The sequence below is a fragment of the Apiospora hydei genome (genome assembly GCF_038363865.1).
Source record: "Apiospora hydei strain CBS 114990 chromosome Unknown utg000010l_segment0_segment0, whole genome shotgun sequence".
NCBI lineage: Eukaryota > Fungi > Ascomycota > Sordariomycetes > Amphisphaeriales > Apiosporaceae > Apiospora > Apiospora hydei.
The window spans coordinates 78,714-194,667 of NW_027117369.1; the positions used below are offsets into that span (position 1 = coordinate 78,714).

General features: G+C 54.6%; 41 protein-coding genes across 41 annotated transcripts in view; 18 read left to right on the forward strand and 23 right to left on the reverse strand.

Annotated features, from left to right (window-relative positions):
• Positions 1–405, reverse strand: part of PG997_014172 (uncharacterized protein) — a gene marked incomplete at both ends in the record, with an annotated part of 1,466 nt that extends 1,061 nt beyond the window's left edge. Inside the window, 2 exons of the mRNA XM_066818486.1 lie at positions 1–259; positions 315–405. The exon at positions 1–259 is cut by the window's left edge and continues 33 nt beyond it. Coding sequence (XP_066660674.1) covers positions 1–259; positions 315–405 — 350 coding nt within the window. The remainder of the gene's footprint in view (positions 260–314) is intronic.
• Positions 406–2,375: 1,970 nt separating this feature from the next.
• Positions 2,376–4,098, forward strand: PG997_014173 (cytochrome P450 monooxygenase oxidoreductase; the record flags this gene model as incomplete). Its single annotated transcript, XM_066818487.1, has 2 exons — positions 2,376–2,508; positions 2,576–4,098. The coding sequence occupies 2 exons, from the start codon at positions 2,376–2,378 to the stop codon at positions 4,096–4,098; spliced, it is 1,656 nt and encodes a 551-aa protein (XP_066660675.1).
• Positions 4,099–4,837: 739 nt separating this feature from the next.
• Positions 4,838–5,764, reverse strand: PG997_014174 (uncharacterized protein; the record flags this gene model as incomplete). The annotated part of the gene is made up of 3 exons (XM_066818488.1): positions 4,838–5,281; positions 5,365–5,609; positions 5,716–5,764. 3 exons carry the CDS (start codon positions 5,762–5,764, stop codon positions 4,838–4,840), a joined length of 738 nt encoding a protein of 245 aa, XP_066660676.1.
• Positions 5,765–8,439: 2,675 nt separating this feature from the next.
• PG997_014175 (uncharacterized protein) lies at positions 8,440–9,724 on the forward strand (the record flags this gene model as incomplete). Its single annotated transcript, XM_066818489.1, has 3 exons — positions 8,440–8,806; positions 8,915–9,359; positions 9,454–9,724. 3 exons carry the CDS (start codon positions 8,440–8,442, stop codon positions 9,722–9,724), a joined length of 1,083 nt encoding a protein of 360 aa, XP_066660677.1.
• A 470-nt stretch (positions 9,725–10,194) lies between these two features.
• On the reverse strand, positions 10,195–11,550 carry PG997_014176 (Actin-related protein 6; the record flags this gene model as incomplete). Its single annotated transcript, XM_066818490.1, has 1 exon — positions 10,195–11,550. One exon carries the CDS (start codon positions 11,548–11,550, stop codon positions 10,195–10,197), a length of 1,356 nt encoding a protein of 451 aa, XP_066660678.1.
• Positions 11,551–12,433: 883 nt separating this feature from the next.
• Positions 12,434–14,321, reverse strand: PG997_014177 (uncharacterized protein; the record flags this gene model as incomplete). The annotated part of the gene is made up of 4 exons (XM_066818491.1): positions 12,434–12,465; positions 12,531–12,630; positions 12,700–12,744; positions 13,053–14,321. The coding sequence occupies 4 exons, from the start codon at positions 14,319–14,321 to the stop codon at positions 12,434–12,436; spliced, it is 1,446 nt and encodes a 481-aa protein (XP_066660679.1).
• Positions 14,322–16,792: 2,471 nt separating this feature from the next.
• On the forward strand, positions 16,793–19,148 carry PG997_014178 (ubiquitin fusion degradation protein; the record flags this gene model as incomplete). Its single annotated transcript, XM_066818492.1, has 2 exons — positions 16,793–18,446; positions 18,505–19,148. 2 exons carry the CDS (start codon positions 16,793–16,795, stop codon positions 19,146–19,148), a joined length of 2,298 nt encoding a protein of 765 aa, XP_066660680.1.
• A 5,043-nt stretch (positions 19,149–24,191) lies between these two features.
• PG997_014179 (uncharacterized protein) lies at positions 24,192–25,013 on the reverse strand (the record flags this gene model as incomplete). Its single annotated transcript, XM_066818493.1, has 2 exons — positions 24,192–24,525; positions 24,619–25,013. 2 exons carry the CDS (start codon positions 25,011–25,013, stop codon positions 24,192–24,194), a joined length of 729 nt encoding a protein of 242 aa, XP_066660681.1.
• Positions 25,014–27,920: 2,907 nt separating this feature from the next.
• Positions 27,921–29,605, forward strand: PG997_014180 (family 30 glycoside hydrolase; the record flags this gene model as incomplete). Its single annotated transcript, XM_066818494.1, has 4 exons — positions 27,921–28,547; positions 28,613–28,862; positions 28,939–29,006; positions 29,057–29,605. 4 exons carry the CDS (start codon positions 27,921–27,923, stop codon positions 29,603–29,605), a joined length of 1,494 nt encoding a protein of 497 aa, XP_066660682.1.
• A 629-nt stretch (positions 29,606–30,234) lies between these two features.
• PG997_014181 (uncharacterized protein) lies at positions 30,235–31,535 on the reverse strand (the record flags this gene model as incomplete). The annotated part of the gene is made up of 2 exons (XM_066818495.1): positions 30,235–30,815; positions 30,875–31,535. The coding sequence occupies 2 exons, from the start codon at positions 31,533–31,535 to the stop codon at positions 30,235–30,237; spliced, it is 1,242 nt and encodes a 413-aa protein (XP_066660683.1).
• Positions 31,536–33,278: 1,743 nt separating this feature from the next.
• Positions 33,279–34,088, reverse strand: PG997_014182 (ubiquitin-conjugating enzyme; the record flags this gene model as incomplete). The annotated part of the gene is made up of 1 exon (XM_066818496.1): positions 33,279–34,088. One exon carries the CDS (start codon positions 34,086–34,088, stop codon positions 33,279–33,281), a length of 810 nt encoding a protein of 269 aa, XP_066660684.1.
• Positions 34,089–35,418: 1,330 nt separating this feature from the next.
• Positions 35,419–37,164, forward strand: PG997_014183 (SAM complex subunit SAM50; the record flags this gene model as incomplete). The annotated part of the gene is made up of 3 exons (XM_066818497.1): positions 35,419–35,451; positions 35,544–35,642; positions 35,725–37,164. 3 exons carry the CDS (start codon positions 35,419–35,421, stop codon positions 37,162–37,164), a joined length of 1,572 nt encoding a protein of 523 aa, XP_066660685.1.
• A 5,202-nt stretch (positions 37,165–42,366) lies between these two features.
• Positions 42,367–44,458, forward strand: PG997_014184 (MFS transporter; the record flags this gene model as incomplete). Its single annotated transcript, XM_066818498.1, has 2 exons — positions 42,367–42,607; positions 42,855–44,458. The coding sequence occupies 2 exons, from the start codon at positions 42,367–42,369 to the stop codon at positions 44,456–44,458; spliced, it is 1,845 nt and encodes a 614-aa protein (XP_066660686.1).
• Positions 44,459–45,723: 1,265 nt separating this feature from the next.
• On the reverse strand, positions 45,724–49,060 carry PG997_014185 (ATPase Na K transporting alpha; the record flags this gene model as incomplete). The annotated part of the gene is made up of 3 exons (XM_066818499.1): positions 45,724–47,971; positions 48,037–48,459; positions 48,534–49,060. The coding sequence occupies 3 exons, from the start codon at positions 49,058–49,060 to the stop codon at positions 45,724–45,726; spliced, it is 3,198 nt and encodes a 1,065-aa protein (XP_066660687.1).
• A 2,600-nt stretch (positions 49,061–51,660) lies between these two features.
• PG997_014186 (uncharacterized protein) lies at positions 51,661–53,337 on the reverse strand (the record flags this gene model as incomplete). Its single annotated transcript, XM_066818500.1, has 1 exon — positions 51,661–53,337. One exon carries the CDS (start codon positions 53,335–53,337, stop codon positions 51,661–51,663), a length of 1,677 nt encoding a protein of 558 aa, XP_066660688.1.
• A 900-nt stretch (positions 53,338–54,237) lies between these two features.
• Positions 54,238–54,573, reverse strand: PG997_014187 (uncharacterized protein; the record flags this gene model as incomplete). Its single annotated transcript, XM_066818501.1, has 1 exon — positions 54,238–54,573. One exon carries the CDS (start codon positions 54,571–54,573, stop codon positions 54,238–54,240), a length of 336 nt encoding a protein of 111 aa, XP_066660689.1.
• A 1,052-nt stretch (positions 54,574–55,625) lies between these two features.
• Positions 55,626–57,116, reverse strand: PG997_014188 (uncharacterized protein; the record flags this gene model as incomplete). The annotated part of the gene is made up of 1 exon (XM_066818502.1): positions 55,626–57,116. One exon carries the CDS (start codon positions 57,114–57,116, stop codon positions 55,626–55,628), a length of 1,491 nt encoding a protein of 496 aa, XP_066660690.1.
• Positions 57,117–58,061: 945 nt separating this feature from the next.
• Positions 58,062–58,944, reverse strand: PG997_014189 (uncharacterized protein; the record flags this gene model as incomplete). Its single annotated transcript, XM_066818503.1, has 2 exons — positions 58,062–58,780; positions 58,836–58,944. 2 exons carry the CDS (start codon positions 58,942–58,944, stop codon positions 58,062–58,064), a joined length of 828 nt encoding a protein of 275 aa, XP_066660691.1.
• A 2,852-nt stretch (positions 58,945–61,796) lies between these two features.
• Positions 61,797–62,588, forward strand: PG997_014190 (uncharacterized protein; the record flags this gene model as incomplete). The annotated part of the gene is made up of 1 exon (XM_066818504.1): positions 61,797–62,588. One exon carries the CDS (start codon positions 61,797–61,799, stop codon positions 62,586–62,588), a length of 792 nt encoding a protein of 263 aa, XP_066660692.1.
• A 908-nt stretch (positions 62,589–63,496) lies between these two features.
• PG997_014191 (uncharacterized protein) lies at positions 63,497–64,408 on the reverse strand (the record flags this gene model as incomplete). Its single annotated transcript, XM_066818505.1, has 3 exons — positions 63,497–63,598; positions 63,800–64,053; positions 64,132–64,408. The coding sequence occupies 3 exons, from the start codon at positions 64,406–64,408 to the stop codon at positions 63,497–63,499; spliced, it is 633 nt and encodes a 210-aa protein (XP_066660693.1).
• A 688-nt stretch (positions 64,409–65,096) lies between these two features.
• Positions 65,097–65,989, forward strand: PG997_014192 (Aldolase-type TIM barrel; the record flags this gene model as incomplete). The annotated part of the gene is made up of 2 exons (XM_066818506.1): positions 65,097–65,259; positions 65,313–65,989. The coding sequence occupies 2 exons, from the start codon at positions 65,097–65,099 to the stop codon at positions 65,987–65,989; spliced, it is 840 nt and encodes a 279-aa protein (XP_066660694.1).
• Positions 65,990–66,326: 337 nt separating this feature from the next.
• On the reverse strand, positions 66,327–67,062 carry PG997_014193 (uncharacterized protein; the record flags this gene model as incomplete). Its single annotated transcript, XM_066818507.1, has 2 exons — positions 66,327–66,544; positions 66,606–67,062. 2 exons carry the CDS (start codon positions 67,060–67,062, stop codon positions 66,327–66,329), a joined length of 675 nt encoding a protein of 224 aa, XP_066660695.1.
• A 44-nt stretch (positions 67,063–67,106) lies between these two features.
• On the reverse strand, positions 67,107–71,403 carry PG997_014194 (uncharacterized protein; the record flags this gene model as incomplete). The annotated part of the gene is made up of 2 exons (XM_066818508.1): positions 67,107–70,449; positions 70,523–71,403. 2 exons carry the CDS (start codon positions 71,401–71,403, stop codon positions 67,107–67,109), a joined length of 4,224 nt encoding a protein of 1,407 aa, XP_066660696.1.
• A 13-nt stretch (positions 71,404–71,416) lies between these two features.
• Positions 71,417–71,887, reverse strand: PG997_014195 (uncharacterized protein; the record flags this gene model as incomplete). The annotated part of the gene is made up of 1 exon (XM_066818509.1): positions 71,417–71,887. One exon carries the CDS (start codon positions 71,885–71,887, stop codon positions 71,417–71,419), a length of 471 nt encoding a protein of 156 aa, XP_066660697.1.
• A 2,602-nt stretch (positions 71,888–74,489) lies between these two features.
• Positions 74,490–74,792, forward strand: PG997_014196 (uncharacterized protein; the record flags this gene model as incomplete). Its single annotated transcript, XM_066818510.1, has 1 exon — positions 74,490–74,792. One exon carries the CDS (start codon positions 74,490–74,492, stop codon positions 74,790–74,792), a length of 303 nt encoding a protein of 100 aa, XP_066660698.1.
• A 508-nt stretch (positions 74,793–75,300) lies between these two features.
• Positions 75,301–76,582, forward strand: PG997_014197 (TAM domain methyltransferase; the record flags this gene model as incomplete). Its single annotated transcript, XM_066818511.1, has 5 exons — positions 75,301–75,558; positions 75,615–75,753; positions 75,808–76,086; positions 76,149–76,256; positions 76,350–76,582. The coding sequence occupies 5 exons, from the start codon at positions 75,301–75,303 to the stop codon at positions 76,580–76,582; spliced, it is 1,017 nt and encodes a 338-aa protein (XP_066660699.1).
• A 208-nt stretch (positions 76,583–76,790) lies between these two features.
• On the reverse strand, positions 76,791–80,696 carry PG997_014198 (glucose-regulated protein precursor; the record flags this gene model as incomplete). Its single annotated transcript, XM_066818512.1, has 9 exons — positions 76,791–76,871; positions 77,011–77,636; positions 77,693–78,240; positions 78,302–78,496; positions 78,560–78,636; positions 78,817–78,985; positions 79,702–79,832; positions 79,961–80,132; positions 80,200–80,696. 9 exons carry the CDS (start codon positions 80,694–80,696, stop codon positions 76,791–76,793), a joined length of 2,496 nt encoding a protein of 831 aa, XP_066660700.1.
• A 514-nt stretch (positions 80,697–81,210) lies between these two features.
• PG997_014199 (cytochrome P450) lies at positions 81,211–83,165 on the reverse strand (the record flags this gene model as incomplete). Its single annotated transcript, XM_066818513.1, has 5 exons — positions 81,211–81,333; positions 81,394–81,886; positions 81,943–82,068; positions 82,132–82,463; positions 82,611–83,165. The coding sequence occupies 5 exons, from the start codon at positions 83,163–83,165 to the stop codon at positions 81,211–81,213; spliced, it is 1,629 nt and encodes a 542-aa protein (XP_066660701.1).
• A 1,833-nt stretch (positions 83,166–84,998) lies between these two features.
• PG997_014200 (uncharacterized protein) lies at positions 84,999–86,563 on the forward strand (the record flags this gene model as incomplete). Its single annotated transcript, XM_066818514.1, has 5 exons — positions 84,999–85,148; positions 85,227–85,473; positions 85,535–85,645; positions 85,714–85,831; positions 85,900–86,563. 5 exons carry the CDS (start codon positions 84,999–85,001, stop codon positions 86,561–86,563), a joined length of 1,290 nt encoding a protein of 429 aa, XP_066660702.1.
• A 1,151-nt stretch (positions 86,564–87,714) lies between these two features.
• On the reverse strand, positions 87,715–88,461 carry PG997_014201 (uncharacterized protein; the record flags this gene model as incomplete). The annotated part of the gene is made up of 1 exon (XM_066818515.1): positions 87,715–88,461. The coding sequence occupies one exon, from the start codon at positions 88,459–88,461 to the stop codon at positions 87,715–87,717; it is 747 nt and encodes a 248-aa protein (XP_066660703.1).
• Positions 88,462–89,703: 1,242 nt separating this feature from the next.
• On the reverse strand, positions 89,704–89,961 carry PG997_014202 (uncharacterized protein; the record flags this gene model as incomplete). Its single annotated transcript, XM_066818516.1, has 1 exon — positions 89,704–89,961. The coding sequence occupies one exon, from the start codon at positions 89,959–89,961 to the stop codon at positions 89,704–89,706; it is 258 nt and encodes an 85-aa protein (XP_066660704.1).
• A 1,069-nt stretch (positions 89,962–91,030) lies between these two features.
• PG997_014203 (uncharacterized protein) lies at positions 91,031–91,657 on the forward strand (the record flags this gene model as incomplete). The annotated part of the gene is made up of 2 exons (XM_066818517.1): positions 91,031–91,320; positions 91,351–91,657. 2 exons carry the CDS (start codon positions 91,031–91,033, stop codon positions 91,655–91,657), a joined length of 597 nt encoding a protein of 198 aa, XP_066660705.1.
• Positions 91,658–93,278: 1,621 nt separating this feature from the next.
• PG997_014204 (uncharacterized protein) lies at positions 93,279–96,368 on the reverse strand (the record flags this gene model as incomplete). The annotated part of the gene is made up of 5 exons (XM_066818518.1): positions 93,279–93,657; positions 93,940–94,470; positions 94,524–95,304; positions 95,358–95,917; positions 96,004–96,368. The coding sequence occupies 5 exons, from the start codon at positions 96,366–96,368 to the stop codon at positions 93,279–93,281; spliced, it is 2,616 nt and encodes an 871-aa protein (XP_066660706.1).
• Positions 96,369–97,685: 1,317 nt separating this feature from the next.
• Positions 97,686–98,249, forward strand: PG997_014205 (uncharacterized protein; the record flags this gene model as incomplete). The annotated part of the gene is made up of 1 exon (XM_066818519.1): positions 97,686–98,249. One exon carries the CDS (start codon positions 97,686–97,688, stop codon positions 98,247–98,249), a length of 564 nt encoding a protein of 187 aa, XP_066660707.1.
• Positions 98,250–98,630: 381 nt separating this feature from the next.
• Positions 98,631–99,246, forward strand: PG997_014206 (uncharacterized protein; the record flags this gene model as incomplete). The annotated part of the gene is made up of 2 exons (XM_066818520.1): positions 98,631–98,843; positions 98,917–99,246. The coding sequence occupies 2 exons, from the start codon at positions 98,631–98,633 to the stop codon at positions 99,244–99,246; spliced, it is 543 nt and encodes a 180-aa protein (XP_066660708.1).
• Positions 99,247–102,637: 3,391 nt separating this feature from the next.
• On the reverse strand, positions 102,638–103,851 carry PG997_014207 (uncharacterized protein; the record flags this gene model as incomplete). The annotated part of the gene is made up of 5 exons (XM_066818521.1): positions 102,638–102,772; positions 102,870–103,018; positions 103,084–103,381; positions 103,478–103,687; positions 103,819–103,851. The coding sequence occupies 5 exons, from the start codon at positions 103,849–103,851 to the stop codon at positions 102,638–102,640; spliced, it is 825 nt and encodes a 274-aa protein (XP_066660709.1).
• A 1,909-nt stretch (positions 103,852–105,760) lies between these two features.
• On the forward strand, positions 105,761–107,098 carry PG997_014208 (archaeal flagellin n-terminal; the record flags this gene model as incomplete). Its single annotated transcript, XM_066818522.1, has 4 exons — positions 105,761–105,799; positions 105,956–106,478; positions 106,536–106,691; positions 106,761–107,098. The coding sequence occupies 4 exons, from the start codon at positions 105,761–105,763 to the stop codon at positions 107,096–107,098; spliced, it is 1,056 nt and encodes a 351-aa protein (XP_066660710.1).
• A 741-nt stretch (positions 107,099–107,839) lies between these two features.
• Positions 107,840–109,738, forward strand: PG997_014209 (uncharacterized protein; the record flags this gene model as incomplete). The annotated part of the gene is made up of 2 exons (XM_066818523.1): positions 107,840–108,074; positions 108,138–109,738. The coding sequence occupies 2 exons, from the start codon at positions 107,840–107,842 to the stop codon at positions 109,736–109,738; spliced, it is 1,836 nt and encodes a 611-aa protein (XP_066660711.1).
• Positions 109,739–109,900: 162 nt separating this feature from the next.
• On the reverse strand, positions 109,901–111,172 carry PG997_014210 (uncharacterized protein; the record flags this gene model as incomplete). The annotated part of the gene is made up of 2 exons (XM_066818524.1): positions 109,901–111,042; positions 111,133–111,172. 2 exons carry the CDS (start codon positions 111,170–111,172, stop codon positions 109,901–109,903), a joined length of 1,182 nt encoding a protein of 393 aa, XP_066660712.1.
• Positions 111,173–113,277: 2,105 nt separating this feature from the next.
• Positions 113,278–113,846, forward strand: PG997_014211 (uncharacterized protein; the record flags this gene model as incomplete). Its single annotated transcript, XM_066818525.1, has 2 exons — positions 113,278–113,576; positions 113,663–113,846. 2 exons carry the CDS (start codon positions 113,278–113,280, stop codon positions 113,844–113,846), a joined length of 483 nt encoding a protein of 160 aa, XP_066660713.1.
• Positions 113,847–113,865: 19 nt separating this feature from the next.
• PG997_014212 (uncharacterized protein) lies at positions 113,866–114,719 on the forward strand (the record flags this gene model as incomplete). The annotated part of the gene is made up of 2 exons (XM_066818526.1): positions 113,866–114,354; positions 114,420–114,719. The coding sequence occupies 2 exons, from the start codon at positions 113,866–113,868 to the stop codon at positions 114,717–114,719; spliced, it is 789 nt and encodes a 262-aa protein (XP_066660714.1).
• Positions 114,720–115,954: the final 1,235 nt, after the last annotated feature.

Below are 115,954 nucleotides of genomic sequence, written 5' to 3' on the forward strand. Positions count from 1 at the left end.
GCGATGCTCTTGGAGACGGCAAGGCCCTTGCTGGCGGCCGCCTTCTTCTCCTGGGGCGGCTGCAGCGTCACCTTAACGGGCTGGGCGCCGAACTTCTTGGCGCCCTTGAGCCGGCCGACGCGGTACTGCTCCATGATCTCGAAGGCGTCCTCCGAATGGCCGGCGTTGTCGAAGGCCTCGGAGGCGTCCATGCCGGCCGCCTCGACCAGCACATCGGCGCCACCGGGGTGGTCGTGGAGGTACTTGGTCACATCATAGACTGAAGGTTTTGTTAGCTACGTTTCATTTTCTCTGGTAAATTCAAGAAAGCGCACCCTCGCCGTGGATGGTCATCCAGGCATCGGTGCCCTCTCTGTGGAGGGCAACCTCCTTGGCGGAGAACTCGGTTTCTGTCGAGGTCGACATGTCTGGTGATGTGCAATATGGGACTGGACGTGGTGTTGTGCAAAGAAGGAACACAAGCAGTCTCGTCTCTCTCCGAAATGGAAAACTGTCAGGGCCACGGGGGTTCTTCGAGGACTCCCGAACCTTTGTACGACAGTAGAGCAACTCTTCGAGTTGCTACTAACTGCCTTACAGGGGGCAGAGGCGAATCCACAGCCCGAAACCTTGTCCTGCTATTCTCGATACCCGAATCCGTCCATCCATAGCAAACGGCAACAGGGCCGCGGCATGACTAAGACCAGAAAAGTAGCGGGATGCCGAGCCGAGGCTCGTGGACAGGTCGCGGTGGACCGCTGGCAAGATTGGTCCTTGAATCTCTTGGTTTAGTGTTGGCTCCGTGCTCCATTTCGGCGACATCGCGGCATTACTTAAGCTGCTTGGAAAAAAGTGGACGGGCCCAAATGTTCCCTGGGGCTTTGGGGCCTTTGCAAAGCCCTACAGCGTCTGGAAATGGCTACGCTCGCTACGGCCAAACCGTGAAAGCTCGCTTTTCGATGCTTAGTGCAGAAACACGTGTACGCGCATGCGTAGGCTATGGATACGTTTGACCTTGATGCCGTTTTTGGTGGCGTGGGCTAGGCAATGCCTTATGCCTGCATGATCATGATGGATGACTCCGGGATCCGGAAGGCTCGGTGACGGAGCGACCGGGGTGGCCAGCGGACATGCGGCACTTCCCAGCAGTAACATATCAGAAATAATGTATGGATAGTGACTCGCGAACGTATCAATCCAAGCAAGGAGTCCAGAGACCAGAGTCTCGGAGATCATGCCTCACTTGATGATAGAAAGGGATAGACAAGTGTTGATTAGGAGTTTGATTTCCAATAGGGACGATCATGCGATTTTCTCTCAGTTCTCGGGCCTTGCTATCTCGCTCGCAATCTTGTTATCTTGTTGACACTGCAACGTCAAGCGCCGGGACATCACGACGCCTTGCCAGGACCGGCTAGCTCTACCGGCTGTAGGTCTCTCTTAAACTTATTTCTGGAGCCGCCAGCGCCCTGACTGACATCAGACGGGTCTAAGGGGCGCCCCTAGCTGCCTAGCACGCATCCCAACACCCTAAAGCCTGCGATCCACGGTACTCGGATCGGCCCCGCCTACCTCTTTCGATGCATCTGCCAGCATCTTATTTCGTTGTTTGGGCTTCTAGAAAGCCTCTGAAAGGCTTGAGTGGCTGGCAGACTGCAAAAAGGGCCCTGATCAGAGCTCGTCCCGGTCATGCCCGCATCTCGTTCCCGCTTTTTAGCAGAAAAATCCTCGACAGCCGGCCAGGGCAACAGGGGTGGATGGGCCATTACGAATTTTGGGATCCTCCTTTTTTTTAATCATGGGTTTTTGCGGCCGCGCCTCTCGTCTCAAACGGCCAACTGGTCCAACCAGATCGACGGCATTAGCATTTTCGCATTTTCTCAGGTCCCCGACGGCGAGGTAGGCCGCGATAAGAATGGGCACTTCCTCGTCCTGGGTCCTGGGCCGCGGTCGAAAAACAGAGGGGCGCCTCGGCATCCTGAAATCAAGTACAATGGCCATGTTGGTGACGACTCTTGACCCTTTGGCCACTTCCGGATAGACTGGAGATAGAGAGAGACAGAAAGAGGGAACTCGTTGGGATACGACGTTACCGGTAGGTACTACATGTAAAAGCCCAGATCGCATTATTTCTTGAAATCCAATATCTTTCGATCGACCCCGTCTCTGAGCCTGCCCACCCACTCCCCCATCCATTCCCTCTCAGTTGCCCAGTGTCTGTGTGTTTGGTTGCTTGTGTGTGTGTTCACTCTCGTATGTTAGTCGTTCACAACTCAGACAAGAACCGTACGAACTGCAACGCATAGTGGTATCGTGCCGCCCTCTTTTCAACCTTAGATCTTTTGTTAGATCGCACTCCTCACATCTTCGGTCCTTCCCCCAGATCCGCTGTCAAAATGTCGACAAAGACCTTCCACCTGCTCGGCGAGGACGTCTCCACGGCCCGAGAAATCGACGTGCCGGCGACGATTGGCGAGGATGAGCTGCGACAGCTGGTGGCCTCATATTTCGCCATTGTGGATTCTAAGGGTAGGTCCAGAAACAACACCCCCAAAATCACCATTTGCTTTTATTTACTGACATATTTACCCTCTAGGCGTCGGTTTCGTATCCCAAGATGCCGCGTTAGCGACGACGGCCGACGTGATCGAGGCCGAGGGCCCCATCGCCATCTCGGTCGACGGCAAGGCGGTGCGCGAGGTGCCGGGCCCCAAGGGCCTGCCCTACATCGGCAACTACTTCGAGGTGTACCCGGACCACCTGGGCAACCACCAGCGGCTGTTTGAGCGGTACGGCCCCTTCATCAAGACGTGCAACATGGGCTCGACCGTCTACCACACCAACGACCCGGCCCTGTCGCAGATCGTCTTTTCCGAATCGGAATTCTTCACCAAGAACATCATCGCCGGCCACCCGCTGCACCCCATCAAGAACAAGGAGTCGGGCGTCTTTTTGGGAGATACCGACACCGAGGAGTGGCGCCTCACCCACAAGTTCCTGCCGCCCGCCCTCGGGCCCAAGGCCGTCCGCCACTACGCCCCCACGATGCAGAAGACGGTCGAGGACGCGTTCAAGGTCTTCGACGAGCTCGACGGCCGCGACGAGGCCTGGAACGTGTACCCCTACATGCTGAAGCTGGGCTCGCAGGCCGTCGGCAAGCTGGTGCTGGGCATGGACTTCAAGCACTTCGAGGCCGTCGACGCGCCCCTGCACGCCATGGTCATGCGCATCGCCCAGTCGCTCGAGCTCAACAAGAAGATCACCTCCATGGGCAGCTGGTACGCCAGCATGCCGTTCGGCGCGCCCGCCCAGCTCAAGGCGGCCCGCACCCACATCGAGTCCATGATCAACCAGTCCATCGCCGACGCATCGAAGGGCGTCGAGGACCTCGAGCTCCAGGAGGCCGCCGTCAAGGCCGAGAACATGGTCGACTACGTCCTGCGCGCGACCGACAGCAAGGGCAACAAGCTGCCCATCGAGAAGATCCGCGAGCCCCTGGTCGTCGCGACGGGCGCCGGCTTCACCACGACGAGCTCCCTGCTCTCGTGGCTGCTGTACGGCCTCGTGGCGTACCCGGGAATGCAGGAGCGCATCCTGCAGGAGCTCATCGACAACGACGTCGACGAGGACACGGCCATCACGCCCGAGCTCACCCAGAAGCTCACCTTCCTCGACGCCTACATCAAGGAGACGCAGCGCAAGCACAACCCGTCCTACCAGCCTGCGCGCACCTCCAAGGTCGACATGATCCTGCCCGGCGGCTACAAGCTGCCCAAGGACTCGATCGTGATCCCGGCCATCCACCACATCCACAACAACCCGGCCATCTGGGACAACCCGGCGCACTTCGATCCGGACCGCTGGTCCAGCGAGGCCGTCAAGAACCGGCCCACGGCCTCCTACATCCCCTTCGCCACGGGGCCGCGCATGTGCATCGGCTTCAACTTCGCCCTGCAAGAAGTCAAGGTCTTCCTGCCCAAGCTCGTCTACCGCTACCGCTTCAGCAAGGCCAGCGACGTCAGCGTCGACTACGACCCCATGTTCCAGCTGATCCGCCCGACCAACCTGTACGTGCGCGCCGAGAAGCGCGTCAAGTGGCCCCCGAGGTCCGAGGCTTAAGTTGTTTCCCACAACACGATGCATTTGGTTTCCACGGCGTTTTATTTACTTCGCTTGTACATCATCATACACACGGTTTTGGGAGGGCTTTTCCCTGTGGATAGAGATATACCTACTTTAGATCTGCTTAGCGTTAGGGATTGCATGAGACACACTTGGCCTTTTTCTACTGTTATATACACATGCCGTATACTCAGACGATATACCTCCTAATCTAAGTTTTGAACTTACTTTTCATCGGTTGCGGTTCGGTGATTAGAGCGTTGATAGTGATGTATTGGTTGTTCGGCATAACTAGCATTGTAGCCTCTCTTTGCCACAGCCGTAGAATGATGTCGTATGGTAACATTGAGTAACAGCACATTTCCAGGCATGGGTGTCAACCACTTGTCGCACATGCGTTGGAAGAATCTCCGTGATATAGATACTGTCTGATGGAAGCTTCAGAACAAGGAATGTTCTTTCTACTTAGGGTGTGTAAGTATTCATCGAAGCCAGGCATGTTGTCGCAATCCATCTCAAGTCATCCAACAATATAAATGTAGCAAAGCGCAACTCTCATTCCTCTCTATATGTTCGGTCAATGAGCAAGCACTCAATGACATCACCCGCAACGCCCCTTTCTACACTCACGACAACCTCTGCTACTTGCCCGTCTGATGGGAAATGCTTGCTTGATAATTGATCCCTCTACACACCTAAACTCAAGAACCCCTCACATTCTCAACTCTCCAGGCCTCTAGTTCCTAGCATCCGCCCCCAACTCCCGGCGAATCCTCTCCATGAACCGCAGAGGGGTCTTCAGCCCCGATCCGAGCCCCCGAAACCCCACAACGCCATCGAGACTCAAGCTGGTCCCGTTGGGCGAGATGGTGTTCTTAGCGACCCACGTGTTGAAGGCGGGGTTCTTGGCCGCGGGCAAATCGTGGTACCAGTGGCCGACGCCGTCGTGAATGCTGAAGGAGCTGGCGTTGTTGGCGGGCTCCGCGACCGGCTTGCTCGAGTGCGCGTACGCGAACCGGGCTTCTTGGGTCGAGTCCACGGTCGTCGGTTCGCCGGTGAAGTCCATCCAGCTGCTGCAGCCCTTGCAGAGGGCGGTGAACTTGAGGGTGTCGCCCTTGATGCCGGTGCCCTTGAGGACTTGGTACGTGGCATCGGCGTAGGGGGTGGGCGGGAGTAGCCGCTGTTGGGAAGACGTCAGTAAGTGGTCTAGACTTGAAAGATAGAAAGAAGGAAACCATACAAGGCCATCCGCGACGAGTGCACGACCTGGTCCCCGTTGGCCCAGACGAGCGTCAGCGGGTTGTAGGTCATCTGCCCGGCCCAGGCCCAGCCGACCCAGCCGATGGACTTGGGCGCCTCGATCTGGAGGATCACGTCGTAGGGCTGGCTCGGCTCGATGAGCTCGGGCAGGGCGACGCGGAACTGGATCCCGTCCTCGCTCGGGTACTGCTGGAACGTGATGCCCGTCTCGGCGTCGGTGTAGGGCACCGACTCGGCTTGCGCAGCGGCTGTTTTGGTGTCGTTAGCATACGGACATATATCCTTCATGAGGGGCAAGGGTCGAAGAAAGGGTAAGGAGGGGTAGAGGACGCGATGAGAGACTTGTTGACTTACCAGTCCCGACAAGGCCTGCAGCGGCGGCGGCGATGGTTGACCACTTCATGATGTTGGCGGCAGAGAGAGATCAAACAGATTACACCTTCTTGTGAGAGTTGCGGGAGGGAGCGAGGGGATGAGCAAGGGCTTGTGTTACTAGTTCCTGCCCATTGCCAGGTTGAAGCCGCCGCTACTTATACATGTAGGTAGATATGATTAGCCAGCCAGAACATAGATGATCGCCGTCCCCCCTCTCCGTATGCGATAAACGTATATCGATATTGGCCTCCACCGGGGTCATGGGTCCTGGGCCGGCCACAGCGTCATGGGCAATATGGAAGCACTGTCCGCCGCGTGGACAGGCAACCTTGCTAAATCAACCCCTGACCCGACCCAAATACCTAAATGTGATTTCGGGACAATCTCACCGTCCTCCCGCGTCCAGTTAGCGAATTTCCCGGTCGCCCTCCCCTAAATCCGGTTCCCACAGCGCTTGGGGAGCTGCTTTCGCTTGAAAGGGAGAGCATGCAACGCTCATGTACCGTCGACGATCTTCAGTCCATCTCTCCCTCTTGTGATTGGCTCCGTAAATCCGCTACCTGTGATTCTTGCCAGAAAAAAAAAGGAATTCCGAGTTCGTCTCTTTTTTATTTCCGCCGCCGCCTCTGGTATAATCTTGAAAAACGAGGTGATTGCGCCCCTATGTTGGAGAAGAGGTTCTTCGGTAGCCTAAACACGACGGCGGGGTGCCCCATCATCAGCACCATCCAGGGGAGTGAACGCGGCATCGAAAACCGAGCTGGGCCTGCAATAGCACCACGCAAGCGATTGATAATGTGACGAATCCCATTGGGCGGTCAAGTGCCGGCACGCACGTTGAGTAAAGTGGCCCCTGGCTACGATCGCCCATAATATAAATGCTACCTCCCACCATCTGCAGGGGAGGCGACTATCCCAAGACGACCAAATAGGAATTGCGGCTCTCATTGCCGCTGGGAGCTTGCAATGAGCCAAGAAGGAAAGAAGATCTTCTGGCAAGCATCAGTTCTTGGCCGCCGTTGTTTTTCCCTTCCCGTTATGGAGGAAACAGGGAGAGAGGTAGGTGGACCAAATGCGACCAAGAAACAATCAGGCTAATCGGGCCAAAACGTCGTCCGCCTCCGTTGCTCATCACGGAACTAGATCGACGTCAATCCTCATAAGGCAATCGAGTTGTTGCGATAGAGAAGAAAAATCATTGCTTATCATGTCGATAGGAGATGCCTCTAGTGTTTTGATGAAACGGTCGCCTAAGATATGCCCCTTTTCTGGTTGGCTTGGCTGATGGTTTCGCGTCACTGTGAGAAGCGGCAGTCTTTCTTGAGAGGACGAAGGAAAGCTTGGCCCAATGAGAGCTCTCTCTATTTCTTTTCCCTTCCCATCTCTACCTCCCTGAATAGGTAAGTAGTCGACCAACCAATTGAAAACGCCAATGCGCGCACGCACAAAAAGACTATGCAACCGCTTGCATACCCCGTGTTCATCACCCAAGTCAAATCCGACTCTCTGCTTAATGAAACAGCGTCATATCTACTTTACTTCCCGTGTTGATAAGGACATCTTGAGCAGCAATGTACTGAATTGCATCTTCGGCTATCTGAGACATATATCTAACGGTGAAGAGGTTCGTCTTTCGCAATCAAACGAGTGGATGTCACTCCTTTTATCAGCAGAGACATGATCATCAGTGGCTTTCGCTTACGCACGGGATCGACCGAAGAAAGATGACGTGCTTTTTGTTATCTCCCACAGCCCACGTACACGGTCCCCCTCTGCCCCTCACTGCGAGCTGAGGCGGAGCCAGCGCCGAGAAACATGATCGATCTGGGTTGAAACAAACCCATCATCAGGAAACAACTTTACGTACTTGGGCAGTTGCCCCGACAGCCCGTCAGCCCGGCAGCCCGATTGACCCTAGGAGAAGACGGGACAATTAAGAAGCAAAGACGTAATAGAGCTCGGGTCGCCTCGGACTTAAGCCCCGAGATGCGAGATCTCACCCATCCTGATTCCTGATCCTGGAGCAAGCGCCATCGCAGCGCCACGCGATTCGTTGCATGTAGCGCCCAAGGGAGTCGCCGAGAATAGAAAAGAAGGCAGGGAGAATAAGCAAGGAAAGAAAGGGTTGGGACGGCCATGGCCAGCTAGTGATTCATTATCGCGGGGTTAGTGGCACGGCGGTGGGATGGCTCTAGTTTAGTCCTCGCTGTGCAGGATTTGATGTTGGCTGATGGTTATCAATATCCCTCCTGTCGCAGATATCTCAACCTCGAATACAAAATAGCCCTGAACCTCTTTCCTGTTGCTTGTTCTGCTAGTGCTGCTACTTCCTGCACGATCGATCTCCAATAACCTACCTAGCGCCTGGGAAAGAGACAAAGTTGTTGCCAGGAACCGCCTGTCAAATCTACAAATCTGCACATCACCCCTCCCCCACTAATTCCCATTGGACCCCTGGAACCCTGGCCGCGGTTTACGTCGCAGATCTTTTTGGTTGGCCGTTTGTGCGACATCGCGACATCCCCCAGGCCGGAAAGAGCCGTGTAAGCGTAGAAAAGGACAGACAACCAGACCGACAACCAGACAGACAGCGCTGATTCGACACATTGTGGATTTTACTTTGCTTTCTACTACTCTTTCTTTCCGGCCACTATCTTTACATTGCAACCCCTACCACCTATAATCTCACCACCACCACCCACCATGGGCTCCGTAGCCCCCCTCCCCCAGCAGCAACAGCCGGCGCAAAAGACGCCAAAACAACCCCTCCACGAAGTCCTCCCCCCGCTCCTCCTCGGCACCGCGACGTTTAATTACCAATACGTCTCCAACCCCCTCAACCCCGAGATCCTGCCCGCCCTGAGCATCGTGACCCGGACGCTCGAGCTCGGCATCAGCGCCTTCGACACCAGCCCTTACTACGGCCCCTCCGAACAGATCCTGGGCGCCGCGCTCTCGCACCCGTCCAACGCGGCCAAGTACCCGCGCAGCTCGTACTTCCTCGTCACGAAAGCAGGGCGCATCGGACCGAGCGAGTTCGACTACAGCCCCGGAGTGGATCCGGTACTCGGTCTACCGCAGTCTTGAGCGCCTGGGCGGCGGCGGCGCGGGAGGCAGCGCGCGGGGCACTTGGACCTAGTCTACCTCCACGACGCCGAATTCGTGACGCCCCAGGAAGTCCTCGGCGCTGTCCGCGAGCTCCGCCGCCTGCGCGACGAGGAGGGCGTGATCCGCTACGTCGGCATCAGCGGGTACCCCGTCACGACCCTCTGCGACCTCGCCGCCCTCGTGCGGTCCGAAACCGGCGAGCCCCTCGACGCCGTCCTGAGCTACGGCCACTTCACCATCCAGAACACCACGCTCAGCACCTCGGCCGTCCAGCGTTTTGAACAGGCCGGCGTCGACGTCGTCCTCAACGCCAGCATGCTGGGCATGGGCCTCCTGACCACGCGCGGCGCCGACGCCGGGCCCATGGCGAGCTGGCACCCGAGCCCCGAGGGCTTGAGAAAGGCGGTGCGCTCGCTGGTCGGGCTGGCGCAGGCCAAGGGCGAAAAACTTGAAGTGGTCGCCATCCGCTGGGCCATGGACAACTGGGCGCGCGAGGGCGCGTCCAAGGGCGGCTCGTCGCCCTACCCGCCGGGGCACGCGCGTGGGCGTCAACGTCATGGGCGTCGCGACCGTCGCCGAGCTCGAGGAGACATACCGCGTCTTTCGGAGCGTCATCGAGGGGTACAACCCGGCCGCGGACGCGTCGGCCACTGACAACAAGGAGCTGGCGCAGGCGCACGACTGGAGTCTGGAGCGCCGCGACAAGATTCAGAAGCTGGTCGAGCGGATGTGGGAGGCGCTCGGCGCCGAGTGGAAAGACTACAGCTGGAGCAGCCCCGATCCGGGTTTCGTCAATACCCGGAAGAAGGAGGAGATGGGTGTCGTGCCGCTGGATGACGGGATCATGGAGAAGTACTCGAAGAAGAAGCAGGTGCGGTGAGACATTAACAATGGGGATCTTGAGCCCTTCTATAAGGGGTCTCGTGCGAGAGCTATTCAACATTGCCGATGGACATGAAGATGATGAGTTAAAACCCGAAAACCCAGTGCGACTAAAGGTACATCGTCAGGGGTCATTCGCTAGAATACCCGTCAAAGATAGAGGCGAGACCGTATGTTGACGTGCCTAGGATGTTACGAGAGCACTTGCTACCTACCTGTGCTACTGGCAATTGGAAGCGGCTGAAGCTATTTGTAGTTCAGCATTGCGCGGTGGGATTACACCACCCCTTGGTATGCTGTGGTTTAGATTGCAAGGTCACTTCACTGCTGTGACGAGGTATTTGTTAGCATAGAGATCATTTAATTGCACCAGGGAGGGTTTAATATACCATCGTTAATTCGTTATTTCATACTGTTTTTCGAACTGGTGTCTTCGTCCTTTTTTTTCTTTCTTGTTTCCCCTGGCACTTAGGTATCATTACCCCCCGTAGCAAACCTCCTTGCCACCCACGCGCCCCCAAACTCCTCATACTCCGCCTTCGTCACGCACAACCCGGCCATCTCCTCGGTCCGCCTCGCCAGCTTCGCGCCGCCAACCCACGTACCCGTGATCGGGTTAGCTGGCCGCGCGACGCGCACTATGCAGTCGTCGGGCACGAGTTTGACGATCTCCTTCTGTAACCTCTGGATAAACCCGTCGAACAGCGCGTTGCCGCCCACCACGCACACGTTGGCCAGCAGGGCCGGCCAGAGCCCCGTGGGGACTGCGAGCAGCGACTCCCAGACCAGGTTCGCGAGGCCAGACTGGTGCAAGCCGATGTCCGCGGGATGAAATAGGAGTTCGGGCACGCTGAAGCGCTCGTTGCGCAGCGTCAGGACGTCCTCGGTGGCCTCGCCCAGTTTGGCCAGCTTGCGCGTGCGCCCGGCCTGCTCGGGGTCGAAGTCGCGCACGATGCCCTTGGAGCGCGTGTGGAAGTCGGGCAGCACGTATTCCTTCGCGATCCCGCCCCCTGTCAGGTAGTCTTCGCGCTTCTCGCCGCGGGTGCCCTTCCAGGCCTTCTCGAGGTCGGCGTGAAAGTCGAGGGAGACGTAGCAGGCCTGCTCCTTCATCTCGTTGACGATGTGGGGCTCGTTGCGCATGTCGTAGTGGCGGAGCGAGATGAGGCGGGCGAGGTAGTTGGTCAGGAGCTTGCCGCCGACATCTAGACGGCGGACCGCTGAGTGTAAGGGTCGCCCTTGCAGAAGGGGGGTCACGGTCGTATTGGAGTAGCCCGTGTCGATCAAGAGTAAACACTCGGCGGGCAGTTGAGCGACGGTGGCCGGGTCGCGCGGCGTGCGGAAGATGGCCTGGACGTCGTGGTAGGCGTTGAGGGAGGGGCCGTTGGCGCGGTAGTAACTGGCGAAGCCGTACTCCTCAAAGATCATCTGGTCGCAGTTGGACTGCAGTACCGGCAGCGAATTCGAGTGCTCGGCCAGGACGAGGCGGGTGTCGGAGGGGTCGCAGGGGCCCTGGGGCGCGTTGGCGTCGAAGAACTGGCGGTCCCAGATCTCCTTCTGGGCCTCCCAGCTCACGACGAATCCTTTTTCGACGGGGCGGCGGAAGGCGATCTCGGAGAAGTCTTTACATTGGTCGAGCTCGTGACCGACGTAGACGCGGCGGTCGGCGTCGCGGGCGATGCAGTTGGGGATTATGGTAGGGGTCTCGTCGGTGGTGGCGTCGTCGTCGGTCACGTAGCCGGCCTTGAGGGTGTGGGCGCCGTTGTCGAGGACGAGGGTGCGCGAGGGCGGCGCCGGGCGCGAAGTTTTGGACTTTCGGGGCGCCATTCTTGGGACTTGTCTTGTCGCGCCAAAAGACAAAGTTTCGACAAGCTGCAAGCTCTCAGCTCGCAAGCCCAAGCACCGCTGGGGCGCAAAGAGACTGAGGCGACAGGGCAGCAAGTAGATACGAAAAGATTATTGTCGGTCGAGCCGCAATAGGATTCTCCGTCGCATCAATTGAATGAGAATGCAGCGCAAAGATGCCGCCTGCTTGTTTCGCCGCAGAGAAATTTAGTTGAAGTCCAGAAAAGATTAAGCCCAAAGGACGCCTCGCTGAAAATGACGTTAGTTGGAGGGTTCTGTCAATTTAGTGCACGGACTGCTGCTACTGTACTGGGGGTTTTCAAACTTGGGGTCCAATACTCAACTGCCGGATCTGCTCAGGGGCCGCCGGGCCATCACCATCTCCAATCTCGGTACTCCAACTGGGGGAAAGACCGGAGTTCACATGCTTGGAGATGAAAAGCAATAAGACAGTCTTCAAGATACGGCCAGTCGGTATCTTGATTTACTTGGCAACTTACCCCTGGCCATTTCTTCACTCAAATGGACAGACAATCGATGGAGTTGAGTTGATCTTTATTCTTGAGGGGACTTGCTGCTGTTGGGTACGGTGGGTGTCCCGAACCGTTACCGTCATCAGATGAATACCACGGCATACTACCTAATCTGTGTGTGTATCATCATCTTCCTCGTCTTCAAACATGATTCATGCTCCCGGCCTTGCCGATCTGAGACGCCAGTGGTCAATCAGATATATAGTGAAGGTCTGCCAGAAATCTCTCCAGATTCCAAGCGTATTACCCTCGGGTCATACGGAACCAGTATGACATTCCATCCCCGGATTCCAAAAGGGGTTCGTTCTATTCCGTCTAGTTCAGTAAACTCATCATCGAACATGTCGGTTCCGACTCGAGCACCCTATCATCAACACTCATTAGCAACAGTAAGATAAAAAAAAACCTCGGAAATTTTGGCCAACATACAATCGCATAGCGTCATGGTCGAGCCCTCATGGTGAATGAGGCAGTAGCCGCCACCGCATCGCTTGCAGTGCCGCTGCGTGTTGGCGATGCAATCCATGCACTGTTAGTTATGGTGTCAGTAAGCTCAACTTTCTCTCCGTACTGCAAACCTCCCAAAAGCGCAACTCACGTTGTTTTCGCACTCCCAGCAATCTTTCTTGATCTTCCGTTGGCCCTGTTGAGAAGTCTGTCAGCAAGCTGTGTAAAGAGAGCGCCCAAGATGTGTGAAATATCATGGAAGTCAAGGCGGTTTCGGCAGGGGAGTCGCGCAGCATACGTTTATCCCGGATGAGTCAAGCTCGAGAGCTCTCCGCATCCATCTTGTACAGGAACAGGTGGGTGTACAGGTCTTTGGTATTGGGGTAAGGTGGGGGGTTTGAGGGCTTCCTTTCTTTCTTCTTCCTTCTTCCTTCTTCATCCGGGGCGTGACCGCCCTTTCTTGAGGCCACGGAGATTGCAGTCCACACAGTATCCCGCTCGTACCTTGACTTGTGGTTGCTCCAACAGCGCCGCCGCTTCATGCGCCGCGAGCCCGCCGGTCTCGTCGTCGAGCGCGACGACCTGGACGCCCATCAGTTCCTCCTTGCCGGGCACCTGGTAGCACGCCTCGCACCACCACTGGTCGCACGCGAAGCAGTACCGCTCGCGGATGCAGTCCTCACAACGCGGGACAAACTGCTGTTTTCCTGTTGTCGCCCCTTTTTGCGGCCGCGTGGCGGCGCGGATGTTGGACGAGTCCGTCGCCAGTGGCGCGAGGAGGGGCAGCTCCTCGGTTAGTGATTCGCCGTACGTCGTGAAGCCCTCGGGCGCGGTGCCGCAGGATGCGCAGCCGCCGACCGAGTACGTCGCGACGCTCCAGGGATGCGTGGCGGCATCGCCCGTGATGGGCGCCCTGCCGAAGGCCGGGGAGTTACGGTGCCGCGGCCCCGTGCAGAGGACGGCGTCGAACAGGATCGAGCCGCGGCAGTCGAGGATGGTCTCGGCCCAGCCGGCGCCGACGGGCTTGCTGATGATGCGGCCCCTTTTGTGGTACCAGTCGTCGCCTTCGTCCTTGTGGATGGCTTCTTTCAGCGCGTGCGCCGACTTGTGGTTCCAGTTTGCGCCGACGTTAGCGGCCGGTGTTGCTTGCGGCGAAGGCTTCATCGGCAGAGCGGGCGCATCGCGCTTGCTGAACAGATAGATCCCCTTCAGCCGGGGTGTGTTCTCTGGCCGCGAGGGTCTGCAGACGTATTTCAACGACTGCATCAGCTTGCGGTGGTTGAGGTGCTTCGTCTCGCGGATGGAGAGGATGCGCACCGCAAACTGGGGGTCCACCAGGATGTCGTGGACGAGTTCCGCGGTGACAGACAGGCCGTCGAGGACCAGGGTCTGCACGCTCTGCAGTATGTGCTTCTTTTGCAGGTTGGTGAAGATTCCCCTCAGGGGGCCAGAATAGAAGTCATCTTCGGTGAGATACTCATCGAGCTGGACATTGCGCCAGACCTCGCCGCCGTGGTCAACGCCGGCGACTTCGAACTGGGCAGCTTTGACGTGGGACAGGTCGATGTGGCGAAAGACGTCCGGATCCGAATAGAGCAGATCCCTGAGCTGCTTGGAGGCGGCAGTGAGATTCAGAAGAGCAGAGATGGGCAGGTAAGGGATGGTCTGGCGGAGCACCAGCGTGTTGGACAGGAAGTCGGCCAAGAGGGAGGAGGAGGATTCGGATGAACCGGACAGAGCGCGCGTGTTCCGTTCCAGGGCTGCCGATGCCATTACATGCAGATGCCGGCTGCTGTAGGTGGTACGGCGCTGGTTCTGGGTTTCAGATAACCTTCTTTGAGGCGTTGTTGGGAATATCGTCGTAAGTTTTGAAGCAAGCTCAGCTCAAGCTTACATGCAGGACGTGGATCGACAAAAAGTTGAAGAGCTAAGTAGATATCATACGAGTTTACTTGCAACAGAAAGAGAACGGAAGGGCAAGTCTTAAAAAGGCATGCAGGGAAAATTGGCGGACCGTGAAACAGTCGATCATTCAGTCAACAATTGGCTAGACATGTCGACGGGTATACATACTCCTCGGTCGGTAGGTACATGTAGGTATAGAGGAAGAGCGGTGACACTGCGACTTATCAGATTGGAGTGCCGCTGCCACATTGGTGATCTGACAATGAAGTGTGATCATCTCGAATGAGCAACACTCGGGGCCCACAGGATCTAGAGCAGCTCCTGTTCTAAGGCGAGTCTGGCGAGGGGAGACTGGACCAGACTGGATCAGACAGGACCCAGATGGCGGATGGCGAGCAGCAATAGGCAGAGAATGCCTGCAGCAAGGGTCGTGGAGCCCTGGGCAAAGCCTGCAAGGCCTGCAAGCCCTGGTTCGTTTCTGCAGGATGACCCGGCAGCTATGCGATGCTACCACACCATTCGGTGCGAATGGACGGGGATTGGCCCCTTTGGCAAAACGTGAAGCTTCGAAGATCGCTGGCGTGTCGGATTGCTTATTTTTGGGAATGGCCGCCTGCTAACCGGGATGGGCTGTTTCTCGTTCCGTCTTGGCCCAGCAGCAGATCTAGGGTCTTGGTGGGCTACTGAGCAGCAGGGACAGGGCGAAAATAGAACAAAACGACAGTGCTCAATGGTACGGTGGCCACTTGGCGTCGGTGTTACTTGCTCGGTGGCACGCTGGTGAGGAGACAAGGAGAAGACAAGGAGAAGACAAGGAGAAGACAAGGAGAAGACAAGGAGACAGGCAAGTCGGAGCTGGGGTAGACGATGCTGATACGGTCGCTATGTTGCAGCCAGTCCCAATGACCACGGGTTTCGTTTCGCTACTCGTCACAGGAGACCCCTCTGTCTCTGATGGAAAGTGTGGTTTTCGCAAAAAGGCTGTATCATCATTTTGTTTCGTTGGGCCTTGGCTTTCTGGATCGGCGGCTTGGCCTTTAAACCATTTACTTGGCGCTTCGAGGGGAACAGCACTCGCAGGCGGGAACAATGGCCTGCGCTGGCGCTGGTCCTGTCTGCAAATACCGAGCTGGCCTACAGTAGGTAGTATGCAAACGCAATTAGTCATATCTTGTATAGTCAATAACTCCGTCTTGGAACAATATACAGCTCTCCACTGGATGGAGCTGCCAAGGGAAAGCTCATAGTGTGCCATGATTCAGTGCGCCCCCTACCAAACCTCCTCTTTCTGGCAAGTATGGATGTGGACAGCGACGGAGCTGTATAGGTTCCGTTGGTTGACCGGAGCAGAGCCCGACGACGTGAAGCCCGACCGGTCGAAGGGTCTTGATATATCTCATTCGTTCGAGTCGAGGACAGCAGACCCGACTAACACACGGCATAGCTGCATGTCTCGGGACTACCCACCAGAGCTAGCCTATGTAGCAGCATGAATATGGTGCAGGCCAGGTAGGTATAAGCGAGGGAAGAGGCGCGTTTACCGGTGGTGCGTTGAGCGAGTTAGCATGGGGAACCTTGAGCAAGAGAGCTGGGCATCGTACATGTGGCATCTCATGTGCAGTCATTCACTTTATGTCAAGTAGAGCCATCATGATCAGCTAGAAGACAGCTTCAGGCCTGCTATCAGCTCGGAGATAAAGACCCCCGCCCCCACCATCGGGAGCTGGGATGGAAATGGCACCGATCACCGGCGCACCCATCGGCGTCATACGTAGAATATCGCAGAAACGCCAGGCTGCTGACTGATTACGACGCGCAAAAGGCCAGAGATGGCGAAGATGCTTCTAGTTCTTGAAAAAATATTCTGCTACTGCTTTTGTTGCGCCAGGCAGATTCAACGTTAAGAATTGTGGTTACCAGAATATCTTGGGTACCGCGTTTGCGACCATTGCCGACCGAGGCACACAATTCATCCACTGAAAGTGTCAAGAGTTTGGACTAGACCTACCTAAGTATTCTAGCCAAGAGCTCAAATAGAGCTCGATTTGCCGCCGACGCTCGCATTTGCTCGAATGGATCAACCAAGCATCTACAATCTTGAATAGACACACCAATCCTGTACCGATTATCACAAGTCTTATCATCGATTGGTTCAACGTTAACTGTTTCGGCGGCGGGATTGCCCAGTTGGCTGTTTTGTCACTGTCCCTACCTACTGCCTAACCCACCAACCAAACCCGAGGTCGATTCAAATATCATTACTTGACTTTCGAAAAGCAAGTCTCTAGGAGCTTCACGACACGCGATACTCCGACATTACACCACCGTCAAGAAGCAACATGGAGAACGGACTGCCGCAGCCGAGGTGGTCTGCCACTTTTGCCGTCGTAAACCCAGCAACTACAAAGAGCGTTCCGGGCGACAAGATCCTCTTACCACCGTCCGCCCTTCAAGAGCTGATGTCTGCCCTCGAGGCAGCAGTGTCGTCGTCGCAGCCCCAACCATCGCACATCTCGCGCAGTCGCAACAATCCCTACTATGCCGAATCCGACATCATCCAGCCTCGGTTCGACCCAAACGCCGATTCCACCCCGCCGCTGCCCTTTGCAAAACTCGCCCCCATGATGTTTCGACTGGTCAACCCGGCGAACGGAAATGCTGTATATGCTGGCATGCGAGAATTTTCTGCTGAGGAAGGGGACGTCGCCTTGAGTCCATACCTCCTCGACGCATTAGGGATCGACCCCAAAGAGCTATCTGCTGCGCAAGATGGCGCCTCTGCCGAAGATGCAGTTGATCTCACCAACGATACCGACGCCGAACCCAAATCCAAGCCTACAGCGCGCCCGCAGATAACCGTCCACTTGAACGTGCTACCAAAGGGCACGTACGTTCGTCTACGCCCCCTCGAGGCCGGCTACGATCCCGGAGACTGGAAGAGCCTGCTGGAGCGGCAATTGCGAGAAAGCTACACCACCCTGACCATCGGTGCCCTTCTGTCCGTCAAGGGCGTCAAGGGCGAGGAGTTCCGCTTCCTGATCGACAAGTTCCTGCCCGAGGGCGACGGCATCTGCGTGGTGGACACCGATCTCGAGGTCGACATCGAAGCCCTGAACGAAGAACAAGCGCGAGAGACCGTCCGGCAGATCATGGCCAAGTCGCAGAAAGCACCCGGGACGGCGGCCGGCAGCTCCATGGGCCACGAGATTGACATCTGGAAAGCGGTTCAGGGCCAGGTCGTGCCGGGAGAGTACGTAGACTACGAGCTTCCTTCGTGGGATCGGTCGCAGCCGTTGCAGATCGAGCTCAGCGGCCTGCAAGACCACGAGGACGGTGTGGACTTGCTCGTGTCGCCGAAATCCACGAGGCTGCGAGATCTCCCCCGCGAGACAGAGCATGTGTTTGGGGTCTTCAATGCGACTAACGGAACCAAGACTTTGTTGCTCCAGCCGACTAACGCCGAGCTCGAAGGTGCTGAGCATTTGATGATCTCAGTTCATGGCTACTCGAAGTCTAGTTCTGGCTCCGATGCGGCTGACTCTACTTCCACTCCTTCTTTCACGTTGCGGGTGCAGTCTGTGCCTGCTGAAAGTGCCACAGAAAAGGACGACACGACCACACAGACAGAAGGACAAGCTGGTGGACCTGACGAGGAGCAGTGCAGCAACTGTAAGCAATGGGTCCCTAAACGGACAATGGTGCTGCATGAGAGCTTCTGCCGGCGCAACAATATCGCGTGCCCGCAGTGTGGCGAGGTGTTCATGAAAGATTCCAGCGAGTGGCAGCATCATTGGCACTGTCCCCACGACGACGCCCACGGCTCTTCCGAAGCCTCCAAGGCGAAACACGACGATATCTTCCATACCGACCGGCAATGTCCGAAGTGTCCCTTCCAGACCAACTCGATACCGGATCTGGCCCGCCACCGCACCAGCGTATGCCCAGGCAAGGTCATCCTCTGCCAGTTCTGCCACCTCGAGGTGCCCCAAGAAGGCGACCCCTTCAACCCCCTCAGCCGAAACCCTGCTCTCCGGCTTATCTGCGCATGAAGTCGCCGACGGCGCACGCACGGTGGACTGCCACCTCTGCAACAAGATCGTCCGTATGCGCGACATGGCGACGCACATAAAGCACCACGAGCTCGACAAGGCGCAGCGGACCAAACCGCCCATCTGCCGCAACCCGAACTGCGGCCGCACCCTGAACGGCGTGGGTCGCGGCGGGGCGGTCTCGGGCACGCAGATGGGCCAGGGCCCCGGCAACGACCTGGGCCTGTGTTCGCTGTGCTTCTCGCCCCTCTACGTGCAGCTGCACGACCCCGAAGGCAAGGCGCTCCGCCGGCGCATCGAGCGGCGGTACCTGAGCCAGCTGCTGCAGGGGTGCGGGAAGACGTGGTGCGCGAACGAGTGGTGTAAGACGGGGCGGGCCAACCTAGAGCTTGAGCCCAAGGGGTCTAATACACAGACGATTCTGCCGCAGATCAAACCCTTGTTAGTTGCGATCCCAAACACGGACGAGCCCATGTTCTTTTGCGTGGACGAGACGAACCACAAGCGGCGGAATGTGGCGGAGATGCTGGCGGCGGAGGGGATGTGGGAGCTGGAGTGGTGCGTGGCGGCGTGCGAGGCGGAGGGGGTGGATCCGCAGAGGGCGACGCAGTGGTTGAGTGATTGGGCACCGATGAGGTCTTCTTGAAGCTGGTGATGTGTATATAATTAAAACTTGATATTTGCACCCGGAGTTGCTTCAACTGGTTGTGGCTGCGAATCTATGGATGGGATGGGACAGGATGGGCTGGAATCTTAGATTACTACTATTTCTACTACGTTGATACCCCTATAGATAAGATTGGTCCTTGTGAAGTCCACACACACAAACACACACACATACACACGTAGAAACGCAAAGGATGTCTCGTGACAAGTCGACGGCTTCTTCACGGGGCTTTTGGAGATCCACAAGCGCGAAGTCGGGAAATGTGAGCAGTCCAGATCATGTCCCTCATCGATCGTTTAATGATGGTGATGGTCGAGGAAGCCCGAACAAGTCTGTTTGGCAATCCACGCCAGTAAGGTTGGAATGGAACGGCCCGGGATGAGATAGCCAGCGAAGGGATAACTCATGATGCTTGGCCGTTGGGCTACCTATGGCCTCGCTTAGACTTGGTCCCCGGGACTTGTTGGTGCATTGACGACGTCCTCCACGATGCTACATGTCAACCAACATCTAGTTCGTTCACGTGGGCTCGAGCAATAACCTTGATACATGTCATGTGGAGAGGAGGCTTGGTGAAGGATCAACACCAACACTTTTCTCGCGAGGTCGAAGTCTAAGAAGAACGAGGGTGAGCAGTAGGAGAGGGCGTTGAAGAAGGTGCTGCTGGTGGGCTTGTTGGGAGGGCACTTCGTCTGGTGAAACCCTGTTTCCCAAGATGCCTCACCTCACTACCATGGGTTCTCTGATCTTGAACATCGCATCGGCTTCGTCGATGCGTCGTGATATATACTCATATTCGTTTCCAACCTCCAAACTGAAGTCCGATCGCATGGTTTGCTCGAATGGCATCGAATGCCGACCGGACGCGGGGACCGTGACAACTGGTCGGTGGTGAAGTATGGAATCACAGTGCGCCTACGTACGCAAGGCGGAGGGGGGCATCGCGGGCTTGGTTCATGTTCGGTTCGGTATCAGATCCGTTCGGTTCATTCAATAGGAATGGAAGGCGTGAGGGGGCTGGTCCCCCGGATCTCTTGCGGCACTGTTTGACTGAGTTGGCTGGGCTATCGATTCCCACGCGTGTGTTCTCGATACATCGTGTAGCTGGGGGCCCGGTAGTCGCTTGTTGATATACTCGATCTCGTACCTCATAGCTGTGAGATTGCCATTAGAAGCTTTTGGCGAGCGTCTTTGGGCAAGAAGGAAGCGTGGTGGCTTGCCTCATGTAGGACTGGATCAGGACTCGGGTTCGTAACGATTTCGTTCAAACATCCCAACCCTCTCTTCCGGGAGCAAGCCACCAATATAAAAGAGATCAATAGCTTTGGTCAAGGGAAAAGGGAACGTGGAAAGTGGACGGACTCCGTCTTATCAGCCTGGGCCAAACTGGATGTCAACCGGAGGGTCTTCTTGGACAATCTGACAAGGGTCAGCAACGACACCCAATACTGCAGAGAGCACGTCAAGCTATATCAAGATCGGCATAACGAACAAGACGACTTGGTCAGGATTCAAATGAGTGAATATTCGAGTAAAGCACTGTTGCTGAGGCTGCATATGTACCACTCCATCCCCTCTACCCAAACCCAATCAACCCCCTGTCCATATGGCCATCAAGGTGTCTGCTTTCCATGGTGGTGTGGTGCCAACAGCACAACCACACCCGCAACCACCACCACCATTACCATGCCCCAAAGGGAAAGAAGGTGGGCTTGTTACCCCCTCATGGTGTTGTACACTTAGTGGGACTGTGTCTTTGGTTAGCTTTCATGTATCTTGCTTTCCTGCTCGCCAACGGCAATCAGGTAAATATCAAGTCAGGCCGTGACTTACGCAGCAAGAGCAAGAGTTGCTAGACATAAGTTAGCTGGTTGTTTACTTTGGTATCTAATACAAGTAGAAAGTCAAGACGTCGACGGGACTCACCAGTTAGAGCAAGCACACGAGGTGCATCCACAGCTGGCGGGCTCCATTGTGTTGGTAGTACTCGGTTGAGTCGTTTAAGTGGTTTGGTTCTTGGTGGGTAGTAATTCTGATAAGCAAAGTCACTTGTGTTGTCTTAGAAGAAGGAATATCTTTTGAGAACCCTTCTGGCAACGTTGGACCCTTATATATACCGCCGTCGAGGACCCCTTCCTCCCCACCACCCTCTTCCTTCCTGCGTTCTCCCCCTCTTTCTTGCCTCCCAACATCAAACATCAAACACCACCCGGCTCAGGGCTGACACACACACACACACACTCACAAGAAAGAGGGGAAGTTCGGGGTTGCGGCAAGCGCGGGTTGGATGTGGTGTTCGCTCAGTGCATAGAGCCAGTGTATCACAACATCCCACTATCGCTCCCACGCTGAGAGTTCGTTCGCTCACGTAGTCCGGTGGCAGAAACCAAGGCCCAACTCCAAACATGAGCCTATCACCAGGCTCTGAGGCCCTCCTTCAAGTGCGGGGATGTGGTTTTCCCGATAAAAGGCGCCCGAACGGGCCTCTCCGGAGTCCTAGTGTGGTTCCACTCTCCCTTTTACGCGTGGACCAACTATGTATCTAACTAAGTGCAACTCCACCGGTCGTTGGATCGCTGTGTTGTTTTGATGTCGTTGCGCAAACCGGTGACTGGTGGAGTCCGCTACCCCGAATATCCTACAGAGAAGTGAGGCCTGCAGCCCAATGACCTTTGGCTGACGTGGTTGTGCCCCGGTGGCTTCTTGGCAGGCATGTGATACCACCACAGATCAATACTAGGATAAGGATCTACGGTATAGATTAGCAACGTAAACATGCTCTTATCTGATATAGGGTGCTGGTGATTGCAGCGGTTGTACGCTTTTTGCTTCGTTTTGTATGGTTCCTGGTAAATATCCGATCAGCAAATAGGAATCCGTTCTCTCTGTTGATATCACCCTCGACTCTACATGCGTTTCTAGCAAAGAGGTCGACGATAGATGCAAATACATCTCGCATATTCTTTGGAAAGTAAAAATGCATAATGCGTCGTGAATGCAGGGGCAAACTGCTCCAATATCCACCGGAGAAGATGCTTTCACCGTGATCAACGCATTACACATACCGAGCTGTAAGCATTATCTAGGACGTCCAGCATGACCACGCCACTAACATGCAACCCGAGTCCATCTTAGGAAGGGCTCTTGGGCCTAAGAGTGGGAAGCGATGCCTGTTGTGGATGGCATGGGGGCGCTGAAAAGCGTGTTGGGATTTTTATGATCCTTCTCCTCCTATCAGTCAGTTTCACCTCGAGATAGGGGATCTCGGTGACCAGGAGATTAACATCATGTTATGATCTCGGCTCAGGGCAGAGGGGGAGGGCAACCCACTAGGTCCGTCCCCTGTGGCTACTCGATCACCCCGTCATGTCCTCTTCCGAAACGCCCTCCACAAGAGACAGAAGCAACGGCACCAACACGAAGGGTTTCTTTTCGTTGTCCTTTCAAACTTAATAACACAGCTCACAGCTACCAAACCGGGCACTATCTTGTCAAGTGAAAGGTGCCGGCTCATCTTTGGTATGGCATGGTATGGAAGATGGTATCCTGGGAGGGTGAAATGATGTGATGCGAAATCCAGTGAGCCCCCACGGCCTGAGACCCCATTAAGAGATGGATATTGCTCACCAGCCTGGTTGAGCATGCAAACAAAACATCTCCTGGGCCATGAGCCACAGCGAGGGTCAGCTCAGCGGCCGAGCCAGGAGGGATTTCCCGTGCCGCAGCAAGGAAACCTCTTCCAAACGGCCCGCAAGCTGGGAGTCCAGCATTTTCGCGTAAGACGAGCAAGAGATTGTTTACTGCAAACAAACCCAAGACTGCAACAGGCTGGCCTTCCCAGTAAGTAAGCGTCTGCCAAGGTTCGGAATCACGAAAAGCGGTTGTCCCTTTCCCTGACCCCAGATGCGATGTTGTCACAATGCCAGGAGGCAAACAGACTACTATATATGGACGGTATACCTGAACGAGTATTTCCAAGCTATCTGAATATTCAACCATAGTCAGACACTCACAGCTGGACTGTTTTCAGAAGTTGCAGGATGGGGTTCGCATATGTTCAATCCAGGTTTGTTGCAATCCCAGTACGAGCTCCAGCGCTGCAAGCTGCGAATACATAAGAGCAAGTATCTAGACCAGGAAACTTTAGATATTGCTCAAGTGAGTTGACACCTGCGATTCCTCGTCGCAGAACTGAATACGGCTACCACCTGGGAGATCATCTCAGGCGGTTTTGATGTCTCACTCGAAGCGCTTCAGCCCCAAGCCCCCGATTGGGGACGCCACCACGGCCGCCACTCTGCCCCACCATATGAAATTAACCATTCATATTGTAAAATACGAGCCAAAATTCTATCCACCATCGACCAGGACTTTGACCAAGGCCCATTAGTATAGTGGCAGTATACGTGCTTTGGGTTTGTTCTTAAATGCACGTGACCCGGATTCGAATTCCGGATGGGCCCTTTCTTTTTATCTTTTTTTTCTTTTATTATTGGATGCTGGATAATTGGAGCTAGAATTGTTTTCTGTTTCCCTGTTGGATGTTTTCATCTTTTGGTCAAGCTCCCAAACCGGTTTCCTCATCTTGGGTGGTGTGGAGGGGATGGATGCCCGGCGGCTCCAACTGCGGCTCCCTGGGGCTGCCCCACCACCAGCAAGGAATGTCCCGGCGTGAACCGCAATCAGCAACTCCTCACAGGTGTCTATCAGTTACGTGCTTGAAGAAAAGAAGCTTGCTAGGAGCAGGACCGTGTTGTGATGAGCAGGATCTCTTTTGGCATGCTATGTCACCAAGTGGATTGAATGAGCAGACAACTGCGGCGATCCTTTTGTTTCCTTGGATGCAAAGCTCTGAAAACCCAGCGTCCTGTCATGTCGCACAAAGCAATGCAACTCCATGAACCTTTCCCGCAACGATCGTGCCAAACACCAAATCAAGTATCCACAGCTCGCATAGTCTTCGGCCAAAGACACCAAGCATGTATCGTTGTCCAATTCTGTCCGTCCAATCTCCCCGCGAATTCACTTTGTAGACTCAACGCCATCACCCACAATCCCCTGCCAGCCACGCGTGAGCTCCGAGGGAACCCAGTCATCCGCTCTCTCGGTGTCACCAACATCCTCTTCCGCATCTTTGTTTGAGTCCACATCCATAGCGTCAAAATCGTCTGCGCAGCACTCTTCCTCGTTCTGGTTATGTCTCTTCTCCTTTGGAAAGAACAGGTGAAGCTTGTCGGCGAAGACCTTCTGCACGGCGTACTCGGCAGCGGTTCTAGAGCTGGGACCAGGAGTGGTGGCGGCACTGAAACGAAAAAGAAAACAGGTGTTAGTCTTCTGCTGCGTAGCTTGCTCGTCGCTGCTTACTTCAGTCTGATTCTAGGGGAAACCGCCATCCCAACACTCCTGGCGAAGGGACAAAATGAAAGAGAGGAGGCACAGTGATACGTACTACTTGAAGCGAATCTCATCGGCAATGGCGTCAGCGACGTCGGCCTGCGCGCGGCGGCCCAGCTCGGCCCAGGCGGTGTCGGGCAGGCTATCCCGGGCCATCTTGCCGGCGCGGCTGCGCTTGACGCGAGTCCGCTCCCGGTCCTTGGAGGCCGGGTCCATGTTGGCGTAGTCCTCGCGGCGCTTGATGTTGACGGCCGTGGTGGAGAGCTGCTTGCCCGAGGGCCTCATGTTGGTGTTGGTGGTGTTGGTGTGGGCATTATCGTGGTCATGGTGCTGCTGCTTTTCGGTATCAACCTGATGGCTGTGGATGTCGAGGCTAGCGATGGCGGCACGGAGGGCTTTGCGCACGCCTTTTCCCTTGTGTTTGGTCTTGGAGCCTTTGGAGGAGGCCATGTTGGCGACTCTCAGGGGTGTCGATCGATAAGTGCGACGTTGGCTCGGCAGTTTGTATGTTGGTTGGCTGGGTTGGGGGATTTTGCTTCAAAGGAGAAGCTCAGGCCTGTAAAAGCCAGTATGCATCGCCGAGCATTGAGCAGAGATTCTGTACCGCCGACCCCTTTTTACAAGCGAACCTTCCCAAGAACGAAACGGAGTCGCCGAGTCTCGTATGGGAGGATAATCTCCTGTGGGAGGAAGAGTTTGGGTTGTCCAGCACACAGTTGATGGGAAGGGTATGACGTACGTGGGATATCAGGGCCGGAAGCCAGTTGGGACATGTCATGATTGTAAGGGCATACAAGGTGGCATCTCTTGGTAAATAACTGCTATAATATGCCATTTACACGCAGCTGGTAGACGGGCATTTCTCTTTAAGGGATCATCTTTATTGAATTCCTCTATATAGAAATCAACCAGCCTGACAAGGAAACGTTTGTGCCTCTTCGTAAGGACGTCGTCGTGGTGGAAGGACTACAGATGGCCATTCACGTTGTACGGGGACACATAGACTACTGTATATGAGGTGATCAGACTACTCCAAAGAGCACCAACCCCTTTCGACTTTTCGAGAAGTTCTCGCGGTTAAGTCTGCCTCAATTGTGCTCCTGCAAACCGCATTTGGTCTTCAAAGCCTGAGCGAACATAAAGGAGCAAAAGTTTGCTATCGTGGGTTCCTCCTTCCCTGCAGACCTCCATAGTTTGCCATCATGCATGAAAAATGGAAGCCGGTTATGAACACGACCTTCAAAGCCGATAATAACTACTTGTACATGGCTTTGTTGTATTTCAAGCTGTAAGGAAGCTTTCCAGCTTTGGAGTTCATGTACATACATACACATACATGCGGTATTTACACTTCAGCATCAAGACGGCTCTATCCTACCTGATCTTCCGGCATCTAAATCTCATTGACCTCCAGGCCCATAAAGTACCATGTATCGATTCTGCATATGACAGCAGGCCTGATCAGCCCGTCCTCGTCATGGCATCCACAACAAAGCAGGCCAAGAAGCTGAGTCCAAGCCGGGTTCTCCGTGTTCCCGTTTTCTGAATAAACCACCATACGTGCCATCACAGGAACCCAAACCGCATACATGGGTTTGCCTCTGGAAACCTCCACCATGTGGGTTGCCCTCGACGTACGGTCAAACAAAACCAGCCCCCGTAAGGAGTGTCTTCGTCGTACAGCACGTTGGCCTCATGAACCGGACGCTGAACCACATCCCGGGCATGTTGTTACTAAACGGGTGCCGCCAAAAAGATGGACTTTTAGGGGGCTATGCTGTATAATGAAAGACTTAGTCCTGTTTCCCCTGAACGGTTCCCCCGGAGAAGCAGGAAGCGGTCTTCTCGATTTGACGATCGAGAGTTTTGTTTGATGATAGAACACTTGCGATTCGTAAGGCTTCGCTTACCTTCCTCTCCAAAATGGACAAGAGGCTGGACCGTGGAGTAGCTGTAGTCAATAACTACATAGAAAGGATGTACGGTATCGTTTGCTTCTTGCCTAGCAAGCTTCTGTGTATACCTCCGTAGGCCCAGCTGATAGGTGTTTTCATGGCTGCAACTCATGTAGTCGAAACCAAACAGATCGTGTATGGCCTCTCGCCCAGATGCTCACAAGCAAGGGCAACGTTTAGTACTAGCGAATCAGGTGGCTATTCTGCCGAAGCCGAGAAACGACGACCAGTATGACTTATCTAAGCGACTCGCCATCGGAAGGTCGTAGCATCGACGGAACGTGTCTCAGCCCGGACCCAACCATGAGCCTTATAGCTTTGGCGATTTGAGTCAACCGATCGTGACGTCGGCCCAGGCCTCGATCCGAAACCTCAGCCAACGAAAGAGCTGTAAGTCGCTTGATGTTGTGCTCCAAGACACATGCAGGCATATGCGATGTCATTATGCCCATGAGAAAGAGATATGCTCGCATTTGTGCGGCGAAAGAAAAACCTCGGCTTGCTCGGCTTCTTGTCGGCGACGCTGCCATGGTTTCATATAGAACACGAACGGAAGAGTCGCAAGCACGATGATCGTACATGTAGTAATAGCAAGAATATCAGTGTGTTGTGGCATATTCGCAAGAGATTGCGCTCTCTAAATAACATTGAGTGGTGTGGCTGTCATGCACGTCGAGAAGAAGCAAAAGACAAAAAGAAACGACGCCAGGCTAGGATCGCAGAGATGCATGCCTTTGTCTCAGCTAACTGCCTAGCTGGGGTTGGTGGTGATTTGAGGTTGCTATTATTAAACGGGATCGCCCTATGTGGCCTGTCGCTTCTAGCCGCATCCTCGATCGGGCGGACGCCTCTGCCGATCTCTAGCGGGCGTTTTGACATCATGGGCGCGGGTTGGGGGCCGCACCTTTTGTCAGGTTCTTCATCATCATCATCACCATCATCTTCTTCTCCATTGCGCTTCATCGGCATATATGCTCTGCCTAATTGACGTCTGTATGCTTACCGACGAGGAAACAAGAGAAAAAAAACACGATAGCTCAAGAGTCAATGTGAATCTGGAATCTGGTGTTCCTGGATTGTCAGTCGCCTCCCCAGTCGAGCTTACTGTCGCCCCAAGCCCAATCGAGAGACGCGGGCCACGGGCGGAGATTAGAAGCCAGGATGAAGGGGGTTCGTCGATCCATCAGCCTAGGTCTTACTACAGCGCCCTAGCCTCGATTCGCTTTTCAGCTCCTCCTGGGCCTCTGTACCTGCATCGTGTCTAGCGATGTCCCTTGTTTATATAGCGTCTGCTTCCCGTCGCCATGGAGTCCGGCATGTTTTTAGCAGCAAGTCCTGAAAACACAGCTTGTCAATCCAAGCCTCTCTTCAGCAGCCTTACCTTGCTGCCACTAATACCAAGATGCGCTCCTCCGCCCTAGCCCTCTGGGCCCTCAACGCAGCCAGCATCGCGGCCGCGCCCAGCAACAGCTGCCGATCTCATTCCATAGACTCCCGCCAGCATCAGTACGGCACCGGCGCCAAGGCCTTCGCCTCCTCCTCGGATGGGAAATACAAGCTAAGCGCCGTCGACGCCCCCGTGAAAGGCGCCGGGTCCCCGCCCAGCGGCGCCTCGCAGTGGAAGCTCAGCATCGACGACACCCCCGCGGGCCACCGCCAGCAAATCACCGGCTTCGGCGCCGCCGTGACGGACGCGACCGTGTCCGTCATCAACTCCTTACCCGCGCACCAGCGCGCCAAGCTGCTGCGGGAGCTCATGACGTCCGAGGGCGCCGACTTCGGGCTGCTACGGCACACCATCGGCGCCTCGGACCTGTCGGCGCTCCCGGCCTACACGTACGACGATACGGAGGGCAATGTCGAGGATAAGGACCTTGCCAAGTTCGGGCTCGGGGACCGCGGGAACGCGATGGCGGAGATGCTGGCGGAGATGAAGAGGCTGAAGCCGGAGCTGACCATCTTGGGATCGCCCTGGGCGCCGCCGGCGTGGATGCAGCTGGACCGCAAGTTGATGGGCGGGACCGAGAAGGTAAGCAAATCCTCGTTACCAAAACTCTGGGCTTCCCCCAAGAATCATCGCTAACAAGCCTCCAGAACAACCTGGACCACGCCTACGTCGACCAGTACGCCCAGTACTTCGTCAAGTACCTGCAAGCCTACGCCGCGAAAGGCGCCCCCGTCGACGCCATCACGCTCCAGAACGAGCCGCTCAACTCGCAGTCGGGGATGCCGACCATGTACGTCTACGCCGACGAGTCGGGCAAGCTGATCCGCGACAACGTCGGGCCCGCCCTCAAGAAGGCCGGACTCAAGACCAGCATCTGGGCTTATGACCACAACACCGGTACGTCTTCTTGATGTTTTACTGCTCACCTCCGACTACACATTAAGTGGCCCTGCTGACTCTGTTTTCAATCCAGATCAACCATCCTACCCCCAAACAGTCCTGGACACCGCCAAGGACTACGTCGACACCGTCGCCTGGCACGTACGTAACTCCCCACCATCCATTCCTTCCTTCACCACTAACACCCCCAGTGCTACGCCACCAACAACCAATGGTCCGTCCTCACCGACTTCCACACCAAGAACCCCCAGTCCTCCCAATACATGACCGAATGCTGGACCTCCTCCAAATCCACCCCCTGGCACCAAGCCAGCAGCTTCACCGTCGGCCCCCTGCAAAACTGGGCCAAGGGCTCTCTCGCCTGGACCCTCGGCACCGACACCAACGACGGCCCCTACCTGGGCGGCTGCGACACCTGCCGCGGCCTCGTCGTCGTCGACACCACGTCCCCCCAGAACGTCACATACAGCTTCACCGTCGACTACTACATGCTGGCCCAGTACTCCAAGTACATCCCCCGCGGCGCCACCGTCCTCGCAGGAACCGGCAGCTACACCTACAGCGATAGCGGCACCGGCATCCAGTCCGTCGCCACCGCCAACCCGGACGGCACCCGCACCGTCGTCGTCGAGAACACCTTTGGCAACGACGTCTACGTGACCCTCAACACCACCACCAAGGGCGAGCAGTGGACCGGGAAGATCCTCGCCAACAGCGTCGTCACCTGGATCTTGCCGTAAGCCAGCCTCCTCCTCATTCTTTCACTTCTAGTCTGTACATAGTTTTTTAAATGTATTTCTTTCTACATAGCCCCTTCGATGCTCCTCACGAAGTGAAGACCGGAAAAACTTTGCCCCTCGTGGAGTCAGGATCGCCTCGTCGTCCCATCATCTCTGCTTACTTGCTGCGGCCATGCTTCTTGGGTTCCTCTAGTAGCACCCAAAGCATGATTCAGATATGATCTGCATCTAGAACATGCTCATGTTTGTATACTTGCATCATAACTAGAATGGATCATCACTACACGTCTCCCATGGTGGCAACACTGCCAGGCCAGATCTAGTGCAGCCGATGCTTGGGTCACAGTACAAAATACACATATCACGAACCGACGAAGACCAGCAGATCAGATTCATTGCTCTCATTCGTCTCAGATTGACTCATGTAGGCAGCCTCCAGGATGCTCTAACTACCATCTATCATCTTCTCATGTCAGTCTGCGACAAGCAGCAAAGACAGATAAGACAGTCCGTCAATCATATGAGTCTGTCTCTCTATATCAACAAGGGCATGCTCCGAAACACACACAGAAAAACGCAAGTACACCCAGCATCCGATCTCAATCTTCTTCATCAACAACAGCCACAGTCTAGGAGCCACTGTTCTTGTTGCTGGAGGCAGCGCTCTTCGGGGAGGTGCTTCGGGAGCGCTCCAGCAGCTCGCCAGTTCCACTGATGGTATCGGTGACTCTGGTGCGTCTGGCAGGAGCATCCTCCTCCGCGTCGTCATCAGCGTGGTCGTCAATGTGCGAATTGACGCCAGAGGCAGCCGACTGCTTCTTCAGATGCTCGATGTGAGCCTCCTTGAGGGGATCCGCCATACCCTTAACAGCGGCCTTAGTGTTCTCTTTGAACTTGAGGTTGCATCCGCTGTGAGATGCATGAGGGGCATAGTTCTTTCCCTCCCAATGCTGCAAGACAACGCCTTCAATGCGGCTTACAAGGCTAGCGATGCTTTCCTTGTACTGGGCGGCCTTCGGGACCGGGAAAAGGCCAGCCGAGAGCAACTGACTGACAGCAGATCCAAACATCATCGTCTCACACTTGTCTGCATCGACGCCTGTCTTGCAGAACTTGACGTCACCGGTGTGGGCACTAACGGTCTCCAATGCAGCTTCGATAGCAGCCAGGATCTTCTCGATCGTCTCGGTTCGGATGGCAGTGATCTCATCTGTAAAGAAGCCTCAAGAGTCAGTGACAAGTTTACAAGAATCAATGTTAGATACGTACCGAGAATACCGGCAGGCAGAACCAAATCCTCAAGTTTGGTGCCAGCTGCATTCACCAGGTCGCCGTCGTCGTCAACCTTCGCAGTCATGGTGAGGCTCTTGACCATGTTCCGCAGGAGCTTGGCATCTCCGAGCTCCCACGCGATGAAAGCCGCCTTGTGATTGACGGCAGCGGAGGAATCGTCCTTGTGAAGCTGTGCGAAAGGACGGAGCCAGTGAGAGGCCCAGGGCATGATCAGTCCAGTGCTCTGGAACTTTGAGGTCAAGTTGGTTACAGCACACAGACCCTCCAAGTTGACCTCGGCAGGAACCTTCGCGAAGTCGAAATGGGCAATTCGAAGGAGCGTCTCCAGAGCGCTCAGCTCAACCTCACCAATGTCCAAGTCGACAATGCCATCAGTGACAGAATTCTTGCCATCCTTGCCAAAGATGATGGCGCGAAGAACATCGGAGGCAGTAGCAAGGTTCATGCCAGAAACCTTGTACTCGACGGCTCCAAAGGAACCCTTGACGTTGAGAGTAACGTCGGCAGCATCGTGGAAAACAATGACTGTGTCCTTGGTGACAACGGGGGTGTTGTCGGTAGCCTCGGGCGACTCGGGCAGGGGAAGGGCCTCGGCCTCCTTGGGAGGTTGAGGGATGGTGTTGGTCTCGGTAGACATGATGACGATCAAGACTGTACAAGAATGCCAAGGCTGGTGGTGGATGTTCAAGCAATCTAAGAAAACAGTGGTGAGAAAATGTTGTTTGCAAAGACGCACTCTACCATGTGTGTGCGTTGTGTTTGCAAGTAGGATCGGCAAGATGAGGGCCAGGGAAAAATCGCAGAAGGTAAGACGGTGATTTGGATTGGGGAATTTGAGAGGAAGTGCGCGATTGAATGAGCCGACCTGTGTGTTTGTATCCGCGTGTGTTGCCTGGGAGTGGACGTGTGTTGGTGGTGTGGTGAGGGAATGTGGGAGGAGGGGCACACGAACTTGCAATCGCAAGCAGCAACAAGAAGGGTTGAGGGGAAAAATTAGAAATTTGTGAATGGGAAAAATCAAAACTTACCTGCTGTAGATGACTGGAACAGATCAGACGGTGACAGGAACCTGACCAAAAGTGCGTGTGCCGGTAGTGACTGAAGGAAGGCAGGTGGTGGTGAAGGAAGCGATTTGCAAGTTGGACCTTGGGGATGAAGGAACAACAGTGACAAGATGCGGGAAGACTGCGGGTCTGGCGTTTTTGTGAACAGAAAGAAAAGCAGAGGGTAAGACTGAGTTGCCAACAGAAAAGAAATCTCTTCCAGTGACAGATGCTTTCGACTTGAAGAAGTGAAAGGATGTTGTCAACACCGAAGGGAAACGAGGTTGGTGGGTGGGAAGTGGTTGAAGGAGAGATCACTTAACCCACGCACAAGATGTTGGTGGGGAAAAGAAAAGCTGCTACAAGGCACCAGGCACAGATTGACAAGGACCTAAGGCAGTGAAGAATAAATCAGTACCTGCTGGAATTGGGAAGTTGCAGAAGCGCGATTGTTCCATCGCGGGTGACTCAGGCTGCGGGCACTTATCAATGGAATAACCACCAAGGCAGCTGCAGGCTGGAAGGTGCCCCACGCGTAGGTCCAGAGCAGCACCTCAAAAATTCAGCAGGGCATCAAGATGCTGCTGTGTTGATTGATCTGATGTGCTGCTGGAACAGAAAATGCATACATACCTCTTGTGCTTCGGTGTCGATCGAAGCCGTTGGTTGGAAGCCCACTTCAGGAGAGGAAACCCAGTGATGTACAAGAAGAGGATGGAGTTTTGGGAAGACAGATTCCCTGCTGTATGGTCTCTTCCAGAACAGAGAAACCAGAGTAGAATGCAAGTGGTCAGACACGTGCTTGGTTGGTGAGCCTGGCCAATATAAGTCCTTCCGCCTCCAGATGTTGATCAAGATTGCTGCCAAGCCGAGCCAGATACACTCACAATGCTCCACTAGCTGCTGCCGCTGCTTCACATTCACTTCCATCAGTCAAGAGATATCGTGTACAAGTAAATCATGTATGGCAAAGGTCGCATATTAGAATCCAAATATTTTCAAGTAGGCTGTAACCTAAATCAACGCTCAATATTGATACAGGAAGAGTAGCTTGGTCATCATCACCTGCTTGTAGATGACCTGACTGCTGCTGTAAAATAAAACAAGGGAACGCTGCACTGAATACCTCCCTATGCTACCTATGTATGTGCTGATGTGTGGTGTGTGGAGGTGGCATTCTTGTGTGACAGATCCTGCTTCTCGTCTTCCCCTATCCCTGAGCCACCTAAATATGCCGTCTAATAGCTATTAACTCAGCATCACATGCTACTACTGCTTTCTTGCTTGCTGCTCCTTCATCTTCCAATATCTACGCGATCTCCAAGAGACACTTCCCTTCAGAGGGACCCAGACTGGTTCTCCCCTTCGGAGCCCAGCCACCGGGCCAGGGCAGTGTACACCAGGATCACCCCGATGCCTATTATCCACTTGTTGCGCAGCCAGCTCCGGCCGGCCGCGTCGCGCCGCTGCACCACAGCATCCACCACCGCCTGGGTCTGGCCACCGCTACCGGCTGCGATGCCCAGACCAGGGGGACCGCAGCTGGCGCCGGCAGCGTTGGCGGACTGGCCAGTTATGGAGTCGATCTTGTGCTCGGCCATCCAGGCCCAGTTCTCCTTATCAACCTCGGGCCACTCGGCGCGGAACTTGGCGCCGCCGTCGCCCGCCTTCACGTTGCCCTTTCCAGCTGCGTTCTTCTGGCTGCCTCCCGCCGTCGAGTTCCACCATCGCGACCGAGCTGCCAGGAACTTGCGCTCGCGCTCCGTGCTCGAGACGGAACCGGTAGTCATCTCTTCCGATGTCATGAATGACAGCAGCGCCACGAGGATCGTCGACACCTCCCAGGCCGGGTTGAAAGACTTGGGGTGGAAGTCGGAAATCGACAGGCACAGGCGCGTCGAGGGCTGGAAGCGGCCCGAGGGCGTGTGCATGCGGATGGCGGGCGGGGCGAAGGGGTAGTTGGAGGGGAAGATCAGCGTGCCCCAGTACTGGCCGCCGTAGTAAGGGGTCTCCTCGGGCCCCGTGATGATGTAGTGCCACTCGAGGATGTTGCTGTCGGACGGATGCGCCTCGATGTAGGGCGGCGGGTTCTGCGAGATGGACTTGTATTCCCGCGTCAGACGCTTGTGCGCTGCCTTGCTAGCCATGATGATGCCTGATTTCAAGGCGGTTTTGCGTGTTTCGGTTCGTCTTTGTGTCCGTAGAATGGGCGTGCTCGGTTTGGAGGATGCGACTTTGTTGGGGGTGGTGTCGGGTAGATAAAGATGCAAGTTGGCTCAACCTTTGGTGTTCAGGGACCAAGGGGGATCCCAGGAGGCGAGGACTAGGTCGGGTCTTGAACGAGAGAACGGCGAGGTGACGTCGGCAGTCTACAATTACGTTGTCCCATCCAAACTCTTTGTGGAGCAGGAAACTCTTTCGGACAATTGGATCGTGCAGCGGGTTTTGAATGAAGACTGGTCAAAGAAGAGAGAGAGAGTTTGAAGAAGGGCGAAGTGAAAAAAACGAGGCAGCGTTTTCTGTTGGTTGGTCTGATCTGGACACACTGCAGCAGGGCCAGTAAAGGATGGATGATGAATGGGTTAAGGTAATGACTGAGGCTGAGCCAGACTGCCAGATTGGTCTCAAAGGGTTGAGTGGTGGGTGGTGGTGATACGTCGGCGTTACCTCAGTAGGCCCCGTAGTTCTCAAAAGAGCCACTGGACGGTCCCCTGGGTGTTTGGCGTGGCACTAAGCACCGCCTAAACCCCGAACGAAAAAGATGACGGTGCTGCTGCAAGTTGCATGACCCATGACTTGCCTCTGGAAACAGACAGGGGACGCACGACTTGGCGCCGTCGGCGATGCTGGAGAAGCCTGTTCGGACTGTCTGACTGGCCGCAAAGGGCATAAATCTGGAGAAACGGTTTTGTTCCACCTGCTGCAAAAAGGGCCTGGGATGGAGATGATGGGCGATCTGATAAGCGCAGGGAACTGGAGTTGAGTCTCTGTCTCTGTTTGTCAACGCTGTCTGTCTTTGATACAATACCAGATCAGCTGTAGAAATAGGAATAATCGGATTATTTGTACGCAACTACCGGTACATCTCCGGTGTATACGCAATTACCGGACTACATCTCCGATTTAATATAACCAGCCGACGTATCGGAGTATGGTGTTTTGAACGCTGCCCTAGGAACCATAATCCCAGAGTCTTGTACTGAGCGCTGCATTGAGTTGCAGAATCACAAGCCACAGCCACATGCCACCGGCTTGTCCCGCCTGGCCCGCCAAGCACCTACAGCACCAGCCACACCCCACTCTAGCTTTTGTCAATTGGAAAGTTCCGACTGTAGCAAGTCAATTGATTGATTTGAGTGAGGCATTGACCCGAGAACCCGACGGAAGCTCGATATTCGTGCAATTGAGCTCAAGAGCCGCATCTCCAACTCACCGCGAGAGTTGATTCTGCCTCGGTAGCCCCGGCCGGCCCTCAAGATGGCGTCAAAAGCGTTTGCTGACAGCAGCGATGTAAGTATACCCGGTGCTGCCCCTCTCTGTGCAGTTTTGTCATGTCACTTAGACCAGTGCGCTGATGTCACATCTTCGATATTGTGTATTAGGCTTTCGAACGCACCCTCAAGAACGAGACAGCCTCTGTCGACCAGAAGCTAGCAGCAGAACGAGCCGAAGCCTACGCCGAGACTCGCAACCTCGACCTCGTATGTACCATTACCAATGGCCTTCGCTATATCCTCCTCAGCCCACCCTGAGCGCAATTGCTAAACCAGTTTTCGCTTACAGCTCTCCCAAAACGGCACACTCCCCGTCACCTTCTCCTCGATCGCCGTCCACGGCGCCAAGAACACCCGCAAGTCCTTCCTCGACCCTGTCTTCCAGCCCCTCGTCGACAGCCGCAACAATGATAAGTACACCCTGGCCGAGATGCTGGCCCAGATCAGCGATGCCGTCGGCAAGTTGCAGCGCTTCGACATCTTCCACGAGCAGATCCAGGTCCACCTCTCGCAGCCTTCGCAAGTCGACCCCTCGTCCACCCCGACCGACTTCGACGTCGCCCTCCGCGTGCGCGAGAAGTCCCGCATCTACCTCAAGACGGGCACCGACCTGGGCAACGCCGAGGGCTCGGCCTATGGCACCATGTTCTGGCGCAACGTCTTTGGAGGCGCCGAGACTCTGTCCCTAAACGCCTCGGCCGGCACCCGCACGAGATCCGCCTACACGGCCGAGCTCAGCGCGCCTGTCCTGAGCAACCCCGACTTGCGCCTCAGCTTCGAGGGTCTGGCGAGCAGTACCCAGAAGCCATGGGCCAGCCACGAGGAGGCCGTCAAGGGAGGCGCCGTGAAACTCAATTGGTTGGATCCCGCGGGCGACAAGCACCAGTTTGGCTATACCGGCGCCTGGCGACAGATCACGGGGCTGCACGAGAAGGCGTCTGCCTCGGTGCGGGGCGATGCTGGTGACTCGGTCAAGAGCTCGATACAATACCTCTTCCAGAGAGATCGCAGGGACAACCCAATGCTCCCGCAAGCCGGTTACTTGGTGAAAGCGGCCACGGAGTTGGCAGGCTGGGGCCATCTGCAAGGTGACGTCGGTTTCTCCAAGAGTGAGGTGGAATTCTCGGGCGCTGTGCCGGTTCCTGTCCCAGGTATCAGCAGGCCTTCCGGCGTGTCAATAGGGGCCGGCTTCAGGGCCGGCATGCTGTACCCGCTGCCGCTCGGCTACGGCCTCAATGGCGCGAAGCCCAGCAGACTGAATGATCGGTTTACTCTGGGTGGTCCTACCGATGTTCGAGGTTTCACGTTGGGCGGCCTTGGACCCCGCGACGGCGCGGATGCGCTTGGCGGAGATGTGTTTGCCGCCGGCAGCGTCAACATGCTGCTTCCCCTCCCGCGGTCCGGCGCCGACAGCCCGTTCCGACTGCAGCTCTTTGCGAACGGTGGGCGCTCGGTCGCCATGTCCAGTAAAGCGAGAAGAGGAAGCGAGAAGGAGGGAAAGAAGGAGGGCAGCCAGCAAGGCATGAGCAGCGGCGCTGTCTGGAACGGCATGACGTCGGCCACCAAGGAGCTCGCCAACGGCCTCCCGAGTCTTTCTGCCGGCTTTGGGCTGGTGTATGCGCACCCCGTAGCTCGGTTCGAGCTCAACTTTAGTTTGCCCCTGGTGGTAAGGAAGGGCGAGGAGTCGAGGAAGGGGCTTAGTGTTGGGGTTGGTATAAACTTCTTGTAGAAGTAGTGGAATGACTTCGAAGAAGGTTGACTGTCCTGCTTGACGAGGACACCCTTGTACATAACAATGAAAGAAAAACTCCTACTTTTGCACAACTGGATTTTACCATTGGTTACTCTGCCGATAATGTGTAAGTTTATGTGTAGAGTTTGGGTTGCTTTGGAACGGGTTGATCATCAAAAGCTTGAATGCATGACAGGTTCCAACCCATTCATCGCGACCCTTCTATTCTTAGTGTCGTAGGTCATTATGCTGACAGCAAGCCGCACACTGGCGATTATACGTATTTACATAAAGTGTACCTGGTTGGAATGGCAGGTAGAATTCGAAATATCACTTTCCTGTTGTCCCTTGACAAAATACTGCCTGCCAGCCGGACTCTCAAAGTTCACCTCCTTATCATGCCAACGTCTTCTAGGTCAAGGGCATACCCTCGTATTAGTGCGAAGTGCGCAGCCCCTTTTCCCTCCTTGAAGTAGGAGTCATAAACAGGTGTGGGCATGGTCAACATAGATCTTGATGGGTCAAATGTTGCTCAATGGACCTTCTCTTCCTAACTGCTTCATGATACTGGTTGGTCTGGATTGGTGGAAGGCTGTATGAAACATATCTTGGCCAGAGCCCATCTCGTAGAGCCGACCACATACTTACTTGCAGAGGTACATACTACGAGTGATGGCTACTTACTCTCACTGGCGCTGTGGACATATCCAGCGTCGAAGGGAAGTCCCATGGAAGCTCTTTGCGGAGATGCACGTGGGAGGAAAGGTATGGAAATGCCCTCTGCAATATCTTGCTGTCCAGGTGTGTTTCGCGAGCTGCATAGTACCCAGGGTGAAGAAGTTGAGGGGGTGTTGATGCTTACCTACCCACGATGCTGTCGGGCGGTGGACTCCTCTTTACCAGGTACTCTGCAGAATCCAGAATCCAGATGTACGTGGAAGAGCCGAACTTACGCATCCGGGTCAGTAGACGTTTCGGTATTAGCAGTGATCGCCGAGACCTCTATCCCACACGAGTGATATGGGGGACTCTTTTGGAGGCGGAGGGAACCCCCCGGAAATGCATGCACGAGTGGGTCGGCCGGGAGAATCACCTGGCATCGGATTCGTTTCGCTGTGGTCCAAAGTCAGAGTGTGCAGCAGGAGCGAGTAGTCTAGAGCCTTTGATCACCGTCAAAAGTTGCCTGGTACAGAGAGGGTGGTAAGAGTGCATGTGAGTGAGCATGGGAGAAACGGAGATGTTATCTCTTGCGCAATGGTTCGTCTCTCTGGCGTGAGAGCGTTCAGGCACATTTGCAGATGATGGATCATCTCCCTGCCTGCCTGCCGGTTGGGAGCTTGTTGGAAGAGAGGGAGGACGAGGACGAGGTAGACGGACGTGGAAGAAAGACCAGTGACAGAAAGGCAGCGCTAGCTAGATGCAGCTTATTTGAAATCCATCCCACCTCGGCGGTAACGGTTCGCGGGCGGTCTGGAACTCAAGGTTACCCCAATCATGCAACCCCCTACTATCATATGTGCTGCTACAGCATACTACTACTGCATGTGAGGGAGGGAAAGAAAGGAACGCCCCGTTGCGACACCGCACGCTGCAGGTTTGCTCGGCGGCTTGCTGCTTGCTGCTTGCTTCGATGCATCCATGCGGGCAGGACCAGACCAGACCAAACCAGGCCACAGGGTTGGTTGGGGTGGTGTGTCCGTCCGTCCGTTTATGTTGTCTGCCGGCGGCGTCGATCTACATGCGTGCAAGTGAGGGATTTCCTTCTCCATACAATCGAAAGTCTGTGTCTGTTCTTGTTGATAAGTATGTAAGTACTTATACTAATTATAAAATTTTTATATATCATTCCCCAGCTTGTGATGAGGAAAACAAGAAAAGAGGTCAGTGGGTTGAGAAAGTAGCCTCCACCAGATGAAAATAAATGGCGTAATAGTATATCCAAGTCTGTCCCATATCAGAAGAACTAGCGAGCACAGTAGCCCTTCACTGTGAGTTAGTGCTAAGGTCTGTGAGTCTGTTAGTGGCGGGCCCGCAGAGTTGAGAACCCCCACTAACACTAGCAGGTAGCAGTGGAAGTTGGAAGACTGAGAGCCAGAGAGAGAGCCAGAGAGAGGCAGGCTAAGCGACACCAACCGTCCGTCCCGACAACCGATACCCGACAGACGAGAAACGACCAACTCCGGACAGGCACGCCCCATGTTGACTGTTTTTTTTTACTGGCCTCGTTCCCAACTTGGCTGCCCCAATCAGATCAAGTGCTCGAGATATCTATCTGTCTATCGTATGATCATCGTCGTGTTTCGTCAAGGTGAAGGGCAAGACCATGCAATGCATGCTGACAAGCCGCCAGCCGTGCCGTGGTGTGGTGCATGGTGAAATGGGAGGAAGTATGCATATGCAGCAGGTATGCAGTGTAGCGAGGCGAGTTGCCGCCGAACGTGCGAGTGCGACACTAGGGAAGCATGACAATTTCCATGATCTTCCGGCAGGTTGGTATGTCAATAGAAAAGGAAGGGTCTTGCTTGCTTGCCGAGCTGCTTTTTTGGGATCGTGACTGGTTGAGCCGGGATTCGGGATAGGCCTGCGGGCACAGTGCAGACAGGCTTTGGTAGGTGTAAAGGCGGCGTCCAAAAACCGAGCGAGATGTTTTTCTGTTGTATGTGTCAGGTGGCTCTTGGATTGAGCCGCATTCCTCGTGCTCGACACTAGACACTAGGCACTAGACACTAGACCACCTGCCCTGCCCCGAACTCGAACGAGGCCCTCCGCCGTTCTCTTCTGGTTCTCGGAGAATCGAGGAGAAAACCAGGCTAGGCTAGGGTCGGGGGTGCACAGAACGCCCTCTGGTAGGTCGAGATGCCACGGACGCTCAAGAACCAGAGGAGGAAAACGAGGGCGGATGGATATCCAAGTGCTAGAGTGCGGCGGTGAGTGGACTGGCCTGTGGACTACTGGACGTTACTGGACGGGGATCGACCCCCCTGGAGATTACTCACAGCTTAGCTCGGCCGACTACTTACCAACGCTGGACTAACTGCTACCACTCCAACGCTCGTTTTGTCACTAACACATCCCGGGAATTGCAACATCTGACTGCGGATTGCAACACCTCTTGTAAGTCGTCCTGCCTGTCTCGAGGTTCAATACTCCGGGAACTAAAACTTTAGTCAACTTGAAACGGGACAGACAACCTACTGGTCGACACTGAACCCCGGAAATCTCGTGGCCCCCCCAGTGTCTCTGATCTGAAATAACTCCGAATGGGTTGCTGCTGGATGCTGGTGGGGGGGAACGAGGGAGGGAGCTGACACGGTGTGTTTCTTAAGCACCGAGACAAAGCAGCACCCACCACCCACCATCCAACACGAGACAACGAGACTTCCGGGCCGGGCATGAGGCCGAGGTAGCGAAGAGAGAGAGCACCTGCCATCTTCTGCAGCAGCCTGCATCGCTGATGAGGTCGGGGTTGAAGTGCCGGTCGGCCTGCTGCTTTTGTTACCATTGATTTCTCTTGACTAGAATGTGTGATTAACATGCCTTGGCGGACAGTGCAGTGCATGCTGCTGTAATAGATAGACAGGCTGTTGGTGTTAATGCCAGCCAGCAGCGCCTGGTCTGTCGGTCACTTGCTGAATGGGGGAAGAGCTAGACCTAGTCGCAGTCGCGCACTGTTGCATGTCCTCTTAAGCGCTGGCCTGCTGGCCTGCTGGCTGCTCGCCTTTTGGTTCATCCCTCCTCTTTCCTCAGTCTTCTTCTTCCGTCGTTGCAGTTGCATACCATTGTCGTGCATTAGCTCCCACGGTGGAGCCAGGCCGATAGTCCAGTCAGTCAATCCCAGTGCAGGCCAGACCGTCGGCAAACTCTGCGATCTCGGTGCACCTGGCTCGAGCTGGGGCCGCAGCGAGACCATCACGCGGCAAGCAAGGCTATCTGGGCACTGGGAGCGATAGTCCCATGCTTTCTACCCTGCCTCCCTGCCCCTCGTCGAGTGAGAGCAGCGATGGGACGGACCATCGTGGGTTGACACCTAGCGAGACAGTATGCGCACCCGGCGGCACTAACTGTAGTCGGATTTACGTCACGCTTTGCTTAACCCAATCCAGTCCGCCCTTTATCTCCGTCGCAGATCAAATCAAACTCGCTCAAACCATGGCCATGGCCATGGGGGGCATGGGTGTGCTATCAACAGACATGCGTACTGTACACCAGCCCGGCCTGTATCAGCGGCGGGCGACCTGACCAGGGAAGAGTAACGAGCAAAAAAGGGGAAGAAAAAAGGCTGCACTCTGGACCCAGAACACGACCAACCTACTTCCAGCCCGTTCCAAGTATCGTGCACACTCTGACCGATCTATATAATTGGCGCTTGCCCTACACCTCTGCAAAGCTTTTCTCTCTCTTTCCTTTTCTTCAGTGTAAGTGACGACTTGGGAAACATTTCTGTACTCGAAGCGAGAGAGAGAAAGCAAGAAACGAGAAAGACAAAAGAGCCAGAAGAGACGATCGTCTGTGTATTTGTTGTTGTATTGTTGTGTATGCAAGCAAGCGTGCATGCCTGTGTATTTTCGGTGATACAGACAGAGGACAGCAGCAGCAAAGACTAACGGCAGCTCACCATCTTCAACAACCACGCCACCTGCCTCATCTCGATCCCCGGTGTTCTATCGGCATCGAATCGTGCAGTGTTCCGTGGAAAGCAGCAGGAAAAGGACATAACAAGACAGACAGACGCCTGCACACGTTTTCTTTTTCATTCGTCGTCGGCTCGACTGTACATACTTATTGTTATATCTATTCACCTGTTCGCCTCACTCTAGTCAGTGCAGGTCATCGGCTCTTTTGCTGCATCACCTGAAAAAAGAAAAAAAACAGTCTTCGCTCCTCGAAGTTCTAACATTCTAGCCACTTCGCTCGTCCCCGTCCCCTCCATCTCGGGTTTTGACAAAAGAGCGAGCCAGGAATCCGAAAGAATTCCCCAATTGAGAAACCAACTTCCAATCAGGTGTTATTCTCGTTGCCATTCCACAGCGCTCCGGACCCCGTTCTTCGCGCTACGGCAGAACATCAAAAAAGAAACCCACACCCACGACAACGAGCAAGTTGAGTTGAGAAGAACGACAAGAAGGAAACAACCAGAAGACCAAGTCAAATCTCCAGGAAACAGAAAAACCATCAACAAGACCAACAAGAAAGACTTCCATGTCTTTAGCCCAACATCTCACAGCACTCGAAGGCATCGACCGAGAGGAGCCCCTCGACGTCCAGTCCCAAATTGCCGTGGAAGATGAAGACCTCGAGGAGTGCGGCAGCAAGGTAGGTGGCACCTGGCGCCGCGGCAGCTTCGACGCCTTTGCGCCCCCGGAGACCACCGCCCTGCTGGCCCTGGACCCAAATACCCCGCATGTCGCCGCCTACAACATCTCGACGGCCAGACGTATCGGTAAGTTTCCACAAGACACCACCTGCCCTACACCCCACCCCCTGTCCCTACACTGCATACATGAGAGATCGCATTGATGTAAAAATACACACGCGCGCGCCCTCGAAAGCTAGCAAGTGTCAGGTCGGATCATCATGGCAATGCACATTGCACCCACGCGACGCCATGATGGAACAAGACAGGTTCGACATTCCCCAAGAGAGAAAAGTCAAATGATGGCTAACACCCCCTGCGCGCACCCTTACAGCCCAAGTCATCTTCGCCATCGTCGCCTGCTGTTTCGCCTCGGGCATCGTCTTCGGCTTCGCCTCGCTCAAGCCCATCCTGATCGCCGAGGGCGTCTACGGCGAGCTATGCTACCCGACTGATGAGCAGGTTGGCGGCATTTCGACCAAGAGGAGCGCCGAGGAAGTTCCCTGCCCCGAGCAGGACCTGCGCCTCAACCTCTTCTTCATCGCCGCCTCCATCACCTGCAACATGTCGTCTCTCCTGGCCGGCGCCGTCCTCGACCGCTACGGCCGCCGCTGCTGCTACACCGCGTCCGCCGTCTTCATGGCTATCGGCTGCATCCTGATGGGCTACGCCTTCAAGATCCCCGAGTTCGACGGCTACCTGGTCGGCAACGTCTTCCTCGCCCTCGGCGGCACTTTTCTGTTTGTGCCCAGCTACCAGCTCGCGAACGCGTTCCCCAAGTACTCCGGTCTGATCGTCGCCGTCATCACGGGCGCCTTTGACGCCTCCGCCGCCATCTTCCTCTTCTACCGCCTCGCCTGGGAAGCGTCGGGCGGCTCCTTCGAGCCCTCGCAGTTCTTCTTCCTGTACCTCATCGTGCCCTTTGGCGTTCTGGTGGGCGAGTACACCCTTATGCCCGCGGGCCCCTACCACTCGACCCCGCAACTGGAGCAAAAGCTCGAAAAGTTCCAGGACCCCATGCGCGACGTCCACGAGTCGGACGAGGACATGAGCGACGGCGAGCTGTACCGCGTCCGCAGCCTGCGCGCGGACCGCCGGCGCGCCAAGGTCGACCGCATCGAGGATATCTTTGGCGACCGCGAGGAGCGCGAGGAGCGCGCGCAGCAGGTCGAGGAACGCCACGCCGCGAGCGGCATCTGGGGCGTCCTGCACGGCCTGCCCGCGCACCGGCAGATGCTGACGCCCTGGTTCGTCTTGATCCTGCTGCTCACGGTCCTCCAGATGCTGCGCATGAACTACTTCATCGCGACCATCCGCTCCCAGTACCGCTTCATGCTCGGCTCCGACGACGTCGCCGAGGAGATCAACCACTTCTTCGACATTGCGCTGCCCATCGGCGGCATCGCCGCCACGCCCTTCATCGGCCTACTGCTCAACAACATGAGCGTCGCCACCATGCTGCTCGTCCTCAGCGGCTACATCGCCGTCATCGGCGTCCTCAACTGCCTGCCCTTCGTCTGGGCCGGCTACGCGACCGTCATCTGTTTTGTGCTGTTCCGCCCGCTGTACTATTCGGCCGTGAGCGACTACGCCACCAAGGTGTTTGGGTTCGCCACGTTCGGCCGCATCTACGGCATGCTGACCTGTCTGTCGGGCGTCGTCAACTTCTCGCAGAGCGGCATCGACGCGCTCACCCATGGACCCTTACACGGCGACCCTACCCCAGTGAACATCTTCATGGGCGTGCTCGGCAGCATGATTGCCTTCGTGCTGGCGGCGTTCGTGTTCATTCGCAGCCGGCAGTACGAGGCTTCGCTCGTCGTGCCCGAAGAGGAGCCCAGTCGGTTCCCGGATCAGCGCCTCCCCCTGATCCGCGAGTTGACAGCGGAGTACGGAAGTATTCCCGGTCGGATGCCTGCTATCCCGCGCAGCGACTAAAGGGCTTCTCGGGGAAAGGGGAAGTTGCTTCCTCACAATGGACTCTACGGGAGTCAAGCATAGAGAAAAAAGAAAAAGAGACGAGAAAAAGATAGACCAGCGAACGAAAGACCTGATTTTCGAGGCGCTGGCAGGCATGGATGGTGTTATTGGCGTTTTTACTTTTACTTACGAGTATGATCTCATGACGGAAATGGTTTCTGTAAGGCGTTCATGGTGTTTTTAAACTGGAGGGGAACGACAGAGACTTTATGCTATGTCACGAACGACGAATTGCATGATGAGAATGATGCAAAAAGAGATAATAAATCAAAATAAAAACTGTCCAAACATCCAAAGAGTCATCAACTGCCTCTCATGAAATCGTGTGCTACTTGGTTGCTAAGCATTCCAATGTGCTTGAGGGGGGTTTCACTTGCACGCATGCACATGGGTAGCCCGAAGCGACTTACACTGGAATAGCTTCATGTCATTACCGGCGCGCGCCAACATTGAGGGCGTGGGGACGGACCGTTCCGCATGGCGTCCCCCTTCGTGGATGTCGGCCATTTCAAATGTATGCAGGCCGGGTGAGATGTCTCACTTCGTCCGGCGGTCTGACCTGACGAAACCTATCGGGGAAAAGGAGTGTTACACCAACGAGAGCCGGCTTGCCGCATGGGGTGTGAGTGGGTAGATAAGCCCGTTTCTCGCATAATGGTCCAGACTTAGACATGGCGACGTGGATAGTCACCAGTCTACGTATCAGCAAGCATGCCTACAGGTAACCATATTCTGCACGAAGATGTCGCCAACATCACACACTTCAATCCAACAACACCGCTCCTGACCAAGCTCGAACTCCAACATAACAAAAGCGAGATACAATGCTTTCTGCTCGAATTGAAAATGCTATACGGATGCTGTAGCTACGTATAAAGAATATACAACTTTCGACTTGTTGACGCCGGCCATAGTACTCAAGGCAGAGAAAACAAAAGCGACTAAGTGAATGAGTGTGTCGAAGTGAAGAGTATGCGTGTGAGAGAGCGCGAGCGCAATCGAAGAAAAGAAACTTTCGTTCTGCGTCGTTGCCAAGCCTGAACAGAACCCCGCCACGCCACCATATTGCCATACCATCGCTGCCAAGGTTCTCTCGTGTAAGTGCTATACCAAGCAAGCGAACGTGTCCACGAAGAAACATCTGCCATCCCCCTGAACGAAATCCCAATATCACCATTCCGGGATCTTGCTAAAGTTGGTGAGAAGCCCCCCTGAAATCAGACTTAGGCTTCCTCCCCATCCGCCCCCGGCGTCGCATACACCACAGTCCCCACCCCGAACCTTCTCTTCCCCGCCTTCCACACCTCCACCAGCCCCAAATAAACCAGCACACAACCCAGCACCACTCCCCACTCCCGCCCGATCGCCTCGTGCTTGAACACCAGCCGGTTCACCACCGGCAAGTACACGACCGGGAACGTGATGACGAACCCCGCCATGACGGCCCCAAACAGGAACCGGTTCCGGTACACCGTCCGGAACACCACGAACGGCCCCTTGCCGTAGATCTCCGGGTTCATCGCGAACAGCGACCGCGTAAAGTGCTTCACCTCCCACGCCGTCACCAGCAACAAGAAACTCAGCGTGGCGAACGTAGTCGCGCGCGCCTTGAACACGGCGTCGCACCCCTCGCTCCAGTCCGAGTTGCACCCGTATCCCAACGCCGCGGGCCGCGGGTCCCCGCTGAGCCCGTACGCGACCGCCGTGAAGGACGCGAGACATAAGGCGCCCATGAAAAAGCCGTACGCCATCTTGTCCGCGATAATCTCCCAGGTGAACACGCCCACCCTTAGATCGTGCGGCGGGCGGATCATGATATCCGGCTGCGCCTCCTCGAGCCCCAGCCCGAGCGCGAGGAAGGACGACGTGATCAAATTAGCCCAGAGGATTTCGATAGGCGACAGCGGAAAAATAGACTCGCCCTGCTCGTCCTTGAACGATAGACCAATCAGCAATAAGAACACCTGCGCGATGTTGGACACAAGCAGGTGCAGCAGGAACTTCTGGATGTTGTCGAACAGGCGCCGCCCCTCCTCGACCGCCGTCACGATCGACGCGAAGTTGTCATCGGTCAAAACCATGTCGGCCGCCTCCTTGGCCACGTCGCTGCCGTTGAGGCCCATGGCAATGCCCACGTCCGACTTTTTGAGGGCCGGCGAGTCGTTGACGCCGTCGCCCGTCATGACGCAGAAGGCGCCGCGGCGGTGCATGGCCTCGACCATGCGGACCTTGGTCGCGGGGCTGCATCTCGCCAAGACCAGCGGAAGGCTTGCCAGTGCGTCAATCTCCGAGTCGCTGAGAGCATCGAAGGTGCTGGCGGGCATGGTGGCGTTGACTGCTTCCGCGGCCGTGAGGTGCTTGCCGAGAATGCCGACTTCGTGGGCAATGGCCGTAGCCGTCTTGATATGGTCGCCCGTCAACATGTGCACCGAGATGCCGGCCCGCTTGCACTTTTTCACAGCGCCGGCCGTCTCGATGCGAGGAGGGTCGTAGAGACCGGCCAAGCCGAGTGGCGTCAGATCACTCTCGGCAAAGTCACGCTCCTTGACGACTTCATCCGAAAGGGGCGTGGTTCTGTGCGCAATACAAAGGACGCGGAGACCTTCAGCGGCCAGCGATTCCGCCTTGGCCGTAAGTTCCGCCTTTTCCTCGTCATTCACATTAAGACGAGGAAGGAGTGCCTCGAGGGCCCCCTTGGTGTAAATATTGACCGTCTGGCCATGCGCCTGTCCGTAGACGACGCTCATGCGCTTGCACGACGAGTCGAAGGGGAATTCGGCCAGGATGGAAGACGCTTTGGCGTGCGAGACGGTCACTTTGCTCAAGCCGAAACGCATGGCGAACACGTTGAGGGCAATCTCGGTCGGCTCTCCCACGGCGGTCCAGGAGGCGGGCGCCGACGTGGAGATGGTGGAGGTTTCGCCTCCATCATCAGTGGCACCCGCTGACTTGCAGTCAGTGACAGTAGAGTTGTTGCAGAGCGAAATGCATTCGACGAAAGTCCTTGCGTCCGCAGGCAGTCGCGAGACGGACGAAGAAGGTCGTGGGGTTTCCTCCTTACAGGGGCCCCAGACGACGGTACCACTGGAGGGATCGAACGAGTGAGTGCAGTCATTCACGGTAGCGCTGAGGCCGCCGCGAAGCCAGATCTTCCTGGTGATCATCTTGCCCTGGGTGAGGGTGCCGGTCTTGTCGGAGCAGATGTTGGTGACGCCACCGACGGCCTCCAGCGCCGAGAGCTTGCGGACGATGACGTTGCCCTTGGCCATGGCCTTGGTCCCGACGGCCATACTGATAGTGAGCACCGCGATGAGGGACTCGGGGATGACGGCGACGCCGACGCAGATGCCGTAGATGAGCACCTCGTCGTCGACCTGCCAGAGGCTGACGGAGAAGACGATGATGGCCAGGAGGACGGCGAGGCCGAACAGGAGCAGCGCAAACTTGCTGAGCTTCACCTGCAGGGGGTGCCTTCGAGTCCGAGAACGCTGCGGAGGCCGTTTTTGAATCGGTTCAGCAGGCGGGCGGGACCGGACAGACCGGTCTTGGCCTTGGGGTTGGCGCGGAGCATCTCGGCGATCTTGCCGACCTCGGTATGCATGCCGGTCGCGACGACGACACCTCGTCCGCGGCCGCGCGTGACGGTGCTGGCCGAGTAGAGCATGTTGATGCGATCGCCCAGGGGGACGTCGGCTTCCGCGAGGATGGCCTCGGGGTGCTTGCTGATGGACAGGGACTCTCCGGTGAGGAGAGCCTCGTCCGTGGAGAGGTTCAAGCCGTCAATGAGGCGCAGGTCCGCGGGGACGATATCGCCGACATTGAGGACGACGACATCTCCCCGGACAAGCTCCTCAGCCTTGATCGATTCGATCTGCTGCTGACGGATGACTTTGCAGGTGGGAGCTGACAAGGCATAGAGAGACTGGATAGTCTGCTCCGCACGGTAGTCTTGGATGAGTCTGGGCACTCGTCATCATTAGCGCGAGTCATTGTTTGTGAAAGGGGAAAGGAGGGAGATAAAGTAAAAACTGACCCGACGACAATGTTGAGCAGAATGACCGCTGCGATGACACCGCCCTCGATGAAGTCGCTAATGGCAAAGGACAGTGCCATGACGATGAAGAGTACTACAGTCAAGCTGTTGGAGACCTGTCTCAGGAGAATCTCCCACACGGATAGCCCTTTAGCTCCCTTAACCGAGTTCGGCCCATCTTGGCCCAGGCGGGCAGCCGCTTCGGCGCCGGTGAGCCCATAGCCGAAGCTGGTGCCGAAGGCCGGCTCCAACTCGGCGAGAGGGAGGGTGTGGGGATGAGAGACGGCATTCAAGGGCTGGAAGTTGCCGGGTCCGGTAGTGTCGCTGATGGAGACGGAGCACTTCTCTGTCTGTGGGGGCGACGACGGGCCGGTTAGGTGCTGGTGGCGGCGGCTCGGGTCCCGGGTGTTTAGGGTTGCTGGGTCGCGCTGGCTAGGGGGACCAGCGGGAGAGGACGTGGCATTGGGTAAACCACATATAGGAGGTTCAGTCGACTCCTCGACAATGATTTGGTCGGTTTCACCCATTCACGTATGACTGCAACAGGGCGTGATGCCTGTGTACTCGATACTTATATCCTAGAGGAAGGATTTCTTGATAAAGCAGAAGTAAGAGAGTGAGAGAGGCAAGACGAGTAAGAGGGAAGAATAGAGAGAGTGAGAGGGAAACGGGATAAGCCTGATTTGAGGATCCGATCCGGGGACGGCTAGATATAGTGGCAACCCCCGCCGATTTGGACCGTCCATCAGGTGGCTAGCTGCCAATGTGATGCCAAGGGACGTCGTCCCATGTATCTTTCGGTTGCTGGTTCTGGCATGCTATACTTGTTTCGTTAGTGGGAGAAGAAGGGAGGGAAGCAGAAAAGCGGCGAGATGGAACGATCCCATTGGGCTGCGTCATCAGCAAGCCCATGCGGCTTGCGATGGGTACTGCAGGGGAGAGGAGGGTGATGGGTAAGGTAGGTACACACTTTACTGACCACGGCGGCGAACCAGCTTGCCAGGAGGAGGCGACGGTCAAGCTTCCAAGCCTGCCAAGCGGCGCTAGAACCTCCGCGGTTTCTTGGAGAGGCGCAAGACCAGGTGGGATGCCAGTCGTGGTCAAGACGTCGTCAAGCTCGCGCGCTCAGTTACTCCATGATGATGCGGTGAATTCAATCGGGAGATAGTGAGGCGGCATAGGAGAGATCATTGACGATATTAGAGATCGGGGAAGATAGAGATGCAGCGAACGTGCAGTGAAATTAATGTTGATGGAACTTCCCAATATCTGACTCGATGGGCCAACTTTGGGTCGTCTTGGACCTCTTCATGCATCTCTTCGAGGGAAAGTGGTGGATTGGTAGCTCTTGCCTCAACCTGTTTATGGTTACATGCCCAAGCTTTGTGCTAGACTCGAAATCGTCGTCCATCCGTTCATTGAAGTTGAAGCTGGGCGACATGCTTGGCCTACAGCCGGGGCCCGAGTCTGGACGATTGATCAGATGGTGGTTCGATAACGGAAATAACTTAAAAGCCCGATAAGACACAGCAGCTGGAGCGGTAGCTGCAACAGTCAGTGCCTTATGTACTGTAGCGGCTGCTGTAGCGATTGATGCCTCCCCCATTCCCCCATTCCCCCATTCCCCGTCGCTGGCTCCCCAACCCACCGCTAAAACCGAACCCTTTTTTCACCTTGGACACCTTCGTCCCAACACTGAACCCGTTCACAGCGCTCGCGGCAATCGGCACATGCACCGCCGGGCTGAATCGCTAAGGTGCATGTTTTGTCCCTCATCAAACTCATAGGAGTCAGTCGCTCGGTCCATTCCCGTAATACTTCCACTTCCACTTCCACGTCTGTTTTCTGCTGTTTGCAGTTCTGCCAACGCTTGCTGGGTGGCTATGCCCAGGGCCATCCCCGTATTCCAGCCCCCCGCACTTCCCACAGACTTGGCCGACGAGGGCGATCCACTGCGGCGCCGCTTGGCGGCTCACCTCTCTTCCTTTTTTGCCCCGGCCCTAATTTCCTCTTTCGTTTTCCGCCAATGTCGCGTGCCGACAAACAGAGGCCAACGATCCGTTGATGACAGAGTCTCGTCATTTTATCAACTGTGGATTCGTGTTCTTGGAAGTGAGAGATGCACACTTGCCAGCATTGCCAAACATCGTCGTCCGCCTTGGTCCGGCTGATGAACGAGGGGAAATGTCTTGTACGGCTTCCCGGATATGGAAAATCTGACAAATCAGCCCATTACACGTTGAGAGACTCATCACGCGTGATAGGAGAGGTGCATAACCAGGTAAGTCATGTATGCATCTTCCCCAAGAATCAGTAATTGCGTGAACCCGGTGAATGTATGCATCGTCCAAGTCTACGATCGGGCCAATGATGCCCCTGACCGTTACATCGCCCGCATGATCTGGAAGAATGCTGCCTCTGCTTTCCATGTGCTTACTTTGATTACTCTCCCCATAAGGCAGATAAGGTGGTGCGAAAGCGAGCACGAATGATCGGTCGACGGCCGCGAGGCACTCCGGCAGTGGGGGCTCCTTTTGCCAGCAAACTCGGGCGTATCGGTCTTCCGCAACGGCTCCGGGGAGGCAGGCAGGCAAGTAAGCGCATGCAGACATCCCCTCCAGACTCGGAGAGTCTTGTTGAGGGATATCTCCACATGTCCATTCGACCGCAAATGGAAGGTCCAGACCCAAACCGTGCATAGGCGAGGGCGTCTCGTGCAGTAGACTGCTGCTGGATGATAAGCCAGTGAGACGCGAGAAAGCCCTTGCTTCCAAGGCTTGGTTTCTGTCTTGGTCAGCCATGGCAGTCTGGTCTTGATTGGACGGTCGGGTGGGAACATCTTACAGTTGTAGGTGACATCTCGGTGTATGACCGAGGATTCTCCTGACTGACGTCTCAATATCCGCATTCTTGTGACTTACGTACATCAATACATGTGAAGTAGGAAGAACTGCTCGACCACGTCCAGCAAGCATCATCAGTGCCAGTAGGGGCCATTCAAGTAACGTGTAGGTATAGTTCCTAGCCTCATCCAACTTAAGTATGGATGTTAAGCACCGTTGTTGCTACCGCCAGGGCTTATCTATGTATGCGCATGTAAGAAGTACATGTCCTAAGCCAGCGATGTCTATGCCTCCGCCTCATAAACCTTAACCCCCCTAAACCAAGTCTCCCGCACCCTAGCCTCCAGCAACTTCTCCGCCTCCCACTCCATCTCCACCACCGCCAAGTCCGCCGACAGCCCCTTCTCCAGCCGGCCCGCCCACCGGTCCATGAAGCAACTGTACGCCGACCCCGCCGTCGCCGCGGTCACCGCCGCCGCCAGCTCGAGCGCAAACTGCGGATTCATCATCCTCACCGCGTCTTTATCCCCATCCTCTTCCGTCACGGCCGGATCCCGCGCCGACCGCCTCGTCGCCGCCGTGTAAATATTCTTCAACGCCGCATGCGGCGCCGTCGGCGCATCGCAGCCCAAGGCTAGGACCGCCCCGCCCTCGGCGAACTCCTTGTACGCGAACGCGCGCCCGCACCGCTCCTCACCCAGCAGCCGCGGCCACGCCTTGAGGATCGCCGGGTCCGCGTGCACGGGCTGGACTGACGCCGTGATGCCGAGCTTGCCCAGTCGTGCCGCGTCCTCCGGGCTGGTCATTTCCAGGTGCTCGATGCGGTGCCGTTTGTCGGCGTTGGGGGTCGCGGCCTGCTTGAGGGCGTCGATGGCGGTGCGCACCGCCAAGTCGCCGATGGCGTGCAGGGCGCACTGCAGGCCGGCTTGGTCAGCCTTCCGAACGACGGGGACGATGTCTTCGATCGTCCATAAGAGCTCGCTGTTGGTTCCAGTAGAGGAGTACGGTTCCGTCAGCGCCGCGGTGCACGCGTCGACGATCCCATCACAAATAATCTTGATGCCCGCGATGCGGAAGTCGGACTCGCCTTTAAACTCCCGCCACAGCTTAACGGCGCGGTCCACCTGCGCGAGGTTTTCCGCTTCCGTCGCGCGCGGCGTGATGAGCCAGTGCGCCGCGAGCCGGATGGGCAGCTTCCCCTTCTGTAGTTTCCGCAGCACCCGCACCGCCTCCAGCATGTTCTCGTCGAACGCCATGTCCACGGCGCCCGTGTACCCCTCGCTGGTGTAGGACGCGATGGCACCCTGCAGTGCCGAGAGCTTCTCCTCCATCGAGGCGACCTTGGCGAGGTGCGGCCAGACCACGAGCATGACGGCCGACTCGGCCAAGACGCCGGTCGGATTCCCTGAGGCGTCTCGGTGGATCTTGCCGCCTTGGGGATCCGGCATGTCCTGCAAGCCCATCTCCTTCACGGCCGCCGTATTGCACCAAGTCGAGTGCAGACTCTTCTCATCAATGTAGATGGGCCGAGGATCCAGATCGTCCAGCAAACCCGTCGACGCCTCCTCCCCTTCCGTCAACATGGCATACATCCACCCCTTGCAGCAAATCCGCGGCACCTCCGGGTTCTCCCGAGCGTACCGCTTGATCGTATCCCGAATCTCTTGCAGATTTTTGCAGTCATCGAGTGCCACGTTCTGCAGCGACTGGCCGAGGCGCAGGAGGTGCATGTGGCCCTCGACGAAGCCCGGCAGCACCACGCGGCCCTGCATGTCGTGCCGCACAGCCCCCGCGGCCTCGGCCCGTGCGACTTCGGGGTCGGTAAGCGACCCGACGTGCGCGATGGTTCCAGTAGCATCGATCACGAGGCACTCGGTGAAGGCATGGGCACGGCCGTTGGTGCCTTGGCTCGTGAAGAAGCGGCCGTTGTGGAGTACGGCCGATACTGGTGAGAGGCCCATCCTTGGCTGGGCTCGTATTCTCTAGGAAAGGGACTTGACCACGTTAAGTAGTCGGTAAAGGACAAATGTAAACGAAAACGTTAATAGAACGACAATGTCTAACGCGCGTACAGGCTATTGGCGTGTATCGGAATCTATGGTCTATGATCTGCTTCTTTTCGAATTGGTTGGAGAGAAGCAGGTCAGGTAAAAATAGTAGGCAGGCAAGTTTCCTGGAGACGCCAAGTCCGATCGCGGCTGTCGCCGTTTTGACCAATGCAGCACCAGCATCTCAGGCCTCTTTGACGACATGACCCGACATGAGTAAGTGATTGTGATGGTAGCTAATTATAATCGGCATTGGCGTGACACTATCCACGCACGTTCCCGACTACTACTGACTTGAGCACTGGGCACTGATTTAGGTATTAGGCTGTAAGATTGATGCGGCGATACGTGTTGGCTCACAGTCACGGTTACACTGACAGACCGGACGTCAACAGCTTTTATTTTCAGGTGGGTTTAGCGCTCCCACCCCCCCCACTGTAAGGCACCCCAGCCAACAGACAGGCAACCACATCTTCGTCTTCGAAGCAAAAAGGCAACATAATGTACCAAGCTCTCATCCATCGATTTTTTAGACATGACCTCAGACGGAATCTTTAGATTCCTCATTTTGGACCCATTGACATCGTCGCAGAACTAGGTGCACGTCCCGTACGTCGCCTGGCAGCCAGTCGCACAATGCTCCGTCGTAGTCCCGCACCATCCCCTGTAGCGAAGTCAGATCAAATCAGCCAATTGTCCATACATCCACTTCAACCCCATCACCGTAATCTACTAATATGAAAGCAAGAGCGAGTACGAAACACCCGGTATAGACAGAGAGCGCGGGGGAGATAAGAAAAGAGAAAGGAAAACTCACGCAGCCGAGCAACAATCCGACCCCGGGCACTTATACCCGTACTTGCCCGCCTCGACCGTGCCGCACGTCCCGTCGACGGAAATCGTGGTCCCGGGGACGGGGTCGCGGCACGCCGCCGCGCCGCCCAGCGAGAACTCGCCCTGGCAGCCCGCCGAGCTGAGGCAGTACGCGTCCTCGGCGCCGCAGTAGCCGCTGCTCGAGCAGCACGCCTTCTCCTCGAAGCACGTGTAGCCCTTGCCCTCGCCGGCCTTCTCCATGCCGCAGGTGCCGTCGGGGCTCACCTCGGCGAGGGCCGCGGTCGCGAGGAAGGCCAGGACGATCTGGGGAAGCATGATGGGCGAAAGAATGAAGATGAAGATGAAGATGATCGGGGGTGATGTTGTTAGATGTTGTGGCTATGGCAACATTCAATTATGCAATTGGACTAGAGGGGTTCGACCTGGTGTTCTAACCACTCATTTGTGCCCATCATGGCGATTGGGTCGTGTCCTTTATACCACGAGCCAGGCTCGACAGCCATGACTTCTCCCCCAACGCGTCCCTTCAATGCCCTCACTCAATCTCCCGATGTCGTATTACCACTTGGAGTAGATCGTCATCGATGTTGGAGCTCGATATTGTCCTGCAGAAGAGAAATCTGCACCGTCGTGATTTTCCGTCCTCTGGCGGTTCTTCGCTTGATTTAGCCGAGCGGCTCCTTAATATCCAGAACCCAAGCGACGGACGGGTGAATTGATGAAGGTAATGTTCCATTGGAGCATGTAACCCAAGTCTTCGTTTAGTATGCGCCATGGCAATAATAGTAACAGACGAAACTTTCCTTCATTACATGCGTATTACATGCGTCTTCTCCATCCAGTGGCTACATGCGCCAATGGCGGCCATCAGCTGGCCGGCCGAGTAATCGATGAAATCTCCAAATCACTCGTGCAGCTTTTCGGTATGCGCTGAGGGGCTGTTGGATATGACCCCGAATGACCTTCTGTATTCGAGATGGATCGCCCTTTTGAATCTCCTTCCTCTTCAACCACATGACTTAGCTTGTATGAGGGCTTGGTCTCCACCAGCATGGCAATGATGATAGCATAATTGGTCAATGGACTGGCTGGGTAGGAAACGGCGTGGTTCATGACCGTACTTGACATAACATAGTTACTCAGAGCGGGTTTAAGCTCGATCATTGGTGCCTAAGTAGTCTAGAATATCAACATGCATTACGATTACAGGCTAGGGGTATCACCTATCACTCTAATATCAGCCATTGGCAACGCCAGATATATGCCATAAACGTAATCTAGTACAAGACAGCAAGTCCCATCACCAAGCCATCAACAACCACGTACCTCCTCCTTCCCGCATCATTGATCCTCCTCTCCGCCTTAGCTCACGCATCCCGCCTCACCGGCGCCGTCCGCCAATTGTAGCTATACACCCCCGGAAACAGCCCGACCCCGCGCATCTCGTCCATGGCCGTACAATTAAACCCCATGTCCGTCGATGTAACCTCAAAACGCTCAGTCACGCGCCCGTGCTTCCGGATGTCGATCGGGGATCCAATGGCCTGATCTTCGTGCCAAAAGGTCGCAAAGTTGCCGCCGCCGCGGCCCCAGAAGGCGAACAGGAAGTCCTCGAAGAAGTTGTTGGTGATGTTTTCCTCCAGGACCACCGTCTCGAAGTCCGCCATGCACCGGTCGTGTCGCGAGTTGGTGTGGTGCCAGTCCTCCTCGAGGCCGCCCGTCCTGCAGCAGCCGTCGACCCACTCGTCGTGACCGTGGCTATTGACGCCGCCCTCGCCGCCCCGTCCCTGCTGCCCCCCGATCGCGGTGCGCCGTGTCCGGGTGCAGGTACATGCGCGGCAGGTCGCGCAGCACCAACGTCCTCGTCGTGGGCGCGGCACAGTCGAACTAGGAGTTATTGACGAAGTCGGGCGCGAACCGCGCAAAGTCCGAACAGCCCTGCAGGTCGAGACTGCCGACGCGGTAAGGGCGGAAGGGCGCGGACAGGCTGCTGTTGCGGACGACGAGCTCGTCGACGTAGGCCGGGCCGCCGCCGAGCCAGAGCTTGCGCACGCCGGACACCTGTGCGCGCCCGACGCGCGTGAAGGGATTGACCAAGACGGCCGCGTCGCCGTCCAGGGGCTAGGTTCAGGCGCTCTGTGTAGTTGTTGCGCAGGGCGATGCCCATGTTGTCCGCGTTGCCGTCGTTCTCGGGCCTCCTGGGGACCGACGCGGGGTCGGTGCGGTAGCCGCTGACTGTGAGCAGTTCGACGTTTTGCGTATTGGCGCCATCGTCGAGCAGCGATGCGTGACCCAGGTCCGAGAGGCCGGTGTTGCGGACCTCGACGGTGCTGGCGGCGAAGGGAGGGGGTGTAGCGCTTGTGCGAGAGCACGTTGAGGCGGGGCAGATCGACGGCGTGGAACTCGGAAAGCTTGGCCAGCTCGGACAGGTCGATGCTGGACCCGGCGGGTAAGTCCTCGAGGACTACCTTGCCGCCAGTAGGCGTTCCATAGCGGTCCCCCATCTGCAAGAGGTTCTTGAAATCGACAGTCTGCAGCTTGGGCATGTCGCGTAGAATGAGATCGCCGTAGATGTCCCATATGCCCTCGTGGCGGAGCGCCGTCACTTGCGACCCGTCCTCACAACGCAGGGAGCCTTCAATAACGTCGATACCGTCGAGGGAGATGTCGCCGGTGGCGTCACTGGCCAGGACCACATCTTGGTCGATGACCTGGCAGCCCTTCTCGCCCACCGTGGTGTTGAAGTCGGCTTGCGAGTGGATGGTGAGCGAGTCGCAATGCACCGAGTGATAGTCCGCAAGGGAGCCACCGAAAAGGAGGAACCAGGCTAGGAGCCCTTGTCCTGGCATTGGCTGCATCGTGACAATGCAATAGAGCGAGAGTATGACACTGTGGCATCACACCTGCCGTGCCGCGCCATTAAGGGCAGCTGGGCTAAGAACGCTGGATATTTGTACTTACTGCAAGGTGGAGGGTCCTTAAAGCTGCCATCATCAAATCTCCGAACCGCGCCGCGTAGCCGGAATAGCATGCGTGTGGCAGGGGTCTGGTTGACCCGCTTATGAGGACCATTCCAGGCTGCAGCAAATGCCATCAGTCCATTTCGACTGACTCTGGACTCTGGTCCCGTCCGGCGCAACCCTTGGGACTCCAGATTCTCGCCTACCGGAACATTTCTGTATCTCCCTAATATATGGCAGAATACCAGGTGGAACCGCGTGCATCATTGGGACGTATTCAAACGATTAGTCCACCTCCGGGTGTTGAAGCCTTGAATACAGACTTCTTCGCCTCTCCGATGCGAGTTAGTTGGACCACGTAGATACCCTATCGATATACCCTATCTTGAAGCCATCAGGGCGGAGAAAGCCAAGCATTAGGTCATCTTCATGTTAGGCATACCCGAGGAATGCTGTTTGGGGTTTCTACGAGTTGGGGCTTCTGTGGATACTTACGACAGCAAATTCGGTGGGAGATAACTTCGTCATTCCCTTTGTTCAAGCCGTAAGAGGCATCGCATGCTCAGGGGATGATAAATACTAACCATTCTGTCGCAAGCTGCGCTATTGGCATGATCAACCTTGTATCACCCCATATCCGGATGCTAGAAAGAAGGTATGTTCACTTATGCAAGGCACACAGAATGATTCGCAGAAGAGACTCGGGCCCATCTGGGCCGATGCAAATGACTTGAATAGAGAGTTTGTAATGAGAGTTCCGTTTACCGAATAGAATGCAAAGATTGTGTTGTGAAACACTTGAATATATCAAACCCGTCGAGTCATCCCATCAGCCTCGCTGACTTACACATTCCCGTGCGCTTCGTCAATCCCCATCCTCCCCGATGTGTCATTATTCAACAGATTCCACATATCAGGGTATTCGTTGATATCATACCACTCGTGAGGCACCTGGCCTGTGTCACTAGTGGTCATAGCATCACTTCCAATATGCAACGTTTCCAGCGGCCCTTGCAGCTCCTCCCAAGGCAGAAAACCGGCTCCGTCCATAGGAACGACCGGAACGTAACGTGGGACCGGTGAGCCATGGCTATTACTCCAATCAATAGACATGAATTTTACACCAGGTGCAGTTCCCATATTCACCCTCGGATCAAACGTGAAGTCCGGCATGGAAGGAGTCTGGGGCGAACCCAGCATCCAAGCGTCCCCGTCGCTGAATCCGTCCGTAGTAGAAAAGCTTAGACATGACCCACTCGATCCATGGGGACTCGGTCCTTGCAAATCGGCTATATCCTCCATCTTGGGCTGCTTTGTGGTGGTACCATCCGAGGAGTTTGGGATCGTTGGGAATAGTCCCGGATAATCCCGTAAAGCGCTGGCGATGTGATTCCGGAGGAGATGCGGATCCTGCTCGCTTGGCAAAGTTCCAACAGGGAGTAGGGAGTCCCGAAGACGCATAGCCAAGTGATCCGCAAGTTGATCCCACCAGGTCCCGAGAGACTCACAATCCAGTGCTGAGTTAGCGGCTGACGGCGTCCTCAGGTTGGCTTCGCGATTATCTGGCGGGATGGTCTCAGCACACCTTACTCAATGTCACGATGCATTCCAACTTACAGGCAGATTCGGGCCGGTCTAAGTGAGGAAATAGGATGGCCCATATCTCAAACCACTTCTCCTCGGCGTTCTGACACGAGCTCCGCTTCCGGCTCTTCAGCATGCTCATTTTATCCTGGCCAATTCCTTGGACTACCGGATCTCGGTAGGAATTGTCTTTCATCGGGCATGGCGTGGCCTGTCTTCTATGAGCCACGAGATCTTTGTCCTGCTTGAACGTTTCGAGGCACCGATCGCACGAGGTCTGGTAGTGACACCGGTAGATGTGCTCCTTAAGACGTGGGATCTCTAGCCATCCCCGGCTGGCGCATAGCGTGTCCCGGGAATACCGCTTCGGGTAAGCGGCGTACAGCGGACACGCAAAGGGTTGGTGGATGAGGGGCTCTGAACGGGATCTCTTTGGATCTCGGTGGCATCTGCTATCATCGTCCGGAGGCGGAGGGCGCTTGGACGTCGTGCCCGGGCAACCGGAGGTTAGGTCCAGCTTGCCCATCCCATTGGTGGAAGCTCAAGTGGCAACTAATTAGAGGGAAGACTACCACGAGTTAAAACTTGAGACCTATGACAACTAAATGAAAACACAGCCCATTTCAAGTAGCAACTTGTATGTATGCATTGAAGGTGTTCCAAGAGCCGCCGAATTCTTGAAAGAAACAACACGTATGAACCAACTTTGCTTACTTTGACGTGACAAGAGACAGCCTTGTTAGTAGAGAAGAGTTATGCCGCGCTTATTCTTCATCGAGTGTGTATTGTCCGGTTGCTTCGGAGTCGGACCGAAGATGATGACAGACGGCCGCCGATTGGGACGGATAAAGCAAGGGGCAATTTGCTGACACCCACGGACTGCATAGGATGACCTGCAACAGTTACGCCCGAGGCAGAAAAACAGTCGCAACGAAGGCAGATAAACACACGAAAAGAAGGCAACAAGAATGGAAAATGGCCAGGGCAGGCAGAATGTGGGCAACGCCGGGTAAGTAGGCTATTCACCTTGAAGGCTGAGTTTGCCGATCGGAGTGTGGCGGAGCAGGGCTAACGTGCATGCTGACGTGCGCCCGATTACTACCTGAGAGGTCTAGACTACTGGTAGTTGCAGATCAGGCTGCAGATTCTGTCTACACAGCCCCGTTATTGTGCGTCTTAGGGAAAGACATTCTAAGCCATCCTTTATCAAAAGGAGGGGTGATCACACCGCCGACTCTCCATCACGATATGGCCCCCATCTCCGTGTTCTGTACAATCATTGATATAGCTCAGCGGTTACAAATGTCGAGAAGGCTCAGTGAGGAAACTGCAGAGGAAAGTCTTTCCGAAATTACACAACCGAATAATAATCAAAGAAGGCACTTCGGTCGTCAATACTATCTTACGTTCGAGGCTAGGGATATGCCGTGGGAGGCGCACTCCCACTCACCACCGCTCCAATAACAGAGACCAATAAAGACTTGGCAAGCGACACCTCAATACATATCTGGTCACAGCCTGCTCGAGTTTGCCCGACTGATATGAGGCATGCAACAGGAAATCTAAACCCCTGTTCTCAACCACCCTCCTAGGCGTCCATTGTGCGGCTCTGGGAGCCAAGATCATTTCGGTGCAATCTGTTGACCACCCACCAATTGCTGTTATATGCTTTTCCTTGATGACTTTTGACATGATCAATAACGGTGTTGACCAAATTGAAAAGTGAGAAGGGCTCAGCCGAAAATGTCCGTCCCAGTATCCATCCCCTGGGTCGTCGGCAGTGCTTCCCATAAACACGTATTGGCTATCATACCCGGCAGTCCAAGGAGCCTCTCAATAAATATTCCAACACAACCAATTGGTTTGATTTCCCGATTTCCATCCTGCCGTGGCGCGGTCTGTCTCGACAGCCATTACAAGACGGAGGGAGCACAGACTGGAGGAAAGTCCGGAAACCCTGGCCGCTTATCACTCGTTGAGGCCAGCCATTGGTGAAATATCCAAACATTACCGACCATTCAGGAGCCCTGGCAACCACCCCTTCCTCTCCTGGACCTACCAAGCCCCTGCAAGATGTTAGCTATTCGGTCCAGTCAGGATTCGCAGTAACATCGTCTGAAGCACATGGCCCCGTGCAAGTCCCAAAGGTACTGACCTGCTTTAGCATGGCCATCATGGAGGGGGATGCCAGTCCGACACAATGGCTCTGCCCCCCAACTCCGTGCCTATCGCCGACGCAGCAAAACATGATGGTCGTCTCCGTATTTGAAATGGAATCGCCGTGGTTCCTAGCCGATGCTTTAAGACCTCAAATTCCCAAATAATTCGTCAAGGCCTAACCACCACGCTCTGGCTCTGTCCCAGGAGAACCGCCTATCGTTACCTACCTGGCGTTCGAGAGGGCAGCTGAGAATTTGGTAAGACTCATCCCCTACCGCCAAGTCGGAGGTGAGGGCGCGCGTCAGCTAATGTACTTTAATAACGCATAAGAAAGACAATCAGGACTAGAGCCTTATCGCAAGATACGTCGCCGCCAACGTTCCAGCGTTCCAAGTTGGTATCAGCGGAGAGTCACCGTTCCACTCGCAGCGACTTGTGACATCTCATTGTTCCTCTACAACGCCCATTGCCCTTGGCAAGCCGGTGGGTCCGACAATTGCCGCGTCCAGACAGCAATCCTCGACGCCGAGGACAGCAACCACGGCGCGACTAGCTTCAACAACTCGACGTACCCTACGGCACGCACCAAATAACTCGCCGTGACAATACAGATGCTTGCTTCAATGAAAGTGACAGTAGCGAAGAGTGCAGAGGCACTATGGGCGATGACTTCATCGTTACCCCTGGCCCTTGGTAGACAAGTGAAGGGACGGAATCTTCGCTTACTCCCCTTGACGCTCCTCAGTGGCACAGTCACTGGTGCGCCATCAGTAAGCGTGAATATACCTAGCACGTATATGCATCCTCTTTGCTGACTTTGCCAAGGCACCAACCATGGCCTCAAAGCTGGCCCAAGCCGCCGAGGCTGAGTCAGTCCTCTACCAAACGAGAAGTGGGTCGCTTAACCAAAGACAGACGATAACGCTTGCTGACCAGACTGCTATAGCTGAACTCAATGGCTTGATGACTGAAGGTAGCTCTCTTCTGTCACTGATCGGCGTCACATCGACCACCCTGAGATCGGTTGGAGTTATTGTCGCACTAGTCGCCATCGTAGCTCTAGGGAAAACCACTTGCTTCCCCTCTGCACGCATCGATGCCTCAGTCGGGGATACGGTACAGCGCACAACCCATATTGAGCACGATGTAGTCTCTCATAGTAGCGATATGTCTCGCAACCAAGACCTCCTGCTTTTCGACAGTTCCGTGGGGCTCAGCGACTCGGATGAGGAGACCGACGCTCTCGATCAGCTTCTCCATGACCTTTTGACGTCGTCTGGCCTCAATCACAATGCAGATTCGCATCTCACCGCCGACCATGACCAGAACCATGATGTTCATCTGACTGGGTCCCAATTCGGTCTCGATGGCCTTCCAAATATGGAAGGAAGCGTCCACATGCCTTCTTCTGGCGGCTCCGAGGCAGCGTCCTCCCGCGGATCCTCTGACGCGGGACTCGGCGGAGGACTTCGACCCGCGCAACTTGGAGAGATCCGTAGAATAACTGATAGCTACCACAACATCCACTTCGAGTATACTTGCAACGAACCAAGAGACGACGACAGTGTCTCAGTAGCGAGCATGGCCGTTCTCATCGATCGGGACGAGTCGCAAGGCTTCCATTAGGAGATCCTATCGGTAGTCTCATACTGGTTCCCAAGCATGCGAGGGGGTTGGATGAAGATCATGCCATGCTTGAGGCTTTGAAGAACCATGGAGAGAAAACATTAGAAATCGTCACATAATAGATTCCGACTTAATAGATACCCCCTTTTGAAAACAGGAATGATCTAAAGATGAGATTTCATTTCGTACTTTCGTTGCAGACGAGATGTAGAAAAGCATGGCTGACGAGAACACCCTAATTTCGGCTAACCATTTACCTTACAGACATGCAAGGACTGTATTCCCTGATATACGATGTGCTGAGACCTTTGACGTGGTCACCGAAGCAAGACCCGATTGGGGGCAAGGGGCTGGCTGACAGTTGGAGTCATGTGGGGGCAGCCCCAACGGGATACTTCCCGACTATTGGTTCTGATTGGTATATCGCAGGCGTATTACATCGAGGCCTAACTTGAGACCCGCGAGGGGCTTATCGTCTTGTGGTACCGAGGGAAAAGGACCTGGCATTGAATTGTCCACGTCAGAGGCGACGCCCCTTTATCAAGTGCTATAATTCAAAATCGAAAGACATGACTCAAAGAAGGACCTCGCAACAGACCAATAGAAGCCCGCCATTATACCAACAATGTCTACTTATCCTAGCCAGCTAAGCCATTTATGTCTGTATGTATATGAGCATCTGATCACCCGGAGACGCCGAGTACCAAACTCCCAAAAGTCCCGAAAGCGTGCTCGAAAAACATGGAACTTGATAGTGGCAGTGGTGTAGTTACTCCAAAAGGAGACCCCGCCGGAAACCTATGTAAACATACCGGAAAGTACACAAATGAGCATCTAAGTCCTTTGTCATAGGTTGTCCGAGTTCAACAACCAAACTACGCTCTTAGGTGCTCTACTAACCAGTATGTTTACTCCAGGGAAGTCGGTGGTCTGCTGAGGCCGTGGTACACCAACTGTATCAGCATTGTCGAGTTCATGTGTAGTTCGATAGGGATACCGAAAGCCTGACACTATCTCACAGGGTTAACAAGTAATAGGCCAAGAGTTAGGGCATCAGGCCGATAGTTTGTGCTTTCTGAAGACTAGCATGGTCGCTAACATTCCAAGACACACTCAATACATGGTTGAAAGTGGAAATACGCCTTAATACAAATCTGGTTTGCATTATTCTACAGCTGACACACCACAAGGCATCTTACTTCTATGCTAACCCTAGTAAACGTTTCCTTTCCATCCTCGTTCAGTTCGAACGAGCCATGGGCGCATTGCGAGTGACGTAGGCCCTGCGGGTCTGAATTCCCGTTGCTGTCGAAACATTGGAACATCAGAACATCTTTGGGGGTCATTGCACTCCAGTACCAGAAGTCCTGGCCCTCCCTGTACTTGACAGCCAAGGTCTCTCCAATATAGTCGGGGTAGATCTGCTGTACCGGGACCACGTCGTCCTCGGCAAGGGTACGGGAGTCTGCAAACGCAAGCGGATGGTCACAAACCAACACCAGCGGCTTCTAGACGTTGATGATGCGGAATCGCTTTCGCCCACTTGAAACCATATCCCAATCGTGCTTGTCTAAGTGCCTGCGTGCGCGCCCCAGTGCCCCTTTTGGCGACTGGTCGATATGGACCTTTTTCACATGGTTCGCTGGCAACTTGGTAGAGCAAGCGCGGCGGACAGTATAATCGAAGAAGACAACCGTTTCGGCGCCTTCTACATGTCTCATGATGAGATCCTCTACAAATGGCAGGTATCTTGCCTCAATGTCTGCGCTCTGGTCAAAATCGATGCCGTCATCCGTCCCTTTGGGATACGAACCAGGCATAACTGCGAAAGAGTTGACGTCGAGATCGAACCCACTCTCGAGGCCTCGACAATCCTTGATGCAGGTTTTCACTGGGTTATGCTTGTAGTTTCTGATCCCTGGGTTGTGATTGGTTTCGGCGATATATGTAGGAGCTTTTCCTCCGTCTGGCTCACTGTAGAAGTGAAGAATACGAATGAGGCGACCCGCGGCGCAAGGTCGGGCAGCTTCTTCCACGATTTCAATTCTTCTAGTTTGGAAAAAGTTGCCGGGACACCACGGTGGACTTTATATAGAAAGGGTGAAGGCTTTGTAGCAGTTTGGTAGCCTAGGAGACCGTAGTTCTGGAAGTTGGCCTTCTGCAATCGAAGCAGTCTTAGGGATATCGAAACTTATCGTGGAATTTGAAAGTGATAGTTCAACTTACCCACGGCGCGAGCGATATTTATGCAATTTTAACTTCGACAGGATGCCCATACGATCCAAGGCGAAGGCAAATCAAAATTGATCATGGCCAGACTATGTTTTCACATTTATCAGTTACGCAAGATTACGCAAAATCTTGGTGGAAGGTGTCACCCGATAAAAGTTTCTGGCCGTGATAAGAATTGCCCCGCCAAGTATTTGCAACAGGCTATCCTGCACAGCTTTCATCACCCTTCTTCCACTTGTTGTAAAGCCCGAAAACAAGACATAATCCAGCGTCAAGATGTCTGCCACGCGACAACCCCAGCTGTCCTACCATGAACGGTCTCTTCATCATCCCCACCCCGTGGCGAAGCGCCTCTTTGAGGTAGCCGAGCAGAAGAAGACGAACCTGGTCATCTCCGCGGACTTCACCAACACCGAGGAACTCCTCGCCTGCGCGGACAGTAAGTACGGCCAATCACTTCCCACGGGCTGCCATGAGCTAATGCACCACCAGAGCTTGGCCCGTATATTGCCGTATTCAAGACGCACATCGACATGATCGCCGACTTTTCCGACGAGACCGTTACCGGCCTCAAGTACTTGGCCGAAATGCACGACTTCCTCATCTTCGAAGACCGGAAACTGGTCGATATCGGCAACACCGTCCAGAAGCAGTACCACGGCGGCGCGCTGCGCCTCGCGGAGTGGGCCGACCTCGTCAACCTCAGCATCCTGAGCGGCGACGGCATCGTCGAGGCCCTGGACCAAACCATCACCGCCCCCGACTTCCCCTACAAGGGCGAGCGCGCCCTCCTGCTGTTGGCCGAGATGACCACTAAGGGCAGCCGGGCCGTCGGCGCTTACACCGAGCAGTGCGTCGAGCTGGCGACCGCCTACCCCAACTCGGTGATCGGGTTCGTCGCGACGCGCGCCCTCACGCCTCCTGCGACGGGGTCTGGGGACATGGTCGTGTTCAGCACCGGCATCAACATGTCCGCGGAGGGCGACACGCTCGGTCAGCAGTACCAGACGCCCCAGTCGGCCATTGAGCGCGGCTCCGAATTCGTGATCGCCGGTCGCGGCATCTATGCGGCTGATGATCCGGTCGCGGCGGCGAAGGCTTACAGAGCTTCTGGATGGGAGGCTTACGTACAACGAACACGGCAGGGAGATAAATCTTCCGCTGCATGAGGGAACTAAAATAGCTGGCTTCCAAAAGAGCTTTAACTACTATGACAACTAGGACTGTCATGAGTAGATTGTTTAAGATCCGTTTATATGAAACGATGATAACATTGTACAATAGCATATAATATGGCCAAAATATGGCGGGAGAAACCTGTCTATATCAAGGGAATACCCCAAAAGCGATTCGAAAAGTCGCAACATTGTCATCCGACACCTGTCGTGTCATAGTTCCGTGGCTGGACACAAGTCATGTCGGATGAATAGAGTTCGAAGAAGCATCGAGTAGCACTGACTCTAAGACCAGTGGCGTTAAAGTGAGAAGCAAAACACTGTCAAATTATCATGCCTCCGTTGGGGCTTCTCCTCCTTCCATCACGTTAAGCTTTGGTTGCTTAAGGGCTGCACGAGTTTGAGAGCTCCTTCTATCTCTCTTCCCTGCGTCTTTGGCTTTGAATGGCCTCATGCTGTCACTGTCCGGATTCAGGATAGAGGCCAAGGGGCCATGAAATAGGTTGGCGCCGGTGTCTTGGGTGTCTGGAAGCCGCGACTTTAAGTTCTCTGTAAGTAGTTTCAGCAACACATTTCCCCTCAACAGTGAATCGTTTGTTGGAGAACTCACCCCAAACGCGCCTCGTCAAGTCCATCGTGTTATATCCAATAACTCTTACAAGCCATACGAAAAGGCAATATGGCAGCAAGGCAAGCGCAGGCACGATGCTAACGCCGGTCATCAAGGTCCACCTGTCCTGGTTCATGGCGTTGTAGGCCAGGGCGACGCGGTGGGCGGGCATCTCGACCAGAACGTACATTAGCCAAAACCGTATGTACCATATTGTTCTCTGTCTCCCGGGTCCGACATCTGCCGCGTGGTCACCTGAGTTATCCGGGGCGGCAACTTGGCCTTCTCGTTTCCTGCTGCTTTTGGCCAGGTAGCTCCGGTTCAATGCCGTTTCGGACAGGCTGGGGAGTTTCCGCGATATCCCATTGGTGGTCAGCGCCAATCCCGTCAAGACGAGCGCGACGGTCGCCACAATGGCCATGCTCCCTACCAGCTGCCCGTCCGGCACCTCGCTCATGCTGAATATGCTCGCCGCGAAGCCCAGGGGCAGGAAGACGACCGTCACGTATGTAAAAAGCGGATATTCTCGTCGCTGCGCAGGCTGAGGTCGTTGCGGATCTGGTCCTGCCGGCTGACGAGGAGGTCCTTGAGCACCGTGATGTCCGCCTTGAGCCGGCGCAGGTCCCGGACCTTGCTGTTGCTGGACCCGAGCCGCTTCTTGATCTCGCCACTGTACTTGCGCTCGTCCCGCCGGGTCCAGCGCGGCCTCTCCGCGCCGCGGTCCCGCTCCCGCGAGTCCCACTTGGCTATCTCCGTCGCGATGTGCTCCAAGCGGTCTTCGACAACCTGTAGCGTCTCTTGGCACTTTTGCCAGTGCTCGCTCGACGAGAAGTAGTCTCCGCTGTCCAGCGCCACCATGGAAAACACCTCGCCACTCACGCCGAGCTCCCTCCTCACTCTGTTGTATATCTCCCTGGTGCTGTTGACTACTTTTGTCACGATTCTCTCGAACAGGTACAGCTCGAGCACCTTGCGCTGTTTCCATTCTCGGTTCTTTGACGACATGGAGCTCGAGCTGTCAAATGGCAAGTCCCACGTCTTCTCCGAGCCATCGGAAGGGACGTATTCGATAAAGTGGCAAGTCCAATAGCGATCAAAGAAGTCCCCAAAGAATCTGAATCCCATCGAGGCCTTGGTAAGATCACACGGGGTCTTGCTTGGAAAGGGCTCCCTAAATGGCTTTGTCATGCCGATCGGCTGGCTCTTGCCTGTCTCGAGGACCTGATAGAAGCTTATATGCAGCTCTGTTTCCCACGTGTTCAGGTGCGGCGTGGTGTCATCGAAGAAATACAGCTCGTAGTTTGAATGTCGGTCAAAGAACAGAGTCATCGGATCTCGCTCGACTGGAGGGCTACCCAATACACAGACGAGGGCCGTAGTTTGGCTGGCATCCGGGAGCCAGATGAATCGTTTCTTGGCCTTTTTAGGTGTGCGAGGTGACTTGAGGACTTCGTGCCACAGGTCGTCGTTCGGGATCCTGACCCCAGAGAGGATATTATGGCGACCCTGCGCTTTTGGGTTTCGTCCTTGAGAGATCTTCTTAGTCGTATCCACCACAAACGCTCCGCCGCAGTCGTCAAAGTTTACTCCGTCCGGCAGTATGTATGACTTCGCGAAGGCCTCCTTACTTGATGGACGCACGTCGTGTTGCTGAGGTACAGTATCCACAGGTGCTTTCCCCGCTAACGGGACATCGTCATGAGGTAATAGAAGATTATCCATGTATCGTTTAATCTCCTGGCGTATCCATGACCCGTTGGCCACCTGCTGTGATATCTCTTTCTGGAGTTCTTTGTATAGAAACTTTTGGCCCAGAAGAATGCGAGCCAACATAGCGTCGTCGTCGCCCAGAATTGCCGCAACTCGTTCGGGAAGAGCGGGAAAGTTCAGCCCAAAGAGTACAAACACATCGATATACCGCTTGATGATAGACCTGAGCGGTGCTCCCAGTCCAGAACTTACCAAAAGGTCTTCTAAGACTTGGACTCGAGGGTCGTCGGGAGCAGGAAGCTTTTCAGTGGACGAGTCTGGGACTGGGCGGGATGAGGAATTGGTCAAAGTGCGTATCGAGTACCAACGACGCTTAGACTTGGAAGACAGCTGAATAGGCAAATCTTGGGGAGGGCTTTCGGCTACAGTCGGATTTGAAGAACGTGTCGCGTCGTTGTCCTCGGGTTTCAAATCATCCCACCTTCCGCTTACACGGAGTACGGTAATGATTGATTCCTTTGCGGCCCCAGACTGTGGGCCAACTGCCCTTTCTGTAGACCCGGAGTCCTTGTAGATGGCCAGAACGATTTGGGCAATAAGTCGGCTATTCGAGAACCCATATGACAAGCTATCGCATAGCTCCATTCGTAGTTCTTCATCATTCCAAATTATATCTAGAATGATCGGCGATTGGAGTAGCAGCTTCTTCGCCAACTGTTCACTCAGATCCATACCTTCAAGGAGGTAAGTCATCATAAGTAAATTGGCATCGGATCCAGCGGATATGGACTTGTCCTCGAGGAAGGCAGGGTAGTTGTACAACCACTCTTCCTCCATCTCGACAATATTAGTCGAGTCTAACAAGTGGTAGAATGGTTGCCGCTTTTTATAAACTACGGGTTTCCCAAGCGGCCTGAGCAAAGGTCCTGGTATACCTGCAGTCCATTGATGGTTAGGTGACATCATCTTCTCCTGCAAGCCAACAAGTTCTTGCCATTTTTCAAAGTCTGGAATCTCCATATTTCCTCGGACAGGGGTAGCGTTAAGCATGGCGTCAGGGTTTTGACGCTTTTGAGTTTCTTCGCTGGGAATAGTGGTGATTCGGGAAGAGTAAGCCAGAAGAATATATGGTATCTCGAAGGTACAGTGGAGATGAAAGTCACGATCTTCCTCTCTGAAGAAGCAGATGGGTTTCTTCGTGGTCGCATCCAGTTGTCCGGCAAAGAGCCCATTTGGACTAGAGCTTTCCAATAACGTCGAGAGTGAACTCTTGAGAAGGTCCTGGGGTGTTCGTTTGTTTAGACTGTATCCTCTGCACCCCATAACGACCGCGAGGGCATAGCGTAAAGAATTGTCCCACTGCTCCTCGTGGTTCTCGTCATGGCGACTCTGTGACTCGATGGTATTGGCCCATAACTCGCGAGTAGGGGGCTCGTCCAAAGGAAACCCCCATTCAAGCGCGTGGAAGAGGATAGTATCACGGGCGTGGAGCAGGAATCTGGTCTCCCGACAGGATCGAGTGACTGCCAACATCCTTGTTCCGAAAATATCGTCATTCCGTGTGGTGAAGTGGCGTAACATCTCTCGCTGAACCTCACGGTAGGAGAAGATAGTTGCCGGTTTCTTGGACGCCTCATTGTTCTTGAGATAAGTCGACATGTCTGGGTGATCAGTAGCTTTGAGAGCCCGCCATATCCATACGTGATCATCCAAGCGAAATGTGGGTAGGCTTTCGCAGGCATGGGCCCAAGCGAGGGACTTGCGATGTTCTTTCTCCTTCAGCTCCGCCATCCAGTTGCAGGTCGCACCTTGGATTAAGCTCCTAGCAGTGGCTCCAAATTCTCCATCCAGCTCGGAATAGTCTTCAACCTTGATGATTTGAAACGCCGTATCAAGAAGACTGTCTTTGGGCAGCCACGTTGGACTATTGCTCCCATCAATTGGCTTGCCGCTCACCCAGTAATTGGCCCCGAATCCTTTATCAACGTCCCCATTTGCTGCTGTACGAAGCCAGTGGATATGGCCTTTGCAGATCGTTTCGATTCTATGCGTGAGGTGCTGTATGTAAGGATCCTCCTTGTGAGTATAATTACGAAGACGACCCAGTATCTCGACCAGGAATGTGAAAGCAAAGCTGTACGAGCGTAAGTTACACATCTTGGCCTGGTTTATCCGACGTGATATATATGGCGAGAGACGTTACTCACAAGCTAGATGATCCGGAAACCCGATGGAACGATACATCTCCGCAAGTCAAGGCAACCGGGACGATTCGATCTTCTGTCAACTGTGTCTCCCGACTTTCTGCTAACGTTGTCTCGAGCAGCACACTCCGAATTGTGCGAGGAATTATTGGGATTGAGCAATTGGAGAGAATGTGTTCCAGATGCCTGTGGACTACAAACTCAATATGCTCGGATGCGTCCTGTGGTGTTGCTGGCAACGATCGGGGTTGTGCTCTGCCACTGTCTTTCCTGATGATGTCGGAAAGTCGCAACGTGTCTGGGCATGGAATCTCCCTAGACATAATTGCGCTGACGTCCATAGCATCTGCGGATATGATGAAGCTGTCCCAAGTGTGGAATTGAGATTTTGGTGCAAGTGCCATCTTGTATGCAATCACAATCTCGGTAGAAGAGTCCGCTTCCAACATTATATCCCAGGTTTGACCAGGTGTTTCAGCGGTTATGGTGCTGGCTTGGGAACTGGCCGGAGGTGCCTCTTGTGGTACTTTCCATTGAATGAGGTTCCCGTCTTGCATGATGGATGTAACAACCGCAATTGAATCTTCCCAAACCCTCTGGCCCGATTCATTAGTGGTCCTAGGCTCTCGTCGATCAAGCTCGCGTACAAAGACCCAACTGTATTGGTGAGGCCCAAACACTTGCTTGTACTTTACATAAAGTGGATAATAGGCATCGACGTGATCAAGGTCTCGGATATCCAGGGCATTGTCGCCCGACGGTAGTCGACATTGCAGATGGATACTCTCTTGGCCGGAGTAGCGAAGTTGAGTTTGTTGCAAGATTAGGCCATCGTGGGCCACCCACTGAGTCGTAGTCTCGAGCGTCGACTTGTTGTCTTCCATCTTCTCGGATGCCTTAAATCTCGGCCATCTGTAGTTCACCCACTGCAGCTCTGGAAGCTCGCTGGGGGTAGAATCCGCCTTGGTCCGTCTGGAGATTCGGATGACACTTGGTGGACTTGGAGGCCATAGTGCGTTTCGAAGGCATCTCCCCCTCTGCCCAATGCTGCAACTGCTTTGTTCGAGATATCACCCAATATGGCTCCTCACTAGCTCGTCGGTCGGCGGTGAACATGCCGGACTGGCCGCAACCAGTATAGGTCCCGAACTGAATCAAGTCCCCGTAGGCGCCAACCAGCGCTGTCGTGCCCTCATCACCGAATGCGCACCAGGCCCCGTGGTTAGGTGCATCTTTCCATGAATAGCACTTGGGCTCGAAGCTGGAGCGACTTGCCAAGGCCAGCAAACTTTGGAACTCCGCGGAGGTCTCTTCGGGGACATCTTCCTTCCTCCATGGCGAATAGACATCAGGAGCAGTCTCGGTCATTATACTGTTCAGTTGAAGCTTTGAGCAAATGATTATGCCAACGATGTTGACAGCAAGTCACAGAAAATGAGGGGAAATCATGGTAGGAATCGGAGAATTGGGTAGCTGGTTTGACAAGACGCTGGTCAGCTGAGGGTGAGAAACAGTTTCCGCCCCCAAATGCAACACCACCAGGCTCCCCAGAGTCAATCTACATCGCTTGTATTAATCAGCGAGAGCGGGGTTGTCTTAATCTTTGCAAAATCCCATTGGTTCTACGGCGTGCGTAGAACCAATACATGAAGATGACTGCCCACATGTGCATAGGAGTAAATCAATTCCTCCAATCTGACTTTACCCGTTGGCACAGCATGTCGCCTAATACCAACTGGCGCAGGTATTGAGCTGCTTATCGCTGGACATACCCTCGGGGCTTCGCTTATTCCGTGTAACGTCCCGGATGCAGTCGAGTGCACGATGCATGCATCGCGGGTATCTACCCCCCTAAAGCTCTCTCTCGCATAGTGAACTAATTCATTTTCATGAGGGCCTATGGCACCAACAATTTGCACATCCTTTCTCGTCAGGTAATCAAGCAATATCACCGCCGCTGACAGGGACCAGACCGGTACTTGCATCAACCGCTAAGAAGGATACGTCTTGAGAGAACAGACGTCTAGTTACCATGCTGACCAGTCACATGGTATCGCTGTCTGTGTCCACAACAAGAAGTGCAACGTTTTACGTGAACCATGCCATTCCTGGGCTGACTTTCGCCAGTACTTGGTGGCATAAGAACCATATCATCGTCGACGACGGATATCATCAAATGGTCAAAATGCAATTGGCTATCAGCGCACGTTGAAATATTTCTTGGATTTGGTCTGGGTTCCCTTTCATTTTGTCTGCGCATGAGCCGGTAGCCAGCAAGATTATCTGCCTGGCGATCATTGCTATTTGCGAACGTAGGAGGGGCAGGTCGGGGAGCTGTGTATACCCCTTGCATTACCTGGCATTCAAGTCTACGAACAAATGGGAAATTGGATGCTGTACGGAGTACTACAGAAGGATAATAGTGCCAGCGCCAAGTTATGATACCAAGTGTGATGACTATGCAAGTAACGTGAGATTCCCCCTTGTCACCACAACAGTCCCGGACGCTTGGAGAACCAACGAAATAAGACTCACACTATCCAACCCATCCGAACCCACGATCTCCCAGATGTCCTAAGATCAAAGGGACCAATTTCAAAGCTCGGCTGACCTTTGCCGGTGGAGATATTACAGATGTACGTATAAATGCCCGACTTCCAGCACATTCCTGGCATCGCTCTTCATCGTCATCCCCATAACGGAAACACATATCATCACTCTCTACCTTCATCCCCTCGTCACTCGTTAGCTTGCTTTACCTGAAATCTTCATTGGACATTCCTTCTCCCCGTGGTTCAAGCCAAGCCGATATAATCATTCGTCTACACTCATACGACAATGGTTTCTGCTCACCTTCTCCTCGCTACGGCCTTCACCTGGTTGCACGCATCGGCCGCACCCACGGCCACGAACATCAAGAGAGATTTTGTATTAGGGTGGTGCGATGGAATCACCAGCTCTGCCGTCGTAAGACCATGCATGGAGATCAATGCGACCCCGGCATGTGGTGAGCCTTGGGCCAACGATTGCTCTGTAGGGTGGTTCCGCGCTTGCTGTACGTCACTTGCCTCGTCTTTCTACTATTACTCCTCTTTCGATAAATCGCTTCCACTGGAGCGTATCGGGTTGCGGGGTTCTTTCTCATTGCTATCGTGACTAACTAGGGTTATCCAAATCACAGGTGAGGCTCATGGCGGCCGTTTCCTAGACCCTTGAGATGGGATACGAGTCTAGATATACTTTGTCGGAGGCGCATCTAACAGGGTAGGGGTTCGACGGTCTGATGACGGAGCGAAGTTTCAGTTCTAGGCACCAGGTTCATCAAATTTATGTCCTTGTCTTCTTTTGGCGTCATTGCAATTTGGGGTTTTTGTTAGAGTATGGCTCGGGGGTTAATTATGTCGCTACCGAGATACATACTAGATCATAGTTAATGTTTATCCACCAGTAACTACAGCTATCAGATCAATGGCCAAGGAGCACCCAAGATCTCATATAGCATCAATCCTCCCAAGTCCGAGAATGTTTGACGACGATACTACTGCCATGCGTCAAGGGCAGTGCTTATTGATTTTGTCTTGCGGATATTTGAATAAGCCGGACTCTCTTTTAAATTTCACTATATACCAAATGGACTGGTTCGCAGACATATCCAGATAGGTGACCCCTTATCCCCCTTGCAAGGCTTGATCGACCAGGGGTTACTCGTCGCCTTCCCATCCAGCCCCCGGAAACAAAGTGGATTTAGCAGCTTATGGACCAATGGCCCTTCCTCCAACAAGCTTTTCCCTCTTTGCTTTTTCCTTTCCCAATCCAGCCACATCCAAATCAACACGACTCAAGCACCTGCAGCCGACAAGCAACAACAAACCTACACGATGAGTAAACCCCAACCCCCGTCAAGATCACCACCTGCACCCTCCCCGCCGGGGGCCGGCTCCTCTGGGGCCCCATCATCAGCGGCGTTGTCATGTACGCCTCGGCGCGTCCCGGCCTGATCGCGCCCGGGTCCTGGCTGTACGAGACCGCGCTCTCCGGACACCCGACCGCGTTCGACGCGGCGTGGTGGGTCCAGAAGGGGCTCTTCTACTTCCTATTCGGCGCGCACGCAATTGAGATCGTCGCGTTCGCCGCGGGGCCGCTGCGGAAGCATGGTGTCCCGCTGTTCGGCGCGGCTTGGTTCCAGTGGGTGTTTGGGTGCTTAGTGGGCGGGATCTTTACGACGAAGCATTTCGAGAATGTGGTGCGGGCGAAGGAGCGTGGGCGGCAGTGAGCGGCGGTTGAGGGTTGGAGGTCCGGCATACTATTGGCGTTGCTTAAAAGCACCCGATGACCCATGTTCGCAGCGTATTGCAGCACTGTCTCTAAACCTGAAGGTATCATATCAGGACAATAAGATCGAGTAACCAACGTGATGTGCGCGTGTTCTTGTGAGGTCTTCCTTCACCTATACCTGGTGGACTTGGAAATATTAACATGCACATGCCGTGACACCTGGCCGGATTTGAACGCCTATCGCCATCCCTGCATAGGTCCTCGCTTGTTCAACGAATGAGGCATCGGAGGAATCCCCCGACCCCGCAGACCTTCACCATACCGCGCCTGGATCAACCCCCAAGTTTAATCATTCGAGATCCCATTTCCTTGCATCCGTCAACCCATCGAACATGTCGCACAGCTACAATTCAGCAAGGACAGAGCTGGAGAGGGATCCGAGTAGGTGTGTAGGTCAGGGAATTGCATCAGTGGCCGGTGAAGACACGCTGCCCGGAATGGAAAAGATGGAGCCCTTTGAGCCTCACGACTTCCACCCCGAAGACTATCCCGACATTGACCCCAGATATCTTAGCCCTAACATCGTCTCGTCGGCGGCGCTTCCACCTAGCCAGAGTGGTATACCGCAAGAGGCCTGGTTGCCAGCCGAGTGGTATCGCGAGTCCAGTGGCTCTTCCGTCATCGAGCCAAACTCGGTGACCGAGGATAACGGTCGGACTTATCACGGGTACAAGGAGGGAAAATACTTCCTTCCCAACGACGCAGTGAGTCTGTACAAGTGCGAAAAGGGAGACATACGGTAACTAATAAAACTCCACAGGCGGAGCAGGACCGGCTTGACCTTCATCACTATTCTAGCAGGATCATGCTACAGGGCAGGCTCTATCTCGCGCCCATTCAGGCGCCCAAACGGGTCTTGGACCTCGCCACCGGCACGGGCATCTGGCCGATGGAATTTGGTGTGTAACCGAGCATCAAGATGACGGGCCATGTGGTATTGACAATAGCAACAGCCCAGGAACATCCAGACTGCCATGTAGTCGGGACGGACTTGAGCAAGATACAACCACAGCACCCACCGGCGAATCTGCAGTTCATCCGGGACGACGCCGAGGAGCCCTGGGAGTTTGGGCCCGAGAGGTTTGACTTTATCCACGCCAGATACGTCTGCACCTGCTTCGACAACCCCAAGGCCGTGATGCGTCAGGCATTTGAGAACCTCACGCCTGGCGGCTGGGTCGAGTACTGTGATTCCACAGTGGATGTTCTATCGATGGATGGAAGCAGCCAAGGTATCAGCCACCCCTCGGTCTGCTTAATCGAGGACTTCTCTTAATGATACTGAGCTTCTTAGGCACCACCTTGGAACATTGGGGCGAACTGATGATGACAGGGGCCCAAACCACAGGCCGCGACTTTCGCGTCAGCAGACACTACAAGCAATGGCTTGAAGAGATTGGCTGTAAGAACACATTGACCCGAGACAAGATATCTGGCATATACATATTATTCCGTGCACATAGCTGACTTGGTACCCTTCTGCTAACTATCACAGTCATCGACGTCGTTGAGCGAAATATGGCCGGCGTCGTCGGCCCCTGGTGCAAGAGCGCCCGCCTCAAGCAGATGGGCCGCGTAACGGCGCGCGCCCTCTACGACAACGTCACCGGCATGTCCTACAAGCTCTTCCGGAACGCCGGCTTCACGCCGGAGCAGATCGACGAGTTCGCCGCGCGGTTTCGGGCCGACCTCTTGAATCCGGCGATACATGCCTACTTTCCGGTGTAAGTGCATTGCAACCCCTACGCGATGCGTCGAGAGGCTGATGGTGGCGTTGAAACTAAAGTTGGGTCGTGTATGGTCGGAAGCCTGATTAGGTGGCTGCCTCTACATGAGGTATGACGGTATGAAGTATGTAACGACTAGATGACGCTTACCGATTGCATCACGCACGGGCATCAATTGTGTCATTTTGGAAGAGGTCCTGGAGGCAGTTCTAGATTTGCTGGAGATAGGAGGGCGGGGTCTGGTTCTTGAGCCTCCCCTTGCCTCGCCCCTGGCTGACGCGCATGATAAGCTACTGTAGCGGTTTCAGAGCAATTCGTAATCTTCCATAGCTCCAAACATGAGGATCACAACTCATCATGGCTGAGAACCTGCTCCCAATATCAGCATTATGTCGTGGAAGGGGGAAGAGAAGCTGGTTCTCGACTTACAGGTTCGCCATCTCTCACGTCTGTCTTGACGACGGGGCCCTGTCCGCTTACGGCCAGGACCCCTCCCAAGTTCTCGCGGCCCAACTCGGCTTTGACGCGCTCGTAAGCAGCCGTGTCCTCATTGGCATACCTCTGGGCCACGTCCATATGATGGTCGGCTATCTTCGAGTCTACGGTAAAGTCCACATTGGGCCGGATGGATGCGGAAAACAGCCGCGCTCCCGAGGCCTCATCGTCGGCCGTGACATCCAGAAGACCAGTGCCGTCGGTTCCGATGGAGACTCTGATTCGTGGCACGCCGCGGGGAGCTGGGGGGATGGGGAACTCAAAAAGACCGGCGAAGGGGTTGTCCTTGGCCAGGGGACGTTCCCCCAAGACGATCCGGAGCTTGAAGGTCGATTGGTTGTCGAGCGCCGTGGTAAAAACCCTGGTGTTGCGGCTGGGTACGGGGGTGCCGCGGGGAGCATCTTGACCGCCAGATCTCCGGCGGTCTCGACGCTCAGGGATAGACTGTTGTAATCGAACATCGGAGGGCAATTGCTCGTCCCTTCTTCTCTGGACAGCACACCAGCCTGAAGAGCGGCACCAAAAGCGATGGCCTCTTCGGGTTTGATGCCTCATGAAGGCTTCGCATCGAAGGAGTCCTCGATAGCTCTTTGGATGTACGGGATATAGGAAGAACCCCCAGCGAGAACAACATGGGTGATACCTTCCCTTTGGACTCCTGCGTTGCTAAGCACTCGGCTCGTAGGTCCCAATATTTGGTGTAACAGGTCTAGGTTCAGCTCCTCAAACTTGGCCCTAGTCAGCGTTTCCGAAAGGGTCTTGCCTTGGAAAAAGTCCGGGATCTCGATACGAGTGGTCATGGACTTGGACAAGGATCTCTTGGCTCCCTCGACTGCATGCATTAGACGGTTCATAGCTTTATGGTCGTGGGTTACATCAACCGAAGCTTTTGTGTTGAAGTTCGTAGTCAGGTAATCGATGATGCGTTGGTTAAAGTCATGACCGCCGAACTGGATAGTGTCATGAGCCAGAATCTCATAGATGCCGTCTTCAACTGTAAGCAGAGTGGTATCCGTTGTCCTGGCACCGATATCGTAGACCATAATCGTAAGCTCGGTTTCCGCAATCGTTTCCAGTCCGTAGGCAATACAAGCAGCCGTCGGCTCGTTGAGAATGCGCAAGACGTTGAGTTTGGCAATTGTACCCGCGTCTTTGACGGCTTGTCTTTGCTTATCGTCAAAGTAAGCGGGAACTGTAATGACGGCATGGGTGACCTCCTGGGTACAGGTAGGACTCGGCGATATCTCGCATGTTGCGGATAATGACAGCAGTGACTTCTTCAGGAGTAACCTGCTGGACGTGACCGGTCGGCAGCTCGACCTCGAAAACTGGCTTGCCGGCCTGGTCGATGACTTTGTATGGAAAGCGACTCAACCCAGTCTGGACTTGGCTATCGTTAAAATTCCGACCAAGAAAGAGTCTGCAAGAATCTCAAGGCGTCAGCCTTGTCTCTGTTAGGGTCGCATCCCAGATTGATCCTTACCTTGAGTTAAAGACAGTGTTACTAGGGCTGGCAGCTGCGCGCAGCGTCGACGACCCGGGGCCCGTCGTCGGTGTAGGCTACGTAACAGGGAGTCGTGGTATGTCCTTGAGCGTTGACCAGAATCTCAGTTCTTCCCTTCTGCATAACCCCGACAGAGGCATATGTGCCGCCTAGTTTCTGCCGGTTTATCGTTAGTTGTCGACAGACTAACACCCCCCAGGGGAAGAGACAAGGAAATCGATGGGTGATTGACTTACAATACCAATGACATTGCCGTACCCGTACGGATCGTCGACCTCGGCCGACGCTAGCGGGGAAAAGAGAAGACAGGCCCCGGCAATCAAGGCTATCATGGAGGCCCTCATCCTCAGCGGCCTGATTTGCAGCATAGGGTAGAGAGTGCGCTTGTGGTGGGGGATTATGTTGCTTCAAGATGGGTGCTTGTATGGGCAGGATGGAGCAGTTGATACGATGATGGCTCTAGCGGCCTTTTAAATAGCTGCGACTAAACGCCACGTTAGGTAGCGAGAAAACGGCATTCGGGCATCGTGTTCTTCTAGTTCCAATGCTGTTGCCAGATTGCCGGAGCTGAAGAATTGTACCTAGGCCCTCCACTACAGGCCCTCGGTAGCCTCTTGGCAGATGGGTTTGGCCCGTAGTGGCCGAAGATGGATGCCTGGAGTCTGGACCCACCTGCGAAGAAGACAGCCAAGCGATGACTCAATCAGCAGCAGTGAAGCGACAGAGAAGAATCGTGATGCGCTGTCAGTCCAAAGACAGGAATGACATCGAGAAGCGGTCGTCAAGGTCAAAGCCAATCAAGGTAGCATACTGTGTTCTGCGGACGGGTCCAATCGGGTTGGAAGTCCGCATGGGACGGGCAGAAGCTCCGTTTGGTATGCATCAGCGGCTCTGGGTGGTGCACGTAACTTATTATACCCAATTTGGAACACACCGGTAGTTGCGCTCTGTGCGACGTATAAAAAATAAGTAATAACCGACTAGCTATCTTGGCCACCGGATCCTATCGAGTGGTTGTGGAAGAAATAGGTAGATTAATGCGCTGACTGCTGCAATACACATCTGGGAAAGAGTCCAGCCCTAAACACGCATCCGTAATTGTGTATGTAGGTCGATATTACCTTACTCCAACAATTCCGCAGCCCTCTACTCCACGGGCCAAATCGCAGTGAAACAATCTCTGAGGTCCTGGACTCCTGGACAAGCTGCGACGGCTCTTCCAGCGCAGCAAAATGCCCTCCGTGTTCATGTTCTAGGCCTAGTTAGCACAACCAGGATAGGGAGATAATATTATCCTCGAGGTCTTTGAGCATACCTCGAAACCACTGGCAGTTCCCCGTCGTCGCCGCCGCTCGCTGACTGACGGGCGCAACATCGTACCGAAAGCTCGACACCCCAAACGGCGCCCGAATCGCGTTCTCCCGCCGCGCGTTGAACTCCGTATAGTTCTCGTGCCGCACGTTGTTGGTGTAGCAGAGCGCCGACGTCATGATGCTGGGCGCGGTGAAGAATTAGAGGCACAGGGTCGTGCACATCATCCACGAAGTCCCGGCTGCTTTCGTCGTCGAGAGAGTGGTACTTGGGGTCCACAATCTCGTAGTACTTCTCCCCCCACCCACGCCAGCAGCCCCAGTGGGCTATCGGACAGCGCGAGCCCGATCGTCTGCGGCCGCGTCCGCATCTCGACGGCGTAGCCCATGTGCGCCTCGTGACGCGGGGTGCCCAGCCACCAGTCCGTCATGCCTTGCGCTCCGTTTTCGCGCGAGAACTCGTACCAGCTGCCGGGCCAGCCGTGCACCAGGAGCAGCGGGATGGCGCGGTGCTGCCAATGCTTCTTCGCGGCGGGCTGGTGCACGAAGTGGACGCGCAGGTCTTCGATGGTGGTGGTGTAGTGCTTCCACCGACAAATGCGTCGCTGCGCCGCGTCCCAATCAAAGTCGTCCCGCCATTTGGCGAAGAGCTTGTGGACCCAGTCCAGGGGCGGGCCGTAGTCGTCGCCGGCGTCGGGCACGACGGGCGTCTCCGGGAGACGTGTGTCTCGCAGTCTGCGCCAGAGACGCTCGACTTCCTCCGTGGGGATGGTCGGGTCAAATTCTCTGATCTCTGTTGACGTCATGTTGAGATATGCGGTCAAGGGCGGGTTTTTGGTACAAGGTCCAACTTTGCTGAGCAGCAGCAATGTGAAAGGGTACATATAGGTAATCTCGTATTAGTAATACCAGGTATTGGAAGAGCCGGTCTCGAATGCGTAGCGACATCATAGCGGCAGAATTATGTTCCCATCTGAGACACATGGCGGCGTGGACTATGTCATCCCTGCATCAGCCCGTCTGTGCCGTGCCGTCTGCACATACGAACTTTATCTTTTGGGTTCATTCTTAATTCAACGTCGGCCAAAATAGGTTTCCCTGGGCATCCACAGCGATGAACTTTTAAACATTGATTCAATGTGATATATAACCAGGTGCTCCGACGAGAGGCTGGAGGAAATGAAAAGTGACTCTTCGCAATTGAAGTGACTAATGAAAAACCAAGACAGAGACACGCCCAGTACTCCAAACCGCTGCCCTTTTCCCTGAAGAAGAAAGAGAGAAAAAGAAATCGCCTAGGAATCATGACTAGCTCCCATATCAGCTTCTATTCCTCGGAGCAACCGTGACCCAGAAGTCCGTCATCAACCAAAACGCCGCGCTATGCATCTTCTTTATGGGCGCAGTCGGATCAAGGATGGTGAAGTCGTATCTCCTCAACAGCTAAGTCAATTAGGTCAGCACTTCGTCGTCATAAGTAACGTGTCAAGACGGCAAACTTACCTCTGGTAGCACCTTGTTGATCTCCATGATCGCAATGCCTCGGCCAAGACACTTATACTTGCCGTACCCGAACAGGATCTCGAGGCACTCCGACATGTCCCCGAGCTGCTCCTTCCCCGCCTCAAGCCAGCGCTCAGGTCGGAAGGCATGCGCATCAGGGCCCCAGTACTCCTGGCTCCGCAGGATGCCCCAGCCGTCAATGCCGACCTCGGTGCCGCCCGGCAGGAAGTGGCCAGCGACCGTGTCGCCCTCGGCCGGCACGGACTTGGCAAGCAGCGGTGTCAGCGACGGAAAGACGCGGAGACCCTCGCGGATGACGGCTTGCAGGTACGGCAGGCGCTTCGCCTCGGCATCACGGATCGGCGTCGTGATGGCCCCGGCCCTCGCGGCGCCGTCGAGCTCGGCCAGCAGCAGGTTGTAGACGCGTGGGGTGGTGAGGATGTAGAGCAGGGTCATGCGGATCGCGACGGCGACGGAGTCGGTACCGGCCACGCTGCATTGTTGTTAGAGACAGGGTAAAATGGAATAAGTATAGTTAGGTAAACTTACACTTGCACCAGTGCCTCTCCGGTTGCTTCTTCCTTATTGGCGCCGTGCTTGAGGAACATGGCGATCATATCGCGGCGCGCCTCTGCGCCAGGCCCGAAGCGCTCATCGATACTATCTTGGGCAAACCTAAAGTGTCGCAATACCAACGTCAGTACTTAATAATATTTCCAAAAGTAAAAGACGTCTTACTTGATGAAGCGCCCAAGTCCGACCGGATCCCTCGGCTTCGGCAGCAGCTCGGACATAGGCCAAGTCTGGACCAGCTTGGACAGGATAGGCAGAGTGGCGGCAGTGGAGGCGATAGGGAAGAAGCCCTCGTTCCACTTCACCCAATCATAGATGTCCTTGCCGTCGTCCAGGAACCCAAATGGCTTGCCATAGCACATGTCGCCCACGATGTCGATGGAAAGCAACTGCGACAAGACGGCGAAATCCACCGGCTGGTAGGCGCCATTGGTGGAGAGATACTTGCGATCGACGAGGTCGATAAGGCGAGATAGCTGGCGGTCGATTGCTTCTTCCTAATCAATCAAGCGGCAGGACGTGTTAGTTAGTCCCCGTAAATTGGACGCAGTTGGGGGCCGCTGTTGTGTCCAACCAGCAGTTTGTCTGTCTGCGGATAGGGTGGAGATTTGGAGAGGGGACTTTTTCTGTTTTCTGTTTCTTACCACTAGGTTGCTAGCCGAATAGCCAGGGCCGATCTTGGTCCGCAGGGCTGCATGCTTTTCCTCATCCACCATGCAAAAGGAATGGTCCTTGCCCTTCTGAAAGCGGAAAGTGCCATACCACGGGCCCTTCCGATAAGGCGACTTGAGGGCCTCCATGCGCTGGGCATGCCGGAAGTCTGTCGTGATGACCGTGTTGGGTCCAATCCGCACCAGGGAGCCTGTTTTGATAAACTCGGGATCAGTTGGGTCCGTCCATTCCACCACACCCTTCAGGTCCTGCCTATACGAAAAAAAAAGCAAAAGCGAAAACGAAAAAGGCAACTCACCATATCTGCTGGTGAGCTCGCTCAAATTGGAATGCGAGTGGCCGCTCAGGTTGACGCGGAGTAACGGCAGCGAGGACAGGGCGTTGAAGAAGGGGCCGGGAACATGGCTGAGCCTGCGCCAGCTCCAGAGAGCTTGTGCTGTGTAACCAATAACGAGCAGCAACAGAAGGTCCCAGACGAAGGATCCAGTGCTGACTGCCCCATAGACGCTGGTAACAACTTTGGCCATGGTACGGTCGATCGAGTTGGAGCCAGTCTGTCGTTTACTTTGGTATTGGGGGGATATGTGAGAGAGATGCAGAGTCATGCTCAAGAAAACGAGGAATGACAGAAAATAAGGAGAGCGCAACCTTAACCGTCCTTTTCGATCCGGGGGTTTCTGCATGGACCTCTTTTCTCTTTGTTCTTGTTCGTCCTGCCCCCGAGGAGAACATGTGCAGTCGCATTTGCTTACTCCCCCCATGCGCCGCGCTATCGTCTGCGAGCCCACCACCAACGGCGTCGCATTGAGAGGGTTACATGGATCGAGATAGCGTGGGCCGGCATGTTACCCCACCTCCGCGCCGCAGACTCCAGCACACTCTTTTGGATCTATAACAGGTCTGTAACCTGCTAACGTTGGTGTTTGCGTCTTCCAGCAAGCCACCAAGCAGCCAAGCAAGCATGATATACAGCCAACTAGCGGCGAGGGAAAAAGAAAAAAGCAGCTTGATCATGATGAAAGAGGAAGCACGAATGCAATGAAAAGCCACGGCGAATGGCGTTCTGCTTCCGGACTGCCGGGCATGCGTGGTGCGGTGCTAGTTCTTCAGCTCTGGCGCAGTTCTGTCACTAAATGAGGAGAAGGAAGAAGTTTGGCCCATGCCACATGCTGTTGGGCGGGTAGCCGAGACCCCTGTTCCCGGACCCCCTGTCCAGCCCACAGATAGCCACCCCGTTGCCCACGATTGGACTGGGGAGGGGTGGAGTGAGTGGCCTAACCCCGGCCGATTTTCTCTACTTGTAACGGAGAATCATGAAGGAAAGAGAAAAGGAAGCCGAGATTGCGCTGTTGATTGGCCACCGCCAATCGATCTTGGGATTAGCGCTATGCAGCGCTCAGGGAATCTTGGGACTGAAAGATCCCATCTTTCAAGCATAAGCCCGGAGAAGAAATACTCAATATGGACCAAAAATAACGTTGGGGCTGCATGGATGGTGTAGTGTAACCTGTCAGATGTGACCAGCCGGCTTGGGGCGTGGTCGGGGGATTTGGCGCCCTACGCCTACAACCTACAGGTCCCTACTAAGGAGGGGGGGATATGATGACTTGCCACGACGTTGGTTTCGTTCTTCCATTCATCACTCAGAGGAGAGACGTTTGTTATATCTGGAAGTGAGTTGTCGACTTTCCCGAGCTTCCGAGCTGATAAAATGCAACGATATTGGGTTTGCGACGCATCACTGTCGTTTCAAAGGGTGGCAGTCATTTCCTCGTCACTATGCGTTTCCCAGCCACGCATGCCAATATCGACCTGGAGTGAGGACTTAGCTGTTGCTTACACACATGAACACTTACGCGCCTGCAGCTCGATGGAGCTGCCCAAGAGATAATCTGCAAGGGCGGGCGTCCAATCCTGCTGCCACCGTTGGAGACGAGGAGACGATCCTGTCCAGTTCTAGGCCAACAGGCAACACCTGGCCTCTGGCATATGCTGCAGGCAAATGCAGTCCAATCCTTTATTGATAAAGTGACTGTGCGGAGAGCGAGATTTGATTCATCATTTGAGGGGACGTTACGATATCTCGAGAAAAAAGAAAGTCCCCCAAGAATGGTCCGACTTGAGGCCGACGAGGATCTGGAAGCACGTTCTGCCCCAATTTGCCTCTCCCGTCGGAGTTTCTGAAATATGGTATCATGGAAGCTGATATATATCTCCTCTGTGCCGTCTTTGTTCCCCAGAGTCCATGCCCCCGACAAGATCCACAGAGGAACTCCACAAGCCGCTCCCGTTGATGCAGAGCTCGAACCTTCAGACGGCCCTACACTGACTCGTACAAGACCCTGATTCAAGCTGTCGAGATGGCACTTGGCGGCGACGGTCCCTATCTGGTGGCGGTTCTTTGGGCGCTGACGGGTCTGATCCTTTTCTTTCTCTTCCTGCGGCTGTACACGCGTATTGTGTGTGTCGCTGCCTATGGCATCGATGACCATTTCTATGTCTTCACCTGCGTAAGTTGCTGTCGGCCAACCCAGCGTGTCCCTCGACATTTAAGGGGGCTAAGCTGACATGGACACCGTATTTCACAGGTTTTGATCGTAGCATACAGCTCCTTGGAGACTGTGGCGGCCTACCATGGCTACGGCCAGTACGATCTCGACGGCGATACGATTGCCAGGAGCACCTACTTCCGCATGCTCGGCCAGACCTTCTCGCTGATCGCCACCGGAGCTTCGAAAGCCACCGTCGGGCTGTTCCTGCTTCGACTCGTCGTCGTGAGGTGGATGATCATTGCCATCTGGGTGGTTATGGCTATTATGGGGATACTCTCGACCTGTTCGTCTACATTGCCGTCTTGGTTTCTGTTGGTGTTACTCGACTGACACACAAGCTACAGTGGCCACCATCTTCACCTGGGCTGCTTGCACGCCAGTCGTCTTCACGTGGGATGAGCGCATCCCAGGCGGGACGTGCATCAACACTGTCCCGCTAGCGATGGGCCTGGCTTGTAAGTTGCCTCGTACATGCCCTTTCCGTTAGAGCCCTGGAAGCTTACCACGACCTTTCCTGTCACAGTGTTCACCATCGTAGCGGACCTCTTCTTTGCCATTCTCCCATGGATCTTCATCTGGAAGCTCAACATCCCGAAGCGGGAGAAGATCATACTAGCTGTCAGTCTGAGCTTGGGCATATTGTACGTATCTCAATTTCCCCCTTTTGCACAACAACAATGCCCCGAAGTACCTAAGCTGACCCCAACAGCGCCGCCGCCGCCGGAGCCAAGCGAATCATGGAAGTCAAGGGCGTCCGCGACGTCCCCGTCGGCGTCATCGTCTGGTCCCAAGTTGAAACAGCCGCCACCCTCGTCTGCGTCGGGATCCCGGTCTGCCGACCCCTCTGGACGCGCCACCTCAGCAAGTTCTTCAAGTCGCGCAGCAGCAACTCCTACGAGCGCCAAGACGGGCCCAGCGACAACAACGCCCCCGTGCCCATCGGCATGAACACCTTTGGCGGCGGCACCATGCCCGGCGCCAAGAAGTCGGGCTCCGCCGGCCGGGGGTCGCCCAAGAAGTCCATGTCCAAGGTCAGCTCCCGGATCTCGTCGCTGTGGTCCATGACCACGACGTCGCAGGCGCCAAGGATGGGCACCGAGCACCGCCGAGACGACAATGAGAGCGACGAGATCAACCTCACCGAGGAGCAGCACAAAGGCCCCGTGATGAGCGAGGGCCACGGCCAGGGCGTGCCCATGGGCTTTCCCGACGGTGCCGACGGCAATACTGGGGCGGTCGGGGCGGAGCTGAAGCGGTCGTGGATCCTGGGCGAGGGCGTCAACCAGGCCTACATCCAGGGCGACGAGAGTAAGGATGGAGAGATGAAGGAGGGCATCATGGCATCCAAAACCTACGAGATTAAGCGCTCGTAGTGGGTCCTTGTCCGGATTGTAGCGGGTTGTACATCTTGTGATATTACTTTGGGATTAGATCTCTGGCCAGCGTAAGAAGCTGAAAAAAATGTCACTCTTCTGCGCATTGGGCGTTGTTTCGGCTCGCGGAATAACTGTAACTGACGTCCGGTTCACAGCTTGTGGTATCAGCAGAGGGAGAACAGTACTCTGCTGATGCCCTGACACACGTAGTTAGATGAATATGATGATCAGATAATGAAGTATTCGTTCCTAATCATATGCGATGGAAGGCCGACCGCTTGTATTTCTCTCAGCTTCTTCTTTCTCCTCTATACAACCACGATATGCGTAGTCCCCTCGGAAGCACCCCATAACTACTCACCAGCCGTTTGCGCCACCCAGAACGAGCGCCAGTGGATGCCGGGTGGGCCGATAGACAGACGGCTCAAACGAGCGTATATGGGCGGATGGCCTCTCTCTCTTCAGATGCGCAGGACATGACTACAACGGGGAGTGCTTTCAGCGGCTGTGGCGGGCCTACTGTAAGTAAAGCCTGCATTTGCTAATCGCGCCTCTTCCGAGTCCTTTGTCTCTTCTGTCGCAGTTATCTACCTTCATATGTTCTACAAATATTTAAACTAGCTCGTCGTGTGCCGAGTTCAAGGCGATGCCAACCCTTGGCATGTTTACGGATCTCATGACCGCCATGATTGGTAATGTATGAGAGACGGTGTTTATTTGTTCATACTCTACGAGACTCATCAACAACGGATGCGACGGGTTACAACAACAGCAAGCGACATGGAACAGGCACTAGTTATGGCCAGGCAATAATAATAGAAGGCAGATGTGGTGTAGCACAGCCAATGTACTCATTTTCGGTATCTAAATCCCAAGAGGGCCTATCAATTAATTAATGCTGTGGACGCCCAAACCCCAGTGCTCCCCATTTGCCCCAGAAGCACCTTGGGGATTTCCTGTGTCCGAAAATCATCCATAGCAAAAGCAAAGAAGTGTCATCTAATTCCTGTCCGCGACAAATTGATTAGCAGTCGTCCTTGTAGCCAGAAGATGTTCGCAATGAGTGGCACTTACCATGATGACGCGAAGTAAACATCTACATTGTCCGACGGAAATCTTCCGAGGCGCGATGTCAAGGTGAAGAAGACTTAGTAGACGGCGTAGCTACCGCTGCTGCCGCCGCCGTAGTAGCCTCCTCCTCCAGAGTACCCACCGCCGCTGCTGCCGCCATAGTAACAGCCGGTAGCAGGATAGGCACCGTCTTCACTGTTGCTACTGCTGCTCGAGTCGTACTGGTCCTTCTTGCTCTTCTTTTTCTTGTCCTTCTTATCCTTCGAGCTGCTGTGGTGCTTGGACGACGAGTGCTTGCTCGAAGAGTGATGATGGCTGGAAGAATGGTGGCGGGAGGAATCATGATGACCGCTGCTGTAGGACTGCTGTCCGTAGCCCTGTCCGTAAGCGTATCCACTGCTGCCGTAAGCCTGGCCAGCACTAGCGTACTGAGCAGTGCCGCCAGAAGAAGCATTGAAAGCGTAGCCACCAGCGGAGCTGCCGTAGTGAGAGCCACCGCTGCGGCTGGTCTTCTTTCTGGCGATCTGATCGAAGCCGCTGTTCGGGGCGTACGCGCCAGTGACGGGCGGCTCCATGGTGTGGGGGCCGGAATGGCTGCGAAGGGACTTTCGGACCGACTGCTTGTTGCCCGTGAGGTTGCGGACGTTCGGGCGGGCCAGCTCGTTGCCGTCGCGGTCGTAGTGGCGGCTGTACTGGCTGTTGGCGTTGTAGCCGTCCTCGGAGTTAATGACCTCGTCCAGGGGAGGGAGGTCCTCGCCGCCGCCGCCGCCACGGGTTTTGCGGCTGTCCTTCTTCTTCTTGTCGTCCTTGCTGTGGGAAGGCATTGTGGTGAAGTTGGTTGAGGGTCGGGATTGCAACTGTGTTTAGTGCAGAGGGGAAGGGAAGCGATGTCGCAGTTGGCTGTTGTTAGGTAGATCAATCGAGGATATGTCTCAAAGGAGGGAGGAGGGCAAAGTGACTGCAGTTATCAGAACCAAAAGGCTGTTGGGATCACCTCGAAGCTGAAGACCTGGGAAGATGCGTGGGAGGGGAAAAGGTTGGAGGGAGGAGGATAGGAATTGAGGACAAATTTATAGGGACGATCTTCTGGTCTGTGAGAGTTGCATTCAATGTAGCAACATTGAATGGTTCAAGTCAGCCATTAGGTCGTTACTATTCAATGCAAGTTCTGTTACGACTTGCTCACGGATCAGTACGGCTTCTAAGGTAAATCTGAGTGGAAGGATACGAGTTCCTCACACCCCTTTTACGCAACAGATGTATTCAGACCACCATGTCTGATGCCCAAGCCGAAACCGAGTAGGAGAGCACAAAGCAACCACTGTTATTATCGAAATAGTATAACAAGCTGATCACGCAGCCATTATAGTACTTTTAAGTAAATTCCTGATTGGTCGGTAGTCCCAGTCAATGAAGGACAGCTATCCGGCACGTTTCCTTGAACTCCGGGCATCACTGGCCGAGGACCTCATCTTCCCATCACCCATAGACGGCGAACTCTGTGCGCAGTTTACAAATAAAAGGCATATCGTGGGTTACTTGTAATGGGCATACTTGTTAATGACCCAAACACAACGAAAAGCAGACTTCAATTTAGCAAACACTTCACTAGTCATTCTCACTCCACAAAATAGCTTCGAGTGGGAAATCAATGGCTGGGATCATGGCATTACCACAACATTCGACACATGAGTATTAATAATTACCTGCAAACAAATGCCAGAAAGATAGGATTGGTGTCCTAGAGGTTTGCATTGCTATGTATCCAGGCGACTATAGAGCAAACTGGCGAGGGAACACTCGCGTGTGATGCTTAAGAAACATCGCAAACCAAAACGAAAACGCCAAGCGCCTTTCCTTTGCCAGAATATTAAGCCCCTCTTCCCCCCTCGAACTGCCAAAACGCCAGCTCATAGCATCGTGAATCGTCGTTTTTCGTATCATCATAGCATCTAGGGTTTGGAAGCCTGGCAGTCAGTACTTGATTCTGCTTACATGAACGTCTAGGAGTCTCTGCTTGCTTACCATGTGATTGGGGAACCCCGAAACCTCAGCCTCTGCTGTCTCTACTTGTACTTGAACGCCTTTTTGGCATCCTTTGCCGACGAAGATACCTTGGGCTCCATGACGCTGCGATGGGCGCCGCTGCCTGAGGGGTTGTTCGTCTTGTACACGGACAGGTCCGTGCCGGAGACGGCGATGCTCCGCTCATCGCGGTAGGTGCCGTTGCCTCCGTTACGGAGAGCCTCTCCAAGAGACGGAAGGTTGTGACCGCCGCCGGCACCGCTGGCTGCCTTGGCGTTCTTCTGGCTCTGCCACTTCATGGCGTAGATGGTATGTAGGTGGAAGGATTGGGGGACGGAGGTTGGCTAAATGCATATGGAGAGGTTTGCTGATCAGGTTTTGGCAGTGAAGCTGACGAAGGACTTTGAGGTGAGAAGCAGAGTTGGGTGGAAGTGGCGTCGATGGAGACCTGTTGTGCTGAATGCCATCTGCAGTGGAGAGTGGCAGATACATAGGCTGATGCGCACTGTATTCAAGTTCATGGGCATTGAATGCAGTGGTGAATGGTGGAGGCCCTAGCTAAAGGCATAACCAACCTGGACGGCAATTGAATGTTAGTGGTGAGTCACGAGAAAGGCAATACAGAGGTCACTCACTTACAGGTCACTGTTCTCGATTATCCACTTATAGTCTCTCCACTATACATTTATAGGACAGTCCTATAGAACAGTCTCACAATTGGCCCACGCCAGCCGATAAATATTTATTACATAATCATATAGTGATGACCTCCCGCTAATAATAACAGGAGAATGGAAGGTGTTATATATAATCTTTTATTACTGCACTTCTCATAAGTGGGTGAGTCCTAAGTGAACCTCTAGTTTCATATCTCATTTCTTGAGAGCGGGTGAGTCCTGGGTAAAGCTCTGGTCGTGTACTAATAGCACTCAGCCGTGGGTGAGCCCTGGATCAGGCCTTGGTTGTATGCCACCAGCATCTAGGAACAGGTGAGGCCTGAGTGAAGCTCTAGTCGCATGCCAACCGCGAGTCCAAGTGCGCTGACCTTGCAAGCCAGACTACCAACCATTCAATGCTCTGCATTCAATGTTTTTGCATTGAATGCAACTTCCAGTCCCTCCCAGATTTCCACCTATAAATGTGTCCCCTCTTCCCAGTCTCCTTCCCTCGATTCCTTTCCCTCTCCAAACTTCTCCAGTCTGAAAGATCTAGCAACAGCTCTTCAGTCTTGACAACCACCAACAACAACACACCCACACCAACCTACCTTCCCTCTCGTGTCTTTCACCTGGCACATCGTCATCCATCTCAATTCATACAACTCAATTGCATCCTCATTCATCCAATATCCATCAACAATCATCAGCCATGGGTAAGGACAAGGACTCGAAGAAGCACCACTCCACGTCGAAGAAGCGCGGCGGTGGTGGTGACGAGGACCTGCCTCCGATTTACGAGGCCATCGACAACCCTGTCGGCTACGGCACTTACGGCGGGCAAGGAGGTTACGGTTCTAACATGCGTGAGCGCAGCCAACTGCCTCCCCGCAACACCCGCAACTTGGTTGGAAACAAGACCGAGTTCGACCGATCCCGTAAGGGAGCCTACGACAGCGCCGGCTACCTGGAGCCTAACCCCGACGGTCCCCACTACTCTTCGTAATACTCCGGCTTCGATAAGTACGCTAGCGACAAGAAGAAGTCGAGCTCCTCCAGCCATCACCATTCGTCGTCCCGACATGAGTCCAGCAGCAAGTCCTCCAAGGACACGGACAAGCACAAGTCCTCCAGCAGCAAGTCGAAGGACAAGGGCAAGTCGGGTTCGTCGAGCAGCTGCAAGGACAAGCGCCACAGCAACAAGGATCGCTACGACGACGACTCAAGCGACAGCGACGATGCTGGCGGCTATCAATCCCGCACTGGTGGCTACGGCGGTAGCTACAGCTCTGGCTACGGTGGTAGCGGCTACTACAACACCAGTGGCTACGCCTACTAGGCTCTACCTCTTTTCTCTTCACGATAATCCCCAAGCGAAGCTGTGTTGGCTTTCGCGGGAATGAATAAGTCTACCAAGACGAAGCTATGGTAAGTTCTCATTGCGCACATCTTGAATTCGAAAATCTTCTTTGCTAACCTGTGACATAATTAATTTAGAATCCGCCACGCTCTGCTATGAATGGTTCTCGGTTGCGAAAGATCGGTATGAATTTTGCCATGAGCAATTGGGTAGCGTAGGCGTTCAGGTTCTGGTAGCATTGATTTTCGGGTCCTCTTACAGGCCCTAGACACTGAATTCTAGTACATTAAGTGTGCTACACCAACTGTGTTTTCCTTACTTTCGCTGCTTCTATGTGATCAATTTCGTGCTGGTTATCTGTGATTTTCACTATTCGTGCCCTGTGCCCCTCCGAGGGCTGTAATTACTGTACTCTTGGGGGCTCCCGGGCCATTGAATCAGTGCAAACTGGATGTCGTCACAGCCTCCATTAGGTACAGTTAGGGCGCATGTCCATTCCTCACATTATTCGCCAGTCCATGCTGCGCAATCAAGCATGGGAACCCAAGTCTGAAAGGACGACCTTGAGGTAACGAAGGACATGTTGCGCCATAACTGACTACTAACAAATGTGAGGAGAAGTAGTACGACATGTCAGTTCCTCACGACATAATGGCATTCCTTACCTACCTGATCGCGGCAAATCCTTCACGCCATGCCTGCTCAAGTCGAACCGATGTCGATAATTGACGCTGGCATCCATCTGTACTTTGCCAGAGTCGCTGCCAAACCCCCCACCCTCGAATCCCCGTCACTGGTGGATGCAGCAGCACAAAAGTCAGATCCCCGACCGTGAAGAACCCTTCCGACTTCCCAAGAACAGCCCCGGCGTGCCACTTCCGACCCAAACATCCTTACCTCCATCAGCGCGAACCGTCGGCCGATGAACGACCCCGTGACTCGTCTCCGAACACATCGAACGCATAAAATCAAGTCCGATCTGAAGCCAGAACATCCCACCGATCCGGTCTTACTTCTTCGGTGTCCCGGGCCCAAGCCGTTTGGTTCATTGTGGCCACCGCGGCCATCATGTCGATTTTCGTCCCCTTAGGAATTCCGAACCCTGTATCTTCACATCGAGCGCAGCTTGTCGCGGCATGAAGGCCTCAAGCCATATCATGCGTTGCACCTCCTTGACAAAGCTGGTGGAATACGGTAGAGCACCAGTCTCGGCGAATGGCTGTCATCCTTGGGGGGTCCCCGATCATGAACCCTTGGAAATTTCCCATTGTACATGGATCTTGTCTCTTAGCATTCCCCCTGACCCCCAGAAGGTGTCGATGAGATAGGATCCCAAACCATTGACCTTTAAACGGGGTTGCCGATATGATAACTATCCTGGGAATAGAGATGATACTCACACAAATCTCTATTACCACGAGCGCTCACGTTGACGTATTCAATTCCTCGGATCAACTTTCAACTTGCAGTGTAGCGAATTGCGGATGTGCCGTATCGGCTCACGTCAAACAGCCAGGGACCATCTAAGCCCCCCTGGCCCGACGGCAGCACACCGTGTGGATGCGAACATCAAGCTCGCCTTCAGTGTGTAACTTATATATTAAAGCATTCCGGATGTACCGTGCCCAAACTCCTTGCGTCGCATAAGAAAGTCAAACGCCCAAACTCCACGGATGAGACCTTCAATACAATCAACCCAGGTGACTAAACCTTCAGTCCTAGCCCAGTCCATCAATAGCGTGTTGTATGGGTCTTCTTCCCTTAGACAAAGCCAGCGCTTCCATAAACCTTTGTCGGCTTCCAAAAGCCTCCAGATCATCGATTCGGGGGACACACCGCAGTGCTGTGCCTCATGGGCGTGGAAGCTGAAATCCGACAAGACGTAGTTGATGATCTCTGAATAGTCTTGTAACAGGCGAACCTCTCCATCGGCAACAGAATCCACACCAAGGGCAGGTTCTTCGTCATCTTCCCTCATACTATTAGCAAGTAGGTCTAGCCAGTCAGGGGTCGAAGGAAGCTGCAAGCGAAACTGTCTCTGCTCGGTTTCTGAAGACGCTTGCTACGCAAAGCTTCGCACACTGCTGCCTCTTCTGTGTCGAGGTCTTTTCATTGAACCGTCTTGATCTGAGGATTCAGCATGGTCATAATTCGAGGATTTAGGAAGAACATGATCTGGCGATTCAGGGCGCCCTTCATGAATCCTGGCAGAGACTAGTTCATCGAGCTCTGGAACAGCGATGACATCTAGACATGTATACATAATGTCTAAATGGAAGGTCCCGAGGGTAGAAATCGTTGGTGAATTCATCTGGGCGTGGGCTTTCTTGAAGAACTCGACAACAGAGCTGTGGATCACAGAAACATATCTGGTATCTCCCTGCTTTGAATCTAGCGATCCAGCGCGCCCGAAAAGAGACAGCTGGTCGTCCTGTGACTTCCCACCAGTGGAAATGGTTGCCGCATCCATGACACTCCTAGTATGGGAAACGTGATCTTCCAAGACCCGCACCAAGCCCATAGAAAGATTGCATATCAGGTCCGACAGATCCTCGTCATTTTGCGCCCAATACTCCGACCTCCGGCATTGGACAAGAGAGTGTGGTACTGGGCGATGCAGGAATGGGAGAAGGTACCGCCATTCTCGTAGCGTGAGACGTCTGGCCAACACAGCCCATTTTAGTACCTGCAGCGTCATATTCGGACTTTCGGACTTGTTGATCAAACTCTCGTAGAGTTCCATGAAGGTAGTAGGGACTTCTTTGAGTTGCATACTCAAATAGACAATGTTTCTTTTCCTTTCACTACATCTCTGATCAGGTGTTCCATCGCCAAAACGGTCCACAGAAAGATGCCTCGTGAGAGTTCATGGATCTCCTCCTTGATAGCCTTGAATTCATCTTCGTCGTGGCGTTGATATTTGTCAAACGTCCTGTCGATAAGATGTCGGATGTCCGAGCTGTTCTCCAACTCGGCTTGGATATATGCGCACCCCTGGAGGGTCATAGCGCCGAAATATCTAGTTGTAAGACATATTCTTAATCCAGTATCGTGCTTGAAGATTAAGTCGTGAAGGAGATTGACGAGCCATATGTTGTTGTCGTCGCTTTCGCATTCGTCCAATGCATCAATGAAAATGACTGTTGGCGGGGAATTAGGCGCGAAAGTGCTCTGGATCATTTGTACCAGTTCATCCTGGTTCCAAGTAATAGGTTCGTGCTTGCTCTCTGTTAGCCTCGCTCGATGCAAGTCGACTGCGTCGACCATCGCCCGGTGGTCCTGGGGCAGTAGTTGGCAAAGCAACGACCTGAATAGACCCAAAGGACTCCGCAGCAGTTCGTTGTTTGCCTGTGAGATGAAAAAGAATGATGCCACTCGTGTGTGACCGGATTGCTCATCTGAGGACAGCATTTGGAACGCCTTCCTGACCGCGGTGGTCTTCCCTGAACCGGGAACACCTTTAATCCACAGGATAGGCTTGGTGGTGGGGGCAGGGCGTTCCTTGAGCCAGTCAAGATATGCGCCATGTTTGACAAGCCACTCGCAGTCCCTGTTGACCTTCCATGGCAAAGAAGCTTCACGCTGGCCTGGGAATAATAATGATTCTAGGAGGTCCATGAAGAGCACTGCAGGAAGGTAAGCTTTGGGTGGACAACAGACCTTTTACCATGTGACATACATTCTTGGTCGGAGGTATCGCCAACGAATCCAGTCTCTGTCGTGATATCGGAAACAGACTGAGTTTCCATCCTGTCCTGATGTCCCTTGGTTCTTGGGTGTGTCGGCACTGGTAAACTGAAACTGCAGATATCAGAAAGTTCGGCCAGAATCTTGACGAGATTCGGATCTCTACGACCGGAGTATCGACACACGTCTCGGTGGTTTGCATTGAGAACCTCTGCTTGTTCACGGTCATCGCCAAGTGATGAAGAAACGTCATCAACAACCTTGTTGTTCAGTCCACCGAATCTTGTCCCTTTGAGCCCCTGTCCTTCCTGAAACGTTTTGACTCTAAACATGTAGCTGTTCCAAATGGCCGAGAATGCATCTTGCGACCTCTGCAAGTCTGAAGTCTTCAGGCCGAGAGCGTCCAGTAAAGCCGAGCTCGTGTCCAAGCCGAGGGAACCCACAATTTTGGACGCGCTTTCTCCTAACTGGGCCCACGGGCTTCCTCTATGTGGAGTGCCGAGAAAGATAACAGCGGCCGTGGACTGAGCGATGGCCTTGATTCTAGCATCGCTGGAAGTGTGTGACAGGGACAACATCTCCTCGTCACGATACCGCCCAAGGAATGCGCAACAAAGATCATAGGCCTAGGAGCGGACCCCAGTCTGTTGAGGTCGTAAAGAAGATCTTTTCCGTGTTGATACACAGTGTTCTTGTTGACTCGCTTTTTGAAACCCTTGGTGACATGGCTATCATAACCCCAAGTCAGAATCCGAGCCCCGGAGCAGAACCCGGGTAATGCTTCTTTCGGCCAGTAATAAAGAGAAGATTTGTCGGACATATCTTCGGAGGTACCCGTTACCTTACTTCTGGCTTCACTGACTGTACGGCTATCCTTGTCCCTGGTGCTACCATCCTCTGATGTTGTGACAGCGTGTCCGGACGACGCGGTCGACTTTCGCCCTAAAGCTTGAAGGACCTTTCTCCAGATACTGCCTTTCGCCGTTCTATTCTCGACAGACATTCTCGCATCGCCGATCGAACGGTCGGATAGGATAGAGTCTCTTGTTTGCGATCGCAAGGCAGCCCAGGTTCGATACGGGTGCCCCTGTAGGCCGTGTACGAAAACAATACTAATGACAGGTGTTGCGCTTTGTTAGCAGCCCGCTTCCACAAGACTTGCCTATCGACACATCAACGCGTTGCAAGATTCCTTACTCGACAACCGGCACGCCGCTAGGCTCAAACACCACCGACATCCCGGTGTCGGTTACGGAGGCGGGGCCGTGCCAGAGCCCCACGGGGTTGGTGACCCTTCCTTCGGTACTTTTCCGGTCGGTACTGGCCATCAGTGATGGAGTTGATCGGCTGGCAACATCCAATGTCATAGAAGCCAAGAGATTCGATGTGCGCGAATTGATTGAAGACGTGGAGTTGAATAGCCACGGGCTCTACCTCGTCAGATCTGCTGAGTTCCTGAACGTCTGCTTCTGACCGGGTCAATTTTATCACCGACGTATTTAAGCGAACCAATCACTGCACACGACATATCGTTCCGGACTTGGCGTTCATAGGTACAAATTCTTAGTTTCGTTGCCCCTATGATTGAGCCGCGATGACTACATCATCCGTACGCCATCGATAGAGTCGTTGTCTACACCGATTGGGGAAACCCTCGGACTGTGATGATATTGGTAACAGCCAATACAATCGAAGCAACTCAGATCTACACGTTGAAGAAACATGCCGGAACGGCCTGAGATATGCGGCTCTCGTGTAGGCTCGCTGGGCAAACGGAGTTCGAAAAGATGACAATAATAGACAGTCCAGAAGCGCGATGGCAGCAAATATGTATGTCAAAAGTACTCACTGTCAGAGCCATTGCGCCAAGGTGCGGTTGGGAGTATGCGGGACCTACAACAACCCCGGCTCTCGTATCTAGTCCATTTCTCGGCCAGGCTTCGTGGTGCGATATCGCCTGTGGATCATTTCGTCCAGGGGCTAAGCTGAAGATCGTGTTAGTTGTTCATGCTAGCTCTCAGCTGAGCTGGAGACTTGTGGCTTCGAATAGCCTTACCCTTAGTGCCGATTTGCGCACATCTCCCCCAGAAGCTAGTATACACTACCACTAGACTAAGCGTGGCGTTGGGACAAGCTTGCTCTAAGATTCAGCTCATAGAGATAGGATAGCTTCCATGGAAGTTTGACATGTAAATACCATCTTTTCGCCAGGTCAGTGTCGCTTCAGGTTCTCCCATCATCTGCTATCCGTTCCTTCAGTCATTCGTTAATTTGCAATTTGGAGTCTTTGGATTCCTCCACGCTCTTTTTGACCGGCAAGATGCAGCTGGCTACGGTCATCCTTGGTGGCGTTGCTGCCCTCTCCCACGCCGTTATTGCAAAACCAGTACAAAATAATAATAATAACCCGATCCCAATACCCCAAGTAAGTTTGCGTGATGATCCGTCGCGCAAGACCACCTCAGCTAACTCTGCACAGCCAGTACAGCAGTGCGAGCGCGACTCGCTATATGACCTCTTCCATGAGGACGCGCACACCGCCAAGGCGAGCCGTTACTGCAGCAAGCTCATCCAAGCCAGCGCCACGACCGTAACGGCGACAGTCCCCTTCGAGCCCACCACCGTCTATGCGCAGACGACCACGGTTACTCCCGCCACGACCTACGTCACGGCGACGGACTCGGCCCAAGCCACCGCCATCGTGACCTCCGTGGTGTACACCACCGTCATCGTGCCCACCACGGCCGTGGTCGCTACCTCTACCGTCCTCTTCACTGATACCGATACCTTCACTACCACGGCCGCCACAACCTTCACCTCGGTCGAGTCGGTAATCACGACGACCACCACCGACGCCACCTCGACCGATGTTCAGACCGAGTAAGCGCTCCTTTCCCTAATATCTGCCTCCGCCGCACTTTGGTCACTGAGACTAACCCTCTGTGAAAGCCTGACAACGACCACCGTCGCCGCACCTGTAGTCAGCATAGGGAAGCGTCAAAAGAGGGACCACTGCGGCACGGCCAACTGGCTTAGCACCGCCGTTCAGAGCAATGGGCCCTCTATGCTGAGCAGCGCCTGCTCTTGCCTCCTCACGCAGGCATCCGAGACCGTGACCGTGACATCGACTGGCGCCGCCGTCACGCAGACTAGCCTGGTAAGTACTTTCTCCCATCTGTCTTTGTGTAGCCCCCTTCTCCATCGTCTATGCATGAAACGTCGAGGAACTTACGCGAAAGTATAGTTCACTGTGGCTACTACGGCCATGGGCACGGACACGGCCACCGTCACGGACACTGAGACGGACACCGCGACCGCCACCTCCGAGACACGCTCCACGACCACCATTGACGCCACTGCCACCGAGAGCGCGACCTTGACCGTGACGAAGACCGAGCCGGTCACCGCCCTCGGCACGACGACCGTGGTCAGCACCAGCACCATCTACAAGACCGCCTTGGAGTCCACTACCGTCGTCGTAAGTTAACCCCCCCTCCTCCGGCATTGCTTCCCCGATAGACTTGCCCCAAGATACTTGGCATCCGAACCAGGCTAATCTCCCCGTCACTCCCACAGGCCACCACGACCGTCATAGCCAGCCCCCCAACGAGTGCGAGCAGCTCCCGAACCCGTACGACTTGGGCTTCGAACAGTACTCGCTCTTCTGCAATCAGAGCTTTCAGACTTTCCAGAGCGCCTTGCCGATGCCCATGCCTGAAACCTCCTTCGCGTCGTGCGTCGCCCTCTGCAACATGGTCCCCGGGTGCACCGCCGTGAACTACTTCGGGTTCTTGGGGCAGTGCAACTTGTTGGCGGCTGCCGGGTCATTGGCGCCCGCGGGCGGTGGATCCTACGCGGCGCTTCTCAACCAGGCGGCATGAAAAGAGCTCACGAAGGAAAGAGAAGAAAGGAAGGAGATACGGGGTCGCTCACTAGGCCGGATCCCAACAGACCAACCGGCCAAAAGAGGGGGGGTTTGAAATGTAGCTTATTTGGATAAATTAGAATGTGAGGAATTAGCCGGCAGGTTCATAGCAGCTGGAGGCTGGAGCGGCGATCCTGACACTCCAGGCGGCCTAGACCTGTCGCAATCTTAATATCATAATGTCTTTGCTTCCTAATAGGGCTAACAGCCCAGTCTAGCGACGGGCTAGTTTTACCGGATAAGAAACGGGTTCGACGCTTGCTCACCCCCTACGTACGCAATAGGGGAAAAAAACTTTTGAGGTTTCTTCGTCATTTCATGTAGTATCACTCGAAAACAATACATTGCTTTGGTACGTATTGAAATGTGACAAGAGACCCGACCGACGTAACGCCACGAATTTCCGTCATCGGCGAAGAGCACCAAACGAGGCAACATCCCACGCCAAGCTCATTGGCCATGTTGACATGACAGTTTCACTTGTGCGGGAACGGCAATTTCTCCCTCCGATGTGCGCCGCCGTCGTCTGTGTCGTCAACGACGTCGCGTCCGGGCGAAGGCACGGGCCCTCGGGCGCCCGTTTGGATCCTGGGACTCCGGCGGGGGCGGCTGATCCACCGGCATCAGCTTCGGCGACAGGTGCGCCGGAAAAAAGTCTTGGTCTCCACGGGGCCCGTCGGGCATGCTTTCAGTGACTTACTTGGGCAAAAGGGAAGGCCGAATTGCCCTAACACGCCCCTTATATCAGCCCATCCAACTTCAGACATCTTGCCTGCGGCCATTGACTTTTACAGCCAGAGCGCGGAGTAGCTCGACACGAAGTTACCGTAGTGAGGCAGATCGTCATGCCATGACGAGTCCGCTCTTGGCTGAGAACTCCAGAAAGGAGGCGCCAGTGAGCGCGACTAAGTCTTGGGCTCGAGACAACGCGACCTGGAGCCGAAGGCATGGAAGGTCCAGGGGAGGTTGACAATGTCCTGCAGCAGGGCGCTCTTTCACCCGCCAACTCGAAGTGTTGACATAGCCTGGAGCTCCCCTGAATGCCAGCAGGTCATCCGATACTGGCGGAGGAGGGCGGTTCCCAGCATCAAGAATTGGGTGACACAGGAGTTTACCGTTGACTGACTATACACAGAGGTAAAGAGACGTAGTCGAGAGAGGATGAAGATTCGCGTCCGTCCAAACGTAACAACTGTGCGTCCAGGTACAGCTGATGATAGTGTCTCTCACTGTTGCACCATGTCTCGCATCTGCCACCTCCATTGAGCGGAATCAGCGGTTTGGCGATGCCCTTTTCCCTACGAACGGGAGACACATTTGCCGATTGAATCCCAGACGAACCCAGGATTCAGGAACCGTAAAGTGTCGTACGATTATCTTGTCGATGGCGAAGAGATGAACGGCGATTCCCACAAGGACTATATGAGCTCACCGCTGCCTGGCCGTCTATATACCAAGTATGGAAGTCTTTGCGAGCCATTTAGCGTGTGTGGTCACCAGCAGCGCTGCAGCAGTGGCGTGAGTTATCCGCGCAGCTGAGAAAAGCAATATAGCAGATGGCTTCCTGTTTATCATCTATTCTTTTTACGGCAGATGCGACACTACTCCACCGTATCTCCGAGCCGTGTGTGGGTAGCCGGAGCAAAGACTAGAGCATGAGATCTGGCGGCTCTACATGCACTTGGCACCACTCCGATGCGATGTTTCACCTCGTGTGGCCCGATGTTTTGGTTATAAGGGGTGTGTGGTGGTGGACGCATGCAAGTCACGTCTGCATACACAATCGCCCAGTTACTTCCTTTCTTTTTCTCTCGGGACCGTTGGAGGAAAAAGCAAATGCACCCTCGTGGCGCAGACCAGATTTCGAAACATCTTCGCCGCAGAAAAACAAAAGTCCTAAAATGCATAATGGCTAGCAGGCCCTCTAGGCCCTGGCCCCGAAATTACGGCGCAACGATAATAAAATCTGGCGTATATAGGAACAGGGTAAAAGCCTACCCGAAAGAACGGGCTGGCTTCAGGGCCTGTCTTTTTCGTGGTATTCGTAGCGATGGCCATCCCATTGGCCTGGGGGAGAGAGGCTTACTGTACGATGGCGTGTTGCAACGTCGAGGTTCCTTGCAATGCGACCCGTTGGGGCTCTAGACTTGCTCATTGGAGGAGAAAAGCGAAAATGTTACGCAACCGTTTGGACTGCACAGTGCCACCCCTGTTTGATCCCCAAAAGGGATGGTACGATGTTACACCTGATCAAGAGATCGGAAATCAGTGGAAATTCGTTTTATTTAGAATACCAGATGAACAGATGAACCGTCAACCGGTTGTGCCTGGGAAGTAGATGGTGCCCAAAACTGCGTTTGAACCCCATGATGCGGTTCAGATGTGGTATGCATGTCATAAACAGTTGGACCAACCCGTAATTGCAGTGCATTTCCTACCTGGTGCGAAGACCGCATAGAGTACCTGCGCATGTATCCCCGCATACGGGCAGAAAGGTCATCCCCTTGACGGCCCAGTAGATTTCGATCCCGAGGTAGTAGGATCACACGCATAATGTCCCTCACCCTGCGCCGACACGGAGCAATTCCATCTTAGTCCGCCACTGCATTCCCCGGGAAGCGAGGTGGGAAACGAGGTACTGGACTTCTGGCCTGGTATTGGATGTTCAGCTCAGCCGTCCGGTCGCAATGTTGCATCGTCGGGGGCGAGAGAAAAAGAGAGGGGAAGGTGCTATATATCGAATAGCCTTACGTCGAATCGCCTATTTTGAAATCTGGCCGAGCAGGTGGAGAGGAGACTAATAGGGCTTCTGACAGGGGACCTGGCTAGCTGGGTGAGAGCGTATCCTGGTCGTTGCTTTTTTGCCCAGAGTCGTACGATGATAATGTGGATCGCCGGCAACTCTGGCCATTCATCCGGACCCAGAGGCTCGGGTGCTCCCCTTTGGTGCTCGTGTGCGTTCCTGATTTGAGCGGCCCTGCCCAAAAGTCGGCCCGAGTGACTTCACATGTTATGCAAGCCATGTCAAGCGCAATATGAGATGGGATTTGCCGCATCGCCGTTGGTGGTCGCGCTACAGTCCCCTTCTCGGTCGTTGGGGTTTCTCGAGCTTCTCGTTTCTTGCAGTAGAGTCAAGAGGATGTTATGTACGACAGCGGTCTATTATCCAATTTCTAGGTAAGCTAAGCTTAATGTGGTATATGTACGAGAGCCTGTCGATCTACAGTTGTATGTAGAATTTTCCGGAAGAACCAAGGAAACATTATCGACATCGTCAACGACGTCAATCGATCTCTTCCTGAAAACAGTAAAACAGTGGTGACCTTTTATTCCATCACCCAGTCCAGCTAGACCTTCTGGTCGTGGTTAACATGGACCGTCTCCTCGTCGACATCGGAGCCTCCTCTGGTGCGGCGGTCGAGAAGGGGCTTGAGGCCCGGGAGGAGGAGACGACGGTGATGGCGAGTGCCATCTCGAGCATGCTGAGGGGGTCTGTGGTATCATGATTAGCCAACAAGTCACAGTCGGGCGTAGAACTGCCCCGCCAGTACTCGAGGATAACGTGGTAGGCTTACAGACAAGGTTCTCCTGCCCGGTGCCGATCTTGAGGCACGCGAAGCGGACGACGGTGGTGAAGATGGTCAGAGTACCGAAGACGAAGGTGACGGCGAGGCCTGTGGAGGATGCCAGGACACCCTGGATCAACAGGATGAGAGGAATGGCATAGACTGGGGTACCGTCAGTTGAAGTTTCTCTGAATTGTGACAACGTTCATCTGTGGATGTAGACTTACCGACGAGGTAGCAGGTCAGGTTGAGCGTGAAGTTGAGGATGAAGGGCTCGGGCGCGTAGAAGACGCTGCAGGCGCCCTCCTCCTGCGACCACTGCACGGACACGTTCTTGCCACAGAAGAAGGTGTCGTCGAAGAGGATGGTCAGATAGCAGACGCATACAAATGCGGTGATGGCGTAGAGGGTCTTGCGCATGCCCGGGCTGATGCTGCTTCGGAAGAAGGCCCAATAGAACGCCAGCATGCTAAGCTTGGGGAAGCCCATGCCAAAGTCGTAGAAGTAGTTGGACGCGAAGGAGATCTAAGCAGAGGGTTGGTCAGCCAAAACGCCGCTCATGAACTGGCAGTTGGTCTCGTCATGGTGTTGGGATTGGGATCGTCGTTGGGCATCACTTACCTTGGACAGCCTCTCAGAAGTCTCGTACTCGTCCAGCACGCCCATCTGGTAGGTCAGGGTGTCACAGATGATCAGCCCGAGCGCGATCCCGGCCGAAGCCAGGAGCAGGTAGTCGGACCAGTCAAGTCGCTGGCGGAGGCGCAACAGGCGCGTGTAGATGCGCAGTGCGACGAAGACCAGAGCGACCGTCAAGAGAATCCATTCGGATATCTAGAACGACGGGATCATGATGTCAGTCCAAGTCCAAGCGTGCATGGCGAAAAGCAGTGACAGCGAGACCCGTCACTGCAGGACGGAGGGGCTTCGCGGGAGTGTCAGAGAGCTGCGGCGTGCTTGCTTACCATGACATCCTTGCCGTCAATGAAGTGCGCCATTGTGAGGAACGGGACGGGTTGCTCGGTGCTCGGTGCTCGGGGAGCCGGTTCTTACGCTCAAAAGAAACGATACTGAGATCTGACGGCAGCTGCAGTAAGGGAGGGAAGAGTTTACCGCTGTGCAACAGAGAGAAGGGTCATGGAAGCCAACGTGGCACTTTAACCGAAGAGGACAAAGTGTTCGTCGAGATCAATATAAAGTAAAAAGACGGGATCGACAGCCCTGGCATGAACGGCCCTCGAGAGCCTGCCGAAGAGACAAGACGTGCACACCATCCCGGGAATGACTTTTTCTCCATTGCCAAGGCCGACAGGGGAATGTGTGGTCTCAGACGACATTGCCCGATAAAATGTGGGACGTACGTGCCGGATACAGAGAGGACAGGGCAGATAGAGTAATTTATCCGGGGCCAATGGGACGGCGCAGCAGCGAGGCACAGGCAGACGAGAGAGGCAGGCCAGAATGCAAATGCAAATGGCAGAGTCGAGATGGTGTGTTGGTTCCAGGCTGGCAGATGCAGGCAGGCAGGCTGGCCAGTTCTGGAACCGGTAACGTGCCATGGAGCCAGGGCCAGCTTCACTGACCAGGGCCTGAGTCCCCTGTGGATGCGACCCTCTCTTTCAGTCAGATGCGATGAACCAAACAAATTAGCGCAACGGGCCAGCCCAGCAGCATCAATTAGCATCAACTGTCAACGCCCAAAGAGTGCGCAATTGCAACCGCACAACACCAGCAACCGAGCTTCCGAAGTATCATCGAAACCCCCAGCCATGCTTGAATTCTATGCAGTGTAGTTTTCAACGCCTTTTTCCTTTACCCCTGGTTTTCTTCGAGACTCGACTTCAAAGATGTCGCTATGCGTATACTGCCGACCGCAGACAGATTCAATCTCGGCCGATGCAGCCAAGGCTCGGAGGACTCCACCGTCTGGGCGCATAGCGACAAGCTCAACCGTGGCAGGGTCCATTTCCCACTCATTCGTACCGTCCCCCAGCGCCAGCACCCACCCTAAGGCCCCCAGTACGCCGCCGGACCGGCGGGTTGGCCTATTCCGCGAGCCGTTTCTTCTTCCACTTCCCCCATCATCACACCCAGTCATCCCCATCCACCCCCATAGTAAGACGGGAGGGCCACGGGCGAAACATGATTGAATCGGATTGGATCAATCAATCACGCCACACCACCATCTCCCACAGCACCTGCCTTCTTCTTTCTTTTCTCGCCAAGGCCCTCCGCCATCCCTGTTCGCTTCCTGTTACACACCGGCCCTCGTTGTTGTAGGGGACGGGAGAAGAAACGAGAAGAGGCTGCGTCTCGAAGCGGGAAGAGTGTAACGGTTCGCTTGACACCTGCATATAGGAGAAATGCATGCATATTACGAGAGATGAGGACCACAGCCTCTCACAGGTCGCCTATCTGGACCTCTCACACCTCTCTCTGCCCGTCTCTGCCCGTCTCTGCCAGGCACCCCCTGGACGGCCCGGGGGGGTGAAGCACATACATGTAGTAAAGAAGAGCGATGGGGACCCTCTCCCTCCTCTCGCTTGCCATGCCGCAGTGGGCACGCCCATATTCCTTCTCGCGTAACACGTCCTCTGATAGCTCTGACTCGCTCTTTGTAAAGCGTTGGGGTTTCCTTTTCGGAGCAAGAAATGGACAAAGGGAATGACGACAGGACCCATGATCGGCCGTTTGCATCGGGCATATTAGAAGTCCTGGAGACCCCATGCCCATGCGACGCTTTGCATTGGCGTTTTCCCAGTTTGCGGAGCATCTGCCTGAGATGTAGATGTGGTGGTGATAGTTGAACTTAAGCCTCTCCTTTGCGCCTCGTCGTCGAACGACGACCCAAGAATACGACGCTCCTTTCAATTATATATACACTGTTGTTTGTGTGTTGGTAATATTATGTCTGAGGGTGGTGGAATCCACCAGACGGCCGTCGTGGTAAGTTGTATTCCTCTCTTGTTGTTTTCCCCTTTCTTGTCCCCCAGATCCGATCTCCGGTCTTGAGTGATCGGATCGACAATGTTTGCTTCCCACAATGGACTGGCGCGATCTGGGACAAAGGCTAACGTTGGGCGCCATTGACACAAACAATAGCCCGTCGAGTCCACGCTCATGGCCGTGGCCATGGTCTTCGTCTCGATGCGCCTCTTCCTGCGGCTCGGCCTGCAGCGGACGGCGCTGACCGTCAGCGACTGGTTCATCGTGGCGTCCGCGTGCGACCTGATCGCGCTGCTCGCGACCGACGTCATGGCGTACAACCTGGGCGGCATGGACGACGACTTCGACCCGCGCACGCCCATGGCCGACCAGATCTCGCTGCTCAAGGTCTCCTTCGCGGGCAACTACTTTTACGACTCCGGGGTGTACCTGCCCAAGCTGGCACTCATTTCGTTCTATTACCGGCTGGTCCCGCCCACGATGCCCAACCTGCGCAAGATGCTCTACTTCACGACGGGCCTCACCGTCTGCTTTTTCCTCACGACGGTCTTTGTTGATACGTTCTGGTGCGGCGCCGACGTCTCCGTCAATTGGAGCATCGACGGCAATTGTACCACGTTCGACTCCATGACGGTGACGCGGATCGACTGGACGCTGAACCTGATTTCGGATATTATGAGTATGAGCCGCGATCTATTGTTGCCCCTGATGGGAGTGCTGACACACCACACAACAGTTTTCTCAATCCCCTTTCCCCTGTTGCCCGGCCTTCAGATCAACAAGTGGTACATGGCCGGTCTGACAGCGACCTTCTCTTCGGGGATCATTACGCTCGGCACGAGCATCGGGCGGTTTGTGACGATGCAAGTCACGCACGCTTGGACCAACGTCTGTAAGTCACATACCCCTTTCCAAGATCCACCCTCAACAGGCAACTCCCAAAGCTGACTCCTATCTACAGATGTCCTGTCCATGGCCGAACTAGTAGCGGCCGTTGTGGTAGTATGTCTCCCATCCCTGAAATCCCTGGTGCACCACGGCGCCTCCATGAGCAGCTCCGCCAAACGCACCGCGACGAGCCGCACGGGCAACAGCCACATCAAGCTGTCGTCCGGGCGGGACCCCTACCTCGTCAGCGGCCACCGGACGGGTCCCGTCGTCGTCAGCGGGGGCACCGGGCTGGGCGAGGACACGGGCAGCGACGTCGAGCTCAACAGTCTCGAGCACCGGTCCGACGTCATCTACAAGTCGCACCGGGTGAGTGTGACGTACGCGAAGCGCGAAGGGGATATGGTTTGATGGGGATTGGGCAATCGCTTTTTCTTTGTATATGGGTTTAGGATTGACGTTTTATGATATTATTTCACCTGGTTGGGTATCTTCTACCATGGGAGTGGCTAGGAACTGCCAGAAAAGGAAAAGAAAGTGAGGAAGGGTCAATTGATTCGGGTATAATTAATGTTGTATTACTACATTGTAAGCCGCTTCGCTGAGGGGAGAGAAGGGCAAAGGATCTGTGTTGCTGATGATGGATGCTGGTCGAGAAGGGTCCCTGGTGTTGACAGAGGCAGCTGCTACTTAGCTACTCCTTCAACACCTCTGCCAACAACATCAAATGGGCACAACTAAACCAATTCAACGAGCTTTCTTTAAATTCTGACTTGCTGGTGGTCTGATCTGATGTGCCAACTCGAGTACGTCCATTTGTTGACACCACTTACGCTTGTTGCCCGCCTTGGCCATTGAACCGCACAAACTGCTGACCCAAAAAAAACCCTCGATGAATGACCAGCACGCGTGCAAGGCCGCTCTTTCCTCACTTGAGCATTTCAAGAACTCAACGTCCAATTGTCAGAAGGCAAGTGCGCCAAAACTCCAGGCGGGGTTGCGAAATTCCAAACGCCCAACTTCTGCCCTGCACTGATCCTGTTTGCACGCACTTCCTCCAACATCAGACTTTCACCTCAACCTTCTCGTCCAGTATATTCGACAAGTCACAAGCCAATCTGATCACCATCGCCACCACTGACATCCGTCACGATGCCTGGCACAGCTCTCTTAGATCTGCCGCCGGAGATCTTCTGCGCAATCCTCAAGGAAGCAGTGCTTGGGCAGTGCTTTGATCCAATCTCGGCCACCGAAGACGTCGAAACATCCAGTGATTGGGAAGCTCTGTCAGACGACAGTGTGGAATCCCACATTCAATCTGGATCGGAAAACCCTAAGGCATCCACTCCAGATATTCGGGTGGTTCTACAATGGAGAAAAGTCAATCGTAAGTGCCCGTCCCTGGCTGGCCTACCATCCCGGCTTATCATTCTAACATTGAGGATACCAGATACCTTCGACGATGAAGTCATGCTATGCATCGAGGATGTAGAGCTTCTTCGGCCCCACAATTGGCACGATGTCGACATCTGCCCAGCGTGTCACTGCCAGGCGCCAATCGACAGCCTCAGCTCCTTTGCTGCTTCGTTCCTTGTTCGCCAACCAAACAGCCGCAAGCCCTGGAAAAGCAATGTTCCGGCTCTACTCAGTACCATCGTGGACGACATCATCTGCCAGGAGAGTCAGCAACCAGAAGGCAACTTGCAGCAACAGCGCCATCACTACCTCAAGGTTCTCTACCAAGAATTCGTCCAGCATATGGTTCAGAAGAACTATAACCCCAAAAGCTTAACAGGCCATGGCCATGAGCTGCTCCCGGGTATCCATCCGAATGACTCGCTTACAGTTCCCAACTCAAGGTGGCCTGAGATTGGGGTCATATCAGCCCGCATATTTCTCGGGCAGCTCTCACCGGTATTAAGTTTCATCCGACACAACAAAGATCGCGGCTACGTGAAGTACCCTTCCATTCATGGGGGATGCTTCGAATCATTCATCTACGCGGCTGTCAAGACCGGACAACACGATCTTACACGAGAGCTACTTGATCTGGGAGCTCGTTTCCCTTCGATTGAGATCGCATTGGAGATTGCCTTGCAACGGGAAGATCTTCTGATGATCCAGCTCCTATTGAAGTCGAGTCCCAAGTCCGATTTGGAAAGATGTTCATTCGATGACTTGCTCCTTAGATCTACCCAGCTCGATCTGCGTCCCATCACGAATGTCCTACTCGATTATGGACAAGATATTCGTCACGGACTTGCTTGTAGTGTACTTAGGAATGCCTGCTATAATGGGAATGAGGACTTGGTCCGACAGATGCTGACCTCCCACCCGGGCATGGATCTCAATCGACCACGTAAATCTCTGACTTGGTGCCTGGAATCATCAATATCGCCTGTGGGAGCCGCGGCACGCAGAGGACACGAGGGTATATTACGACTTCTACTCGAAGCAGGTGCGACTACACATAGTCCATTTCACTTCGATGATGATGACGAAGACATTGAGAAGGAATACATGATGAAAGCTGCTGCAGCTGGTGGACACATTGGTATTGCACGCATTCTCCTTGATGCCGGGGCCAATCTGTCTCCAGGGCAATGGGCATACGTCGTACAAAGCTACGCAGAAGCCAGAGAGCCCGGGGCCCAAAATGGGAGATTCATACATTTCCTTCTGGACGAGAAGCTGGTTGACATCAGCAAGTACATGCGCGAGTATTCCATTTATCTCTACGACATGGTCTATAACCTCTGCATTGCTGGCGATGTGGAGGCGATAAGACTTTTTGCATCATATGGAATGCCGATGCATGGCGACTTCTATGAGCGAATGCATCGTCGCACGAACCCTATGCAAATTGCAACTGTTTATGGTCAACAGGAGCTGATACAGACCCTCGAAGAATTGGGAGCACCTCCTTGTGGTGGTCGCCAACGAATCCAAAGAAGAACACCTCATAAACCACCAAACCCACGCGATGTGAGCTTGAGCTGCTCAAAGTGGACTTGTGAAGCCCATCGGCTGGAACTTGAGCGCAGAGCCTAGCGCCGTCTTAACGCAAGCCAAGGAAAAGAGTTGATGCGGTGAATGATACTTCCGATGGCGCTGGTACAGATAGCATGATGAATCATCATTGTAGCTATATTAGTGTAGTAACCAGGAGAATTCGCATATCAGTTACGTCTACGTGCCATTAATATCGCCTGGTCATGTTTCAGCAGAGCCTTCAAGGAGCCTCATGACAGAATGATCCAGTATAGCTGTGACATATCGTTTCGTTAATATCCATATATTCTCCTGTGACTGCATGCCCGCCTGCGCCAGACATAGCACGTAACCATGGAGCAGGTGCCTCCGATACTGAAGCCACGCATCTTCCCACTCTAAGTGAGGCCCGCCTTGGCGGTGCAGCGCCTCCATATTTGCTCTTACTATGTCCCCCTCGTACGCCCGGCGGTCCTCAACGGTGAGAGCACTCGCCACAAAGTACGCCACGTCGTGGAAGCCGTTGCCGCGGGCCAGGGTCTGCCAGTCCAGGAAACCGGGAACGCCTGCCGCCGTCGCGTACGTGTTGCCGATGTGAGGGTCGCCGTGCACGATGGACTGGAATGCCGCTGATGACGGTGAGCAGTCGTAACTCCACAGGACCTCAAAGGCGCCGAGCATGCGCTCTCGGTCAAGTAGAAGGGCTTCGTGCTCCTTGAACCGGCCGCCGTCCGGCCCCCCATGTTCCGGGGCGCGACGGCATCGAAGGGGGCCGGGCTTCAGCAGCTCGCGGATGATGTCGCGTAGTGAACCGCCCTGCTGCTTCTCCAGCCATGGGTACTCGTCGTTGCCCCTACGTCCGGACCACGTCGCCGCGTGGAGCTGGGCGAGCTGCTCGACGCCGGCCCGTACCTGGTCCACCGACATGGGCCGCTCGGGCCTGCCGAACGTGTAGCCGCGGGCCGCGAGGTCCTCGAGGACAACGACGCCCTGCCCGCTGGTGGTGTCGACCCCGGCGAAGTAGGACTCGGGTAGGCGCACGCCGGCTGCGCGGAGTTGGGGCGCGAGGTGGTGGTAAAACTCGGCTTCGCGGCGGTAGGTGGCTTGGAGAAAGGGGGCGAGGGCGGCGAGGTCCGGGTTCAGGCCGCCTTTGAAGAAGAGGCGGGAGGGGCGGGGTTGGATTGTGGTCGAGGATGATGTCGAGGAGGAGAAGTCTGAGGAGATGGAGGAGCGGGATGAGCGGGGGGTATGGGATGAGGAGGAGTAGGAGGCTGTCGACACGGAGCGGGCGGGGCGGGAGAGGTGGGAAGAGTCTAGGGAGCTGAGGGTGTTGAAGGAGTCTTCAGCTTCGGGAGAGTAGGGGGCTCGAGGGAATCGTAAGAATGTTCATCTTCGTATGTGAGTTGCATGACCAGCGAGGATGAGGAGCCGTGCTGGGCCGAGACGATCTTGACGTCCGCCACCGGGGCGCCGTTGAGGATCTGGGAGCACCATTCCGCTGTCACGTCTTCCACCCTCAGGGGGAGATGGTCTGCTTGGAGGGATTTGGTGAGGTTAAGTTCGTGTGTGTTATTGGTAGTCGTCATGATTGTATTATGACACTGTGCTATTTATTGTTGATTTATTGAAATAGACTGGTTAGGATGTTGGTGCTATATGGTTTCTATAGATAATAGCGAGAGATTGGTTGGTAAGTTACTTTTATTGCTGAAAGCCTTCAGTAAATATTCATCCCATCGACTCTTGGCGAGGTCGAGACCTTGAGGATTTCTACATATTTCCTAATTGTTCTTTGATTCACGAAGTCTATTAGTCAAGCCCAGAATGAAACATCCAACGCGCAGGCTGATTGGACCTGTGAGCCAAACAATAATGAAACTTCTCATGAGCAGATGGTTTCCAGATATCTATCCAGTGTTTGACAGCCACACGGACAGGCCCAGGATGTGCTCAAGCATAATAAACTTTGCGGGCGACTGTTTGTTGCATAAATTGCATACATGGTCTCAGACAGATGGTGCCACTGCAGATCATCCCTTTGTAAAACAAAGTCCGCGGAACCCGATTCCATATAGTCGTTATTCCATCCTATCTGGGATTACTATGAGGTGCTCTTTTGTAAACGAGAAAAGGAAACTGTCGAGACAGTAAAAGAAACGTATCCCCTTGATAGCGGTAGCGCTGCCCCTCCGAACCAGTGAAAATTCAATGCCGTGATACGAAACCACATCTACCCTACTACATATAGTGCTTGTTCTACTGGAAGTGATGCTTGATGAATTATATAAGACTGTTGATTGGTTTTGCGGAAAGTACCTTTATACCAATGGCAGCATTGTCGCCAGCAAGGGGGTCACGCGTTGCGCGTATATACTCCTTGATCATCCAACCTGTCACTCACTCCGGTTTTCGGCAACGTACCAGCACTAGCCGGCTATCGCAATCCGAATTCGTGGAGCTATCAACCTAGCCAGAGCGGGAATCAGGGTTCAGGGGCCGGGGGTTTCAGGGGGTGGAGTCTTGGCCCATGCCCCGACCCCGGCCCGGGCCCGGGCCCATTGTGGGCAAACCTTGTAGACCCTGAATAGAGCAAGGGGAAAAGCGTGTTTTCTTCCCGCCACCAGCTAATCGACGCTCGGCCTTCGGGGAAATCATTGCGCAAAAGCGGGTAAGTGACCGGGGATCGACTGGTCTCTCCTTTGTACCTACCCCCGGCTGTCACCACCGGAGCGGCGGTGAGAAACGACATCGCGCGATTCTCCGCTTGGAACCTGACCCAAGACTGACCAAGGTTAAACCAAGATTTATGTTTGCTCGAAGCATCACGTTGTTTATGCCATCGGCTTCATTGGCGTTCCAGCATACAACATCGGACGATTGTCGAGCTGGGCCGGCGTCGCGAGTCATCTTTTGCCCAGCTGCGATTCAGCTCGATCAGCGCTTTAATCATTCCTGAGTCAGGCTGCTGGGACCTTTGGGTGCAGTTATGCGAGTTGGTCTGTCCAGAGACTCGGTAAGTTACATCGACCGGATGCCAAGACTTTGATAACATGGCCTAGAAACTTCCCTGCCTAGTAGTGTGGAATCGCGCGCTGCGGGCCGCACCTACAGCCTGTGGTGTGTATGCTTGTTCCCAGCCATCAAGTTAAGGTTTGCGCATATGCAGCCGTCAACTGGAAAAAACATCCGACGAGAACTGGGTTGGGGACCCAGCGATCAACTTTCGGCCATGTGGAACACGTGTATGCCGGGAATAGGGGCAAGTAATGGCCATGAGACTACGTCGGTCACGCGATGACATGACTGCTTCCCGACTGGGAAGTTCCCAACGACAAGTCGTCACTCGATAGGCTCCGTCCCCGTCGCCGAGTAGCTGACCCTGTAAGAGGCAGACCCTCTATACCAATAATGTTGAGGCATCGGTTTTGAAGACGAAGACAATATACCCACACGCTGCCTCTCACGTCCCGGGCCTCCACTTGTTGTCGATGTTATAACCCCGATATTCCCTGGGTATTGCTGAGTCTCGTCTCTTCCCCTCCCATCCATCTGTAACTTTGCAAAACAACTACCATTTATCACATCCGACGAACAAGACCATGGCTACTGGTTCGAGCACAGCCACCGCTGTCCTGACAGCCTCTCCCCTTTCACCCAACTTCAAGTCCCTGTTTTCTAGAAGAGCTGGCAAGCTATCAACATTACGCTTCCCCGCTTTTGCCGTCAGTCCCAAGCCTGCTCCGCAACAAGATGAACGCCAGAGGCTTGTGCGGAGGTGCACGGGCGAGACCATCCATGTCGAGAACCTGATGAGCCTGATGCCGGCCTGGTTCAAGAAGATCCACCCTCAGAAAATATTGGATGAGGTCAATGTGGTGATCGATGAGTGGCTAAAGACGTGAGTTACGAAATGGCGAACGGCCATGGATGATGGTTTTACATCCCTTCTTTAGCATCGGCGAAGGCTAACACACTGACCACCAGCGTCAATCTTCCAGAAAAGAAGAAAAGAGCACAACGTCAGAAGGGAGATTATGTCATCATCTCTAGTGTTTTCTACGCGGACTGCTCCATAGAGAAGCTGATTACGCTGACGAAATACAACTACTGGGTAATCAGAGCCCATCTCCTAGCTCTCGTCACGAATCATCACGGTGGCATGAACTAATACGAACCGGCAGATCTTCATGTTTGACGATGAGATCGACCCCGGCGGTGACCTGATGCACGACGACGCCGGCACGCGCCGCATCTGCGACCAAACCCTCCAGTGTATCGATGCGTGCCTGCATCCGAACCCCAAACGCGCCAACTTCACGGCGCCTGCTGGGTCTCCGGGGACCGTCGAGATGCTATACGACATCCTGGCCGCGATGCGGCCCGAGATGGGCCCCGCGACCATGGAGCGGATGCGCCGCCAGCTGCACGAATACGTCGAGGGCGTGGCGCGGCAGCAGTCCGTCAGGCACGACGACCGGCTGCCGGATCCGTGGTACCATCTCAAGCTGAGGTGCGACGACATCGGGGTCCGGCCTTCGGTGACGCAGATTGAATATGCGATGGACTTTGAGCTGCCGGATCATATCGTGCATCACGAGGCCATGGAGCGTGTTGTGCTGGACTGTGCTAAACTGTGTGTACTGGTGAATGAGATTCTCAGCTTGGAGAAGGAGTTCGTAAGTATCCCCCCAGCACTTACAATACCTAGATTTGATAGCTAACACACCACACCACACCCCAGCGCGACGGCCAACTCGAGAACCTGTGCCTCCTCTTCGTCAACGCCGAGGAAATCTCGATCCACGCCGCGATCGCGAAGGTCAAGCAGCTGATCCAAAAGCACTACGGGTCCTGCGAGGCCGCGGTGGGGCGCCTGCCCTGGACCGCGGACGAGCAGGTCAACGAGAACATCCGGCGGTACGTGCAGTGCTGCCAGCGGATCGCGACGGGGACGGCGCAGTGGTCTTACATGTGCACGCGGTACTTTCAGCGGGCGCAGTTGAGCGGGAAGTGGCATATGACGGCGACGCTGGGGCAGTGATTAGATGGATATGAGAATCATGATTCGGGGGCTATGACAACCAATGATAATGATGTGATCAGATCAGATAGAGGATTTGCGGTTAATGACAGATGACTCCATATTTGCGTGTCTCATACTTTGGTTCAGGTTGCGAGACATGGATGCGATGGCGAACGGCCGAGTCTGGGCCTGGGGCTGTAACAAGTCATTACTGTGAGACTACAGATCGGTTCTACCGGCAGCAGCCGTGGCAACAAGGCCCGGTGAGTTACTAGATGGTCGAAAGGATCGGGCTGTCCAGATTGAAGGTCGAGGTCCTGAGACGTCCTACTGCTACGGTGAGAGAGATTGCTCTACCCCTTTTCAGCCAAGCAGCCCGAGTTCTTTGACTTTTGACTGGACTGTCTCGGCTATGGGTAATAGCTGGGCTTGAAAAGATTTTCAGCTACTAGGTAATAACGTCTCTAGGCTAGAGCGTATGATGGCGAGATGACTTGTCACGATGCACCAAGGTCAGAGTGGCGGTGTGTTTGGATATCATGCTGGGTAATTGAACGTACAAGCTATCAGAATGTTGAGAAACAACTCGCGAGCTGCATGGAAAATGACGGTGCCAATTAAATTGGTGGTGAAGATAGCACAGTTGATGGGCGTTTGATGGATATTACAAACCAAGTCATTGTTGGGAGAGTCTGTATCACTGATGCGGTGGGATGTGGTGATGTGTGGCAGCTTGGGCAAGTAATACGATATACAGCGACTGATTCTTTCCAAAATCTTCCACCCCGATCCTTCTTCGTACCTGTGACCGTGACCTACTCCGGAGAATAGGGATGATAGCCGGGACTGAGACATCGCAAGTGCCGGGTGGGGGTTTCATCGGGGGCGGTGGTGCTGGTGGTGGCGGTGGCGGTGGTCTCGGAAGACGTCAAGGAGGACGGGAGGTCGACAAGATCGGAAGTGATTGGACAAGGTCGGATCGGCGGGTAGGACTATACGACCAGGATCACCTGACCAAGGCATCCTTGATTGTGCGTATGCTGCCCTACCATGACGGTGGCTCTGGTACACCGTGGGTGACGAGACCGTGAGCCGATAATGAAAAAAAAGCTCCGGCCGGTAAGTGGCCAATAAATTCCGGCATTGGGTCGGCTTATGAAACAAAATCTTTTTTGAGATGCAGCAGCTGTGCTAGACACCATCGCTTCTGCCGATTGACAACTGTTTTCTGCCGTGTAAACAAGTACCTGCAT